This window comes from Eriocheir sinensis, chromosome 18 (genome assembly GCF_024679095.1).
Source record: "Eriocheir sinensis breed Jianghai 21 chromosome 18, ASM2467909v1, whole genome shotgun sequence".
NCBI classification, from domain to species: Eukaryota; Metazoa; Arthropoda; class Malacostraca; order Decapoda; family Varunidae; genus Eriocheir; species Eriocheir sinensis.
The window spans coordinates 21,393,466-21,535,986 of NC_066526.1; the positions used below are offsets into that span (position 1 = coordinate 21,393,466).

General features: G+C 41.0%; 8 protein-coding genes and 1 long non-coding RNA gene across 18 annotated transcripts in view; 4 read left to right on the top strand and 5 right to left on the bottom strand.

Moving 5' to 3' along the window:
• The window catches only part of LOC127000436 (uncharacterized Golgi apparatus membrane protein-like protein CG5021), a 6,839-nt gene extending 6,583 nt beyond the window's left edge, over positions 1-256 (bottom strand). The window contains exon 1 of the mRNA XM_050864158.1: positions 212-256. Coding sequence (XP_050720115.1) covers positions 212-241 — 30 coding nt within the window. The 5' untranslated portion in view covers positions 242-256. The remainder of the gene's footprint in view (positions 1-211) is intronic.
• Positions 257-5,451: 5,195 nt separating this feature from the next.
• Positions 5,452-21,069, top strand: LOC127000437 (mitochondrial coenzyme A transporter SLC25A42-like). Of its 2 annotated transcripts, none has more exons than XM_050864160.1 (9): positions 5,452-5,523; positions 11,896-12,012; positions 14,942-15,095; positions 15,887-15,997; positions 16,438-16,628; positions 17,170-17,302; positions 17,608-17,740; positions 18,083-18,266; positions 18,742-21,069. In XM_050864160.1, coding segments are annotated over exons 1-9 (1,161 nt in total). In that variant the 5' UTR covers positions 5,452-5,521; the 3' UTR covers positions 18,878-21,069. The 2 variants fall into 2 exon arrangements, with proteins under 2 accessions (XP_050720117.1, XP_050720118.1); XM_050864161.1 differs by having other exon boundaries at positions 5,462-5,722.
• A 400-nt stretch (positions 21,070-21,469) lies between these two features.
• On the bottom strand, positions 21,470-27,830 carry LOC127000467 (TWiK family of potassium channels protein 7-like). The gene is made up of 7 exons (XM_050864188.1): positions 27,084-27,830; positions 24,798-24,961; positions 24,241-24,385; positions 23,573-23,711; positions 22,829-22,958; positions 22,346-22,580; positions 21,470-22,250 (listed from the first exon to the last, which is right to left on the bottom strand). Exons 1-7 carry the CDS (start codon positions 27,211-27,213, stop codon positions 21,856-21,858), a joined length of 1,338 nt encoding a protein of 445 aa, XP_050720145.1. The 5' UTR covers positions 27,214-27,830; the 3' UTR covers positions 21,470-21,855.
• A 2,824-nt stretch (positions 27,831-30,654) lies between these two features.
• LOC127000438 (spermine oxidase-like) lies at positions 30,655-38,499 on the top strand. The gene is made up of 5 exons (XM_050864162.1): positions 30,655-30,948; positions 31,775-31,944; positions 32,278-33,251; positions 33,437-33,557; positions 34,554-38,499. The coding sequence occupies exons 1-5, from the start codon at positions 30,738-30,740 to the stop codon at positions 34,737-34,739; spliced, it is 1,662 nt and encodes a 553-aa protein (XP_050720119.1). The 5' UTR covers positions 30,655-30,737; the 3' UTR covers positions 34,740-38,499.
• Positions 38,500-39,586: 1,087 nt separating this feature from the next.
• On the bottom strand, positions 39,587-43,418 carry LOC127000439 (cylicin-1-like). Of its 2 annotated transcripts, XM_050864164.1 has the most exons (7): positions 43,064-43,418; positions 42,636-42,738; positions 42,397-42,466; positions 41,849-41,906; positions 41,442-41,623; positions 40,940-41,255; positions 39,587-40,879 (listed from the first exon to the last, which is right to left on the bottom strand). In XM_050864164.1, the coding sequence occupies exons 1-7, from the start codon at positions 43,112-43,114 to the stop codon at positions 40,193-40,195; spliced, it is 1,467 nt and encodes a 488-aa protein (XP_050720121.1). In that variant the 5' UTR covers positions 43,115-43,418; the 3' UTR covers positions 39,587-40,192. The 2 variants fall into 2 exon arrangements, with proteins under 2 accessions (XP_050720121.1, XP_050720120.1); XM_050864163.1 differs by having other exon boundaries at positions 39,587-41,255; positions 43,064-43,416.
• A 1,818-nt stretch (positions 43,419-45,236) lies between these two features.
• Positions 45,237-89,315, bottom strand: LOC127000441 (uncharacterized). The gene is made up of 6 exons (XM_050864165.1): positions 88,863-89,315; positions 53,375-53,446; positions 51,864-52,004; positions 49,747-49,897; positions 48,259-48,372; positions 45,237-47,201 (listed from the first exon to the last, which is right to left on the bottom strand). Exons 1-6 carry the CDS (start codon positions 89,187-89,189, stop codon positions 47,092-47,094), a joined length of 915 nt encoding a protein of 304 aa, XP_050720122.1. The 5' UTR covers positions 89,190-89,315; the 3' UTR covers positions 45,237-47,091.
• LOC127000442 (uncharacterized) lies at positions 47,100-84,606 on the top strand. The gene is made up of 4 exons (XR_007754038.1): positions 47,100-47,219; positions 49,751-49,906; positions 51,859-52,036; positions 84,510-84,606. It is a non-coding gene; the product is annotated as an uncharacterized LOC127000442 (long non-coding RNA).
• A 5,526-nt stretch (positions 89,316-94,841) lies between the features above and the next one.
• LOC127000443 (TBC1 domain family member 20-like) lies at positions 94,842-105,825 on the bottom strand. 2 transcript variants are annotated; one of them, XM_050864167.1, is made up of 9 exons: positions 105,726-105,744; positions 104,641-104,708; positions 104,310-104,507; positions 103,414-103,762; positions 102,762-103,009; positions 102,166-102,359; positions 101,456-101,675; positions 100,872-100,981; positions 94,842-100,370 (listed from the first exon to the last, which is right to left on the bottom strand). In XM_050864167.1, the coding sequence occupies exons 3-9, from the start codon at positions 104,331-104,333 to the stop codon at positions 100,124-100,126; spliced, it is 1,392 nt and encodes a 463-aa protein (XP_050720124.1). In that variant the 5' UTR covers positions 104,334-104,507; positions 104,641-104,708; positions 105,726-105,744; the 3' UTR covers positions 94,842-100,123. The 2 variants fall into 2 exon arrangements, with proteins under 2 accessions (XP_050720124.1, XP_050720123.1); XM_050864166.1 differs by having other exon boundaries at positions 104,310-104,708; positions 105,726-105,825.
• An 801-nt stretch (positions 105,826-106,626) lies between these two features.
• LOC127000444 (BTB/POZ domain-containing protein 10-like) overlaps positions 106,627-142,521 on the top strand; it is an 80,932-nt gene continuing 45,037 nt past the window's right edge. For all 7 annotated transcript variants that reach the window (XM_050864168.1, XM_050864170.1, XM_050864169.1 and 4 more), the window contains exons 1-2: positions 106,627-106,771; positions 121,093-121,225. In XM_050864168.1, the coding sequence (XP_050720125.1) occupies positions 121,113-121,225 (113 nt within the window). In that variant the 5' untranslated portion in view covers positions 106,627-106,771; positions 121,093-121,112. The remainder of the gene's footprint in view (positions 106,772-121,092; positions 121,226-142,521) is intronic.

Genomic DNA, 142,521 nt, shown 5'->3' on the forward strand with positions numbered 1-142,521 from the left:
TGATTGATTGTTTATTTATTGAAAGTTTGCACGATTGTATTCCACAGCCTACGTGAAGGTATACATGGCGCACTCCCCAGGATGACACAAGAAGGGCCGTAGACTTATTTCCATTGTGGTCCTGCTAAAACAATCTATGGAGTGAACTTAATACCAAATGTGATATTAGTAATATCACTTCATATTACAATGTGCAAGAATAATTACTTACAAAACCAATAACCCAACTTAATCTAGCCATGAACTGAGGCTGTCGAAGAGGGACCGAGAGCAGTGTCAGGGGCGTTGTAAAAAGCAGTAACTGATAAGATAGTGTGGATCGAGATGTTTATTAATCTCTCTCTCTCTCTCTCAGTGTGTGTGTGTGTGTGTGTGTGTGTGTGTGTGTGTGTGTGTGTTATTCACCACGACCTGATCATGTGTTGCACTCGTAATCGCCAGCAAGATACCCTCCCGACATGAGCAAGTGCTTTTTATTGTCAATCTGTGGGTGCTGCCAGGACCTCACACACCACACACCCCATCCCCCTTGGTCAAGGGGGGACTCTAACCAGTTGCGCCACGGGAGTCTGCAATCCTTGAGGGTAGGCTAGATGACGAGGTGCAAGGAGGCGGTTTCTGATATAAGTGATGTAATACATGATATCTTGCGCTAAACTTATATGAATTGCCTTGCTTGCATGCCAACTCAGGGAGTGGACCAAGGCTTAGGAGAGAGAGAGAGAGAGAGAGAGAGAGAGAGAGAGAGAGAGAGAGAGAGAGAGAGAGATGCCTGTTCACAGCATGAATCTTTAAATGGAAACAATATTTCCCAATTGTTTGGAAATTTGGGAACTCCTGCCTGGACCGCACCCATTAATATGTGCGGGCACATGCACCTTGCTTATAATTATTCTCTTCCGGTCACACCTAACTACGCTCACCTCACTTCACCTCACTGTAACATTCTCTTTATGATAGGAAATATTTTTTGCACATAGATAAGGACAAGACATACAGGAACTGTTGATTGTTAGAAAAAGATATTACACATATATGACTGTTTATATATGTATGTATGATTGACTGATTGATAGTTTATTGTTGCAAGTAAACAACAAAGGAGAAGGGAGGAGCATGCCATCCCAACCCCCAGGCAGTACAGAGTGTGATTATACAACTAAGGATATATACATGTATTTACACAAGTATGTACGTATGTATGTATGTATGTATTTACATATGTATGTATGTATTTATGTATTTACATATGTATACATGTATGTATGTTTATCTATTCATCTATCTATCTATGTTTTCTATATATATATATATATATATATATATATATATATATATATATATATATATATATATATATATATATATATATATATATATATATATATATATATATATATATATATATATATATATATATATATATATATATATATATATTAAACACAATTAGACTGTGTGTGTGTGTGTGTGTGTGTGTGTGTGTGTGTGTTCTCGGGGACTAGTTTTGGATAGCGGCCAATGTGTGTGTGTGTGTGTGTGTGTGTGTGTGTATAACATCGATTATGCTGAGCATTCATTTGCTCTTTGGGATAATTAGTCACTCTCTCTCTCTCTCTCTCTCTCTCTCTCTCTCTCTCTCTCTCTCTGAGCACGATTTATTTACTCATGGAATGTTTTCTTCAAGTTCTTACAACAGAAAATGTCTGTAAAACGTAGGAGAGAGAGAGAGAGAGAGAGAGAGAGAGAGAGAGAGAGAGAGAGAGAGAGAGAGAGATATTCTAAGTAGTTTTGATGACAGGCACGTACAATATAACCCACCGGTAAAACACACACACACACACACACACACACACACACACACACACACAGAACCAAGCATACCATGTGGATCGAGCATGCAGGTGCTTGTAGAAAGGGCAGGAAGTGGAAGAGGGTGGAGGTACAAGGGGGTTAGGGGGGAGGGGAGAGGGGTCAGGACATAGCACCACAGTAGGAGGCCGTGTTATATTAATACTGAGCCACATGGTACGTGGGTCGGGGGGGGGGGGGGGAAAGGGGTTGGGGGAGGGGGAGGGGGGGGTCACCTGGCTACTGCCTCGTCCACGTGTTGGGTCATGAGAGTGCCAAGCCAAACCCTCTCCCTCCAACCTCATTTTCCCACCCCACCCATCTTCTCCCTTCTCCCCACTCCCCACATTCATTTTCCCTCCCCACCTATATCTTCCTTTTTTTCCCAGCCTCATTTTTTTCCGTTCTGCCTTCCTTCTTCCCATTCTCAGTTTCCCTTTCCATTCATCTTCTTAATTCTTTCTCCCCATTCCCCACCTTCATTTTCCCTCCCCACCCTTCTCCCTGTTTTCCCTAGCCGCATTTCCCTGTACTTACCTTTCTTCCCTTCCTCCCCAGCCTTATATTCCCCTTCTCCCCTTCCCTCATTTACCCTCAATCCCCACTAATCTTCCCGTCATCCCCACTCCCCGCTTTCATTTTCCCTCCCCACCTTAATACTTTACTAGCTTCCTCCTTACATTCATTTATCCATCCTACATTTTTCCTCTCCGCTTCTTCCTTTCCCCCTCCATCTGTCTTCTTCCTTCATTCAACCTTTCCCCCTGCCTCACTTTCCTCTCCCAAGTGTGTCCTCTTCAATCCTCTTTCGTCTCCTATCTCCCCCCCCCCCCACCTCTCTCTCTCTCTCTCTCTCTCTTAAGAATGAGGTTACTATTTTTAGGGTTGGTAAATGGCTTTGTGGTCCACATTTAGAGTAGTGGCCAGCGTGCCTTGCTGCGAATCCACTGGCCAGGGTTCGAATCCCGGGCCAGACAACCGGCAAATGCAGGTCACTCAGTTGTTCATCCTCCCTTTGGACTGGTCGATAAATGGGTGCCTGGGGAAACCTGGGGACGGTAGACTGTGGTAACCCGGATGTCACACGTACTGCCCTGTGTCCTGAGATAACCTACCCCAAATTTACCTTACTTATAATTATTTACGAAGTTTTTATACATAGGTAGTTCACGATACATATTTAACCTGTTTCTTTGCAATATATATTTGACTATCGATTTCCTTTGTATGTAAATCCACTCCATTTCACGATAAAGTGCATCATTTTATATTTATACCATACGTATGTTTATTTTGATGGATGTGATAGATGTATATTGAGGTGAATTTTAGAGATCTGGGTTTATTGATAGTGTTGCGAAGAGAGAGAGAGAGAGAGAGAGAGAGAGAGAGAGAGAGAGAGAGAGAGAGAGAGAGAGAGAGAGAGAGAGAGAGATTAATAAGATAGATAAATAATTCTGCGTCGTGATGGATAAATAGTCAAATAGGTGGATATGTAAAGCGATAACAGACAAACGAAGATTAGAAGACAGACCGCGATAATTTGATGTTCATACGGAGAGAGAGAGAGAGAGAGAGAGAGAGAGAGAGAGAGAGAGAGAGAGAGAGAGAGAGAGAGCATTACCGAACCACCTCCACTATTACCTCCCCCAACACTCCTTCAACCCAAATTACGCCATCATTAGTTAGTCTACATTAAGTTTATGAGTCTGCAATTGATTTCAATTTGAGGCAAGATCGACAGAAGGAATTTGCACACACCCGGCCCAACCCTGTTAAAAGGAACAATCTTGCCCGTCAGCAGAATTTACTTTAAGACTTTTGATACGATATTGATTATCTCTTTTTGCTCGCCTCGTCTTCTCGTCTCCTCAGTGCCCTTTTCATCTCCTTGTTTACTCCTCCTCCTCCTCCTACTCGTACTCATTCTCCTCCTTCGGATCTCCTCCTAGCTTAATTCGAGCTGCTCCTCCTCCTCCTCCTCCTCCTCTTCTTATTCCTCTTCGTGGGCGGGGAAAAGAGATCGTGGAAAGGAGGAGAGGTGAAGTAGGATGAACTATTTCCAAACCTCTTCAGTCTAGAAAGAAGCAAACAAATTCCAGTCTTATTTTTGGAAATGTGGGGGCGGTCTCTCTCTCTCTCTCTCTCTCTCTCTCTCTCTCTCTCTCTCTCTCTCTCTCTCTCTCTCTCATTTATCTAATGCAAGAAATGTTTATATTCTGTTACTGAGCCTAGAGGAATGGGTCATATGATTCTCTCTCTCTCTCTCTCTCTCTCTCTCTCTCTCTCTCTCTCTCTCTCTCTCTCTCTCTCTCTCTCTCTCTCTCTCTCTTACATCTGCTGATGCAAGCATTTAAAAAGAATGTTGCTATATTATGTTACTAACCTGAATGGCCATATGACTCTCTCTCTCTCTCTCTCTCTCTCTCTCTCTCTCTCTGATAAATGCCTACGTCTAAAATCTGCAGTTCTTATTTTTTTCACCATTCTGTTTGCTTGTTTTATTAACTTACTGGCGTGTTGCTTATTATATATTATTATTATCATTATTACTTCATTGTCTGTTATTGATGGTGTTATCTCTCTGCCTATATACCCATGTTGTTACCAGCAGGGGAGCACCACAACCTTGACAGTGTTGAACCTCCCATTCGTGATGAATAGGTTGAAGAGAAGAAAACCAGAAATTAAGTAACCTACAACCCCTTTTCATAACATCTCAGGCTATAAGGTTATGTGGTCTCGATAACCTTCTCCTTTATCTTAAGCCATAGCGATCTCTGTTCTCAATAACCTCTTCTTCTGGGTACAAACATCACGTATCAAGACTGCTATGGAAGTTACGAGAATATATATATATATATATATATATATATATATATATATATATATATATATATATATATATATATATATAAGGCCGTAGACAGTCAACATCTACCAAAGATCTTTAAGACGTTGCCAGCTCATATTTTTTATTTAGGTATCTCCCCTTTCTTCATCTTCCGTGTGTAGCATCCTCCATAAACCATATTAACGTGTTAAGATGGAATACCTCGTTGGTTTATGTGGTTCTTGAATATTTTTCCATGGCGTAGTTTTACAGGAAAAATAGGAGACATTAAGAGAATGGCGGTGTGTGGAAAGCTCCGGCAGCCAGTAAGCCAGCCACCGTTACCACTTTTGGTACTAATGAACCGAATATTGGGTACGATATGCCGCCACAGAAAACATGTGATGATAGATAATATTTAAGGCTTCCTAAAGTGCAAGAATCAACGTAGGATTTCAAAGGAAAGACTCTTATATCCGAATAACTTGACGGATACTGATGTTAACCAGAAAAACAGCTTAAACTCCAAGTAAACAAGATGGATATTCATACTTCGGTAATGTCTTCTAATATGGTACATTTTCTGCTTCATTTTGTTTCTGGTACACTGTGGTCTCGTCTAGTACATTTTTGAGCCATTCTGTTGCTATATGCTCTCATTTGATACATTTCCAGCTTCGTTTTGAGACAATCCATAAATCTTTCTTCTCGTCTGGTACGCTTTCTGGCACGTTCTGGTACTACTCTCAAGCTCGGTGTGACACTGGCAACCCTAAATGCAGCCAGTTTATCGCGAGCCCACGAGCTTGGTTATACGCAGTTCCTAGCTCTCCTCTTATGTATACAGTGGTGCTTTCCTTTTCCAGTCACATTTACCTGTTTTAATTACACGTGAGGGATGGTTAATTGTGCACCTTCGATAATCCCATAGAGAGAAAGGAGAATTTAGAAAGCAATATCACACACGGTTCCTTTCTGATCCAAGACTCGATTTTGGGGTAGAATTTTAACTATTGGTGATTTTTCCTTCCCCAACAAGTGAGTGAAGTGTTAAGTGAAGTGCTGAGTGAAGTGTCAAGTGAAGTGTGTTGATGGGGAGAGGTTGTACGTGTCTTTACCTGTCCTCTTACTTGTGATGTGATACGTATTTACGGTTTACCTGTTAAGAGTGATTTGCTAAGTAATATTTTTTTTTAAGGTGTGCCCGTTTGTGATTAGTTATTATTTAGTGTTGATGCTCGTGTCTGTACAGGTAGCCTAATTATTTTATGTGGAGTCTACCTGTTTTATTTTTCATATTTATATATTTCATTTTTCATATCTTTTTTTTATTTATCTCTGGCTCTAATCCCCCCCCTCCCCCCCTGGTGCCCCTTCGTGAATCTCTATTATTATAATAATAATAATAATAATAATCATAATAATAATAGTAATAATAGTAGTAGTAGTAGTAGTAGTAGCCTACCTGTTCTATCTTGTATATATATTTATTTATTTTTCATATCTGCTTGAGTCTATCATTTTTGTTCTCTGTGATGCCCTTTCATGAATCTATAATAATAACGATGACAATAATAATAATAATAATAATAATAATAATAATAATAATATAAAAATAATAATGATAATGATAATAGTAATAATGACAGTTGATTACTATTCCCTTTGCTATACGGTTAAGTTCAATAAGTGTCACCTGCTCAGAGTAAATGATTGCTCTAATGATAACTTTGTTTGCATGTGAGATTAATTAATTGCTTTTAGTTTCTTAATATGGCGGTGCATCTTCATCCTGGGCCATATATAATGTTCATCTTCATATTCCTCCTGCATGTCGTGTGGAACGCTTTTCGTGATTAAAAAGCTTTCTGACTAATAACAGGGAATTAATGTCATGTTAACAGCAATGCATCATACCTGCATTTTTTCTTCTTCACAGCTGAGTCGTGTTTAGATAGATATACAAATACAGACTATATATATGTATATATATATATATATATATATATATATATATATATATATATATATATATATATATATATATATATATATATATATATATATATATATATATATATATATATATAGATGTAGCTAGTTAGATAGATAGAGCTTGTTAGATAAATATAGCTTGATAGATATAGCCAGTTAGATAGATACAGCTAGTTAGATAGATATAGCTAGACAGATATAGCTAGTTAGATAAATATAGACAGATAGATATAGTTAGATAGATATAGACAGATGGGTTCACTGGACATGCTCTTAAACTTGGATTCTTATCAGTGTTTTGCCCTAGATGCTGATAATTATTGTAAAACGTTAGTGATAATAGCTTGTTTGTTACCCACACTCTACAAATAATATCATAAGAAGGCTTTAAAGTTTGGGGCATCTTTCACTACACTACATTGTAAATAATAAAGAAAAAGGTAAGTGCTGGAAATTAATTGTCATATATATGTTTTTTTTCTGTGCTGTGTTACTTTATATTTAGTGCTAGAAAGCTGTTTATGGTCACTGTTAATCGAGCTACAAATCTACAATCAATAGAAGTGGATAGAAATAGAGAAAAATAAGTGAGAATAAGAGGAAAAAAGTGGGTGGGGAAAGACAAATTGATAAGTGAATAGCTAAGGATTCATTCCATAATAAGAGTGTGTGTGTGTATGTGTGTGTGTGTGAGAGAGAGAGAGAGAGAGAGAGAGAGAGAGAGAGAGAGAGAGAGAGAGAGAGAGAGAGAGAGAGAGAGACTAAAAATGAAAAAAAATAAACACATGACATTAGGAAGGAAAGGACGACAAAGAAAGCCTTATCACCATTGCGTTACATCCTGTGCTTGAATCAGACGCAAAATACGGAGAAATGAACAGAAAAAAATAATAAATGCTGTTCTATATAAGAGGCTCACGTACCAAACCTCAACTAAACGATAAGAAAAGATAAAAAAATAACAGGGGAGTCGATATATTTACGTCACTATCTTGTGCATATTCAGACGCAAAAAAATGGAATGGGTAATAGATGGAGCTGAATACTCTTGGCCACGTATTATACTTGAGCTAGATAATAAAGAAAAACAAAATAAAAGAGAGCACGAAAGCCTTGACATCTAAATACGCCACTACCCTTCATTTACATCGTACGGAAATAGAAGAGTCATGGGATAGGCTAATAGTGCTGTCCATGTATTAAACCTCAGCTAAATAATAATAAAAAAGAGCAGGAAATCCTTGACAGCTTAATACGCCACTACCATGCATTTATATCATACGGAATCACAGGACAGTCATGGAATAAGCGAATACTGTTGGCAGTGCACTAAACCTCGGCTAAATAATAAAGAAAAACGAAGGAACAGAGAGCAGGAAAGCCATGACATATATTGAAAGCAGGAAAGCCTTGACATAAACACACCATTATCCTCCATTTATATCTACGAGAACATAGGATAGTCATGGAATAGGCTTGTGTTGGCCACGTATTAAATTTGAGCTAAATAATAAAGAAAAATAAAATGAAAGAGAGGAAAGCCTTGACACCTAGATATACCCCACTGTCCTCCATTTATATCATATGGAAACACTAAATGATTTATATAGATAATAAAGAAAAACGATACGTAAGAGAGCAGGAAAGCCTTGACATCTAAATACGCCATTATTCTGCATTTCTATCATACGTAAACATAAGTCATGGAATAGGCTACGATTTTATTGTATTTCCATGTTATTTAGGTTATTGCCAAGGAAATTGTTGTAAACAATATGCAAACACAAGTCATGGGATAGGATACGCACATGTGTTGTATTTCCATATTATTTAGTTACTGCTGAGGGAGACATAACACTGGCAACCTTGGGAGTGCAAAATGTTCGCTTCAGACCAAAAGACCTTGAGGGGATGAGTGAGCCAAGTGTGGAGAGAGAGAGAGAGAGAGAGAGAGAGAGAGAGAGAGAGAGTCATCCTGACTCTAGCCTTCCTCTCACTGAACAGTATAGCCCATCCACATTCTTCATATTGATTAACCTATCCCAGCATCTTTTCCATTAATTCTCCCCGTAGGTCTTGGTAGTTGTGCCATGCTTATTAATATAGAGGTGACAAACAGGCGGCCTTGATGCTTTCACTTACACTCGGTCACACACACACACACACACACAGGACGTAGAAGGTTAATTATTCTCTGTAGCCTCTCTCTTCACAACCCAAGAAATCGATTGATGCCATAATGTTACGTCTTGATAAAATGTCTCGGACTCGATATAGACGTTGATGAAATGATCTGTGTGTGTGTGTGTGTTGATGAAATAGTATGTGTGTGTGTACGTGTGTGTGTGTGTTGATGAAATGATCTGTGTGTGTGTGTGTGTGTGTGTGTGTGTTGATGAAATGATCTGTGTGTGTGTGTGTGTGTCTGTGTGTGTGTGTGTGTGTGTGTGTGTGTGACATCTTGCATCACCTGAGATTTTGGCAGAAGGCGCTGTCTCTGTGTGTGTGTGTGTGTGTGTGTGTGTGTGTCAAGACTGACTGTCCTAGTTTCTGATCTTTGGTCCGTGTTATTATTACCTTAGAGCCTCGTGAGAAATAAACATAGCAGTAATAATAGTAATATATACCATTAGTAGTGCATATATACGTAGGTTAAATATATACGTCTATGTATCAGTTATGTAACCAGACTCAACTCATGTCATCACCATAGCAGCAGTGATAGCAATATGTTAAAGTAAAAGTTGAGTACGGTACACATTCTCTATAGGTGCGCGCGGCTACTTTGCTCATCTCCGTCACATTACCCTTTGACTCTATATTGGGTATTTATTTATTTATTACAGCATTGGAAGCAGCTCAGGAAAAAAAAAAACAATGATAACTGAGAGGAAAAAGTCCGCTAATCACTACCCTTATGAAAGAGTCTACAGATGAGTGTCAGAGTGTGATGTATAGTGTAATTTTTAAAGCTAATTACTGACCCTTGCAATAAGTTATTAGTATTTTTCCTCCATCATTTTCCCTATTTTCCTTCGTTATCTATAATTTCCTCATATTTTCCTTAATTTGTTTTCTTCATTTTGCTCCTTCACGATTTTCTTTCAATTTTGACCCTGATGGCCATATAGATACCTTACATAACCATTTAGCCCATGTCATTGCCCCTTCGCCGTTGCCACGTATAACCAGCCATAGCAACGTGTCCTTATTGCTGGCTTACACAACTCAATATATCTAAATAGTCTATGTTATTGCTATGGTTTTGGTGGGATATCGTGTGTGCATGTGTTGAAGTCTTGAAACATATATTAGTATGTGTGTGTGTGTGTGTGTGTGTGTGAGAGAGAGAGAGAGAGAGAGAGAGAGAGAGAGAGAGAGAGAGAGAGAGAGAGAGAGAGAGAGAGATTTACATGGATTTACATAGATAATCAGACCACACAGACCCCCATGGTCCAGACTAGGTGGTCTGTCCTTAAACCTAAGTGATTCTACATTAATAAGATGGCTCCAAAACATTGCATTTCTACTCTAGTTAATATTAAGATCAAGGAAGTGACCGTCGAGCTTGTTTTTAAAGGAGAGAGAGAGAGAGAGAGAGAGAGAGAGAGAGAGAGAGAGAGAGAGAGAGAGAGAGAGAGAGAGAGAGAGAGAGAGAGAGGCCTTTCACCTCTGTATACAAGCAAACAAACATCAAAGACCAAACAGAATCGTGAATTACTATCCCTTGTAGACGAGAGAGAGAGAGAGAGAGAGAGAGAGAGAGAGAGAGAGACAGTGACCAGTATCTCGTCTTTTTTTTCTTTTTTTTTCTGAATGTGAATGACTTGACGTTCCGTGAGAGTGGTTTAATGATGGTGATTACAATGAAGGATGTGACTGCATGATGCTTGGCAAGATTATACGAACACCTGAATATTTAATCTATTTCTTTAAGTTTAAATGTAAAAGTATGTATATGTGACACTTCTATATGTATTTCCTGTTCCTTCTGTATTTGTTTTCCGTTTATCAGTTAGTTCAAGGTATTATTTTTATTATTATTTGTAGTAGTAGTAGCGGTAGTAGTAGTAATGGATGTCATGATAGTAGCTAGGTTGCATGTTTCTCATATTTCTAGTCTCCTTCTATATCTGGAATGCATGGGAAAGTATTGTTATTATCGGTCTGTCTGTATAGCTATATGTATGTAGTATTATAGTATTTATGTATGTATCTGTATATATGTATGTATGTAGGCTATGTCGTGCGAGGATGTGGTTATGTGTGTGTGTGTGCGTGTGTGTGTGTGAGGAAAGTGCCTGTCGAAATATATCTTGTTATCTCTGTGTCCTTGTTAATTCCTCTACTCTCTTATCTCGCGTCAGTCTCCGGAGCAACAAATAAGGGGAGAAGTGGATGATAAGGGTATTGACCTACACACACACACACACGCACACACACACACACACACACAGAATGAAAGAAAAAAGGAAAGGAAGGAAGGAAGGGAGGAAGGAAAGAGAGATGGGAGGAGGGAAGAAAGATAAATGAAGGAAGGAAGAAAGAAAGAATTAAAGGAAAGAAGGAGGGAAGAAAGGAAGGAAGGAAGAAAGAAAACGAATGAACGAAAGAATGAAGAAAAGAAAGAAAGAAATAAGTAAAGAAAGAACGGAAGAAAAGAAAAGAAAATGTAGCCTTGGGTAATTTATAGTCTGGCTGGCAGGAGAAAATGTCATTGATCTCCCAACTCTCATGCAAAACCTCATACTGCTATTTTGTGTTTGTAAGAGATTGGGGCCACGTTCTTATCTGTATTAGCCGTGGGATTTGGGACTTGCTGGAAAAGATGCAATATAACCTTCCTGTGGTGCTTGATTTATTGATTTATGTATTCGTGGAGGATTTTTTCTGTTTGACTTGTTTCAATCAATGGGTGCAATATATAACCTTCCTGTGGTGTTTTAAAAATAGGATGGGTTAGGTTAGGTTAGGGTAGGGTAGGGTAGGTTGGGGAGAAGGGGAGGAAGGGGCACAGAAATATATGATGCTGTGTGTACAAGAATAGGCTGGGTTAGGCTAGGATAGAGTAGGATAGATTAGGTTAGGTTAAGGTTGGATTGGTTAGGGGGAGGAGGGGAGGTGTGTGTAGGAATCAGGGATGCTGTGTCTTTTCTTATAATTATTTATTCATTTAGGTAGATCTTTTACTTTATTCTATTTATTTCTTGCTCCAGGGTTGAAGATGCACGCAGGATGAGCCACAGCCTGGAGGGTCGTGCTGTGGCGGTGGTCATCAGTGACATCACCACGCCGGCCATCTCAGCAGCCAGGCACAAGACACAGCAAGCACAGTAAGTCCTTATTATAATAGTACAGAGAATCTTCAAAATAAGTTTCGCTCTCCATTACTGGGTCACGATAAACTCCTCACCATGTATAGGTCTCCTCTTCTTATCACCATCATCACCATCTTCTACCTATTATCTAGTGAGAAAAGATTACTAAAGTGCTGTATGACAAGCTACTTGCTATTGTACTTTGGTGTAGTGAGAAAAAATAAATAACGTAATGCAGGGTAGGCAGTGGCTGAGTGGTTAGCGTGCGGGCACCGCATTCATCACGCCATGGACAGCGTCGATTCGAATCCCCATGCTACCACCTGGGATTTTTCAATCACTGCCGAGTGGCCAAAGACTACCCACATACTGTCCTGAAGACCGTCCATCAACCCAGACTTAGAAGAAACCGTCCAAGTGAATCAAAAATGAGTTCCGGGGGGCAGCATGAGCCCAGCATAACTGGCGCCACTATAAAAATTGCCTGCGCCATGACAGGCTTGGGCCAACCACCAGGCCCCTGAAGAAAGTCTACTGGCGCTATAGGTGGAGATGTAAAAAAAAATAATAATAATAATAATAAAAATACTCACTGCTTCACGTCGTCATCATCAGCTGCAGCCTATACTTATTACCTAGTGCATTATACTGAGGAAACATAAATAAAGTAATGCTGTTGAAAAGCAAAGGGTGTGATGAAGCAGAAGAGAAGATCAAAAGGAGGTGGAAGGACATATATTTCATCAGGGTGACATGTATTTCATCATATTGGGGTGAATCTATCTCTCTGTCTCTCCCCCTCAATATTATGGCACCACACCCATAACTCTAGGGAACTTTGATCATCATATTCACCACCCACATCCCTTCCCTTCCCTTTCCTACAGACTCGAGTCCTGTTCATATAGTCTTTACTGCCACTGTATTCAGCTATCTCCCCCCAATACTATGCCACCACAATCACAATAACTTGGAATCCATATGGGGCTTGAAGTCATTATGGAGATGTGTCATTTATATGGAGGCTTGGAATGGAGCCCTGCCCAGTGAATCTCAAAGCAGACTAGAAAGCCACTCCACGAGAGATGAGACTCAGTTTAGTTTGTCTTGGATTCAAACTTCTTCCCTGAGATTTGAAGTGTATAGTGACAGGGGCTTACTTAGCATTACATTATGATGCTTGCAGGACACTCAAGCCAGTATTAGGACACCAGTCTTGAATGAGTGTAACCCTGCACGATCCCCTTTAAATGTAGTGATTCTATATGCAGATTAAGTAGTAATATCTAGTGTGAATTTGGGTATATCCATAATATGAAGGTGTATGTGGTATTTTGAGGTGGTGGGGCCAAACTTCCTATACTTTTACCTTAGTTAGAAGCAAATTTATACCTTTATTTATTTTGGTGTATCCCCTTTGAACCATGTTATGAAGGTGAATATGGTGTTTTGAGGTGGTGGAGCTAAACTATCTCCACTTTTTTCTTAGTTAGAACCATACTCATATTTATACCATTCTTTTTATTTTATCCCAAGCTTTAAGTACATACCATTTTTATACACAGTCATAGCAGGAAGTGGCCACAGTTGTTGCAGTACCCAGTGTTGATTCCCAAGTGGATCACTGTTAGACTCCTCAGCATCAGTGCTCATGCTATTAAGCTTATCACCCATGAGTATGAATCATTATCACATCAACCTTCAGTCATCTTCTTTGTCTAATCAGCCATCACTTTTAACTAGGCCAGCTGTGATCTCATTCCATTGATAGGGGCCAGATGGTGTGATCCAGAAGTGCCTCCACCAAGAAAAGGCCTTGAAAGCTAAACACAATCAGGTTACACAATGACCATCATCCTTAAGGCCAACTTTGAACTACTAGCCTACCCCAGTAACATGAGAACAGATCAGATGATGCAACAGGGTATGACCTTTGCAGTGGCACCCCTTATCTTCCAAGGTCCTTCTTCCAGTAATCACTCTTCCATTGCCCTTGTGTGGGTGCCTGGGTCCTTTTATCTTCCCTTTTTCTCCTTCTTTTCTTCCTCTTTCCCTTTTGTTTATACGTATATGATTTTTTTTCCTCCTCCTTCTCCTCCTCTTCTTCCTCCTCCTCCTCCTCCTCCTCCTCCTCCTCCTCTTTCTATCATAAATGCCTGGGTTCATGTCTTGAAATTATGTGTTTTATTTGTTTGTTTGTTTTCGCTTGGCTCTTTTCATGCAACTGTTAGTCCTATCAAGTGTCAGTTAATGTCAGACACAATAATTTTCTGCTTTCAAGTCATCATAATGACCACACAGGACTGCTGTTGCATTAATGAGTAACAAATATTTGATCTTTTAATTATTTCAGCATCCTTTCACAGCTCACTTTCTTAACTATTATTATATGGACTCCAAGTCTCACATCGTGAATAGTATCTGAGTGGTCAGTGTATGTATTACCAACTTAGGGAAGAAATTAAAGTTGTAAAGAGTAGCCACACAACTATATAGACTATGAGCTCTTTGGGAGGATATGGAAAGGAAAATAATCATAGCAAAACGGACAAAGCAAGTCACTTAATACCCTTGATTAAGATAAACTCAGATAGTCTTTCTACTCATAAAATCACACATGGAAAAGTCTGTAATCAGTGTCCCCGCAGATCGGGGCAATACACTCAATTTATATGACACCAACACAGAAAAACAATCATAGCAAAACAGCTAAAGCAAGTCACTAACCCTTGAATATGATAAACTCAGATTATCTTTTAACTCATAAAATCACACCTGGAAAAGTATAATCAGTGTTCCCTGCAGATCATGACACCAACACAGAAAAGCAATCTTAGTAAAACAGGTAAATAAAGTCACTTACACTTCAATATGATAAACTCAGATTATCTTTCGACTCATAAAACCACTTGCAAAAAAGTCTGTAATCAGTGCTTCCTCACAGATCCGGAGAGAGCTGGGAAGCCAGTGACAGCCCCCAAGAAGCTTCAGTCCTCCAGCCCAGCCCACAAAGGGAGACACAACCCAGCAATGAGCACACACAGGAGCCAGCCAGTACCGCCACCTACCTCAGGGAAGGCGTACAGGAGGAGGAGGAGGTGAGGCAGGTTTATTAGGTTAGGGTAGGTTAGTTAATTCTCTTGATATTGAGATCAAGATTAACATACGTCTCAACATTAACATATGTCCTCTCATACCCTTTCATCTCTCTCCAAATATCCCTGAATAATGTTGTTCCACCATGCTAGTTGTCTCCCTACCCACCCCTGCCTCCCTAACATTCATCACCTTTATGTATTTGTGTTTTCCCTTTTATATGTCTGGCCACTGCTCATGGTGTTTCAGTGCTGTGGGTTGTTAAAGTATGACAGCACCCAGGTCATCTGTACGTACCCATTAGTGTCTCCTGTTTGCATGTCAGCTTCTTTTATATATTTGTTTCTCTGCTTCAGTGTATCAGCCTCACTTTGCATTTGAGTGGAGTTTTAAGGACATAAGGAGACTATAAAACTTGGCCTCTTGTTCTATTTTTCTTTTCTTGGATCAGCGCTTGGCGGGTCTTTTTGTTACTACTTTGTTTTAGTGCCCTTGAGCTGTCTCCCTTGCTGTGAAAATGTTTCAGTTGCATTGGCCTCAACTACATACCTACTCAGTTTGTTCCACTCATCTACCGTTCTAATTGTGAACCAGTTTTTGCCTATTTCTTTCCTGAACTAAAATTTGTCCAACTTATACCCATTACTGCGTGTTCTCACATAAGCTTTTAATATAAGCACTTCATTTAGATTGCCATTGTTAAGTGTGGGTGAGCCAGTATTCAAGTTCTGGTGAGTCGTGAGGGCAGGTAGTGACTCCACCTGAGGGTTACTGAATGGTTGGTGGTTTGCAGGAGGACTTCCACACGGAGCGGGTCCTCATCTCCCTCCTGGCGGGGGCCATGGCGGGAGCCGTGGCCAAGACCACCATCGCTCCGCTCGACAGGACCAAGATAAACTTCCAGGTCAGTGCGGCAGAACAGGAAGGAAATTAAAGGGTCGAAAACTCTTGCTAGTGTAATGGCTATTGAAATACAGAGATAGAATGTTTGAATGTGGTATATAATATAGATTAATATAGGGTCATTCAATTAAAGGGTTGAGAAAATCTTGCTTGTCTGATGGCAACTGAAATACAGAAATATTTAGAGTGTTTGTATGTGGTATTGGTTAATATAAAATCATTCCAGTATCAGTAGTACAAGTATAAAGTGTTGTAAGGGTAATTTTCCCCAGTTGCTATCATATTCTTGTGTCTAGTGTCTTGTATTTTTATAGTATCCATCCCCAATCCTGTTCATCTTGAATCTATTTGCCTGCCTACTTAATCAAGGTATATTTTGGTTCAGTTACCCTTGTATAATTAAGGCTGTTCAACCATCCTGACTGACTCCTTCCCCTGCAGGCCACCAAACAGAAGTTCTCAGCCCGCCACGCCTTCCTCTTTGCGCGGGAGTGTTACCAGAGGGAGGGGCTTCTCAGCTTGTGGCGAGGGAACTCAGCCACCATGGCGCGCATCGTCCCTTATGCAGCCATACAGTTTGCATCACACGAACAGTTCAAGAGAATACTCAGGGTTGATGCACAAGAGAATGAGTAAGTCAGTGGGTGTTTATGTGATTACCTTGTTGTGTTTACCACCCAGCTGTGTGTGTGAGAGAGGTAGTTCAAAGTAAAAAAAAAAGTATGAAAAATGCCTATGATATGAAGGTGTTTAATTGACCAGAAGAAGCAATGCATAAAAAGTGCTGTGTCTTGCTAAAGCTGTCACGTTTTTGCCATTTGAATTCTTTTGTTGGTAAAATGATCAAAACATTCCACTTGCAACAGAAAAATGAAGAAATCGCACCAGTATACAACACCTTGAGCCTCCAACTGAAACATATGCACAGATTTTTTTATTTTTTTTTTATTTTTTTTTTTTTTTATGGAAGAGAAAAGAAGTCAAGGTCAATAAATAAAGAAAACATAAAAGCCTGCTAATTACTGCTCCTGCCTGTGTAGTAACCCTTGTTTTTATCCATCTTCAGTGCCACAAAAGGAAATGGTTTGAGGACAATAAACAAAGAAAAAACAAAAAAGCCTGCTAATCGCTGCTGCTCCCTGTGTACTAACCCTTGTTTTTATTCATCTTCAGGGGCCACACTTACCTAAGGTTCGTGGCGGGCTCCATGGCCGGTGTTACCTCACAGTTCCTCACCTACCCGCTGGATGTGGCCCGCGCACGCATGGCCGTTACACACAGGGACACCTACCGCTCACTCAAGCAGGTCAGGGGATGAATCTTGCCTTGGGATTCTTTTGGCTTGCGCTCAGAAACAAATAAGTAACTGGCAATTTTACACCAATGGGGAACTTATGCCAGGAGCAATCAGAATAATTATTTCATATCTATTTGTCATCAAGTAGTGCAAAAGTTACCATGACGTGTACTCAATCAACAGTGAATAATTTTATGGACTTTGGTTGTGAATATTTTTTAACTGTAATGTGTTAATGTGTGGTCAGTAAACTATCTCTCTTATCCATCAATTTATCACCACAAAGATGTCATTGTGTATCTGTCTTTCCGCAGGTTTTCATCAAAATCCTGAAGAACGAAGGCCCCCTCACCCTGTACAGAGGCCTGGCGCCCACGCTGCTTGGCGTCATCCCCTACGCAGGAACCAGCTTTGGGATTTATGAGACCCTCAAGCGACGCCATGCTGGTAGGTGACATGAGGGGAGGGAAGGAGCGAAAGCAAATGTGTTCAAAGCTTATTAACTCATGCCATGCACACACATAAAAGTTTACGTTCACCTATTTATTCCCTGTGCTGCACAGTTATTCTTTCTTTCCAATTTACTCTGCATATTCTTATTCAGGAATTGGAGTACCTTTCTTTCTTTCCTCTTTTCTCCATATCTTATTATTATTATTCAGGAAGTGGAGTACTATTTATTTATTTATTTCTAATTTTTTCCATATATTGTTGTTGTTATTATTCAGGAAGTGGGGTGTTGGTCAGGATAATTATTTCCACACTTCTGAGCCTTCAACTCCCATGCAGAATATTCTCACCGGGACAAGCCCAACCCCCTGGAGAGGATGATGTTCGGAGCGGTGGCGGGCTTGGTGGGCCAGTCCTCCTCCTACCCGCTGGACATCGTGAGGCGGCGCATGCAGACCGCCACCGTTACCGGCAACGGCAACCACTATAAGACCATCCTCGGCACCCTCCTCAGAGTGTACAGGTAACATGACTGATCTTGTTTCACTAACCTTCGAAGTTGATGTACATTGTAGTGGTTTGTTGTTTTCATAGTTGCATGCTGTGATTTATAGGTATGAAAAGTAGCTTTGCTAACTATTATTTTGACAGGAAAGTTTTTCATACAATTACATTTTCTCAAAGCATTTAATCTTTCATATCCCATAGATTTTATCAACTTATGAAGTGTAAAAATAAAACTTAAACCCTATTAATTTCAAATAGTTCTCCATAATGTGTCAAGCATTTGGACAAACCAGTTCACACGTGGAAGAGTTGGATCCTACCATAAGCCACTTTGCCTATGGATCAGGAATTATGTTTTTTGGTTCCTTGTTCCTTATTTATTTAAATACACCTGAGTTATGTGCAGACCATTCTAAGTAGTACTCAACTCAGGAAAATATCATGACATGAGTCATGATGGGAAGCTCCTAACCATTATGTTTGTGGCACAGGGAGGAAGGGGTGTGCCATGGCCTGTACAAGGGCCTCTCCATGAACTGGATCAAGGGGCCCATTGCTGTGGGCATCAGCTTCTCCACGTTTGACACGCTCAAGATCTTCCTGGAACAGATCATGCTGTCCAGATAGCAGACCTCCCTGCCCCGTGTCTGTGTGTGGCCAGAGAACCACGTGTATTAGTCCTGGAAGTGCATTTGTTTCACTGTTAACTTGAAATACTATATATATATCAGAAGTTTATATGAAGAACAGATAGCGCTATAGAGTGTACATAGGATAAAGTATAGCATATATTTATGAGAGAAGGAGTCGGTTAAAAGCATGAAGCTGAGTATTCATTCACCACATAGTAAGCTGTGTAAGTAAGTGAAAACTGTGCACATGTCACAGAAAGAATAAGCCACTAAACTGTAGCTTAGTATGGATTAAGGAGTATTACATGTGGTGGCCAGTCACCACCAGCGTATTCCCAGTGAAGCTTTTAAACACAGGTCACACTGCCTTTATGGGTGGCTGTGAAGGGGTCAGAGTAGCATCTCATAGCTACCCCTGTCTACTAGTCGGATCACCAGGAACACGGAATACCACTGCCTCCCTCCTCTTGCCTTCCTCAGAGTAGGTTACGTGGGTCAATAGTACAAGAGAACACAGGATTTCACTTAGTTTTCAGGCCCTGCCATCACTACAGAGGACCCAGACGTTGTATTCCATCCCTTGTTCACCCTTCTGTGTCCCCTTCCCTTTCCCAGGTCAGTCACTACCTCCCTCACAATAGTTTTCCTGATACAAGGTTTATTTTATTTGCTTGGGAAGAAAGGTGATACGTTTTAACCTTTTAATCTTGAAGTTAAACACTGCTTCTCTGCCTCACACTTGTCATTGCTGATCCTTACTGTATCCTCTTGCTCTCCCTAGTCAGTCCCCACCCCCTTCCTTCCTTGGGTTTTGCTGCTCCATCCATTATTTTGCTAGCTGGGAAAGGAAAGTTGGACATTTTCACCACAATGAGGTTTGGGTTATACAATTTTCCTGCCTCATGCACTATCCTCAACCCTTCATTTACCCCAGAGCAGTCAATACCTCCTTCCAACACACTAGTGGCTTTTCCATATCCCTCCATTATTTTTTTTATGTACAGGAAGGTTGTACATTTTATCATTATGATGTTTAGGTGTCATTTTTCTGCCTCGGTCATGCCATCCTCAACCCCATGCCTACCCCATAGCAGTCACTACCTCCTTCCAACACACAAGTGACTTTTCCATATCCCTCCATTATTTTGTTTCGTAAAGGAAGGTTGTAAGTTATTATCATAATGATGTTTGGGTTCTGCCATTCTTCTGCTTCATTCATGTCATCCTCAACCCCTTGCCTACCCAAGAGCAGTCACTACCTCCTTCCCTCCCACTACTGGCTTTTCTGTATCCAACCTTTATTTTGTTTTGTAAAGGAAGGTCATACATTCGCACTACAAGGAGGTCAGGACTGCACCACTTTCCTGCCTCACAAATCCTCACATCAGTTGTCCCCTTCCTACCCCGCTGTACCCCAGAGTCCCCTTCCTTGCGCACAATGGGTAACCTGATGCATCCAGTTCCCCCTGCAGGTGATAGGAGTGTATAAAGTCAATGCAACAAGCTAATGCAATGCTTCTATAGTGTCATTTAGAGAGGAGTAACTGTAGTCGGGTCAGTTGTTGGTGGCCCTTGCCACCCCAGCCGGTGCTCTCCGCCACACAAGGAGTCTCTCAGTTACTTAGTCATGTACGCTTTGTTTGGTGGCGGAGAGTTGGTGTACTTGTGTGAATAGCGGCGGCTGCCATTCCTGCAGTAGTGCAATAGTGTGTGGAGTAAGGTCAGGTGTTATTAAAGTCAGAGCAGCTGTTTTAATCTCCAAAGGCTGGGACTGATTGTTACTTCTCTCTTACATTATGGAAAGGACTCGGGACAGGCCAGCCAAGCCCTGAGTGAGGGTGCGGCTGTGCTGTCTGAGTGTGTCCAGCACCGAGGGCCTGCCCCTGGTGCTGAAGCCACTGCCTTGTGCACCGCTTCCTTGGCCAGACCTGTGGCTCAGAGGCTTCAGGAGAGTGGCACTGTGATGCTTGCTGCGCCTCTGTGTCACGAGGCTGAGCCCGCCTTCTCTTGGTTTAGGGTGTATATTTTTATTTGAATTCCTATATATATAAAAGGAGAGATATACATACATTGCTTTGTCTTGATGTACAGAAGTAGAGGAATGAGTTTCAGATACTTCATTTTTTAATTAGTTGGATTCATTTTAAATATGAGGTTTTGTAAATGCTTCTATCAACTTGAAAATAATATATATATATATATATATATATATATATATATATATATATATATATATATATATATATATATATATATATATATATATATATATATATATATATATATATATATATATATATATATATATATATATATATATATATATATATATATATATATATATATATATATATATATATATATATATATATATATATATATATATATATATATATATATATATATATATATATATATATATATATATATATATATATATGAACAAACATTTTTATATTTGTTTTAATCAAGACTGTGATGGTTTTTATGTACAGTGATTTGGAAATTTGTGAATAAATTAACATAAATTTTACTGGTATTTCAAGTCCACCTGCTGCTAAAAATGTAAGAATAAAAAGTACAAATGTCTAACAAGCTAATTTTTTATGTGCTTTGTACTACATTTCAAGTATGAGGAAAACTAGTGAATTCCCATATATGTACTGCTAGTCATCCATGTTTTCATTAACATTTTATCGTTCATCTTGATGTACCATCAATCTCAAACTTTGCATATCTAAATATGATTACTTTGCAAAACTACTCAATTATCAGAAACAACAAAGTTTTCATTGTTTTTAAAAAAAGTAACAATATAGAAAGACTCATTCTTCAGAGACTTTAGGGCTGCGAGGTTTCTGAATTCTGTGGTCGTTGTCAAGAGACTGAAGGTCCCTGAAAGAAGCTCTGCATGTTTCTGAATGACGGCCAAACTTTGTTTCTGGTCAAGTTGAGGATCACTGAGCCTCGGCCTTAGTCAGCATCATCAAGGCTGCCGGGTATAGGAGTGGAGCAGTTAGAGGGAACAAAGGGAGAGGGGGCGCGTGATTCAGGAAGGTTGGGGTTCTGGGGCGGTGCCAGAGTGTTGGATTTGACTGGTGAGTTGCTTCTGGACCTCAACTTCCCAGCAGAAGGGGACTTGTCACGGGGAGCAGGAGGAGTTGGAGGGCCCTGCTCTACGTCCTCTGGAATTGGACTTGGTGGTGGTTGCTTTTTCCCTTTTGGAGGTTTGTTATTTTTCTTTCCTTTTCTGGTATTTTTTCTTTTGTCCTCAGAATTGCTAATCCCAACCTCCCTTGCCAACCAGTGACACTTGTCAAGTAGCTGCTCCTGCATGAGGTTGATGCAGGTGGACAGCAGTGCCATGCCTGGACAAGGAAAAGAATTGGACCAATTAATAAGTCCATCCTGGCATTACTGTGTCAAGCTAGAAAAAACATACGATAAAAGTAAAACCACTCACCAAGGACTATGTAGAAGATGCAGATGAACATGGTGATGGTGCCACTCCCATCATCATCACTGACGAGGATGGCGTTGCCGGGCACCATGTCACCGTAGCCAACAGTGGAGAGGGTGATGAAGGTGAAGTAACTGGAGGAGGTGAGGTCCCATCCCTCCCAGTAGCTGAAGAGCACGGCACCCAGCATGATATACATTTCCAGCAGCGTCAAGTTGATGATGATTGGCACGTACAGCTGAGGGGGAACAGCAAACTCAAGCAAATGTTTCCTCCAGCCATTTGTAGGAAGCATCAAAACATCACAGTTGCTATGTTGTTTAGAGACTGTTTACTGCAGTTTGATCATCTTTGTGTGAAGCGTGTTTGCACGTATTAGTGTGTGTGTACTTGTGGAGCATAACTCTTTTATGTCTGTGTGTGTGTGTGTGTGTGTGTGTGTGCATGTGTGTGTGTGAACCATATTCCTAGTCATCCACAACTCACAGACTCCGTTGGCATGTATTCCTCTTTCCCAACTTCATCATCCACAAGAAGTTTCCGCTGCTTCTTGCTGGCGTCCGGCGGCAGCTCCTCCTCATTCCTCCGTGAGCGGCACCAGCGGCAGCAGATGCGACTGAGGAGCAACAGAAACATCGCTAACACTTGAGGCTTGAGAACGTTGGACCTTGCATACAAAACTTGTCAGCATGTATGTCATTGTCAAAAGAAAAAGAGGAGGAAAGGAAATATAATCTGAAGTCACTGCAGGGCAAAATAAAAGAAAGCAGTATTGTGTCAAGTATTTAAGTCTGACAGATGAGAATATGAAAGATTGTATCCATCCATTGTCACAAGAAGAGGGCAATGAAATCTGAAGAAAAAGGTGTTTGTGGCAGATATTTAACTCAAGACAAAAAAATATTCACCAATTGTCACAAGAATTAAGAAGACAACATAACCTGAAACTAGCGAAAGATGGAAAAATAGGAAAGGTTTCATGCTTAATATTCTCTTCAATGAACAAGACACTAGATATTATAGAGGTAGAGGGAGAAGGGAGAAGGCCAGCTTGGAGACCGAAGAAGACCTGGAGACAGCGTGTGGAAGAAGACATGAGAAGAATGAACACCAGAAAGGAGTGAGTACTATACGATTATCAAGAGTAGGAGAGACCCATAACCCATACAACCCCATTAGGGAAAATAAGGGCATTAAGCAAGAGGAAGGAGAGAAGAGACCCCCACTCACCTGTATATGAAGATGAAGGTGTCAGCGATGGAGTTTCCGAGCCCTCCGAGAAAGATGAGGAGGAGCGGACAGCCGACCAAGGAGTAGAGGATGCAGAATACCTTGCCCTCGTCCGTCACCGGGTAAATGTGGCCGTACCCTGACAGAAGAAAGACAAGTTAACTGGTTTATATTATCCAAGTTATTTCTTTCTAGCAAGTTTTATTTATGTACTATCTATGTTTTACTATTTTACTTTCAGCATGTTCTATTTGTTTGATTTTATGTTCAATCTGTTTTATTATTTATTTTTAGCATGTTTAAAGGCTGTATGGTTATCCTATACTTTTTATGATAAGGGAAGCTGACCAAGAGAAAAATAGTATACAACAATGTCCAGTTTACAGTCTCTTATGTAAAAAAATAAGACTTCCGTAGCAAATCAATGAAGACACACTTCTTGAACTATATTAAGCTAGGAGGATGACCTATGATGACCTATGACTTACAGTTGAATAGTAACACCAACTGTAATAAGTAGAAAATTTAGTAGTAGTAGTAGTAGTAGTAGTAGTTGTAGTAGTAGTAGTAAAGGTATAATAGTAGTAGTAGTAGTAGTGGTGGTGGTGGTGGTGGTGGTATGCCTATAGTTGTAGTGGTGGTCCCTCATCTAACTAGTCAGTCCATACCAATAGTAGACATAATGGTCATGGTGAGGAGGAGGGACTTGGGGAACGTCCAGGCGTCCACCCAGCCGTTCACCGTCCCGTCATAATGGTAGTCGGCCACGCTGGAGATGACGAAGCGCTCCAGCCGGTTCAAGTCAAGGGTCACCTGAGGGAGTTACACAGATATACATAGATGTTCAGACCACATTAACTTTATATGGTCTAGATTAGGTGGTCTGTCCCTAAACCTAATTGAGTGCCGTTGCGAATACTAACATAGGTGGAGGAAGTGTAGGACTTTTTAAATGAGTCACAAGTGTTGCAGAGAGAGAGAGAGAGAGCAATTGTGTGAAAAAAAAATAGCTGATCGACTTGGGTGAAGAAAATAGCCCAATTGTGTGGGGAAAAGGCCAATTGCGGGAGGAAAATAGCCCAGTGCGTAAAGAAAAGCCCGATAGCGTGAGAAAATAGCCCAAGTATAAGTAAAATAGCCCAATCGCGTGAGAAAAAGAGCCAAATCGCATGAGGAAAATAGCCCAATTGCGACCTTGGCCACCACCAGCACCTCGGTCACTCACTTGCTCGGCGTAGTCTTCGTTGGTCCACGTCTTGTCTTGTTGGTAGTACCAGAAGAGGTCCCCGACGTAGTTCATGGCCTGGTTCACCTCTATGGCCCTCTGCTGCTTCTTTGCTATCAGAGTCTCCTCGTTGGGCCTCTCGATGGCGATGAATGCGTACGCCCCTGCAAGGAAAGGGCAGTGTTACGAAGTATAAAATAGACTCAAGGGGTGATGTAACGGAGATGAACACTGACGCCATGCGTAGCTATAGGAAATAAGTTAAAGAAAAGTGGTATATATTTCACTTCAGGGGAGGCGGTGGCTGAACAGATAGCGTGACGGCCCCGCGTTCAGGAGGACGCGAGTTCAATCCCCGACCGGTGCCACCAAGCTGGGATTTTTCAGCCGCCGCCGAGTGGCTTAAAACTACCCACATGCTGTCCAGAAGACTACCTATCAACCCGGACTCTAGATTCTAGGATTAAAGATGAGCTCCGGGAGGGGAGCATGAGCCTATGCAAGATGGCGCCACTATAAACACTCGCCTGCGCCAGAACGGGCTGGGCCGACCATCAGGACCCACCGGGAAGAAGCCTTGGACCGACCATCAGGATCCACCGGGAAGAAGCCTACCGGCGCAATAGGCCAAGACGTAAAAAAAAAACAATAAAAAAAAAGTATATAACTAACTACCACTGTCGTATGGCAGTCCGGTACCATTCCTCCTAACTGGAAGAGGGGCCGGGTTGATCGTCCCTATCTGGAAAGGGAAAGGGGACCGCTAGCGTACTGGTGGAGCGCCGACGTGAGTTTCGACAGGGGATGCTTGCAGCCTGTCGATCTCAAGAAGGCGTTTGATTCAGTGCATCATGAGGCACTCTGGGATCTTCTGCGACTCCGTGGGATTCCTGCGAGGACTGTTGGTCTGCTGACTGGCCTGTATTATGGGACAGAGAGTGCTGTCAAGTGTGTGTGTGTGTGTGCTTGTCCAGCTTCTTTCCCGTGAATGGGGGAGTGAGGCAGGGCTGTGTCCTTGCCCCATCGCTTTTCAACACTTGTATGGACTGGGTACTGGGCAGAGTTGTGGACCAGAGTCATTGCGGAGCATCCATTGGCAATACCAGGGTCACCGACTTTGTTTTTGCTGATGATGCAGTACTCCTGGCGGAGTCGCTGGAGGTCTTGGTGATGGCTCTCGAGGCACTGCACGAGGAGGCGAAGCCCTTGGGACTCCAGGTCTCCTGGGCCAAGACCAAGGCACAGGTGTTTGGAGGCTTGCTGGATGACACAGTACAGTCTGTTCATGCGTGTGGCGAGGACGTTGAAATCTCAGAAAGTTTCACGTATCTTGGTAGCGTAGTTCATAACAACGGTGAGTTTGGCCAGGAAGTCTTACGGCGGATTGGTCTGGCCCACGGTGTTATGGACTCGCTCAACACGAGTATATGGCGTTGTCGATACCTGTGCAGAAGGACAAAGATTCGGATCTTCAAGTCCCTTGTGCTCCCTGTCTTACTCTTGGGTTGTGAGACATGGACACTAAATGGGGACTCGGAGAGGCGGGTTGATGCCTTTGGTAATAAGTGTCTACGCAGAATCATGGGATATCGCTGGAATGACTTTGTGTCAAACCGGCGACTACTCCGTGAGACTGATTTGACATATTACCAGCATAGTCCGTCAACCCCAACTCCGGCTATACGGGCACATGGCACGTTTTCCGGAAGCTGATCCTGCTCATCGGGTTGTCTCTGTAAGAGACAATCCTGAGTGGAGGAGGCCAAGGCCCACGGAGTTCGTGGATTGAGCAAGTCTATAGATCCTGCCGGGAGGTACTCGGGTTGGGGAGGGGGCCTGCATGGAGACTCGCCCGGAGGGATCTCCGGGCTTGGCGTCGTAGGGTGGGCGAGGTGACGCGCCTCCCGGCGTATTGATTGATTAAACTACCACTACTACTATTACCACTTGCTAGGCTACTACTACTTTACCTCCACTACTACTACTACTACTACTACTACTACTACGTCTTCATCTCTGATTCGTCTTCTTTAACCCATTTTTCAAGGCGTAGGTACAGGTCATTGATTTTATTGATTTTTTTTTTACATAATTCTTCACGACTGACTGTAATATGTCGACTATGTGCAAATCCAACCATTCTAGCTAATCCCGTCCCCAGAATATAATTAAAAAAGGCAAACTACTCTTCTACCTAACTCCATCCCAGTGATTTAAAAAGACAAATTAGCTCCGTAACTATTAATAATTAGTATTAATTACTAATAAGACTCGACACAGCCTCACCAGCTATAGCATACACGGCCACCAGGAAGAAGAGGCCCACGTGACTGCAAAGAAAGCTGCAGCACAGGGACCCAGCCGACCTTTCCTTTCTGGTGTAGAATCCGGACTCCGCATACTCGTTGATTTCCATGGCGAAACGAAACGAGGACAAGGGGAGGAGGAGGAGGAGGAGGAGAAAGGAAGAGAGAGACGAAGATGAGAAGAGAGACAAGAACGAGGACGAGGAAAAGGACGAGAAGGAGAGTAAAGTGACGAGGACAAGGAGAAGGAAGAGGAAGGATTATGAAGAGCTAAACGAGGACGAGAAGGAGAGGAGGGAGGACGAGGACGAGAAGGAGAGAGACGAGGACGAGGAGTACGAAACGAAAGGAGGAGGAAAGGAGAGAGAGAAAGTGACTATATAGTTCGAGGAGAGGTAAGTGGGAGGAGGAAGAGAAAGTGACAAGGACAAGGTATAGAAAGGAGAACGAGAAGAGAGACGAGGACGAGGAGAAGAAAGAGGAGAAAGAAGGAGACGAGGATGGGGAAAGGAAGAGAAAGGATGAGACGAGGAAGAGGACGAACGACAAGGACGAGAAAAAGGAAGAGAAACGAGAAGAGGACGAGGACAAGGTATTCCGCTGTTGAGGGTTACCCAAGCTCCATTACGATCGAGTTATTTCTGTGAACGGTAATGTTGGACTCCACCATATAGGAAACACCTTTTTTTTCTTTTCTTTTTTTTTTCCTTTTTTTCTTATTTTTTTTTAACTAATTTCAATATTTTTTCTCCCTTTGGTTTCTTTTCGTCTGTTTCTGTTTCTATTTGTGTTTCTGATGTTGATTCCACTGGTTATTTCTGGACGTGGATGATTGAAGGCACTACAAAACTATAGGCCTACTTATTTGTTTTCTTGGGTTTCCTTTGTGTTTTCAGTAATAAGGACGTATGTGTCTGTGTCTGATTGCACAATGAATCGTTTTATTTTCCTTCTCTTTCACTTTCTTTTCCTTTGCTTATTCGAGAGAGGAGCGACGTGTTTTCTTTCTGTATTGCGGTTGAATTTATCTAGTGCGGCTTTTAGATTCCACTGTGAAACGACTAATTTTCCGTCTCATTCCCCTTCTGTTCCCTTTTTGCGTCTTCGAGAGAGGATCGTCCACGTCTAACTGTCCTTGTGTGTGTTAGGGCCCCGTTGCCACCATCGGGACGGGTTTCCTAGCACCCGGCCCGTCTCCCACAACACAGCATATAATCACTAACGTTAATCCCTGCTAAGCTACGGGAATCAATGTATGCTTGGGGTCCCTTCTTCAATCTCTATCTCTCTATCTGTTAATCCGTGCTAAGCTACGGGAATTAATGGATAGAGTGTTTCTTCAATCTCTATATCTATCTCTATCTCCTGTATCAAGCAAGGGTCGTGAAGATATATATGTTCGCTAGTTCGTGCGAGATCAAGGATACAAATACTTACGATCGTTAGATAAATATATAAACTAATCAGTGGGCGGATCGATTCTTCAGTCTCTATCTCTCTCTAAGTTAAGGGCCGCCAGTTCGCACGGGATAGTTATTAGTACTTACAGCAAGAAAGAATTACGAGCTATTGGTAAGTATATATGAAAAATCAATGGAGGGATCGCTTCCTCAGTCTCTATATCTATCTGTCTCTCTAATCATGGGTTGTGAAGTTTATATGATCGCCAGCTCGCACGAAAGTATTGGTTACATATCAGAATAAGTCTAAGAACAATAACTGCATGCACGCGATCGGTAAGTAAATATAAAAAATCAAACAATGGAGGAATATCGCTTCTTCAATCTCTATTTTTTCTCAATGTCTCTATCAAGGGCCGTGGAGTTTATATGTTCGCCAGTTCGTAGGAAAGATTCTAATTGGTACTTATATCAGGAAAAGATTTATACTCGGTAAATTGAAGTATACATATAGAAATGAGTAAAAATGAAGGGAAATTTGTCATCGCACTATTTCGATTTATACATTTTTTGGGGTGTTAGTATGTATTTAAATGATGATACAAATTTGCAACATATATTACACATTTCCAACCAGCCCTCAGCATAGAACGTTAGAAAATAAAGTGGGAGTACACGTTATAGCTGCGCGTGGCCTCGGTGCTAATCTCTGTTGCCTTGACCCTTAAGTCCTTACATAACATGAAGATATTTTGAAGCATATACCTGCTCCATTCACACTATTGCGGCTCTCATCTTCTATAGCTTCCTTCATTATCTGTCATATCGTTCGTAAGACCACCGATAATACCAAGCCATAGAGAAAGAGAGAAAGAGCGAGAGAGACTGAAAATAAATGGTTTAAGAAGAGAAAATAAAAAAATAAAGTTGTTTCATAGTGTGGTCCTATATAAGAATTTCCAGAGGAGCGCCTTGGCAGTGTATATGTGTTATCCTGCGTCAGTGTGAATTAAATCTCTTGTTATCTCGTTATCTGTTCAACTGAAGAGCTTTAACAATATATAATGTATTGTCACGATGAAGTTTTATGTGCGGGAGTGTGGGAACGAGAGAGAGAGAGAGAGAGAGAGAGAGAGAGAGAGAGAGAGAGAGAGAGAGAGAGAGAGAGAGAGAGAGAGAGAGAGAGAGAGAGAGAGAGTTTTTTTATTGTGTCCCATCATGACTCATAGCACACAATAAAGAGATAAGAATTAATTATTAGGACTCGCATTCTCAAAGGGTTCGGGCTCTGTTATTAGCTACGTATATCTAAGGAACACGAAAAAGAATTAAAAGACATGATATATTTTATAAGTGTTTTCCCGTTCATGGCGCAGATCTACCCCCTGCATGGGTCATGAAACCGCACATGAAAATCCCTATACCTTCTACTAGAGTCTTTTTAACTAGATGTACTAATGTGTCGAAATGTGTGAGAATATGTGTCAAGGTCAAGTTGAAGGGATACGCTTTAGCTGCGCGTGAATCCGATGCTCTCCGTGGCATTGCCCCTTGAGCCTGTGATGGGAATAATTGATTACCGTACGCATTACCCGGCCCGGGACACACAGGGCCACTGCGACATCCGGCCGGGTTACCACAGTTTACCTTCCCCAGGTTCCCCATTTATCGACCATCCTGAAAGGGAGGATAAACAGCTGGGAGGGTGAGCTGCACGCCGACTGCCTACATGGGCCGGGATTCGAACCCATGTCCGCGGATTCGTAATATAGTTTAGAGCCACGCTAACTATATCTATATCACGAAAGGATGAGGAGATATATATTAGAGATAAATATATAGAAAGAAAGATAGATAAGCAGAAAGACAGACAGACGGGGAGGAGATGTGGCCTAATTTTTTTCTCATATGACTCATACCATGTACGAGAGAGAGAGAGAGAGAGAGAGAGAGAGAGAGACATAGATTCACATATCTTTACATATTCAGACCACATGTATACAGACCACAGAGTTTGATTGATTCATTTAAACTTTTCATGCACAGACAGCATCTACAATTATGGAAAAGACCTTGTGACCTGGCATGTAGCCCTCCCCCCCCCCCCAACTCACACACACACACACCAACACACACACACACACACACGCACATACAAGAAGCGGCATAACTGTACAACCGTGTGAAGACTCCCGGAGACGTGGCAACCGCGCCCTGATGTAAACATAGTGGCCATGTCCTCGGCGGCGGCAGACGACGCGGGTGACGGGGACGCCCTCAGCCACGCCCACCCCGAGCCCGCCCGCGCCGCCAAGGTCCTCATCGTGGGGGCGGGCATGGCGGGGCTGTCGGCCGCCAACCACCTCCTCAAGAACAACATCAGGGACTTCATCGTCTTGGAGGGCCGGAACAGAGTCGGCGGCAGGATCATCGCCATCAACGTCGGTGAGGACATGTTGGGGACGTGTTTACCATTAGTTTAGCCTAGTGTGTTCTGTGTGCATTTGTCGTGTGTACAGTCGGTGAGTGGAGTCCAGACAAACCGTGACCGGCACGTTCACAACCTTAAGAGAAGAGGCATCCCCTTATGTGCACTAGCTCCCTTGCATCGTAAATCACTAGGGAAGCATTGTCGTTCCTGTTCGTATTCCGTATTTCTAAGTAGGTTTTGTTAACTCCTCGATGAGTCATGTTTTTTCCATTCCTGTTATCAGTTCCCATCAGTGGGAAGGTCTCGAGGGTACCAGTATTGACCTCCCTTGAGCAGAAAAACGGTATTATTCTAGTGTTTGCCCATACTCACCCCTTGCAACCTAAATTGGCTTGGGGGTCATTGAGACTGCGGGGAATGTGGTGGTAAACATGAAATGCGTCGCAAATGCATAGTTTTGAGTTATGGGGGGGTTGAAAAATACCCTAGATGTAGGGAAATAGACCTACAATTGAAATTCAAAGACGTTATCTTGATATCACTTCCTCAACACATTAATATAGTGAAAATTCCAGAGCAGAAGAGAAAGATCTCAGTTGCAGACATGGGGTGCAATAGTCTAGTGTGCTAGTGTCAAGCCATGGAAGTGAAGAGCCAGGTTAAGGTGGTTCAAACCTGAGTGCTGCCATGTGACGACAGAATGTGCATCCGATCTTAAAGCCACAACCCCCAAAACGCTGGCTGTGAATTAACAAGACATTTAAAGAAGAATAGCAGGCATACTAACACATCCTATCATCATTTTACAGTACTAAATAAGAATGACTTTTGCCATGACAGGTGGACGAAGGATGGAACTTGGTGCCAACTGGATACACGGGATCCTTGGTAACCCCATCTATGAGCTGGCGTCTGCCAATGGCCTGGTGGACATCATACAGGAGAACAAACCTCACAGTGTGGTGGCCACCCTCCCTGATGGCCGGCGGGTGCCCTTCCACATCCTACAGGTGGGTTGGAGTGGAGACTATGTATGGGAGTGAGTGGAGAAGGGGTTGTGGGTGTGGATGGAAGGATTGTTGGAGTGGGTGTAGGAAACCCAGCTTTCAGTATGAATTATTAATCAAGCATTTTGATATGTACTGAACCTAACTTGTATTGTAATGTATTCTAACTTAATCTATTGGTACAAACTTGATTGTGGAATTGGATGCAATAAAGCCAGCTACATGTACTAATTATTACTCAAGCCTTTTAAAAATACTGAACCTAACTTGTATTGTAATGCCTCCCATAGCATCCCTGTTTTGGGACAGTGTACTAACCCCAGTGACTCTTGGCAGGAGATCTACGACGCCTACTTTTGGTTCTTTCGGCGGTGTGAGGAATATTTCTTGTGCAAGTACCTGCCTCCAGATGGGGTGGAGAGCGTTGGGGCTCACTTGAGACTGGAGATCTCCATCTACCTGGAGCAGTTTCCTGAGCCTGAGCGACACATCAGGAACCTTATCTTCAACTACCTCCTCAACCGCGAGACTTGCATCAGCGGCTGCAACACTATGGACGACATCGACCTGATGGAGATCGGCAGCTACACAGAGTTGCCAGGCGGCAATGTGGTGCTGCCGGGAGGCTACAGCAGCATCCTCGGGCCCCTCACCAAGAACATCCCTGAGACACAGCTGCTCAAGGGTCATGCTGTCTCCTGCATCAGGTGGAGGGCCGGCCTGGAGAGCTGCAGCACCACAGACTCAGGGCTTGGTGAGGACCTGGCTGCTCGACTCCCTGGAGGCAATGACAATCACCTGCCTGACTGTCGCAGTGGCAACGCCTCGCTCTCCACCTCCCCCTCCAGGAAGCAGCGGGCCAAGGTGGAGGTGGTGTGCCAGGATGGCAAGAAGTTCTTGGCCGACCACGTCATCTGCACAGTGCCGCTCGGCGTGCTCAAGGAGAGTGGCCGCACCATGTTTGACCCACCACTGCCAGACTACAAGATGGACTCCATCGACCGTCTCTGCTTTGGCACGGTCAACAAGATCTACCTGGAGTACGAGCGGCCATTCCTCAACCCCGGGCTGTCCGAGGTGCTGTGCCTGTGGGACCCCATAGACCCCAAGGAGCCGGTGAGCGAGCGGTGGTTCAAGAAGATCTACTCCTTTACCAAGGTGTCGGAGACGCTGCTGCTGGCCTGGCTCTCCGGGGACGAGGCCAAGTACATGGAGACACTGCCCTTTGACGTGGTGTCTGAGAAGTGCACCGAGATCCTGCGCATGTTCCTCAACGACCCCTTCATCCCCAAGCCCAAGCGCTGCATCAAGTGAGTGCACAGCAACACACACACACACACACACACACACACACACACACACACACACACACACACACACACACACACACACCTGTAACAGTTGATGATCCATGGACTGCCTGTAGGTTTTTTGTTGTAAAATGTGTTCATAACCGAGTGTCGCCTTCCCCTAAGAGACAACCATCTCCCCGCAGCACAACCTGGTGGTCTCAGCCGTTCACTCGTGGCTCCTACACGGCCGTTGGGATCGGGGCGTCACAAGTGGACATCACCAACATTTCGCACCCTCTCTACATGCAGCCCACCTGTAGCAAGGTGAGGCAGCACACCTGATCACTGGGCACTGTGTTGTTGATGTGATTATGGGGTGATGTTTTGTGTTAAGAGGAGATAAAATTAAGCCTGCATAGAGAAACTGAAGGAAAATATATATAATGTGCTGGTCTTAAACGAATAACAAGGATTATGTGTTGTTGAAGACTATAGTCCTCTAGAAACTAAAAGAATTTATTTTTGTTACCTGTAGCTTATGAGGCATTATTATTTAACCCCTTCAACACAAGGACGCGTATACTGCGTCCTTGCGTGCCCTGTACCATATCCGAGGACGCGCATACTGCGTCCTGGCTCGCTTTAGCCAATGTACGAGTTATTTTATCTCTATATTTATGCTTACATCTCAGAGTTATCAATTAATTTATGTTTTTTTATGTGCACCATTTAATTCTGCATGTTTTCATATATAATACATGATGATTATGTTGAGTTTATGGCTGAAAACTTGTTATATTCAATAGTGACATTTGAAATTTGGCACGCACGGCAATCCCAGATGTGGCATGGGGCGCTGTTATGGCCCGGCCATAGTGAAGGGGTTAACAACACTAATTCAAGAATGATGTAGTGTAGTTTTGTGGTGCGGCGATTTGCCTGATGGGCGAGCCTCCCATAACTCACTTTGTGAGGGGGGTACCTCTTTGGCTGACTGGTTAAAGAGTGGCTCTCCCGTCTTGCTGGTTGCGGGTTCGATCCCTGGCGCCGGCAAAACCTTTCCTTGTCTGGATTAATTTCTCGTGTGTTTCGTTACACGCAGTGGTCATGTGGGAGTGTTGTGAAGAGAAAATTCTGGCATTTCAGTCTTACCTTGAGTTTAGGCTTTTATTTATTTATTTGTTTGTTTTCATTTATTTATTTTTATTATTTATTTTTAATTACTATTATTATTATTATTTTTTAATTTTTTTTTATTTATTTATTTATTTATTTTTATTTTTGTGTGTGTGTGTGTGTTAATGTTGTTTGTGTCCCCAGCCGGCTGTCTTGTTTGCCGGCGAGCACTGCCACCCCAGCTTCTACTCCACCGTGCACGGGGCCTACCTGTCAGGGCGGGAGGCTGCCCAGGTGCTGTGTGTGCCAGACACCCCGCCTGAGGTGGTGCTGGATGTGGAGGGTACCGCTGACCTCTCATCCTGGCTGGAGGGCATCAAGCTGAACTGAGGGGCTGGCTGAGGCTTGAGTCTGTACAGCGCGGTGAGGCTCGGGAGGAAGGCCGTGAACGAAAGGTTGGTGACGAGCCTTCTTTGTACATAGGAGCTTAATATAAAGAAGTAGTGTGGTGTAGGAAAAAAAGGAACGTTGAACAAAGAAGAAGAAAGATAGTGTGGCTCCATTTCCATTATGAGGCTACAGACAGTGATACAAGGCTATAGAGATGGAGAAAGAAGCTAGTCAGCAAATACTTGTCCAATAAAAGGTTGATCATGGGGCTTCTTTGTACATAGGAGCTTAATATAAAGGATCATAGTGTGGCTTCATTTCTACTGAGAGGCTACATGCAGGGATACAAAACTATGAAGATGCTGAAAGAAGCTAGTCATCAGAAACATTACAAGGTTGGTCATGAGGCTTCTTTCCACAGAGGATCATAACAGAGGTTTATATAGATAACTTACATCCAGTACAAGATTACACAAAGTTATAAGGAAACTACAACAAGCCAGGCAGTCTTCACAAGAGAAGTTGGTACATGTCCAGTGCAAGGTTGTCAATGAGGAACTTAAGGGTTGGAAAAAAGGTTTCGTATCCATTAACAGGTTGGTAGTGTGGCGTCTCTGTACAGAGAATCATAATGTAAGACTTGGCAACCACTTGTCATATCCACACAAGGTTAATCGTGCCAGCTGTTAGTGGGTGGGCAGTGGTTGTATTCTGTAATAAGCAAACTAATGACAATTCTTTCCTACACTGAGGTTGGTAATGCTCTCTTTATTTACATGTTAAAGTCCTTTGGTTTGACATTTTCTACTTCACTGTGTAATATATTTTTGGCATTTTGATGTTTGTTAGGCATGTAACCAAAGTGAAATCATGACGTTTCTTTATGGAATTTACTCATCGCCTTTTGTATTATGTATCATTGTGATAATTGTAAAAGGAATTACCACAAGAGGCCTAATTTTAACTCATTAGGCAACTTATTATTAACTGTAACTACTATACATATAAACTTTTATAGTGATTTTACCATGAATGTTATTTATTTTTTTATATTGGCAAGAAGAAAAAAAATAGGCCAAAAGTTCTTCTGTTGGCCACAAAAAGAAAAGGTTTGCTGTGATGGCAGGGATGGAGCCGTGGAGCAGGCCTCATCGGTATTACTCAATGCTCAACGAATTTATGGAAGTAACTCAGTGACCATTTTAGTTCATCAGTGTTAAACTCGCAGTGTTTATTTCACAGGACAAGGTAGATACGGTGGTGTAATCATCAGGAAGATACATATTATATTCTTTTTAAGGATTATCATTTTCTTTTCACTAAAATCAAGAATACTTTTTTTATGCGGCTAGTCTTGGATTTCAGTTTTATTTGCATGGTTGACTTAACTGGATCAAGGATGATTTGGAGAAATTTTTACCATTAGTCTTAAGTATGGAGCTAAGTCCAGTGTGAGGAGTATGAGGGTGTTGAATGCTTTTTTTATTTCCTTATGAGTCACAGACAATTCACATGAGTCAAGGGGGTCGGGTGTCATTCTATCTGATCCCAAGTCTAATGTTGGGAGTGTCAGTGAGTGCAATATTTGAATGGACTTCCTTCTGTCATGACTTTCTCAGCATGTTGAAGGTGAGACATCGATTAGTCATGTGGACACTTCCCCCATATTGTCATGAAGTCTTTCCTAAATAGCGACATGAGAACAACTGAGGGCTTGGCAGGTCCAGGTGTGAGCAGCTTGTGAGATTACCTCTGGGAAATGAAAATACCTTCCATGTGATCATTGATATATCCCCAAGCTGTGTGATGGTTCCTCTGTGATGCACTACTTATCAGAAAACCTGTATCATCAGAGGAACTACTCTAAGAACTGAGGATACAACCTTATTTGTTAATTACTGGTTTGTTATGATTTAATTAAATGCTGTGATGAGGGTATGTTGAGAACTACAAACCCATGTGATGGCAGTGTACTTGTTGGCACTCCTCAAAGGAGATTCAAGTCATTTTGCAGCATTAGTTGGTTGTCACTGAGTTGCTTACAGTTAATGGCAGGTAGACAGAACTTCAGGTGTTGGCTCAGGGCTTCAGTGCTGAATAAGAAAATTCATTCATATGGCACAATATGCTGAGAACTTATAGGATGGTCGATACAGTGGTGTAGCCAAGTCGGGGATGGTGGGCATTTGAACATTCCCAGGGCCCCATATGGCTATTTGGGTTTGGAGTTTTTTTATTGAGTAGGAAATAAAAGAGTGCTGGGAGTCCCCTCAAAATATCCTGGTGGGTGAGGGGATCCTTGAGGCCCCTGAGCTGATGGCTGGAGTTCTGGTGTACTACATTGCTGCATTATGGTTGGTTGGGAGTCCTTCGGATTTATAAGATGTATTACTAGAAGACCCAGACTTTTCCTCTAGTCTCAAATACTGGTATCAGTGAGTGAGTCCTAGGTTGTCAGGTGTATCTGTGAGGCTACTGTTATGCTGCCTGTCCCGCCCCACACTGCAGGCCTCACTCCCTGCAGCAGCTATATAGTGTGGTTTGATGTGCTTGATTTCTATTTGAATACAATCACCATGAAGTGCTATAGTACACATAAATTATCCTTTTGCTTCATCATTCAGTATCTCTTGTGTATTTAGTGCCAGCACACAAAATATCAAGCTTTCCCCCGGCGAGGGACTGGCGCCAGGAGTAAAGGGGTGGGAGGGCCTGCACTGGTGTCTTAGCTGGTCTCTGTTTCCCTGACCTCCTCAGTGAACCCTTCAGCTATGTGATCGTCCTCTAGTCGGAGTCATCAAATTTTACAATACTTAAAATGTACTACTGAGGCTTTCTGACAATGTTATAAGGAAACCTGTCTGTAAATATGCTTCCAGTTGTTTTATTTACATTACTGGGGTGCCTGCCAGCTCTCTTGCCATATAGTATATCCCGAGAGGTATCCAAGAGTAATAATCTCCCCAGGACCTAGAGATAAGGTACAATACCCCAGACTACTTTTGTTTGAGTATAAGCACTGCATTCCTGTATATCTATAAGTCTCAAAGAGTCAGTGTCGTGCACAGGCTGTGGGATTCTTGACACACTCCTCACTGAATGAGTTAGTTACTGTTGTGCTTTTCAGCAAGTTCCAGCAAAGAAGATCAGCAGAAACACATAAAGAACTGGAATGTTTCTGATATACAAAACTGTTAGTCCAGTTTCCAGTCTGTATCATAAAAGCACAGTGAGCAATACCTTAGCTTGAGGGTGTTGTGTTCAGGTACGAGTGTCCTTGCTTGAAATCACTACAGATAAAGCATTATTGATTGAGTCATTACCTCGTATTATGGAGTAAAGAAAAAGGGATTAAAGAACCCAAAAACTAGGCAGTTAGGGCCATGTACCTCTGCCAGGATTAATTAGAGCTGCTGTGAGCTGGTAATCATATTTGCAACCTTTCCGTCACAAGCTGATCGCTGTACCCACAGCCACCCAACCTCTTTCATATATTGTAGAAATTGGGATACTGAGGATTTCATCAATAAACAAAACGATAAAGGTGATCTTAAGCAAGGACTCAGTCTGTGCATAAGCAGTGATTGGGTGCGTTTGTGCATGTGTGTGTGTATGTGTGTGCATGAGTGGGGTGATGTCCTGCTGAACACTCCACTGAGAGGCGGTTCAGTCGTGGGCGCGGTGCCACCCCGGAATACTCTGGAGTGTGTCGTAGCTTTAATTGCATCATCTGTCCTTTTCCTGGTTTGCAGAGCGAGTGTGTGGTGTTGGTGTAGGTGGTGTGAAAGTCAGGTGGCATGTTGTGGGGAGTCACTGGATGATACTTCACTGATGGATGAACTATGCATCAAAGTGTGTGCAGCCTCTTGCAAACGAGTGAGAGAGTGATTTACATCTTTTCATCATGCTGGAGTTACGTTGGAGAGTATTTTTCTATATCCATCTTAGTACCTTCTAGTGTAGTTAGACATAATGAGTAGTGCAGCAGGACTGGAGCAGAGGATGGTACATAAGACTGCTAATATGTACTAACAAGTGATCATTTCATATTGAATTGATTAGTTTATTAATTGAAAAATGACTGTGAGCATTAGAATATCCTAATCATATAATCTGCAAACATGCCAAGAATGTTGTTTTATGATAAACTATTGTAAACTTTCTTATAGGTCAGAGCAAGCATCATACGTTAAGGATTATACTCAGTTTGGTTCCATCTGTCCACTCACAGGGTAGCAATGTGCATGTGTCACAGCTACGCTCATTTGTAGATCAAATGAAACCGAGTATAGCAAGACAGAATACCTTGCAAATAATGTTGGACTCAAAGCTGTTTAACAAATGACTCATATAACAGCAACATACTTGAACACACACAATGAGACCCACTACAAAGATTTTTTCCCAATGATTCTTAAGTTAATTGTATCTATGCTTAAGAATTTTAAAGCCAATGTAGTGAATAATATCATCTTTTCTTGAGGTTGGTGGGAGTGGCATGCAACAATGGGAAAGCTTTCAGTATATACTCTTTATAGTTACTTTGAGTAGTATCTAAACTTAAAAGCTTGCATGCCCAAACTCCTGTTTTTACTTAAGTTAAATCTAGTCACAAGGATATCAATTTGTACTTCATTTTAAGGTCTTGATTTTGTCCCATGCTTCAAACACCAACTTTACACTTTCACACCTTTACTACCTGTTGTGGTGTAACAATATGTGCAGAGAATATTGCTCCTTGTCTATTTATAGTTTAACCAAAGATTTAGTTCCCAGTCAGCATTGGTAACAAGTCTTAGAAAAAGGCTTATTTAGGTGAACTTAAGGACAAAATTAAACCTCCAGAATGACATTTTATACTTTATTTATGCTCTTGTCTACATCATCTTTTCAACCAGTTCTGTATTTCCTGTTTATGGTAAGGTCTCAAAAATGTACATATGGTATATAATGGTAAATATATATAAAAGACAGCATATACTACTGTAAGATTTAGCAAATGGTATGCACAATTTTCCTACTGGGAATGTTTCTAATGGGTTTTGCAGTTAACAGAAATGTTTTTAACCACGCAAGGAATATCCATTGTGCATCTGCTCATTGTGTTAATTTTTTAATAAAGAAATTCCTCTGAAGCTAACTTATGTTGGTATTGTATCCATAGTTGTTTACACCCTATACCTCACACTTACTACTTTCTCAAAGTAAAACAACATAAAATGAAAATGGTAAAGGCAAAAGTAGAGAAATCCTTTTCATAATCTACTTAGACTAACACATCGCTGGAAATAAGTTTCATGCAGCCAGATATCCTGGAATAAAACTCTTCAAATGGTACATAATATTGAAAACTTTCCATTCATCTGTCAAAAACAGCACCAGCTATCTAAAAGTTGGCAAAATAAAACTGATTCTCACCACCTACTGGCCTGACCTCAACATCTTATACCTCTTTATGTCTTTGTGGGTGAATCAATTGTTTGGTGAGCTGGAGAAGGTGGCAAGAACGAAATCTTGGAGTCCTCATACTGGGTGCCAAACATCCTAGTCATTCCCAGAGGCGACACAAAGTCAAACACTTCATCGTCAAGAACAACTTGGGCTTCCGGATATTTCTGTTCTGGAGTGACTTCCGTGGCTGAGGCTGCGGAGTCATCTTTTTGTGGTGTCACCTTCATGTTTGGGGAGGCGCCTTTGTCATCACCCTGCTGAGTGCTTTCCTTTGGCTCAGAGGGAGTGGTGGTGTTGGCATCTCCTTTCTGTGGTGTGGCTTTGGTGTCCACTGAAGGTGTGTCCTCAGTGATGCTTCCCTCCGTGGCTGCTGATCTTGTCTCTGAAGATGTTTTGTCTTCTGAGTCTCCATTGTCCTGTGCAGCTGCTGTGTGTGAAGGGATACTGTCCTCAGAAGCAACTATTTTACCATCATCCTGTGCAGCTACTGTGTGTGAAGGGATACTGTCCGTAGAAGCATCTATTTTACCATCATCCTGTGCAGCTACTGTGTGTGAAGGGATACTGTCCTTAGAAGCATCTATTTTACCATCATCTTGTGCAGCTACTGTGTGTGAAGGGATACTGTCCTTAGAAGCATCTATTTTACCATCATCCTGTGCAACTGCTGTGTGTGAAGGGATGGTGTCCTCAGAAGCATCTATTTTACCATCATCCTGTGCAGCTGCTGTGTGTGAAGGGATGCTGACCTCAGAAGTATCCATTTCACCATCATCTTGTGCAGCTGCTGTGTGTGAAGGGATGTTGTCCTCAGAACCATCTATTTTAAGAGTGGTTTCGGTGCTGGAGGGAGCTCTGGCCTCTACATTGATTCTCTGAGCTGTTGTTCTCGAGGCAGCGGTGACCGTGGAGCTGACTTTGGGGGTGGCTGCCTTGCTGGGACTACTGGAGAGATCGAAACGAAGGTCCTTGAGTTCCTTCCTCGCGTGCAGCAGGGCCACTTTCTGCGCCTCCATGCTCAGAAACTGCCGGCATGACTCCAAGACATTTTGCCGGAAGTGTGCTCTGGAGGGGAAGAGAGGGAGCATGCACATCAGACCTTCTACCATCACAATAAACTGGACTTTTTTTTTTCTCATGGCAAACTGTGAAGACTAAAGGAGAATGCAGGTCTGGTCTTACAGTAATACAATGAACTGGACTTTGACTGATGTAATTTATGGTTAAAAACTGAAGACAGGTCACACTTACATGAACTCCGACATGAACTCCAGGTAGCAAAAGGAGTCCCCTGAGGGCTGTCCTGCCTCTGTCTCCTCGTGTTCCTGGCAGCCCATTTCAAACACCTTGTCCTCGGCTTGTTTCAGGTCGTCCAGAGTGTTGTTGAGGGACTTCATCAGCTCACTGGATATATCGTTTCCATCCTTCTCCTCCTGTAATAAGATGGTGTTAGTCTGTTCCACTCCGCAGGTTGTTCAGGTAGTCTTTCTTGATTGTTTTTAGGCTAGTCATCAACCGTTACTACTTTAAATCAGCTGGATACCTATTGTGTGTTAAAAATATTTAAAAATACGAATGCTAAGAGGAAGTAGATAAGTATATCAGCACTTTCCAATTGGTATGTCATATATTTACGCAGCATTTGGAAACATCATCACCTGTGTTTGTTCCAGTGGCTCCTCCTGTTCAGCTTCGGGTTTGTCTCCTTCCTCCACTCTGTAAGATCAAGACAGGTTCTATTAGAGAGTTTGTGGCTTGCATATGGGCTGACCAATGATAGAGAGAGGAGACTTATATTTCGAGTTAATCAGAGCAGGTTATTGCAGTGGGTTATCCAAGGCAGGTTTTGTATTAAGATCAAGACGTTTATATTCTGTTAAAAGGTTGTGTGGCTTGCATATGGGCTGACCAGTTATAGAGAGGAGACTTATTTTTCGAGTTAATCAGAGCAGGTTATTGCAGTGGTCCTTCCAAGGCAAGTTTTGTATAAAGATCAAGACGTTTATATTCTGTTAAGAAGTTGTGTGGCTTGCATATGGGCTGACCAGTGATAAAGAGAGGAGACATATTTCTCGAGTTAATCAAAGCAGGTTATTGCAGTGGGTTATCCAAGGCAAGTATTGTAGTAAAGGTGAAGGTGTCTAGATAATTTAAGGGTTATGGAATGTGTTAGTAAAGTAAGGTAAAGGTGGCAGGGATGACTTACTTAAGGCATGGCTGTGTGTCTCTTTCTTCCTCTGAGGCTGATGTCTGTTTGTCGTCCTCTGAATATCGGTCTGGATGTGTAAGGAAATGATAACTATTATCAATTTCACTATTATTATCATTGACATACAAGCATTATCATCATCATTATTACTACTTCTGACAAACGAGCATTATTATTATCATTAGTATCATTATCATCATTATCATCATTATCATCACCATCACCGTCATTCTTACCCTTGACAGCATCGATCGCCGTCAGGATGCACTTGACAGCCACGTGCAGCCCCGATACGAAGTAGTTCATGTCTTTTCGCAGCATCTTGTTAACTTGGCGCATCTAAAGGTTAGAAAAGACATAATATCTTATTATTACTGGAGTCAGTACAGCATTAATGATAGCCTCAGTTTATAATGGGAAATATTTACATCACTAAAAATTACCATACGGGAGAAATAATGATGTTAAAATATAAGATTTATAACTTTAACTATATATAGACTATATATTCAGTATTTCATTACGCAAATATGTAAAAAATGTCATATATAATTCAGTATTTGAAAACGCATATATATATATATATATATATATATATATATATATATATATATATATATATATATATATATATATATATATATATATATATATCCTGCCTCACCTCCTCTGCGTCCATCTCGCGCTGCAGCGTTGCCTGGCTGTCCTCCGTCATCTTCGTTTTATCTATTTCTCTCTTGTTAATCAAATCAGAGAGCGAGTTGAGATGTCAAGCTTCAGTGCAGAGTGACGTGACTTCCTTCCCTGGTGGTCGACGCGTGACTGAAGCAGGGCGTGAAGTTTTTGATTGGGTCTTCAGGGCTGCTCGACTCAATGGGTACTTTTTATCGCACTATTCTGACCGCTACTCTACGTTACGTCTTGTCCAGAGCAAAGTGTGGGAGGTTTTAATGAACGTGTATGTTAAAATCGCTAAAATCACACTATACTTATCTTTATATTGATTTTTGAGGGGTAGTGATGATGGATGTAGTTAGGATATATGGCTGTACTTATGTCGCCTACTAATAACTCCACGCATTGGTTATCTTGCCTACGCACTCAGTTAATATATAATTATAAGAATCACATTATGGAATCATCATCATCATCATCATCATCATCATCATCATCATCATATTATTATTATTATTATTATTATTATTATTATTATTATTATTATTATTGACGGGTATAGTTATGGTACGGTAGTTGTGATATCGAGGGGGTTCAGGTATAGTTATGTTGCCTACTGTAATAAACTAACCAAGCGTAGTTATCTTACCTATATATGTCTGTCTATCTACCTAGCTTATTTATCTGTCTATTTACATATCTACTTATCTATCTATCTTTATTCTTTAGTTATTCTTCGTTATTCATTTTTTTTATTCTTCGTCTTTTCCAGAAATTGTGGTAGGCTATTCTCTCTAAGACGTGTTCTTTATTTCTCTTTTATTTCTTCTCCTTTATTCTTTTCTCTATTCTTCTTTACTATTTTTTCTTTGTTCTTTTTTTTCTCTTCTTTATTCTTGTTTCTATTCTTTCTCTTCTATAGACCTTATGGTATTCTGCTTTGGCGCTATTCTTTTTTATTCATCTTTATCATTTTCTTTCTTTCTCTTCTTCAATTAGCTTCATTTTTTATTTATTCTTTCTTCATTCTTTTCCATATTCTTTCTTTTCCTTATTCTTTTCAATATTCTTTCTCTTCTTCATTCTTTTTCTCATTCTTTCTCTTCTTTCTTTTCCTCATTCTTTCTCTTCTCTTTTCTTTTCCATATTCTTTCTATCCTATATTCTTTTCCATATTCTTTCTCTTCTTCATTTCCTCATTCTTTCTCTTCTCTTTTCTTTTCCATATTCTTTCTATCCTATATTCTTTTCCTCATTCTTTCTCTTCTATATTCTTTTCCTCATTCTTTCTCTTCTATATTCTTTTCCTCATTCTTTGTTTTTCTTATTCTTTTCCGTATTCTTTCTCTTCTTTATTCTTTTCCACATTCTTTTTCTTCTTTATTCTTTTCCACATTCTTCTCTTCTTTCTTCTTTTCCTAATTCTTTCTCTTCTTTCTTCTTTTCCTAATTCTTTCTCTTCCTTATTTTTTTCCACATTCTTTCTCTTCTTTATTCTTTTCCATATTTTCTCATCCTTATTTTCCTCAATTTCTTCTTTATTCTTTTTCATATTCTTTCTTTATTCTTTTCCACAATCTTTCTTTTCTTATAATTCTTTGGTCGTGATAGGCAAAAAAACCAAGAGGCAATCATTACATTTGTCAGTTTTATTTAAGGACAACTTTGTACATTTGGCAATAGATATAACAAGCACAGCAGAACTACAGCGGTGAACAATTAACGAGTAACAATAAAATTAATAGTGTGAACGATAATACGTAGCTATATACACTAAGGAAAAAAGATGACCAAGAACGTAGCCTATTGCCATTATTTTCTATGCCTCTTTTGTTCATGGTTTCCGTATAATTATCAAATGCTTATATGGTAGATGTAATGGATATGTGTTCAAGTAGCCGATTTTATTAACCTATAGTAAGGCCACATATATTGGCTATTTAAGTTAACTGATTGATTTTCACTGAATTTATGTGGGAAGGCAGATATAGAGGGTTTATATTGGAAGACTGGTATGGGATTTATATGGAGAGACAGGTATGGGATTTATATTGAAAGGCAGCTATTGGATTTATATGCGTTGGCAGGTATGGGATTTTATATGGGAAGGTAGGTATGGGATTTATATGGAAAGGCAGGTATGGGGATTTATATGAGTAGGCAGGTATGGGGATTTATATGAGTAGGGAGGTATGGGGATTTATATGAGTAGGCAGGTATGGGGATTTATATGAGTAGGGAGGTATGGGGATTTATATGAGTAGGCGGGAATGGGGATTTATATGGGAAGACAGGTATGGGAATTTATATGGGAAGGCAGGTATGGGATTGATATGGGCAAGCAGATATGGTGATTTCTATTTTTTTCTATTGTTTTCGTTATTACATGTATGGTTATGAAATCTGCCTCCATATAATTATTAGTTTTGAAGCATTTCTAAAAGCCTAACCAAGGAGTCTTCTTAATTAATTTCAACCTATACCTGGTACACGCATTGTTAACAGTTACTCAAGGGCCAGTGTGACGGATATGAGCACCGAGGCCACGCGCAGCTATAGCCAATGCCCCTACATTACCTTTACCTCACCTGGGCTGCGCGACATCACAGGTAAAAAGATATGAGGAACCTTTTTCACAGCATTATCAGCGTAACAATAATGAAGAGCAGAGGATGATGGAAGGCTTAAAAACTTTCTGAAATGCAATACTGCCATAAATCAGTCATAAACATTCGCTAAATAAGCTAATAAGAGCATACAAAACAATAGCGTAACAATAATGGATAACAAAGAATAAGGATTAAGAACATTCTGGAATACAATACTGCCGCAAATTAAGGATAAAATTATTTCTCCTTTAAATAAGCTAATAGGATACTTAATTACGGATACAAACAACACCATAACGTAACAATAGTGGAGAACAATTGATATTTAAGGGTAAGGAACGTTCTGGAGTGTCATAGCCTACTGTCACAAATAAAGGAATAACTACTAATCATATATCATCTTTTATATCTTAATTAGACCGAGCAGCCAGTCTCAATCTATAATTACTTAGCTAGGGAGATCAGATTTATAATGCAACTTATAAGAAGAAAACAATATAGGTCTACGTGTTATTAATTGTCAATTTTTTGCATGGCCAGCACGCTAAATATTATTATTATTTATTAAGAGAGAGAGAGAGAGAGAGAGAGAGAGAGAGAGAGAGAGAGAGAGAGAGAGAGAGAGAGAGAGAGAGAGATTAGACTATATAAACTTTAACCTGCATGTCAGTTAAAGAAGAAAGGAAAGAAAAACTGTCAACATATCTATAAACCTATGAAATAATAAGTGATTCATACTAAACGTATCTAAAAATGCCCCCAATATGAAAGAAACGAGGTCAGTCTTGTGCTTGGAAATTAAACAAAACTACAAAATCTTTGATTGTAACCCAAAATAAAGTAAAACAAAACAAAACAAAATAAACAATTAAATAAAGAAATTCAAATACGACAATGCCCTCTACGGGGGTACGAAGGGTAGGCGAGTGTGGTTCCCTGCTTCAAGTTTCAAATTAAGCCCCGAAACCGTCATAGCCACACCAATAACGATATCCAATTAAAGTTAGTGTTGAAACCGTAAAGTAACAATGTTTTTTATGTACTTATGGGTCAGAAACCTAATAAAAAAGTGCTACGATAATGTGATTCCCTGCTTCAAATTTCAGTCCCTAAACTATCGTAGCTACGCCAGTAACGATATCCAATTAATGTTAAAACCGTAATCAATGTTTTTCTTTTATACGTATGGGTCAGAAACCGAAAAAAATACGATGCCCTAAGTACAATAATGTGGTTCCCTGATTTAAGTTTGTCATAGCCATACCAATAACGATATCCAATTGAAGTTAATGTCAAAACCGTACAGTATCATTGTTTCTTTATATACTTGTGGGCCAGAAACCGAAAAATACAATGTTCTAAGTACGATAATGTGGACTAATAGTATGTGGTCCCTGCTTCAACAATTTCAGTAGGGCGGGAGGTACGGTAAGGAGGGTTTCTGCAGGTCGAGGTCCCGCACTAACGTCCCCTCCTTCAGCGCCTCCTTCAGCTGCTCCCAAGGAAACTCTGCAGGAACTGGGAAAGAAGAAGAAGGTGAGAATGTTTACGCATATTATACGTATGTATTTGTACGAATATAATGTATGTGTCCGTATATAATGTATGCGTACGTATATAATGTATGTGTACGCATGTGTGTGTGCGTATATGTGTATGTGAGCGTATATGTGTATGTGTGCGCATTTACGTATGTGTGTGTATGTGTACGTATATATATGTATGTCTTATGTCTACACGGCGATTTAGACATCTTCATAAAGCTTGTTTTGATTTTTTTTTTTTTTTTTTATTGCATCACACGAAAGGTTACTGATAGACTACACTATTTTTTTTATACATATACTAATAGATAAAACTTCATCCTTGTTATTTTCTTTCCTAATCTAACTATACTTCCCCTCTTATGTCCTGTCAACACCACCATAACACTTCCTTTGTTACTAGTTTCCCTCGGTTACTATTATTTTCCCTACTAACCCAACCAGCTATTATCTAACTTGCTATTATCTGTTTACTCCACATAATAAATAGCTCTTCTTTTGTTTTTCTTTTCCTTTACTAACCCAACTAGATTTCACCTGCTAATACCTACAATAAATAGTAGGCTATTATAGTTCTTTCGTAATTATTTTTTTTCGCTACTAACCCAACTAGTCCACCTATTCTTATCTTCTCAGTAAATATGTGTCACTTTTTTTGTTACTTTTCCTGCAAACTCAAACTGTTATTATCACTATTATTATCATTATCAATATTATCATCATTCATTATCTTTAACACATCATCATCATCATCATCATCATCATTACTATCTATATATCTTTCTTTCCTTTTTTCCTCATATTATTATTTTTTACCTCTCATCCTCTCGTATTGCTTGCTTATTTTCCTCTCTTCTTATCTTTCTTTCGTTCTCTTAAATTCCCTTTTCTTATAGTAGCCTACAAACTTATTCTGACTTTTATCTTCTCATTTTGTTGTTGTTTTTATTCGCTTCTATTCATCTATCTGTCTATCTACCTTCCATATCTTTCATCATCATCATCATTATCTGTAGGCCACCTGTGTTTACCTTGCGACACCTGGCGGGTAGCTCGTCTGTAGTTCCTGCCAATGCACATCATCCCGTAGACTCGAATGCTGGGTACCTGGGCATAGCTGGGCTGCTCGTGGTTCAAGGGGCCCTCTGGAAGATAGATAAATAGATAGATAGATGTATAGGTTGATACATTGATAGATGGATGGATAGGTAGATAGGTAGATAGATAGATAGATAGGTAGGTAGAGAGGGAAATGAAAAAAAAGCAACGAAAGGAAAGATGGAGGTAAGGAAAGTTTACATGAGAAGAAAGAAAAGGAAAGAGAAAGACAGATAAATAGATACAGAGAAACAGATAGATTGAGTGATAGATATAAGTGTTATATATGACCTAATAACTACTGCACTCTTTTCAATCTATGTGTGTGTGTGTGTGTGTGTGTGTGTGTGTGTGTGTGTGTGTGTGTGTGTGTGTGTGCATTAGAGGCGGAAAAAAATAAATGAAACAGCAAAGAAAACGGAGTAATGTGCCTTTCTTCATAGGTTAGCAAACAAGTAACCTGTTCTGAGAGAGAGAGAGAGAGAGAGAGAGAGAGAGAGAGAGAGAGAGAGAGAGAGAGAGAGAGAGAGGACCGCAAGCAAGTCACCCACCGGCCCACCCACCTACCTACCCACACACCCACACACACCTTTCCACCTTGTCACCTTTGTTTACCTAAGAGAAATCAGCTAACGTGGCCCACCTGAGGGAGGGAACACACCTGGAAGAAGCTTATTGAGGGCAAGAAGGTGTTTCCCGCACGTCATTTGGGGCACGAGAAGTTGAACGTTACTTTGCACTACTTTTCAGAGTACTGGGTTAGCGGGAAACTTTGGTATGAGCTTTGAAATGTGTGTAAAATAGCCTAGTAACAATATTTATTCACTTGTAAAAGACTAGATTACGTCATTTGGGGCACGAGAGAAGTTGCATGTTACTCTGCACTACTTTTTTAGATCACTGTGTTAACGTGATACTTGAGTATGAGTATCTAAATGTGTAGACTAGAGATTATATTTAATCATTTGTAGAGGAGTAGGTTGCGTGAGACCGAGATTAAAGACTACTTATAGGGAAATTAGGCTATAGATGATATTTGACTACTCATTTGCAGAGGGCTAGGTTGCGTGAGGCTTGCGTTAGTTTCCTATTTTAAGTACAGTAGGCTACAACGATTATATATTAATTTGAAGAAATCTAGGTTACTTAAAACTTGGATAACGGTCTTTTTTTATGTTTCTATATTTACTCATTCACCGTATCCCGTCTCCTCCCATCTTTCACCCAGCTTGTAGGATTGAGAAAATACTCCCATTTATACGAGGAATCTAGACTCATTGTATTCATATTAATTTTCACTCATTCACCCCTTCCCTTCTCTTTTCCTTCCGTTACCCAGCTTGGAGGATTAAAAACAACTATTACCCATTTATTTCGACACTCACTAATTCATCCTTTTCCCTTCTCTCCTCTTTCCTTACCCAGCTTGGAGGATTGAGGGCACTTGCAGATGACGAGGTAGTGAGCCTTGCCCGTGCGGGTGTTCTGCAGGGCGAGGATTGACCAGTCCCGAGGCGCCCTGCAGTCCCTTACACTCCATACAGGCTCGCAGGTCTTAATCACCGTTGTGGCCTGTAATAGGTGAGTTAGGGAAGAGATAGAACTGTTATGCGGTGTGATGGACAGTGTAGATAAGTGATGAAGTGGTTAGTGGTGATGGAAGATGATATTACATTGGTCTGTGGTTTAGAAAGTATGGTGTACGTATGTATAGGGTTGAAATAAGTGAGCTGTAAAAGGAAGAGCAATGTTACGTGATGTGATTGACAGCGTAGATAAGTGATGATGTGGTTATGGGTGATGGAAGTTGGTGTTGTGTTAGTGGTTTTGTAGGTGAATGGAAGTACAGAAAACGAGGTTGAGTAAAAGAAGCAGGAAGAGTTTAGTACGAGTTTAGTTTCAGTAGTTTAGTCAAAGATAGTTCGCTATGGTGATTATAGGTCGTGGAGTGAGTAAGGTTATGAATGACGTGGAAGTTGGTATTGATTTAGCCATTGGATTAGAAAGAACGGCTCGGGGTAAAGAAGATAAGGAAGTGATAGAGATGTTCTGTGGTGTAATGGACAATATAGATAAATGATGAAGTGGTTACGAGTGATGGAAGTTGGTTTTGTGTTAGTAAGTGGTTTAGGAGTGGTTTATGTGAGTGAATTGTGGCAAAGGAGGTAAAATGAGTTGCTTAAAATGTAGTTTAGTGCTGTGTGTAGTGTTGGAATGGCTTGGACAAATAGCAATGTATGTGAAAAAGTAACTAGACAATATTAAATTAGAAAAAAAATAAGTAAAATAAACACTACTTAAAAATATGAATGATATCTTATTGGTGTATGTGAAAAGAAATAAAAATACAAGACGATAAAAAGGCAAAATGAATACAAAGAAAGGAAAAAAAAGCAAACAAGAAACAATGAATACAACAACCAGGTGTGACATCTTATATGACATGCAGATTGGAATTAAGAGGAAACCAAAGGAGGTGATTAACACGGTCCTCCGCTTGTAAGATCAAATCGCAGACTTCCGGGAATAGACACCAAGGAGAGTGCAGCGTCACGTCACTCCCTGTCTTCCGCTCAGTTTTCCGCTATAGTTAAGAGTTAATGTGCAGAACTCGTCCACCGATCCGTCACCTTGCTTTTTGTATGTTATACATGCGTGGAAGAAGCTTAAGGTGTAACGTTGTCTCTTGGTCTGCCCGTTAACCGTGTTATGTATATAAATCTACAGTTTAGTAGTACCGTTTGTATATATGTATTTTCAAGGCCTCCTCTATTTACGACGACCCGTTTCGGATCACTGACGCAAACCCCGTGTTCTATTTACCATTGAGATCCTGGAATCTAGTTTTTTAGTTATCTGTTCAATATTAAGCAGGGACCAGAACTTACCGTTTGGGGCCCCTGACACCACCAGGGGACCTTGACTGTAAGTAAAATATGATGAATAGCAGAAACTAGTATCAAAATGACCTCCGCCAAAGGGACACGATCTGCCTCAAGGCGTTTTATTTCCGAAGAACGAATCCAGACCAGATGCAGATCCAGACCACTGACCTAGAGCTGATCAGGGTTCTAAAAATAGGTCTTAAGTTTTGTCTCCTTGTCTTGTTGTTACCCAGCCAGTACCCGCTTCACCTAGCATGTACCCACATAACCCACCCAGTATCGACTTTACCCAACCTTTACCCTCATTACCCAGCCAGTACCCACATCACTCAGCCAGTACCCTCTTTACCTGTACCCACATCACCCAGCCAGTACCCACTTTTCCCAGCCAGTACCCACTTTACCCAGCCAGTACCCACTTTACCCAGCCAGTACCCACTTTACCCAGCCAGTACCCACTTTTCCCAGCCAGTACCCTCTTTACCTGTACCCACATCACCCAGCCAGTATTGACCTTACCCAGCTTGTACCCCCCTTTAACCCCACATCCTGTACCCACTTTACCCAGCCAGTAATCGAACCAGTACCCACTTTACCCAGCCTGTACCCACTTAAACACCACAACCTGTACCCTCTTTATCCCCACAGCCTACCTTGGTATGCGGGCCGCCCATGGACAGTTCAATGGAGCGCTGGTCGTTGGACAGGAGGGAGGCGCTGCACGGGTCACTGCCTTTGGGACACTGGCATAGGGGCTGCGTAAAGTTGAGCCGCCGGTACACTGCGTTGCACACCTGAGGGAAGGATGAACAGGTGTGACGGACAGGTGAGAGTTGTTGTTATTTACTTATTTATTTGTTTTTTTTGGGGGGTTATGTTTGGGGTTATATTGGGGGTTTTGTTGGGTTGGGATGTATTGCGTTTTGTGTTAGGTAAGGTTCGGTTGGTGGCAGCCCAATTCCTTCATGAATGAATAAACACTCCATGTATTTATGAAGAACTGGTGATCCGTAGACTAGATCATCACCACACCTGTTCTAATGAACTCAAATCTAAGTTACCTGGTGGCTTAGGTGTTACTATATCACCTGTCACTTATAAATACATAATAGCCTACATGCATTTACGAAGAATTGACAGTCCATATACTAGGTTATCATACTTTTAACTCTAATGAACTCTAGTTAAGGTTACCCGGTGGCGTAGTTGTTACTATATTTCCAGGAGTTGAGGGAAAAATTGAGATTTTCAGTAAGCCTGCTGCTGGAGGCACAATGCACTATATTTTGAAATGTGACCCAACTGTTAGAGGGCTGATCCACAAGCATCATAGAAAGATAAAACTAGAATGGGGAGTGTATATTGTGAGAGATAGATACCATGAATCATATGTTACTATTGTCAAAGATACGGCCATCTTGAGGCCAACTGTGCTGCCAAGACCAATGGAGAAGCCCAAAAATGTTTCAAATGTGCCGGGGATCATAAGTCCAAGGAGTGCGCCATGGCTGAGAAGAAATGCGTAAATTGTGTGAGGTACAAGAAGCCTGAATTCAACCACTCAGCGAATGACCAATGTTGTTTAATTCTACAGACTGAAATTGAGAGAATTCGTATCATAACTGATCATGCCATGGCTATTAATTGGTGTTTGAGACTCTAAGATAAATTGAGTGTTAAATGTTCAGTGAGTTGGAAATAATCGTTGGACATTAGATTGTGATACTATAAAGAAAATATCAGATTAATGGAGAATGAAATAATGGATATTTGTGATACAGTAAAAAGGAAAGATGTTGTGATTAGCACGAACCAAAACATGGCCAAGTGACTATATTGATGCCAAGTTTATTAAAAGAACATCAGGAGGCTATTCATGAAAGCAATTAAGACTCACTCACTCACTACGACGTTGTGAATAAGTGCATATCGAGGATTATTATTGAGGCTAACATCATAATTGTTGACGGCAGTGGACAGTGGAGCGGGGCCTGAAACCTCATCAACGGTAAACGGTAAACGGTATATATAGTAAGTAAACTGCATGTATTTTCGAGTAACTGGTTATCCATATCATACCTTTATCATACCTATCATACCTTTAACTAATGAATCCTAATCAAAGCTACCTGGTGGCGTAGGTGTTATATCACCAGTCGCTTACCTGTTGGGTTGCACACTCGGGCAGGTTGAAGAGGTGCTGGTTGTGGGGGTAGAAGTGGTAGTGGAAGTCCACCTGTGGGGAGGGAAGGAAGGGCAGGTGAGGGGGCGTGACACCTGGTCTGTTAGGAAGCGGTGTGGTGACAGGTGTGTGTGTGTGTGTGTGTGTGTGTGTGTGTGTGTGCGCGCGTTATAAATGTCGGTCTGTTTGGTTGTTTTTTGTCATCATGGAGACAGAAAAAAGTACTGTTACTGTTACGTTTCTCTGTCTGTCTGTCTCTATGTGTCTGTCTACCCCTCGTTTTTTCTCTCACTCTCACTGGACGTTTTTAAGCCATAAATGAACAAAGTAGAATAAAGAAAGGAAAGGAAATAACACAGAGGGGAGGAGAGAACATAACGAGGAAACACAAATATATCAATACCAAAAGAAAAAAAAATGGAACATCGGAACGAAGAAGAATGAAGAAAGGACAGAAAACTTAACAAAACAGGGAAGGAGAGCAAACATAAGCAGAAAAGATAAATATGCAAATAAATGATAAAGAAAAGTATATTCCCGAAAAGATGAAGTATGAAGAAGTGGAAGTAACACAAACAGGGAAGAACACACAAGTAGATAATCGAGAGAGGACTAAGGAGAAAAATGAAGAAAGGAAGGAAAATTACAGCAACCAGAGAAAGAGAGGAAAGAGGAAGGAGGTGAATCAAGAAAGGAAGGAAAATAAGAGCAACCAGAGAAAGAGAGGAAAGAGGAAGGAGGTGAATAAAGAAAGGAAGGAAAATGACAGCAACCAGAGAAAGAGAGGAAAGAGGAAGGAGGTGAATAAAGAAAGGAAGGAAAATAACAGCAACCAGAGAAAGAGAGAAAAGAGGAAGGAGGTGAATAAAGAAAGGAAGGAAAATAACAGCAACCAGAGAAAGAGAGAAAAGAGGAAGGAGGTGAATAAAGAAAGGAAGGAAAATAACAGCAACCAGAGAAAGAGAGGAAAGAGGAAGGAGGTGAATAAAGAAAGGAAGATAAATAACACAGACACAAGGAGATCACACATAAGCAGAGAGCACGGCGTGGATATGCAAGTTAACATTAATAAAGAGAAGAGAGGGAGCGAGAAGAGCCAAGTTCACCCTCTTACACAACTTCAGCCTAGCGGAGAAGATAAATGCATTGCTATATTTGTTTAACGAGTGGTAGGTTGCGGGTGGGTGGGTGCTTCCTCCTCCTCCTCCTCCCCCCCTCCTGCACCTCCTCTTCCTTCCTACATGATGTATAACTGTTACCCTAACAGACAGATTTTTTATTTTTTTTTATATGTACAGGTGAATTTAAGCCTTCTAGAGCGAAAAAAGAGGGATGGAGAGAGAGAGAGAGAGAGAGAGAGAGAGAGAGAGAGAGAGAGAGAGAGAGAGAGACCGTTTTTTTTTTTACGTTTAGCCTATGGCGCCGGTAGCCTTTCTTTGTGGAGCTTGATGGTCGGTCCCAGCCCGTTATGACACAGGCAAGTGTTTTATAGTGGCGCTATCTTGCTTGGCTCATGCTCCCGCCCGGAACTCATTCTTGATCCTCTTTAGAGATTTAAACTATAGTCCGGGTTGATAGATGGTCTTCAGGACGTCATGTGGGTAGTTTTGGGCCACTCGGCAATGACTGAAAATTGTCAGATTTGAGCAGTGGGTGGGACACGAACCCGGGTCCTGTCTCCGAGCCCCGCGCGCTGACCACTTAGCCGGTTTCATACAGAACCAGAACATACAGGATAAAGAAAAACACACACATTCTTTTAAGTTGATATTTCATGGTCTAGTTTTCATGGATTATTGGAGCCCAGTGGAAGCCTTTGTTGATTATGTTTATACAGGTTAGTGAGAATGGCCGGACTCTTTCAATCTTACATCAACATAAACAGTTCAAGGGCACACACACACAGAAAAAAGAGAAACAAAAACACCAATGCCGTAAGAACCTCTGGAGTGGAAATATAACATGAAATATCGACTGGAGTTTGTTTGCATTTTCTTATGGTTGAGTTTGTGCCGTAACGTTATATATGAGAGAGAGAGAGAGAGAGAGAGAGAGAGAGAGAGAGAGAGAGAGAGAGAGAGAGAGAGAGAGAGAGAGAGAGAGAGAGAGAGAGAGAGAGAGAATAAAGGAGGAGGAGGAGGAGGAGAAGAAAGGGAATATTGGCAAAGGAGAAAGAGGAGAGAGGGAAGAAGTCAAGACAGGATGGGAAAAAAGAGATGGATGAGGGTGAGGAGGAAGAGGAAGAAGAGGAAGAGGAAGAGGAGAAGGAGGAAGGGATTGAAATATTTATCTTGTGGGGATCTTGTTTGTTTTCTTTATTTTACTGTATGGTTTTTTTTTTTTTTTGTTTCTTCCGCTTCCTGCTTTTGGTTCCTTCTGTCTGGACCTATTTTTTTCTTTACTCCTATTCGTCTAGTTTTTGTTATTGTTATTTTTTGTCATTTTCCTCATCCTCTTTTTCTTTTTCTTCTCCTCCTCCTTTTAGTCTTCTTATTCTTTTCTTCTTGTTTCCTTCTTTCTTGTTTTTCTTCATTTATTGCTTACATTTCCTCTTATTCGTCTAGTTTTTGTTATTGTTATTTTTGTCCTTTTCTTCATCCTCTTTTCTTTTCCTTCTCCTCCTCCTCTTCGTCTTCTTCTTTCCTTCTTTCTTGTTTTTCTTCATTTAATACTTACTTTTCCTCTTATTCGTCTAGTTTTTGTTACTGTTCTTTGTTTATAATTTTCTTCTTCCTTCTTCTTTTCCTCTTCGTCCTCCTTCCCCTTTTCATCGTTTTATTGTTTTTTCTTCTTTCCCTTTTCTTGCTTTTCTTCATCTACCGTACTACTTTCTGTTTGACACACACACACACACACACACACACACACACACACACACACACAGGGACACATTCATAACGGCTCTTATCAATTAAAAAAAACAATACTATATATTTGCCCATCACTAAAACAACAACAACAACAACAATTACGCAGTTACTTCGTTAACGTACTGCACTACATTTCGCTATAGCAGCAAGACAGTTACTCACTCCGTTCGTTCTTCCTGCCATCGTTATACACTTGCCTGTAGAACGAACGTACGAACACACGTGAGGTGACGCCGCTTAACCCACGTAACGGGGAAAGTGTTTACCTATGCATTGTAATGTGGTGGTGGTGGTGGTTTAATTAGTTTATACCGCTCAATAGAGTCTCATTAACTGTCTTCTCATTAGCTGTTTATAAGAGAGAGAGAGAGAGAGAGAGAGAGAGAGAGAGAGATATATAGATATATAATAGAAATCAGACCACGGACCCATCTTATGGTCCAGACTGGTGTGGTCTCCGGTCTCTCCTTATGGATTTTACATTAATCAGAAGACTCCCAAACTCAAAACGTTTGTACCTCTATAGGATGAAGTCAGAATGAAGCTTATTTTGAAGTATTTTTCGAGCTACCAATCAGCTTTGACGACCACTGACGGGAGCATCTCCATTTATCTCACTTACACTACAACGTTTGGTGAAAATTAGCAGTCTGAATTAATTTGTTCACTTGAGTTTTACGCCATTGTTCGCGCAAAGTCATAAAGTGTCAAAACAAACAATGTTGATCACATTCGTTCACAAAACCATAAGTATTTTGAAACATTCGACTGCTTTCCGAGTTTCCTGCTTCGCGAGAGGGAATGTTTTCAAGAGAGAAAGAGCAGGATAGGTTAATTGGCGAAAGGGATAATTTCGTTGCCTTGCTCTGAACCTTCTTCTAATTTTTGCTGCCTCTTTGTATGGTGGGGAGACCTCAAAACCATACCGCACATGGGTAGTGGTCTATCTGTACCCTTGGGCAGAGCGAGGGTCTGACTTATTCTAAATTAAAAGTTTATTATACCTTTATTCTGCTTGTTCGCTTTTCTTTGCTTATCGATGCATTAGCGAGAATTGCTGTTTTGCCGCTTTGATTTTGACGTTGGAGAATTTTTTGAGTGAGTTTATTCTTGAATTTCTTGAGTTCGTTTTTTTATGAACGTTTTTTAAACTTTGACCATCTTCTTAATCTAAACTAACTTTCGTTTCATCTAATTAAAAGTTGATCCCTCCGTAAACTTTCTGTTCATTTGCTTCGGTCCCTGATTCATCCACCAAGTTGCCAATCTGAACAAACTTGATGTCTCTCTTGCTGTCGTTCGCAGATATACAGTCAGCGTGATGTAAGAATGAAGTCCGTAAAAAAAGAAGAATAATGAAGAGGACTCCACCCCAACACTGCGCCCACTTCCGGGGCCCTAGCTCTGCAATCACGCCTGAATTGAGCTCTCCAATTCAAGGATGTCAACCAATCTGACTCCATTGGTTTACCTGACCGTCAATACTTGTCTGTTGATGTGCTCAAATATCAAACGCTTTGAAACTTCATAGTCTACGTTCATCGGATTTGCTATTTAATTTGTAGCACCTGTTCAAAGTATAAACGGTAGAGGTCGTTATAAAAATTTAAGAGATTTGGTGGTCTGAAGTGTTGTGAGGTCGACAATTAATGAAAAGGTTAATAAGGGTGGGGTTAATTTTAATGAGTTTCGCCACCCTCTTTTTGCTTACCTCCACAACCGGAAGTTACCAATTAGGGCCTGTAATTCAAGGTGTACTTTTTTTTTCTCTCCTTCTAAACCAAGTAATGTAATTTTTTCTGATCTATTTAAATCGGTACCTTTTGTTACTCTTTATTCTCTTGTAAAACGTAAGGGGAGAGAGCTAGGCCTTTTTTCCAATACAGTTGTGAGGAGTTTTTATTTTTTCATACTTTTGTATTTGTGTGAGGGGAGTGAGGCTTTTATGCTCCACAGGGTTTTTATCAAAGAGCTGGATTATATTTATGTGGTCCAGGACTTTTATTGTTTTTGGGTGGTGGAGGGATGGGTTCGGGTTTTATAATTATTTTGGTTAGACAACACTGGCTTTAGATTAATTGTGGGGTGATGTCAGGTGGTGGATTAGAGAGAGAGAGAGAGAGAGAGAGAGAGAGAGAGAGAGAGAGAGAGAGAGAGAGAGAGAGAGAGAGAGAGAGAGAGAGAGAGAGAGAGAGAGAGAGAGAGAGAGAGAGAGAGAGAGAGAGAGAGAGAGAGAGAGAGAGAGATGGTGCCAAGAAGATGATTGTGGAGGAGAAAAAGGAAAAGGAATGGTAAGGGAGGGAAGGAATAGTTTGTGAAGGGGAAAATAAAGAAAGAGGAGAACATAAGAACATAAGAACATAAGAACGTAAGGAGTCTGCAAGAGGCCGGTCGGAGGAAACATGGAAACATGGACTAGCAGGCAGCAGAAAGCCTGTTGGCTCATTACTAGGCTGCTTGCTTACAGTGATTTAATCAATCCTTTTGCCATAGGAGTGGCTGGAGAAGGAGGAGGAGGAGGACGAGGAGGAAATACTGGGGAGGGAGAAGAGGAGCAAGAGAAGAATCAAAGAGAGAGAGAGAGAGAGAGAGAGAGAGAGAGAGAGAGAGAGAGAGAGAGAGAGAGAGAGAGAGAGAGAGAGAGAGAGAGAGAGAGAGAGAGAGAGAGAGAGAGTAGAATTATCATTTATCAGCATCACATCTTGGAATCCTGCCTTGATTCCAACAATTCTTCTGTCATTTCCTTTATCAGCATCCCTCACGCCTCCTAACTATCTTTTTGTCATTACGGAGAGGAGGAGGAGGAGGAGGAGGAGAGGAGGAGGAAGGGGAGTTAAGAAGAAGTAGAGGAGATAAAATATTAGGAAAATGATATTGGAAAGAAAAGGAAAGATTATCAAATGAGGAGAGAAGAGAGAGAAGGAAAGAGGAAGAAATGAATAAGAAGGAAAAAGGAGAAGGAAAGAGAAAAGTAGAGGAGGCTGAAGAGTAGGAAAACGAAGGGAGGAAGAAAGGAAAGACTTATAAGGGAGAAGAAAGAAGAAAAGAGAAAGAAAGAGAAAGAAAAACAGGAGGAAAAGGAGGAGGAGGAGGAGGAATAAAATAAAGATTGGAAAGGGAGATGAAGAAATGGGAGATGGAGAGATGAAAAGACAGGAAGAAGATGAAGGAGGAGGAGGAGGAGGAGGAGGAGGTATTAGCGAGGCGTGACTGACTCTTGTGTATGTTACGGTCAGTCTTCCCCCTCCGCCTCCTCCCCCTCCTCCTCCTCCTCCTCCTCCTCCTCTTCCTCCAGTCAGTTCGCCACGGCCAGTCAGTCAGATGGAAGCAGTAAGCTCCTACTCCTTCTCCTCTTCCTCCGGAAGCAGAAAGTAGTTTTAAACGGTGTTTCATCTAACTGCCTCGATGTCAGAAGCGGCGTACCTCAAGGATCAGTGCTTGGTCGCATGCTCTTCTTAATTTATGTTAATGATATAGATGATGGGCTCAATTTCAAAATATCAAAATTTGCTGATGACACAAAAATCGCTTGTAAGGTAATTACGACACTCGACGAAGAAGCATTACAATCAAATCTAGATCGACTTGCACGTTAGGCCAATCAATGGCAAATAAGAACATAAGAACATTAGAACGTAGGAGTCTGCAAGAGGCCGGTAGGCCTGTACGAGGCAGCTCCTTTGAACCTAAGCTCCCGTGAATCTAACCCCACCTAATATCGCTGTCCATGAGTTTATCTAATCTATTTTTGAATGTGACAATTGTATTAGCACTCACCACATGACTGCTCAGCCTGTTCCACTCATCTACCACTCGGAAACAATAACAATCGCGTTCAGTACATAATGAATGGCCAACAACTTTCTGCAGTAAGTAAAGAAAAGGATCTTGGAATCACTATATCAAGCGATTTAAAGCCCGGTCAGCATTGTTCAGAGGTAGTTAAAACCGCAAATATATTGGTTAGCTTCATCGGACGAGTCTTTAATAATAAATCGGAAAAAAGTAATATTAAAACTGTATAATTCGCTGGTTCGACCTCATCTAGAGTACTGTGTACATTTTTGGTCTCCCTATTACGAAAAAGACGTAGAAAAGTTAGAACGGGTTCAACGGAGAGTAACAAAAATGATTCCTTGGTTGAGAAATTTATCTTATGAACAAAGGCTTACAGAAGTAAATTTATTCAGCCTATCAAAACGAAGAATGCGAGGCAATCTAATAGAAGTGTTTAAAATGTTTAAAGGATTCAGTGATATTAATGCGGAAGATTACTTTACAATTGATCGATCAAATAGAACAAGAAGAAATACAATTTCAAGATAAGTGGTAAAAGATTTTCGTCGCACGAAGCCAAACACTTCTTCTTCAGTCGAGCTGTTAATATTTGGAATTCTCTACTCTGTGATGTCGTTGATAGTACAACAGTTACGGCCTTCAAGAATAGATTAGACAAGTATTTTGAATCCAACCAGCAACTAAGATATTACTCATTGTCATAATAACGTTAAGTTCTTTCGAATACTGGTGTCCTTGTCCGTTTTTATCGCCCGGTTAGTGGTAGCAGTAATGGTAGTTCTTTCCTCTTTCCTACATAATTTCCATGCAATTTTTCCATGCTGCATAGTTCTTTGTCCTTTCCTGCCAGCTTTGGCTGGAGGGATTGGGGGGTGGGGAGGATCCTTCGCCTTTGCTGTCCTTCATCTTCCACCTTTGATTAGATAGTTAGTGTAGCTTGTCACAAACAGCCTCGTAAGGACCATCAGGTCTGCTGTTATTTGTTCTTCCTTTGTGTTTCTTTGTGTTCCTCCTCCTCTAAACCTTGTCTGAGCCGATGTATATAAACTTTTTTCTTTTATTTTTTTCTTATTTCTCTTTTTTTTTTTTTTACCTTTTCTGGCCTAACGTTCAACCATACAAAAATAAAAGTAAAAAAGTGTGTGTGTGTGTGTGTGTGTGTGTGTGTGTGTGTGTGTGTGTGTGTGTGTGTGTGTGTGTGTGTGTAAAAGGTGGGGGAAGAAGACAAAAAAAAAAAAGTGTACCTCCCCCTCGTTTGTTTGCCTTCCGCCCAACGTTCGTGAGATTCGGTGGAAACGTTTATTTAAGGTTCGTGTTTATTTCACCCTTTTTATTCCTTCATTTATTTCTTATTCATTTTTCTATCTATCTGTTTAGCTATTTATTTATTTCATTCACCATATTCATTTTCTCAGTAGGTAAACTTTAAAGGTACGAAAAACACTATATGCCTCTAAGTAATAAGATGCCTCGCTATTCTTCTAATGCTAGTAAGATCGCGTTCCTTAAATTTGTAAGATCAAATTCCTTTAGAAGAGCTGAAATGACATACTCTTGGGCACCGATTCATTGCAGTGTTGCCATATTGAAGGGGATCGAAACCCTATAATAATTGAAGTGCTTTGCTTATCTGTTTCAAGACATATTGGCTGGTATTATAAGACACTTTCGCTTCTCACATCAGCTTTTTCTAAAGGTAAAAGAAGGGGTCAGTCGGGTTCTAATGAGTGTTTCTTCAGGTTCACGGTAAAGAAGAAGGGTCAAACTACCTCCAGGGTCATAAAACTACTCCTTGAAATGCTCACAACTCCTACGAAAGCCTTGTCAAATTCATGTGTTCTTGGGGGGTGAAATGTCTTATAATGGGACCTATACTCTCTTCTCTTCTCTTCTCTTCTCTTTATTATTGGGATGTTGTGCCCATAGCCCCATAATAAGTAAACCATATCTAAAGTACTGAGATCCTTTATTCCTTTTGTATTGAGATAACGTGGCCCAAGACTTAGATAGATGCTGCTTCTATAAATGTTGATATGCTACGTTCTCAGATGTTAACATATTACAGTAAACCTTATATAGAGGCACTAAAACGTTCTCCGGGACTAAAATGCTGTTTTGTTTTATGTCTTTGAGATGCGTTACTTTCCGCCACAATCTCAAAGGCCAATGTGAAGGAGATGAGCACCGAGGCCAAAGTGAGATGCTACGTCCTCTGGAGTTGACATATTACAGTAAACCTTATACAGAGGCACTAAAACGTTCTCCGGGAATTAAATGCTGTTTTCTTTTATGTTTTTGAGACGCGTTACTTTCCACCACAATCTCAAAGGCCAATGTGAAGGAGATGAACACCGAGGCCAAACGCGGCTATTACGTATCCTCCCATTTTATATATATTCCTGACGTCACCTGCTGTACCTCTTGCTTAAACCTAGCCCCACGAACACCTGGATGTAATCGGCTCTCTTTGGATCATTACACGTGGCTCACCGGACACCAAGGCTCGGTACTTCCTGTTCCTCCCTCGCCCCATCCCTTCCCCCTTCCTCAGGGTGGGGGAGGGAGGGAGGGAAAGCATATGTATTGTTTGACCGTAAGAGCAGAGGAGTATGAAGACGTAAGAAAGGCTTTGTTGACTTTATTGCGGGCTACGGATTAAGGGTTTGTTGTGTGATGCTAAATGTTTACTAAAATAAAGGTAGAATTCCTATTATTATTATTATTATTATTATTATTATTATTATTATTATTATTATTATTATCAAGGATCTTAAATCAACGATGTTTTCAGTCCTTATCTGCAAGTCATCCTTCTTATATATTTACCCCTAGGAGAGAGAGAGAGAGAGAGAGAGAGAGAGAGAGAGAGAGAGAGAGAGAGAGAGAGAGAGATTAAGGTCAAGACAAAAAAAAGAAAAAGATTGATATGAACTCATGGAAAGCGAAGGTGCGTAGGAGGAGGAGGAGGAGGAGGAGGAGGAGGAAAGGGGGGAAAGGGGAAGGAACGGAAAGGGGGGGGGGAAGGAAATGGAGAGGGTGAAAAGGAGGTTAAGGGGAGGAAGGGAGAGGAAATGAGGGAGGGAGAGATGGAGAGATGTTTGTATGGGTCAAGGTTTCCCTCCATATGCTTCCCTCGTAGCGGTAATTCTCTCTCTCTCTCTCTCTCTCTCTCTCTCTCTCTCTCTCTCTCTCTCTCTCTCTCTCTCTCTGTTTTCCCCTAATTTTTCTTTCTTTTGTCTTTTTTATTATATTGCCTTTTCTTTGTCATTTTCTTGTTCTTGTTTTTTGTTTTCATGCTTTTTTTTCTTCTTTTTCGTGTTTTTCTTCTCTTTGTTCTTCATTCCTCCTCCTCCTCCTCCTCCTTCTCCTCCTCCACTCTCTAACTAGACAAATGCATCAAAATAAATAAAATAAATTGTTTGCTCTCGTAACTTCAAGACAAACAAACAAATAAACAAACAACAATAAAAACATAAACAATAATAGTAACAAGTCATAAGAGACAGTCCACTATAATTCACACACACACACACACACACACACACACACACACACACACACACACACACACATATATCATATTCTCCCTCACCTTCATTCTTCTTTCACCCTTTCTTCTTCACCCTTTTCTTCCCCTCTCTTTCCGTCTCGTTCCTTCATCTCCCTCTTCTTCCCCTCACTCAATTGACCTTTCATCATCTTCCCCTTCACCTCTTTTACTCCCTTCATCTTATTCTTAATCTCCCTTACTTTTCCTATCTCATTTCTTCCCTTGCCTCCCCCTCTTCATCAAATTCTCCCTTCACTCTTCCTCCCTTTACCCTTCCCTTCCTTTCATCCTTCCCCTTCATCACTTCTTATCAACCTTCCTTTCCATTCTCACTTTCCTTCCCTCACCCTTCGCTTTCCTTCCCTTCCATTCTCCCTTTCCTTCTCTCAGGTCTTCTTCACCCTTCCTCTTCATCCCTATCATCTCCCTTCCTTTTCTTCACCCTATGCTTACCTTCCTTTATTATTTCCCGTCCCCTTCCCTTCTTTTATTGTTTCCCTGAGCTTCCCATATCGATTCTCTTCCCTCACCCTTCACTTTCCTTCCCTCATCACTTTTCCTTCCCTTCTCCCTTTCCTCTCTCACCCTTAGCTCTTCTGCACCCTTCCCCTGCCTTTCCCCCTTAGCCTCCCTCACACATGTCTCATTACCTTAATCACCTTACCTGTCTCCCTCACCGCAGGTACTAAAGAGCTCTCAACTTTTCAACCACACCAGTTTAATTAAGATTCATAAACACACACACCTTAAGTATAAAGAGCTTAAGTATATATACCTTACATACATACACGTTAAATACATACATGTCAAATACATACACGTTAAACACACACACACACACACACACACACACACACACACACACACACACACACACACACACACACCAAAAATGCTAAAAAGGTATAAATTTATAAGATCCAAATTGAGAAGAAAGAAAAAAAAATGATTTGATGTTATTCTAGTCATTCTCTCTCTCTCTCTCTCTCTCTCTCTCTCTCTCTCTCTCTCTCTCTCTCTCATTATATACTCTAGTTAATTCGGAACTCACGGTAATCTTCCCTTCACATCAATAATTACCTCATTTTGGAGTGCTATTAGAGCTGAACTTTGCGCCTAATGAGGTTCTAATGAGATCTTAGGTGAGGCTCAAGTTCATTATGACAATCTTCTTCCGTGGCATTTTCGTGGTGTGAATTGTACGCTATTTGGTTGTCGTTCTTTTATTGTTATGTTCACTCTATTTCCGACTTCTTCTTCAACGCCTTCTGCATATTAAGACAGCGTTTATTCTCTTTGTTTCCCATTCTTTCCTCAGTCCTTTCTAAATACTAACACGGCATTTATTTTCCAGTATTTCATGTCGCTTTCTTTATTTCCATTGTTATGTTCGTTCTTTTCCACATACTCTCTTCAACGCCTTCTGAATACTAAGCCAGCGTTTGTTCTCTTCGCTTTCCATTCCTAAATCAGTTCTTTGTAAATAGCAATCCAACACTTGATTTGTTTTACCTCACATCGCTTTCTTTTTTTATTGTCAAGTTCGCTCATTTTCCGACTACCTCTTCAACGCCTTCAGAATACTAAAGGCGCGATTCCACCGAGGCAACACGGGCAACATGTAGCATGCGACGGGACTGGCTTTCAACAAGAATGTTGAATGCGGCTTTCAACAAGGAGACATGTTGCCTGCGACAACGCAACATCGTTGTTGCTTGTTGCATGCTACATGCTGTGTTGAATGTTGAATGCAACAAAACCTTTTTCACCAATTCAACAAAAAACTAAGCCAGTTGTCAACACGATGCTCAGCCTGATGTTCAACTAAAGATGAATAGCTAGGCCTTGGGTTGTTCACGTCCACGTCCAGGAGGTCAGAGGCAAACCATTTACTCTTCTTATTGGGCGAGGACCCAAACTTCTTTTGGGTTAGGCTTTTGTGTTCACGGCGAAAAGCATACCGCAATTTTTTATCTTCTTTTTCTATCATTTTCTATCACAGTTGAGTTTTTTTGCAAATTCCAGCAGTATATCTACTTTTGCATGGTTATTCTTGTAGTCTTTTGAACGTAGTATATTCCATAGGAATAGTATGTTTCCTGTAGTTTTCTATAAATTCCAAGCTCTTTTTCAAGGGGCCAATTCATTTTGTTGCTTTCAACAAGGTATGTTTCCCGTGACTGGTGGGAAGGCGTTCAACACTAGGCAACAAGCTAAATCTTGTCGCATGCGGCAGGCAACACGGCAACATGTTGCCACCTGTCGCATGCCACACTGTTGCATGCTACATGTTGCCTTCTGTTGAACTGGTGGAAACGCACTTGGTTTATTCGACAATGTAGCATGCCACATGTTGCCAAAATGTTGCCTCGGTGGAATCGCGCCTTTACAGCGTTTATACTTTTTGCTTCCTATCCTTTCTTCAGTCCTCTCTGAGTACTAATACAACACTTATTTTTTTGTACTTCATATTGCTTTCTATTTTCTATTATGTCCATTTTTTGTTACCTTTCGCCTATGAACTTCTGGTGGAGGTGATATTTTTCTTTTTATTATGTAATGTTGAAATCCATTCATAGTATACTAATGAAGGTCAGAGTAGGTTTATTTTTCTTTCGTCAAAGTTGAAACACGTAAAAAGAATATATATAAAACGATTTAAACACAAGACATATATTTAAAATTCTTCCAATTAACTACAAAACAATAATGATCAGAGAGAGTATAGTTAGTTGTCCTTTTCTACGTGACGATCTTTTTCCAATGTACAATTATAACATTAAGAAAAAAAAACAGACAAATATATATATATATATATATATATATATATATATATATATATATATATATATATATATATATATATATATATATATATATATATATATATATATAGTAAAAACAGACAAAACTTCAAATTCACGATAACCCAGAGTAGTTCAGAGTATGGCTAGTGTTTTCTTTTCTGCGTGATTATCTTTTCCTAGGTACAGTTATAACACACAAACTCAAGTAAAGACGAGAGAAAGGCAAGGAAGCGAGAGATTTATAGCCACTCTGCATTTCACTGCACGGAATATACTGAGTTTGTTTAACTTTTCCTAGGAACAATTATAACATTAAGAAAAATATATACAAAAAACAGACAAAACTTCAAATTCACGATAACCCAAAGTAGTTCAGAGTATGGCTAGTGTTTTCTTTTCTGCGTGATTATCTTTTCCTAGGTACAGTTATAACACACAAACTCAAGTAAAGAAAAAAATAATGTCAATGCTCAAGTACCGTCACACAACCCGCGGCGTCTTTCCCTCCGCTACCACGACCCATAAACTTGCTTAACCCAGTCACTGTGTCCGGCAGGTTCATGGGGGTGGGGGGGAGAGGGAAGGAGGGGGGGAGGACACTGGTAACCACCCCCCTCCCTCCACATACTTCCTTCTTTCTCTGTCTCTTTTTCTTTCTATTTCGCGGCCTCTTTTTCTTTTCCTTTCTCTTTCTCTTTGTCTCTTGTTTTTCTTTTTCTTTCTCTTTCCTCTTTCTCTTTCTATTTTCTCGTTTTCTTTCTTTTTATCTTCCTCCTCCTTTTTCTCTTCCTCTTTTCTTTCCCTATTTCTCTCTCTCTCTCTCTCTCTCTCTCTCTCTCTCTCTCTCTCTCTCTCTCTCTCTCTCTCTCTCTCTCTCTCTCCCCCCCCCTCTTCACCCCCCCCCCCCTCGTATTGACACAGTCCCGGGCGGTGACTCGGCTGTTTCCTGAATGCCTGCCTTCCTTCACCCCGGAATTCCAGAAAGACGAGAGAAAGGCAAGGAAGCGAGAGATTTACAGCCACTGCATTTCACTTTACGGAATATACAGAGTTTTTAGAAATGGAAAAAATGACGAAAAGAAGTTTTTTATCGCATTCCACGTCACAAAGTGTTTTATTAGAGAGAAGGAATAAAAAAAAAGGAAGGAATTGCGGCCTTTTCTGTATTTCACTTTACAGAATATTCTTATTTTTTAGGAGAGAGTGAAAAAGAAGAAAAGATGATTTTTTTTGCATTCCACAATACAGAATATGAACTTTTTTTTTGAGAAGAAAGATAAAAAAGGAGAGATTTGACTGCCACTCTGCATTTCACTTCACGGAATAGTAATTTACGTATAGAAAAATAAGACCGAAGTACAGTATATTTTGCATTCCATGTCACAGAATTTTTACTTTTTAGAGAAGGGAAAAAGGCGAACGACATAGTCTGTTTTGAGCATTCCACGTCACAGAAGTCTTATTTTTTGGGCGGGGGGAAGAAAACGAGAGCATTTCACGTTCCAGGGTATCTAAAATATATTGAAAAATAAGTAAAAAGAACGAATTAGTCTTTTTCTTGCATTTAACGTCACACCGTCCTTAAAATATTTACAGAGAGAAGGAAATCAAAAGAAAACAATATACTTTTTACTGTTTCTTCTCTGAGAAAGGGAAGGAAACCGAAAGAAATACGTTTTTTTTTCATTTCGTCAAAAAATTCTTTAAAAAATTGAAGAAAGAAAAAAAAACGAAATACTCTTTTTTGCATTCCAAGTCACAGAATACTTCACGTTTTTAGAAAGCTAAGGAAAAATAACAAAAAACCTACATTCTTCTCTGCATAATTTTTTCACCCGGGGAATATATTTAACTCCATTCATTTCTAGAGAAAGCCGGGGAAGCGAGGCAGTCTCCGGCTTTCTAATGACAAAACGAGACAATAATACCTTTCTAACTAACACCATTATCTTTACATACTTACTTCTTGCTTACTTTACTTCTTTACTTGCCTCCATTACTTAATTCCCAAGTCCTCTCTGAATACTAATACAAAATATCTTCTCTTCTACATCATTTCTCTTTACATTACTTTCCTTAATACCTACTTATATTTACTTTCTTTAATTCCTTCCCAAGTCCTCTCTGAATACTAATACAACTTTTATTCTCTTCTTCATTTTTCTTCATATCGTTTACCTTTTCGTATTGTAATGTTTGCTGTTCTTGTCATTTTCTCTACTTTATTTTTTTCACTTTCTTTACTTCCTTCCCAGTCCTCTCTGAATACTAATACATCATCTCTCTTCTACTTCATTTTTCTTCATATTGTTTTCCTTTTTGTATTGTTATGTTTGCTGCACCTGCCATCCCTTCGCCTATAATACTTTAAGTCGATTCAGAAGCAGAGAAAGAGAAGGAATGACTATTTTGTACACATTTTCCACCGCCTCTAGTATTTCATGGCGGCATACACGCATAACCTTCTTTTCGTTTCCTTTTCTTCATCTTTCTCTCCTCTCCTAACCTTTTCTTCATTTCTTTCTCTCCCTACCTTCAACTCTTTCCCTCTCCCTTTTAGTTCCCTTATATCATTACGTATCCTTCTATTTACCTCAATAAACCCCTATCGAAACCCACTGCTATTTAGTATTAAGATATGAGAGATTACTTGAAGAACTCCTTAAACCTTACAACTATTACCTTCATGAGAGAGAGAGAGAGAGAGAGAGAGAGAGAGAGAGAGAGAGAGAGAGAGAGAGAGAGAGAGAGAGAGAGAGAGAGAGAGAGAGAGAGAGAGAGAGAGAAACGGCATCTTACCTTATACTACCATTGTTTCCCTTACTAACATCACCTACACAAAAGAGACAGAAAGAGAGAGAGAATGATAAAATAACAACACTACTTCCTATACTACACCTTTCATAGCCTCCTCACTACCAAGGGGGGGAAAGAAGAATGAATATCCGCACCCTTCCTTTCCGCCCTAGATCCAAGCGCACCCTTGCATATTAGTGAACGACCCCCATAGGCAGTCACCCACAAGTTAGGACAGAGTAATGTGGGAGCCCAATTTATAGGAGCGAGAAGATAGATAGATAGATAGATAGATAGATAGAGAGAGAGAGAGAGAGAGAGAGAGAGAGAGAGAGAGAGAGAGAGAGAGAGAGAGAGAGAACTGTGTCATGGTTACTCAAGTCTTACCTCCAACGCCCCTCCACCTCTCTCCTTAATTGTAGTAGTAGAGCGAGGAAGAGAGAGAGAGAGAGAGAGAGAGAGAGAGAGAGAGAGAGAGAGAGAGAGAGAGAGAGAGAGAGAGAGATGAGAAAAAAAAAGTGTTAGACGGAAGAAGAAAAAGAAAATAAGAGGCAAAAGAAAGAGGAGAAAGGTGAAGGAAAAGAGAAAGAAAGAAAAAAAAGGAAGAAAGATAGAAAGGAATGTACATGTCAAAGGGGGGGGGGGGTAGGTGGAAGAGAGGAAATGGATGCATGTGTGTGCGTGGGACCGTGTGTGTAAGAGGTGGTGGGAGGGGCAGGTGAAACGAAGGGCAGGTGAGTGAGTGGGTGGGAAGGTGGGAAGATGGAAGGGAAAGTAGGTGGGCGAGATAAGTGGAAAGGAGGGAGGGAGGGAGGGAGAGAGATTAAGTGGGTAGGTGGGTAAGTAGGGTAAGTGGGTGAAAGGGGAGATGGGAATGAGAGAATAAGTAAGTAATAAGCGGGTGTAGGTGGGTAAGGAGTTAAGTGGAAAGGAGAGAAAGAGAGAGGGTGTAAATGGGTAAGTGGGTGCCGTAGTAGTAGTAGTAGTAGTAGTAGTATAGTCCGTTTCATTCCGTGTGTCCACTCGCGAACGTAGATGTGGCACCTGCGGATTTTGAGTTCGTGATTGCGTGAAGATCAACTTTATATTTTCAGTGATATATTTAAATGTTTGTGTATACAAAAAAAAACCTCAAGCCATCGTATATGAGCCGCACACAGGATTTTCATCGATAATTACCGTAAAAGCACACGAAGGAACAACTTGTTTATCAAACAGTATAGTCTGATCATTCTCGAATGATCTATTGCCTTTCAGATACTCATATTTCATCTCATTCAGGTATAGGCTACATAAATTAAGTGACATACGACTCTGCAAGTGTCTATACATAAGGAATTTTGACGTGTTGCATGTAAATAACATTGGTAGCCTAATATTGGAAATAGCCTAGCATCGCATTCAAAAGTTATACTCTTTCATGTTATTTATGTTAGTAATCGTTATTTACATGCAGTAAATTATTAAGATACCTTTTATTTGCACTTGCAAAGCCAGATCAAATTTAATATACCTGAAATGAGCTATCAATCGAAGAATTAAAAAAAACACATATCGTTCGAGCATGATGTGACTACTCACATAAATATTCAAATATATTATTGAAAAATAAACTTGAATGTCTATCACAACAGTTGATTTTCACGCATACACGAACTAGAAATGCGCAGGTGCCACATCCATCAAAATTCCCGCATTATTGGTGGCCAGATGGAATGAAACAGACAATAGAAGCAGTAGTGGTAGTAGTATTAGTAGTCAGTAGTTTTTGTGGTGATAGAGATTACAAAAGTGATGCTGACAGTAGTAGTAGTAGTAGTAGTAGTAGTAGTAGTAGTAGTTGTTGTAGTAGTAGTAGTAGTAGTAGTAGCAGCAGCAGTAGTAGTAGTAGAGTAGCACTGATTTGATCCCATATTGCAGAACAAAAAAATACCATGATATTTAGTATAGTCTATAGAGACAGCTGGAAGGGCGGTTACTGTACATCTAACCATATACACTACAATGAAGATTAGAATAACCGATGATGTAGTACTAGTAGTAGTAGTAGTAGTAGTAGTAGTAGTAGTAGTAGTAGTAGTAGTAGTAGTAGTAGTAGTAGTAGTAGTAGTAGTAGTAGTAGTAGTAGTAGTAGTAGTAGTAGTAGTAGTAGTAGTAGTAGTAGTAGTAGTAGTAGTAGTAGTATAAGTAGTAGTAGTATAAGTAGTAGAAGTAGTAGTAGTAGTAGTAGTAGTAGTAGTAGTAGTAGTAGAAGTAGCAGTAGTCATAGTAGTAGCAGCAGGGGTCGTGGGGGTGGTAGCAGCGGTCATGGTCTCCTTTCAACGCTTTCTGATCCTTTGACTGAGTTGTGTCGAATTGAATCCATTGGTTCACTTTAAATTTCGTTCAGCTCGCTGCGTAAGAACCATGAGAGGAGGAATTCACCACGGTCTGATCACGCTCTGAACTCGCGATCGCCAGCCACAACCCCCCCGAATGAACCTTTGATATTGTGTGTGTGTGTGTGTGTGTGTGTGTGTGTGTGTAAGGGGGTGAATAATGAAGGAAATGAGTAGAGGTGAAACATAACTGCTTTTTTGGTAAAGATAAAGAAAAAGTGAGAAGTGGAAATATAATACGAAAAGGTAGATTGATGATAAAAATAATAAGGGGAACGGCATATAAAGTAGAAATGGTGAGAGAAAATGCGAGTGTGTAAAAAATAGAAGATAATGATATGAAGGACCCCCAAAAAACAGGCGAGGTAGAAAAAAATAAATAAACAGCTAAGCAAATAAAACAGAAATAAAGATGGAGACAGAAAATATATTAAAAGGACCACTACTATTTTTATTACTGCTACTGCCATAAAACAAAAAAGGAAGACAATAACAGTTAGCTCACGTAACCTCATTCTCAACAAGACTAAGGAGAGAGAGAGAGAGAGAGAGAGAGAGAGAGAGAGAGAGAGAGAGAGAGAATAAAGAAAGAAGAAATCAGAGACACAAAACAAAGATAAAGAAAGAAAAGAGAGACTAAAGAAAAAGAAAGAAGAAATCAGAGACACAAAACAAAGATAAAGAAAGAAAAGAGAGACTAAAGAAAAAGAAAGGAGGAGAGAAATAAAAATTTAAAAAAAGAAAGAAAGAAAAAGAAAAAGTGAGTGAGAGAAGAAAGAGAGAGAGAGAGAGAGAGAGAGATCGAGAGAGAGAGAGAGAGAGAGAGAGAGAGAGAGAGAGAGAGAGAGAGAGAGAGAGAGAGAATGGGGGAATCACCTGTTAGGTATAGTGGACGTGGGATTCCTTTAATGGAGTGAAGATGAACGATGGGAAAAATGAGGATGAGGAGGAGATAAGATACGTGGAAGAAGAGGAGAATGAAGCAGAAAATAACAAGATGAAGAAAAACAAAAAAAACAAGAGGAAGAGGAGGAGGAGGAGAATGAAGCAGAAAATTACAAGGCAAGGAGGATGATAATGAAGAACAACAAAAAGAGAAGAGGAGGAGGAGGAGGAAGTAGAAGAAGAGAAGGAAGAGGAAGAGGAGGCAAAATTAAGATTGAAGAGGAGGAAAATGAAAAGGAAGACAAGACGGAAATAAAGAGGCGTGTACACGGTAGGAGATGCGCTACGGAAGGAGGAGGAGGAGGAGGAGGGGGGGAAGGAGGAGGAGGAGGAGGAGGGTAGGATTTCCTTGACCTTCCCACACGTCCGTTAGATTACCACATCGGTCCGTCAGTCAAGCGAAGCCCTCCTCCTCCTCCTCCTCCTCCTCCTCCTCCTCCTCCTGGACACGTGGTGGGGGGGGGGGGGGGCGTGTACAAGATCCGTGTAATTACCTTTTCATTAATTCTTAACCTATATTCCACGCCACATAATATCGTACATCGGTCTCCGGGTCCTCGGTAAGTGATGATAAGATAAGGTGATGGTGGTGGTAATGGAGGTGAGAAAAGGTCGGTGATGAGGTGAATTTTGGTGTTTCGTGGTGTGTTAAGTGATGGAGTTTTGTGTTTAAAATCAATTGGGGTTATTAAAGCTTTTGTTGAGCATCATTTACATCCCGAAATTGACCTCTCTTTTTGGCCACTCCTCTGCACACTATTCAGAAGCAGTAAGTAGCGGGCTTTTTTTTCATTATTATTTTTTTTACGCCTTTAAACTATCTCCTTTGCTGTAAAAAAGAAAAAAAAAGGAAGATGAGTGGAGTGACCATATAACTATTGGTCTTTAAAGAAGCTATTACTATTGTTGTCTTAAGTTTCACACGATTATAGAGATATTTTATTTATATAAGCGACTCTTTCCTCACCATCCTCATCAGCCACATCATTAGTCCATGTTTTTGGTTTTTATTCGTCATTAATGTAGCTTCAACTTTTGTCTTATTTTTAATCCTTGATGCTTGCTTTCTAACTATCGATATTATAGCATGGATTTAACCCTTCATTACTTTATACGAATAGCAAAAAAATCAAACATTACTGATTATTGAAAACTCATTTTATGTAAATATTTTCTGATCGTACTTGAAGAATACAAAGATGAAAAAAATAAATAGGTAAAAAGATAAATAATAACTGAAATGCTTTAATGAAGATAAAAGAAATAAAATATCAGAGTCAGTTACCGAAGTCAATAACACCAAGACAAAAAAAATGAAGGGGAAAAAGTCTTAATTATTCAACAGGTATTTTTGGAAAGGTTAACTGAGTCATTCATTCCATGCGGCGAGATTGAACACCTTCATGGCGCGCACACTTCCCGTTTTCAATTGTTCTCTCATTTTCCTTCAGTCTTTTCCTTCATTTTTTTTTATCTCATTATCTTTCTTTCTCTCTTTTTTTACCACTGACTTGATTGCGCTTGAATTTCGATTACTGTATCTTTCTTTTTTTACTTTATCTTTTATACGGTGGAAATTAGGTTAACGTGTGTGTGTCTGTGTGTGTGTGTGTGTGTGTGTGTGTGTGTGTGTGTGTGAAAGAGAGAGAGAGAGAGAGAGAGAGAGAGAGAGAGAGAGAGAGAGAGAGAGAGCATCACTTAGACGGATGCTGTGCACGAGAAAGATTTTTTTTTGCATGAGAAAAAGAAAGCAACTCATTGTCAAGGGGTCATTTCTCTCTCTCTCTCTCTCTCTCTCTCTCTCTCTCTCTCTCTCTCTCTAATATGTATTTCACTGCTTGAAGAGTCACTAATTATAAATGACACCTGACCTCATTACTACTTTCACCTCTCTCTCTCTCTCTCTCTCTCTCTCTCTCTCTCTCTCTCTCTCTCTCTCTCTCTCTCTCTCTCTCTCTCTCTCTCTCTCTCGTTAGAGAGAGAGAGAGAGAGAGAGAGAGAGAGAGAGAGAGAGAGAGAGAGAGAGAGAGAGAGAGAGAGAGAGAGAGAGAGAGAGAGAGAGAGAGAGAGAGAGAGAGAGAGATTTACAAAAAAATTACATAGAAAATCAGACCACACAGACCCCATGGTCCAGACAAGGTGGTCTGTCCTTTAACCTAAGTGATTCTACATTAATCAGATGGCTCCAAAACTTTGCATTTTTACTCTAGTTAATACTATGTTGAAGGAAACGTCTTTCGAGCTTGTTTTTAAAGGAGTCAATCGTGTTACACTGGACCACTGCAGGTGGGAGCTTATTCCATCCTCGCACTACAACGTTGGTGAAGAAAAATTTGATGGAGTCTGAATTTGCTTGTCTACATTTAAGTTTTGTCCCATTATTCCTCGTTCGCAAAGTGTCATCAATTACAAACAGTTTTGATTTATCCACACTCGTAAATCCATTAAGTATTTTAAAACATTCGATCAGTTTTCCTCGGAGGTGACGTTTCTCAAGAGAGAATATGTTAAGGGTGGAAAGCTTCTCGTCGTAGGGTTTGTTGTGCAAGGAAGGGACCATTTTTGTTGCCCGACGTTGAACACCTTCAATAAATAAAAACCCACACTGGCAGACGATAGAGTTAGATTTTTAACCAGTTCAATGCGTCAAGGACCTGGGTGTCAAAATCGCGTCAAACCTCAAATTCTCACAGGAATGCATTAATGCAGCAAATAGAGCGAACGACAGAGTTATATTTGTGGTTAAAAATATAACTCTATCGTCTGCCAGTGTGGGTTTTTATTTATACATCAAGAAATCACATCAGTGTGATTAGCCGCTCGAACACCTTCTAATTTAGCAATGTCCTTTGCATGGTGGGGAGACCAAAACTGTACCGCATATTCCAATAGGGGTCTGACTAAACTACTGTAGAGCGGAAGTATAACATCTTTATTTTTTAATAAAAAGTTTCTTTTAATGAAGCCCAACATTCTGTTCGCTCTATTTGCTGCATTAATGCATTGCTGTGATAATTTGAGGTTTGACACAAATTTGACGCCCAGGTCCTTGACGCACTGAACCCTTTTGAGTTTGACGCCGCGCATTTCGTAATCGAACTTTTTATTTCTTGTTCCAACTTGAAAGACCTGGCACTTGTCTACATTGAAAGGCATCTCCCATCTATCAGACCAAGCTGAAATTTTATGCGAACCCTCTTGGAGGCCTTGTCTGTCTTCGTCAGTGAGAACCGAGTTACCATCCTTTGTGTCGTCTGCAAATTTACTAATGAGATTATTGATTCCAACATCCACATCATTGATGTAAATAATGAAGAGCATTGGGTCAAGAACCCAGCCCTGAGGGACCCCACTAGTGACAGACACCATCTCTGAGTTAAATCCGTCGATCACCACTATTTGTCTGTTGCTCAACCAATTCGCGATCCATAACTTGACCGTCAATACCTAGTTGCCTTTTAATTTATAAAGAAATTTATGATGTGGAACTTTATCAAACGCTTTCTGGAAATCAAGATAGTCTACGTCCAGTGATTTGGTTACGTCATAAACTGAGAAGAGGTCGTTATAAAAGGTCAATAAGTTTGATAGGTAGGATCATTTGTTACGAAAGCCGTGTTGTGAATCCCCAATTAATGAGTGGCTTTCAAGGTAACTCACAATTTTGTCTCTAATTATGCTCTCGAGTAGCTTGCCTACAACTAAAATCAGACTAATGGACCTGTAATTACCTGGTATTTTTTTGTCTCCTTTCTTAAAAATCGGTGTTACGTTAGCCTTTTTCCAATCCGAAGGGACGAGAGAGAGAGAGAGAGAGAGAGAGAGAGAGAGAGAGAGAGAGAGAGAGACGTCCTTTTAAACCGTTAATCTGTTCTCTCATCCCATAGACGGTTAGTTTGTTGTCAGGATGATGTACACACACACACACACACACACACACACACACACACACACACACGGAGGTAAGTCTTATTTATTACATTACAGTTGCTCTCTATCTATCTATCCATCTATCTATTTATCTATCTATCTATCTAGTACACCATCATCATTCATTTTTCAACAGCAATTCACTTTTTCTTCCTTCTTCTGTTTTCCTTCATTTTCTTTCTTTAACTCATCTATTTTTTTTCTACAACCATTTAACAGCAACTCAAATTTCTTATAAATATTCGATTCCATTCGCTAATTTTCTCGACCTCGTTTCTTTTATTCTTTTTATTTCGTCTATACTTTCCAAGCGTTTTAAATTCTCACATACTCTATATTTTTCTTGGTGTGTGTGTGTGTGTGTGTGTGTGTGTGTGTGTGTGTGTGTGTGTGTGTGTGTGTGTGTGATGCTCTGTTTATCACTGGCCATGACCTGTTAATGATCTGTTTGTATCTGTTTGTGTGTTTGTTTCCTTCTTGTCAATAGGGCTGCAGAGTGTATGAGTGTACGTGTGTTTGTATGTGCGTATGAGTGTATGTAAATATGTTTGTTTGCTTGTATGTTCTTTTCCTGCCCTTATATACTGACGCTGACCTTAATTATCTGTTTGTATTTACTTGTTTACTCTTACCAATGGGGCTGTGAAGTGTATGTATGTATGTATGCGTGTATAAGAACATAAGAACGTAAGGAGTCTGCAAGAGGCCGGTTGGCCTATATAAGGCAGCTCCTGTACACTCAACCCCACCTTACCTCACCATCCATAGCTTTATCTAACCTCTTCTTGAATGTATCTACGGTATTGGCACCCACAACATGGCTCCCAAGCCTGTTCCATTCGTCCACCACTCTACTGGTGAACCAATTCTTGCCTATGTCTTTGTTGAATCTGAATTTGTCTAACTTAAAACTATTGCCACGCGTCCTACCTGGCTCTTTTACTCTCAAAATCTTATTGACATCCCCTTTATTAAAGCCCTTCATCCATTTATAGACTTCGATCAAGTCTCCTCGGAACCTTCGCCTTTCTAGAGAGTGTAGATTTAAATGCTTCAGCCTGTCTTCATAAGGCAAGTTTCTCACCCCCTGAATCATCTTTGTCATCCTCCTCTGTACAGATTCTAACATCTTGATATCCATTCTATAGTAGGGGGACCAGAACTTAACTGCATAATCGAGATGAGGTCTAACTAGTGCTAAGTAAAGTTTGAGGATGACGTCAGCGCTCCTATTGTTTACGCTCCTTGAGATGTAACCCAGTACTCTGTTGGCCCGATTTTTAGTCTGAATGCATTGAGCCCAAGGGCGGAGGTCAGCGCTCACTAGGACTCCTAAGTCTCTCTCACGCCCAGACCTGCTTAGAGGAATGTCATTTAAGGAGTACTTGTGTGAGGGGTTATTCCTACCTACACTCAAAATGCTACACTTCCCGACATTGAATTCCATCTGCCACTTCCCCGCCCAATCATATAGTCTGTCAAGCTCATCCTGGAGAACGGTAGCGTCCCTGTCTGATTGGATTACTCTACCGATCTTGGTATCATCTGCGAACTTACTGACATCACTACTAATTCCTGTGTCCAAGTCATTGATGTAAATAATAAAAAGCAGAGGACCCAGCACCGACCCTTGAGGGACTCCACTCGTAACACTGCCCCATTAAGATTTTTTACCATTGATTTGCACTCTCTGCTTCCTATCACTAAGCCACGCCTGATCCAGTTCAAAACTTTCCCATCTTCGCCGTGAGCCTGTAATTTTAGTAATAGCCGGTGATGAGGGAGAGAAAGATATGTATGTATGTATGTATGTATGTATGTATAAGACGTTTGTGTGTGGTTGTTGCACCTTTATTTTTTTACCTTGTGTTTTCATTCCACAAAGCGATGGGTAAACGTATGTATGTATGTTTGTATGTATGTATGTATGTATATATGTATGTATGTATGTATGTGTATGTATGTATGTGTGTATTTTTTACAATATAGGAAGCAACTCAAGATCAAAAGTATATAAATAAAAAAAATATTATGAACAAAAAAATACGCTAATCACTGCTAAACAGAAAGTATACACGAGTGGCCAAAATAGAGGTAATGTATGTATGCACGTATGTGTGTATGTATGTGAGTGTGTGTATACGTGTGTGTTACTTCATTTTTCTCCTCTTTTCTGTTTATCTCGTGTTCTATTTCCACATATCAACGGATGAACGCTTTTAGGCGGTATGTATATGTGTGTGTGTGTGTGTGTGTGTGTGTGTGTGTGTGTGTGTGTGTGTGTATGAGTGAGTGTGCGTGTACGTGTGTTACTTTTTTTTTCTTTTTTTCTGTTTATCTCGTGTTCTCGTTCCACATATCGACGGGTGAACGCTTCTGGGCCGCGGGCAAACACACACACACACACACACACACACACACACACACACACACACACACACACACACACACACACACAAACATACAGGCCTTCGCGATCAGCTGGTGGAGCGCGGAGAGACGTCATGATCAGCTGTTGTGGTGTAAACAAATGACGTAAAATTAAACAGGGGTGGGATTCCTTTCCATGAGGGGGGGGAGGGAGGAAAATAAGGGGGATCATGTCTTGTTTTGTTTTATTCTTTGTTTCTTTCTTCTTGTTTGGATTGTTTCCTTTTTTCTTTCATTATTTCGTCTCTTCTTGTGCTTGATCTTTTATTTTTTCTACCTCTGCTTCTTCTGTTAAGTTTATTTTCTTGTTTTTTTTCTGTTCTCTTCGTTTCGTTTATTTCCGCTTCTTCTTCGTTGTTATTTTCTTGTTTTTTCTCTTCAGTTTCTGAGGTTCTTCTCTTTAATCCTTCCCTGCAAGCCACTCCTGTGGTAAACGGATTGATTAAATCACTGAACGCAGGCAGCCTAGTAATGAGCCAACAGGCTTTCTGCTGCCTGCTAGTCCATGTTTCCATGTTTCCTCCTCCTCCCTCTCTTCCTCCTCTATGCATGCTGTCAAAAGGTAAATGAGATTTCATGGATCAGATCTCGTGTATGTATGGCGAAGGCTGTTCAAATAAGGTGTGTGTGTGTGTGTGTGTGTGTGTGTGTGTGTGTGTGTGTGTGTGTGTGTGTTTATTGATTGGTGTTTGCAGTTTTGTTGTCTTATGTACACTTATCACAGTCTGTTAATTATGTGAGGTAACAAACTATCATTACCTTTACAATGCACCTGAATTTTTTTTTAATTCTCTCTACCTATCTATCTCTATCTTTCTTTACCGTATCTTTTGTTCCCCTATACGGTTTTCGGCATGTATTTATTTTTATCTATTCTATTATTTTTTTTTTTGTAGCTTTCATTTATTTCTGTGAAGTTCTCAAGCACAGTTTTCTTCCTTTTTTCCTCCCTGGTTTATATTATACTTTATTTCATCGTTTTCCTTCACAATTTTCAATTTTGTAAGTTTCTCGCCTCTGCAGTGTCTTTTTTGTATATTATTTCCTCTTTTATTTTATTTTGGTTTATTTTTCCCATGATATTTTCCTCGCGTCCCTACAGTATATCTTTTTTTTTATTGTTTTATTCAGAATTTTGTTTTAGCAAGTCCCGTCCACCCTGCAGTTATTTTTTTCTTTTATTTCTTTTTGTTTTCCTTCATTGTACATCTTCCCTCACCAGTCATCTTTCTTTTCCTCTGTTTTTTTTTCATTGTGTAACATCATTGTATTTCATCCCAGTCTATCATTCTTTCATCTTTCAGTCTCTTCCTTCATTGCACCTTCATCTCAACTTATCATTCTTTCCTTATTTCAATCTCTTCTTTCACTGCACAGCAGTGCAGTGCATCTTCCCTTTTATCTTTCTTTCCTTATTTCATTCCCTTCCTCCACTGCACTTCATCTTCGGCTCCTTCGGCTCAAGATTTTTTTACCCCTTTTGTCTGTATTATTTTGTTCCCGGCCGCGGCTGACCCAACGTTGATTACCGCCGTTAAGTCTTGACGGCACGCGGCCCCGACCATTAAAAGCTGGGAAATACTAACTGTCCACTGCACACACAACACACCCACTCACACACATGGGGGAGGGGGGTTGGGAGGAACATTGGGGTAGAGAGGGAGAGAAGAAAGGAAAGGAAGGGTTATATAGATGGATGTGGTTGTCTTTCTCTGTCTTTTTATCTCTTTCTGTTTCTTTCTGTGTGTGTTTGTGTGTCTCAGTGTTTGTGTGTTCCTTTGTTTGTTTGTGTTTTTGTCTGGGTGTGTCTATGTTTGTGTGTTTAAGGGAGATGGAAAGGAAAACAAGGGAAGAAAAGGGAGAGAAAAGAGGGATTAGGGGATAGTGTTTCTCTTTTCTCTCTCATTCCTTCTTTCGTTCTTTATCTATCTTTCCTTCTCCCCCTCTCTCTCCCTCCTTCACTCCCTCCCTTCCTCTCCCCCCTCTTTCCCTCTCCCCCTCTCTCCCCGTCCCTCTTCCCCTCTCTCCCCCTCCCTCCCTCCCGCCCCCGCCTCGTCAATGGGTGTGAAAGAGGCTGTCACGGCCGTTACTTCACATAGGTAACAGACAGGTGTGTTGCCGCCCCTCAGGTGTGCCGACGCTCCTTAATTATCATGGCGTAGCAATATCAGGTGCATTCCCAACCCTTACCTGTCTTTAGTAGCACAGGTTCTTCCATCCACCCCCCCGTTTCCCATCCCCCCCATCCTTGTATTCTTGTATGTTACCTGTCCACATTCCTTGCTAGTTGGTTTATACAGTGCTGCAGGTAATGGTGTATGGTTGTCTGTCATTTTCATTATCATTATTATTATTATTATTATTATTATTATTATTATTATTATTATTATCGTTATTCTTATCATTTTTATTATTATCTCTCGTTTATTGTTCGTTATAGTGACAAAGGTACTGAGGTTACGTTTGTTTGTTTTTTCATCATCATCATCATCACCTTTATTATCACCATCGTTTTATTATCATTATTATTATGCCTCGTTCATTGGTTTATACTCTACTCTATAATATATACGGTAGCAGTGCAATGATGTATCTTTGTTTGCTTCTCATCATCTTCATCATTGTTATCATCATCGTCTTCATAATCATTAGCCATTATTTATTTTTCTTCCTAGATGTTCAATACTTTTTTTGTTTACCGCGTCTAATATTGTTTACGCGGTTTACCTGTGCACTTCTCACTAATTATCCCGCGCAGGTAACAACGCATAAAATCACACCTGTATTTCCCTTGCTAATTAACAAAAGCAGGTAGCAATTTAATTTATGTCGCCTAACGCGTGTAATACTGTCCGTTTTCCTATCCTTTTCTCACTAATTATTCAGCGCAGGTAACAACACATGAAATCACACCTGTATTCCCCTTGCTAATTAACATAAACAGGTAGCAGTGTAATTTATCACTTTTCGCGGTCACTCTGTTCACTAATTACCAGGTAGTACAGGTAAGAACACAGGTGCTGGCGCCTCACCTGTCTACCTCGTCAATTATATAAGACACGTAGCAGCTCAGGTAACAGCGGCCCACATGAGTCCTACCGGTCTCTTGATTAATGTCCAGCACACCTTTGTACGTTGAGTCATGGTGTAACACAGGTAGCTGATCTAATAACAGCACAATACCTGTCTCTGAATGGTCTGCTGACGTATGTAGCTATTTTAAGCAGGTGACAGCTTAGGTGAAAGCGAAACACCTGTCGCCTGCGTCATAACGGGCTGGGGCAGACCACCAGGCACTCCAAGAAAGCCTACCGGCACAATAGGCAGAACGTAATGCATGGCTGTGGAGAAGCATCAGAACATTCTCGTTTTTCAATTTGCTTTTTATTTCATTTTCTCTTTGGAATCAAATATTTCAATTTATGAGAGGAGTCAGATGTCTCAATATATGAAAGAAATTAGACATCTTAAATAAGAACCCGTTGAGTATTACGAGTATAAATATATGTAATCGAAAGTAAAATAATGTAATATGAAATGAAATTGAAAAATCCATAGATGTATAATGTAATAGAAAATGTATAATGTAAGAGTAAAAATAGATGAATTAACGTAAAGTGGTTTAAGAAAGAAGTTAATTACCACTAATATTTCCGCTTCGATAAGAGTACTACAAGAAGAAGAAAAAAAAATGAAAATGAAAATGGAAAAGAAAAAAGAAAAGAAAAAGAAAAAAAAATGAAGAAAAAGAAGAAAACAACAACAACAACAACAACAACAACAACACATATGACCCTATAGTATACCAAGATCCCTCAGTTAGTTCAGTATGTCGAAGGTTTAGTGTGTCGGTCAGAGCCTCGACTTCATTACTACTGACGTCCCCTTCGCCGCCACCAGACAACAGAAGATCCCCTCGGCAGCCTCTCGGGGACACGCTTGGCTTCATCTCCCCAACGAGGCTGCTCCATCATCACCGCCATTGTCATTATTTGTGTCCCCCGATGCGGGTGGATGGCTGGGCGGACACTAGTTTATGGAGGGGGGAGGGAGGAAGGGGGGAGAGTTGGTTGCCAGGTGTTTGTGTGTGTGGAGTGTTGGGGGGGTGAGGTGAGATGGGGATAGAGAGGGAGAGGGCAGGATGTAATGGGAAAGAATGGAAGGGAGAGGAAGGAGAGGAGCGCGGGAAGAGCATGAGTGAGTAAGAAAGAAGAGCGAGGGATAGGAAGAGAAGGATGAGGTAAGTAGGAGAGAAGGAATAGGAAGAGTGGGGAAGAGAGAAGGGAGGGAGAAGGGGAGGAGGGGAAGGGATAGGGAGGGAAGGTGGGGAATAGAGAAAGGGAAATAAATGGGGGAATTCTTTATCTTAAATTTCTAGGTATACTTTGTCTAACACACACACACACACACACACACACACACACACACACACACACACACACACACACACACACACACACACACACACACACACACACACACATGTATGTCAGAAGTACATTCTTGCGGTTGTGTAGTCATTGGATAACACTATTTTGAACGTGTGTGTGTGTGTGTGTGTGTGTGTGTGTGTGTGTGAAAGAACTAGAGGTAAGCTCACGTGCCTTGCATTTAACACACACACACACACACACACACACACACACACACACACCTACGCATGGCCTATCATACGGTAATTCCCCAAGCAATCATATGATCTAACTGACTCACTAAATCAACTCCACTCTTACTTAACCACCTGAACCGACCAAAATATTCACTAATTAATCGGCTTACCTTTTACCTGTCTATTCATCCACCTCATTCACCCACCTGTTCGCTTTTCTTACCTGTAATCATCCTCTTGTACCTTCTCTCCTTATATACCCCCATTTAGTTGCCTTTCCATCTCTTTTCCACCTGCAATCTACCTGTTATATACCATTCCACATTGCCTATACATTTACTTGCCTACCTATCCACATTCCCTCCACTCCTACCTATTATTCCACCTTTCTTTCATCTATAATTTTCACCTTTCATTCTTCGCAGCTTCCATTTGTCTACCTTTTTATATATTATTCTTCCTTGTCTGTACCTTTAACTGTCTACCTTTCCAATTTCCTTCCCCTCCAGTTATCTATGTACTATTCCACCTTTCCTTATACCCGTAACTATCTACCTGTCAGTCTGTGCAGCCTCCACTTCTCCACTTTATATACCATCAATTTCTAACTGTCAATCCTTCCACTCTCCTTCCACTCCAGTCCACCCGTCTTACACCTTTAATCATCTACCCTTCAATGTGTCTACTGTTTACATATCATCCACTTACAACTGTCTACCTCTCCACTCTTCACCCCCTCTACTCACCAACCATTCCACATTTCTCACCTATATTTATCTACCTTTCAATTTGTCTACTGTTTAATACCAGTCCACTTCTAACTATCTACCTCTCCACTCTCCATCCCCTCTACTCAGCTACCATTCCACCTCACTGATACCTGCAATCATCTACCTTTTAATCCGTCTACCAGTCCACTTCTAACTGTCTACCTCTCCACTCTTCATCCCCTCCAGTCACCTACCATTTCACCTCTCTCATACCTGTAATTGTCTACCTTTCAGAGCGCCACCTCCGCCCTCTGCATGCGCATACTGTGCAGTCAACCCTTTGTCTAGTCACGCAGCCTCACGCAAGCACAGGTGGGGCGGCAAAGGCAGGTAAGACAAGCTGCGTTCATTGATTGGCAGGAATTGACTCAAGTAGCGGCGGAGGAACACGGGTGGGAGGGATGAAGGGAGGGAGAGAAAGAGGAAGGAGAGAGAGAGAGAGGAGGGGGGATGATGATGTCTGAGGTAACTGCAATCTTTAGAAGGGCCTGTTATGTTGTTTTAGTTGTTTTTGTCATTGTTGTTGTTGTTGTTGTTCTCTTTCTCTCTCTTATTTATTGCTGGGTTGGGTTCGGTGTGTGTGTGTGTGTGTGTGTGTGTGTGTGTGTGTGTGTGTGTAGTAGTAGTAGTAGTAGTAGTAGTAGTAGTATAGTAATAGTAATAATAATAATAATAATAATAATAATAATAATAGTAATAGTAATAGTAATAGTAATAGTAATAGTAGTAGTAGTTGTAGTAGTAGTAGTAGTAGTAGTAGTAGTAGTAACATGTGCTTTACCAACCCATTAAGTACCCTCACCATCACGCCCATATATGCATAGTGACGAAGGTGATGGTGATAATGACGGAAGTAATGCGAGCAGTGGTGGTGGTGGTGGGAGGTGTTGAGTCTAGCGGTACTTGGATCAGTATGTCAGTGGTGGCGGTGATGGTGGTGGTGGTGGTGGGGGTGGGGGGGGTGATACGTGAGGTAAAGATTGTGTGTGTGTGTGTGTGTGTGTGTGTGTGTGTGTGTGTGTGTGTGTGTGTGTGTGTGTGTGTGTGTGTGTGTGTGTGTGTGTGTGTTATAGCTCTCCTCCTTTACTATCTTCGTACCCTTTCTCCTACTCTCTTTTCTTTCCCTTTCTTCCTCCTCTGCTTGTTATTTTCCTTCGTAATGCTTTTCTTCTTTTACACACTACGTTCCTTTCATCTGTTTTCTTCTCCCATTGCTTAATTAACTTTATTTATTCCTATCTTCTTTTCCTGCGTTCCTCTTTTGTTTTATTATTTTATGCTTGTTTTCTTCCCTTTTTTCCTCTCCTCCCTCCATTCTTCGTTATTTTTGTCCTATATTATTTGTTTTCCGTTTTCTTCCTTTACTCTTTCCTCGTTTTTTTCCAGCTTTCTTCTCTTATTTCTCCCTTCCTTCTGTTCTTCCACATTATTTATACTTCGCTTTCCTCCTTTCCACCCTCCAACCTTCTTTCTTTGCTTAATAAACTTGATCGTGATAAATTTAACAGAAAATAATTTCGTGATAATGTTTTCGGAAATCTTTTGCTCTTCTCATTTTCCTAGTTTTTTTGTTTGTTTTGTTTTTTTGTTGGTTTTAATGTTGGTAATGGTATTGGTGTTGGTTTTGGTGTCGGTGTTGGTATTGGTATTGACATTGATGTGTGTGTGTGTGTGTGTGTGTGTGTGTGTGTGTGTGTGTGTGTGTGTGTGTGTGTGTGTGTGTATGTGTGTGTACTCGTTTTTTTTCCATTCTTTTCCTTCTGTTTTTTTTTTACATTCTCTCTCTCTCTCTCTCTCTCTCTCTCTCTCTCTCTCTCTCTCTCTCTCTCTCTCTCTCTCTCTCTCTCTCTCTCTCTCTCTCTCTCTCTCACACACACACACAAACAGCCTCTTCTGCCTCTGTACGTATGTCTGTGTGTGTACGTTCGTGTGTGCGTAATGATCTATTTAGGCAACATCCATGACTCACACACCTGCCATACAAACAAACAAACAAACAAACAAACACTTGAATTGAGGTTATGTCATTCACACACACACACACACACACACACACACACACACACACACACACACAGAGGGAAGGCGTATTTATAGACACAGACAGACAGGAAGAAAGAAAGGAGTAGAATGAATTACCACATCCTCAATTTTCCATGTGTGTGTGTGTGTGTGTGTGTGTGTGTGTGTGTGTGTGTGTGTGTGTGTGTATCTTTTTTACAGTTTTTTATTTTCTCATATTTGTGTCGCGCCCCCTCCCTCCCTCTCTCTCTCTCTCTCTCTCTCTCTCTCTCTCTCTCTCTCTCTCTCTCTCTCTCTCTCTCTCTCTCTCTCTCTCTCTCTCTCTCTCTCTCTCTCTCTCTCTCTCTCTCTCTCTCTCTCTCTCTCTCTCTCTCTCTCTTTTTATCTAAACTGACAATCTGTAGTACACAACATATTTATTTTTGTCGACGACACTTTATGCGATCGTTCGTAACGAGAAGCATGTGTTTCACTGTGCACTTTTCAGGGCTTAAACTGTCACTTTTTCTTGTGCATTATTTCAAAAGCCAATTACACTTGTTTACTGTGTATTTAGCATCACTAGTGGTGTGGGGCATGTTCTTCGCCACCTGCGAGCAGCCACTTTTACCTGCTGGGTGGACATTTCCCTCACTATTGGCCCTGCTGCCGTGAACGTGTTCCACAGGCGGGACACCCTGGAGGTGAAGGTCCTCTGGTGCTGGCTGGCGCGTGACCTTGGCACCCCGACCTGCTCGTCTCTCTCTCTCTCTCTCTCTCTCTCTCTCTCTCTCTCTCTCTCTCTCTCTCTCTCTCTCTCTCTCTCTCTCTCTCTCTCTCTCTCTCTCTCTCTCTCTCTCTCTCTCTCTCTCTCTCTCTCTCTCTCTCTCTCTCTCTCTCTCTCTCTCTCTCTCTCTCTCTCTCTCTATCTATCTATCTATCTATATTTATCTCCCATTTTGATTCTGGTAGTAGTAGTAGTAGTAGTAGTAGTAGGAGTAGTAAGAGTAGTAGTAATAGTAGTAGTAATAGTAGAAGTAGTTATTATTATTATTATTATTATTATTATTATTATTATTATTATTATTATTATTATTATTATTATTATTATTATTATTATTATTATTATTATTATTATTATTATTATTATTATTAGCAGTAGTAGTAGTAGGAGTAGTAGTAGCAGCAGTAGTAGTAGTAGTAGCAGCAGCAGTAGCAACAGGTGGGGTCTTCAGTGTAATTAAGTAACGGGTATTTTGGGCCATTTGTATCTTACCTGCCTGATGCTGTAGCCTCCCATCTGTCCCGAACATCATGTGTGTGTGTGCGTGTGCGTGTGTCTGTCTGTCTGTCTGTATGTCTGTCTGTATGTATGTATGTATGTATGTATATTTGTATGAACTCTAGCATCTCTCATCTTCCGGTAATCTTGGTGATGCTGTGACCCGCTGTTTCAGCATCGAGAGAGACCAAACAGAACGATTTACGAAGCCAGAACAGAATCTAGCGTGAAGAACACCGGCGCTCAAATATATATCAATCATTCATTACCCGTAGATTTAGCAATATCGAGGGGGAGGGGGCTCTGAGTCTGTGCCTGTTACTTATCTGCTATTCAACTTCCTTTAGTTATTTTGAGTCTTGTGTATAGGGGCGGTGATGAGTAATGTTTATATTTCAGCGCTTTTTTGAGTGTGCTTCTCCCAGTTTTAAAGCAAAAATTAATTATCTTTAAAAATACAAATAAACCGCTAGAGAGAAGAGAGGAAAGGAAAAAATCAAGACACCTCTCCACCCTAAATTGGTAACGAATAGAGGTGGAAGGGGGCGAGGTAGAAAGGGGCAGGGCGGGGCGTGGAGAAGCGGTCTTTTTTTTATACTTGTTGTCATGTGTGTGCGATAATGATTTCAATGTACGATAGTTTGTCCTTCTGTACGATGTGCGATGTTATACTTGCGTTGATGCGATATTTTTTTCTTCACCTACCCCCCCCCTCCCCCCCTATTCTTTCTCCTCCCTTATCTCCTCTTTCTTCTATAATTCTACTTCACATTTTTTCTTTCTTCATGTTTTTTTGTTGTTTATTTATTTTTCATTTCATATTCCCTTCTTTCTCTTCTTGCTTATCTTCTTTTTCCCGTCTTCCCCTTCCTCTTCACATCTTTCCCTCTTTTCCTTCACTCATTTTCCCTCTTTCTTCCTCTTTCCTTCTTTCTTATCTTATTTTCTCCCTTCCTGCCTCATCCCTTTCTTGTTTTCTTTCCCCCCTTTCTTCCTTACTCTTTCCTTTTTTTTCTAATCTTATTCCCCTTTTTTCCCCCCCTTCTTTTTTTATTTTTTTTTTCATTCTTTCGCAACACAAACACGCTTACCATCAATAAAAGTTTTCGTGACACAATAAAACAATGAAAATGAGGAGGAAACACCTATACAAAAGTGATTCATGGGTAGTCTAAATCCGTTTCTACTACACACACACACACACACACACACACACACACACACACACACACACACATATGCAAACAATCAAAGGAACTAACCAACACAAACACCGAAACACACAAACACACAAACACACGTACCTTCTTCCCTTCAGAGTCCAGCTTTCGTGACTGCTCCGTCGACGGGTCAGCCCGTAGCTCCTCTTGGAAGGCCAGACCCAGCTGTTCCATTAGTCCGCTGAAGGTTAGGTCACGCCCCTCCACCCCGTCGACCTTCCTGGCGTGGGGCATGACGAAGGGGCCGCTGGGGGACGAGGAGGCCGAGGCAAGCAGCGAGGAAGAGTACGGGAGGTGGCTGAGGTCCTTCGCTTCATATCTCTCTCCCTTATAGAAGTTTTCAATCACCTCGAAGCCTTGGGAGACGCACGCCAGCATTCCCAGGACGATTATAACACACGGGGGAAGCATTTCTAACGTGGGGGTGTGGAGGCACGTAAGGGAGTATGCGTGAACGCGCGTGGGTGGGTGTCTCAAGTGTATGTGTGTGTGAGGGAGATTGGAGGAGCTAGCGGCGTATATCCTTCCTCCCTGGCGGCTCGCTGCCTACTGGTGCCTCAAGCTGCTTCTTCAGGTCGTAGAGTCACTCAGTCAGCGCCTTACTTTGCCGCCTCCATGACTGGCACGTGTGTGTGTGTGTGTGTGTGTGTGTGTGTGTGTGTGTGTGTGTGTGTGTGTGTGCGGCCTTGCGAACTAGGGCACTCGTGTGAATCCGCTAAATGTATGAGTTTGAAACAGATGAAAAAACATCTCTAGTATGCTCGCTTCAGACAGTGATTGATATATATCCATCAAGAGGCGCCCGGCCGCGGTGCTCAACCCAGTTACCTTGATCGTTCAGGCAGTTTATTAGGGTCACATTCTTAAACATTTCCGGCGCCCAAGCACACACATTTGGCTTGGCTTTCATAGGAGTCTCGGGCATTTCCGGGGTAGTTTTATGACCCTTCTGGTAGTCTGACCCTTCTGCTGTACCATGAACCTAAACAAAGCACTCATTAGAACCCGACTGATCTCCTTTTTGGCCTTTGGAAATAGTTGATGTGAGGGGCGGAAGCGTCTGATGATACCGACCTTAGTCACAACGGGTAATCTCCTACAGGTGTCATAGGATGCTCAGTTACCGTGACAATGCAATAGCAATAATAATCACCTGTCCGCCTGTGATTGCTACCTGTCACCTGTGTATCTTGTCCAGGAGTCATACCTTGAAACCACTTTTTAGGCGGTTTGATTGACATTTGCAAATTATAGTGATCTGGAGAGCAATGTTAATGTTGTTTTTACGGTAAGGAAGACTAGACAAAAGGAAAGGAAAACAAAAATAAACATGATTCGCTACTCCACTCCCTCCTCCCCTAAAAAAATCCAAAAGCATGATATTTTTTTATTTCTTTTCTTTAACTTTGAGTAATGAAAGAAAACACACACGAAGGAAAATTTCTCTAGTTAATGCAAAGCTTATACCAGTGAAAGAGGTGAAGTAAGTAAAGTTGGAAGCATCGTAATCGGGGACGAAAGAGATGAAGGAGTGACAAATAACTCGCCTTCATGAAATAGTTTAACTTTGAGTAATGAAAGAAAACACACACGAAGGAAAGTTTATCTAGTTGATCCAAAGTTTATACCAGTGAAGGAGGTGAAGTAAGCAAAGTTGGGAGCATCGTAATCAGGAACGAAAGAGATGAAGGAGTGACAAATAACTCTTGCATTAGGAAGTTGGACACCATGAAAATAATTAATCTGAGTGGAAAGTCTTATGGAGCGAGGCCGATGGAAGGATGAAGACAGGTATATAGTTATCAAGTTCAAAGGAGCGTGAAAACACCGAGGGAAGATAAGAAGGGAATCAACACTGGGAAGGATTTAAAAGCGTTTGGTTGTACGATTTTGTTACGGTGATGATAGGGTTGGCGAAGGGGCGAAGAAAGATGATAGTGGTGGTGGTGGTGGTGGTGGTGGTGGTGGTGGTGGTGGTGGTGGGAATTCGAGAAGTTAGATAGTGGTGATGATGGTGGTGATAAAGGAAAGTGGAGTGATAGGAGATATGATGGGGAGTATTTTGGTGGTGATATTGGTGATGGTGGTGGTGATGGCGATGATGATGGTGGTGGTGATAGTGGTGGTGATGGTGATGATGATAGTGGTGGTGATGGTGATGGTGATGGTGATGATGGTGGTGATGATGTGCTTGTGAACCGTCCCACATAGTAAAACACACACACACACACACACACACACACACACACACACACACACACACACACACACACACACACACACACACACACACACACACACACACACACACACACACACGAGAGAAAGGTTGACGTGGGTGACTCACGGATGCTGGGAGACTTTCTTTTTTCAGAGAGAGAGAGAGAGAGAGAGAGAGAGAGAGAGAGAGAGAGAGAGAGAGAGAGAGAGAGAGAGAGAGAGAGAGAGAGAGAGAGAGAGAGAGAGAGAGAGAGAGAGAGAGAGAGAGAGAGAGAGAATTTCAAGGAATGATTTCAATACGACGTAATAAAGTAATCCGTGATATGATTTCAATGCGACATAAAAAAGTAATCCACAAAATGACTTCAAGACGACATAGAAAGTAATCCCGACAATGACTAAAATACATTATAAAATGATCCAAGTATTGGTTTCAATGCGACATAAGAAAGCAATTCACAAAATGAGTTCAATGCGACCCTAGAAAGTAATCCACGGAATGATTTCAATAGGGCTTAAGGAATTGATCCACCCCTGCCTGCCTGCCTCACGTGACGTCGGTGACCTGTAACGTTATGATGTGCTGGCCTTCTCTCAGGGGGCCTTGGCAGAGGCGATAATTAATTTATAGTGAAGGGAAGCAAATATTTCAGTGCATCTGTTAATAATTTTGGCGGCAATGGAAAATTAGAGTGAGCCAAAGATTTCATTGCGTCCCTATCTACCTACGACTGTTATTCCTCTGTGGCAGTGCTCACCCTCGCCACTGTGACGGGCAACGAGCAAAGAGAGCAGGGAGAAAAAAAATAGGATGGATGGCAGGACTCAGAGCAGGGCGAAGGGCGAGCGACATCCTGGTTACTCTGATGCGATAGAATCTTTGCTCCTCTCATTTTTTCCTCTCGCCACCAAAATCCGTGAAGCTATTTTAAAAGAAAGTTGTGGCTTGCTAGTTGAGTTTTTTTCTTTTCGTTTTTATGTCTCTATCTATTAGAGTTCCTTCCCACGTGGATGTGTGAGAAGAAAATAATAAAACACACAGGAAATTGAAGAGAAATCGATATCTGTGAACGCAACTTTCTCCTCTTCGATTAGAAATAAAAAAATATCACCAATAAGAAAAATAAGTATTAATAAAAATGCGAGTAAAGAAACCAAAGAAAAATTATTAAGGAAAAAATAAAGGCTTGAACGTGCTACTCTTGGTTGCTTGAGAGAGAGAGAGAGAGAGAGAGAGAGAGAGAGAGAGAGAGAGAGAGAGAGAGAGAGAGAGAGAGAGAGAGAGAGAGAGAGAGAGAGAGAGAGAGCGTCAGAAAATGAGAATTCAATGAGCCGGTGAAGAGAAACTCGAAAGCTCGAAAGTGTCTGAATCTAACCAATAATTTCAAACCCATTTGACACTGATAGACACGTAACATACACGGGTTTCGAACTCTGTGGGCTCAAGGGGTGCCACTAAGGTTCATATTCTTAGACACTTCGGTACTCAATATACTTATTTGACAAGGCTTTCGCGGAAGTAAGCATCTCACGTGTGGGGGGGCTCCACCACACAGCTCTCCTGGACAGAGTGGAGTCTAGCTCTTCGTCTCATCAGTTCTCCTCCTCTTACTGATAGTCTTCTTCCTCTTAAATTCCGCCGCCATGTTGGGTCTCTTTCTATCTTCTATCGACATTTTCACGCTGACTGCTCTTCTGAACTTGCTAACTGCATGCCTACCCTCCTTCCCGTGGCCCCGCTGCACTCGACTGTCCACTCTAGCCCATCCCTATACTGTCCAAACCCCTTATGCAAGAGTTAACCAGCATCTTCACTCTTTCATCCAAACTCTGGAACAGCCTTCCTTCGACTGTATTTCCTCCTGCCTGTGACTTAAAAGAAGAGTGTATCAAGACACCTCTCCACCCGAAATTGACCTCTTTTGGCCACTCTATACTATTTTCTGTTGTGGGACCGGCAAGTAGCGGGCTTTTTTTATATTCACTCTTTTTGTTGTCCTTGAGCCGGCTCTTTTGCTGTAAAAAAAAGTTTGGAACAATTCAATGGATAGTTTTATCACCCTGGTGGTAGTTTGACAAAGGTCCTAAAACGTATCGGGCTCCCATTACAACTATTTCCCAATGCCACAGCGAAGAGTAACTGGGTTTTCATGGGTGATTTTCCCGTTCAAGGCGCAGAGGTCGTGTAAAACTATCTCTCAAAACTCTATCGCCTTAACACTGCTCTACCTCCCCTCCTCATTGTCTCATACTCCTCATATTACTCTACTCTGGCTCTAATACTCCTCCTCTCCCTCCTCATCCTTATACTAATATCATACTCCTCATACTACTCTCTATCGCCCAAATACTCATCATCCACCTCCTCACGCGATTTCCATACTCTTCATACTACTCTTATACCCTTCCTCTAATTATCTCCTCTTTCTTATACAACTATCATACTCCTCATACTACTATATCGCCCTTATACCCTTCCTCTAATTATCTCCTCTTTCTTATACAATTACCATTCTCCTCATACTACTTTCTGTGACCCTAATACTCGTTCTCTATCTCTCTCCTTTTATATTTACGATCATACTTTTCATACTACTGTACTACTACCACTATTACTACCCCCACTACTAAACTACTACCACTACTACTGCTATTACTACTACTACTATTACTACTACTACTACTACTACTACTGCTATACTCTCCTGCTATTCTCTTCTCCGTGGTAATGGTGCTAGTTTTGTCTCTACGGCCCACGGTGGTGACCAAGGAATCTATCTTAAGTCTCTCTTCGTTGGCGATTCTCACGTAGTTTCGAGTCTTTTATTGAGTGTGTGCTTGTGCGGTCTGGATATGTTGACTTTTTTTTATTATTATTATTTTTTTCTTTTACTTTTTATTTTTTTTATTTTACTTACGTTGACCTTATTTTATCCTTTTGTATTTTATTCTATTTTATTGAGGAGCCCATCTTTAGATTTAGTTTTTCTGTTGTTGTTGTTGTTGTTGTTGTTGTTGCTTTTACGTTTTGGGGGGGTCTTATTATTTTTGTTCTTGTTCTTATTTTGTTATTACTTTCTTTTCTTTGTTATTATTTTCGTTCTTGTTATTTTGAGTGTTTGTTTGTGGTGGTGGTGTAGATGTGTTCTTGGTATTTAAATGTTCTTATTCGTGTTTTTAGGAGCAGTAGTAGAGTAGTAGTAGTAGTAGTAGTAGTAAAGTAGTAGTAGTAGTAGTAATAGTAGTAGCAATAGTAGTGAAAGCAGTAGTAGCAGCAGTAGTAGTAATAGTACCAGTAGTAGTAGTAGCAGTAGTAGTAGTAGTAGTAGTAATAGAGAAAGTTTTTTTATACACATTGCACAGGTTAAAGAGGTTATATTGGAGATTGAAACCTTAGCCATGGAAATCTGTGTCTGTTCGCACCACTAACCATGTGTGTGTGTGTGTGTGTGTGTGTGTGTTATTCACCACCTGATCACGTGTTGGACTAGTAATCGCCAGCAGGTACCCTCCCGACGCGAGCAAGTGCTCTTTATCGTCAATCTATGGGTACTGCCGGGACCTCACACACCACACACCCCATCCCCCTTGCTCAAGGGGGGACAGTAACCATTCCTAGTCAACGGAAAGAATCTGGCCTGAGCGGGGCTCGAACCGCCGCCATCAGACCGTGAAGCCTGACAGCGCACTAACCAGTTATGCCACAGTAGTGTGTGTGTGTGTGTGTGTGTGTGTGTGTGTGTGTGTGTGTGCGTGCGTGTGTGTGTGTGTGTGTGTAAGACCGGACCCTTTCCCTGTACAGCTTTCCATCAGTAACCCCCAAAAGGCCACACAAACACCAGATTAGAGAACAACTTTTATTACTCTCAATATAAAAACTTGAGAAGCCAAAAAAGTTCTGTACCTAACCACGAGTTGAATCCCGGCACGATCAACCAATCACCTCCCAGACAGTCTCGGGCAAGCAAACAACCAACCAATCACGAGGGTCTGTACAGGTTACTAAAAAGAGGCGTATGTATATAATCATGTATATAATAATAATAATAATAACATCTCTATGGTATGTACATCTATCGTATATATGTACATTATAAAACACTAAGGTCCGTATTCTTAAATGTATGAGGCTCCCACTACAGCTATTTGCTAAGGCCACTGAGAAGACTAACCGGGTTTTCATGGGCGTTTTTCCCGTTCGAGATGCAAATGTCGGATTAAACTGTCACTGGAATCACAAAACAGTCCATGGAAATCCCAGCAACCTCTATGAGACACTTATCAAACAGGCGAACTGAGATGCCGAGACATTTAAAAATCCAGACTTAATTAAATCCTCTGATAATAGTCCCCTACGGAGGCAACACACGCTATGGGGCGACATCTACAGCTTGGCGTAGATGGTGGAAGGTGAAAGACTTTGGCGGTAAGCTGATCGGTGCACTGAGGAGAGGCGTCAGAGAGCCCTCCATCCTGTGTCTTGGGTCTCTATATTGGTAACTGAAACACCCTTGAACTCCCCTGAACTTTTACATAGACACCAGATTGTGTTCTTTATATTCAGAGTAAGGGAGATAGACCAAGGGTTTAATACAATATATCTATTTATATTGAAAAAAAAAAAAGCTAGCAAAATCTTACTCTCCTGAGCACCCTTATACACAGACTTCTTGTTGTATGGATTCTAGACTGTACTCTTTTTTTTCACAGTAAAGGAGATAGACATGGGGCTGAACAAAATATCTATTTATATATAGAAAATAATCTTGCCACATTCAGTAGAATGCCAGAGAAAAGTTGCCAAGTAAAATAAATCATCAAATTAGGTTTGAGATTTCAATCTCAATATGGTGTGGGTGTATACTTGTGTTCGCACACTCAAAAAGGATTTTTATGCAAATTATTTAACCAGTTTTACCTTTTTCTATATTTTTGTGCATTTTCTGTGCCTTAGCTGTTTTGGCATTGCCCTTCAGGATTTAAATGGAAGCTGTATTCAGCATAAAATTATCAGCGCATCAGAGGCCCACCAGAGTCTTGGATACAAGTGAATTAATGGATAAATAACATCATGCTGGAACATTTATAAAAGTCAAACTTCTCTATATTCAAAATACTTTCTAGTCATGCAGGCTACAATGACTTGTATAGAAAGCTTGGTACTAGAGTGAGCTGGGCTTTCTGTGCTAAGGCCACCAACAATGATCTGTATTGTTCCTGACGACCTCCCCAGTGGTCAGTGGTCCTCCCTTCTCCCTTAACAGTAAGTCCCATCATCTGATGCAGCAGATGATGGACTTTGATAGAATACACAGTAGCAGAATTAAAAAATGAAGACTTTCTGGTGAACTTTGGCTTATGCAGTCTCTGGACTATCACTTATTACATTATCACTTATCACAGCAGCTTGAGAACCTGCATGTGTCCTACGAGACAGTGAAAATTTCCTATAGTAATGGTGTAACAAAACATCTTACAACAGTGTGCAAAAGTAGGGGAATTTCTTTCTCTTTGTCACTGATGCCAAACTGTCCTCCACTCAGTGAACACCAATGAAATGCTGCTGATGTTCTTAACAACATAACACAATACCTTTACAACACAAGGCTACCCAAGAAACCTTTTTGTCCTTCCGTTATTGATGCCAAACCGTCCACCAATCAGCGAACACCAGAATAAGCGACAAATAAAATGAAAAAAAAAAAAGAGAAAAAAGTGCCATATACATATATACCTATGTAAATGTTAAAGTTTAAATGGACACTATTTTCTACAAGGTAATTCAATTCCTCATTTGAACATATCACCTGGTGGTAGTTTCACATTCACTAGACGGACTTCTACATGAGTATACACTGCAGGTAAAAATTCAACGCCATATAAATCAATGGTAATCGAAGCCAGTTGTCTGTGATAGCCATCCCAATGCACGGCCCAGACCATGACATGAGTATCAAGACACCTCTCCACCAGCACTGCCAAATTATTGTACTCAGCCCAGTGTATTTTTGTAGTTTCTGACTGATAATTATAGCAAAAATAAATAAATAACTAAATAAATAAAATAAAATAAAATAAAAATAAATAAATAAATAAAAACATAATAATAATAATAATAATAATAATAATAAAAAAAAAAAAAAACCCATCTATATTTAAGAGTTTTTACGATGACTTTAATTTCCTAGATCATTATTTGCGTGGTTGTGACAGTCTTGGAGCCTAAAAATGATAAATGCATTGTTCAGAGTACAATAATATGGCAACACTGATCTCCACTCGAAATTAACCTCTCTTTTGGCCATTTTTCCCTATGTCTTATTACAGGATCAGTGACTTAGTGGGCTTTTTCTTATTTTCATTTGTTTTTCCCTTGAACTGCTTCATCATCATCATCATCATCGTTTAACGTCCATTTATTCCCTATGGTGGGGTTGGATGGGATATGAGCCTCCTCCACTGTTGCCGGTCCACAGCCATTTCTTCTGCTTCCTTTACTGTAAAAATAAGCGTTCACTAACAACGTAATAGCAGACAAAACAATGAATACATGTGTTGATGCAGCCAAGTCACTTCCCTTCGCCAACATGGAAAATGTAAATACGTAACAGTCAAGGCTTGGCTGTGAACAGACATAAATAACATAAACGATAAGAAAGTATAGGAGAGAATTATGTACATCGTGGGCTATAGACTTCTGGGTGAAAGCCGAGGTCTCCGTTTGTTCTTATGCATTCACGTCATCCTTGCATTCTTCACTCCTCTCATTATTCTGTCCCTTCTTTCTGTTCCTTTCTCCTCTTGATGTTCTTTCTACTCCTTCCTCTTCTTTTTTCCTCTTTCTACTCCTTTCTCCTTTTTCTCTTTCCATTTCTTTCTCCTTTGCCTCCTTCCATTCCTTTCTCATTTTTCTCCTTCCACTCCATTCTCCTTTTTCTCTTCTCTTATCTCCTTTTTTTTATTTCCTCTTTTTTCCCTTCTAATCCTTTCATCTCTCTTTTCTCTTCCTACATCTTTCTCTTCGCTTTGTTTCTCTTTCCACTCCTTTCCTCCCTCTTCTCTAAGCCTTCCATCAGTCAGTAAAATGTGAGAGGGGATAGAAGAATAACAAGGAATGGAGTATGCAAGAATGGACTCTATGGATAAAAGGAAATAGAGGCTCTTTTACAGTGGCCACCCAACCTGCGAGGGAGTCCCAAGGAACAGGTGTCAGAGATGGACAGGGACAGATAAGCAAATAATCAGCATCTTTCTCACACTTTATATCTCTCTTTCTCTCTCTGTTAATCTCTGCTTGCATATGGTTAAACATCACTTCCAAAACAATATCCCTTCCAGACACATCACAGCACATGTATAGCACAAACCTCAATTTTCTTCCTTAATAAAAGTAATTTGTTGTTAATTTCAGATTGTATTTGAATGGCTGGGAGGTAATCTTTGGGGGCATTCCTCCCTCTGTTGCCTTTCTTTCATTTGCTAGGAAATATATAACACACATACACATACACGCCCTGTCTGCCTACCGCCATGTATGATATTTTCCTGTCCAAGGTAGGAAGGTGTTTTATAGTGCCTTGTGTCTTTAGTATATTATTTAGCTGTTGTATTTATGTTTTGATTTGATCGCAAGTCCTATCTCGCCCCACTGAAAAGGTAAATATTTGTAATCATGGTCCAAACACAACATGTACTGTACACACTGAGTCCTGTGCTGTACATGATACAAACCTTATAAGTAATCTGCACTAAAGCTTGAAATCATCACAAAGCACCAAACACAACTAGCTCTGATGGCTGAAAAATGTAATGCAGAGAACAGATTCCACAACAAAATACAATGTGCCAATACCACGTGCATATCAGAAAAACATCAAATAATAGCAAGTTAACTAAATGCATATCCTTATCTTCTGTGTGTGTTAACAGTAAGTGCAGTACATCATGTCTTGAGCTTATACACAATATAAACTTGGACAATTAAAATAAGTGCAACATCAACTTACGACATTGTAGCACAGTCTTTTGGTGGAAAGTTTCTGTTCATTGACAATCAGCTTGAGGCAATCATCCTTTAAATGAGATGTGCAACAGAGAAACTCAGACTGCAGAGAGCTGTGATGCGAGTGCCGGCAGTACAAAATTATTTAATACAAAAGTGTGGTGACGCGAAGCCACAGTTTCTTTATTGACAGAAGAATGTGATTAGCAATTAGTGTTTCAGTGGGTGGTTATGTTTCTTCCAGTGAAAATGTGCACAAAGCAATCAGCCTTAAATAAAAGTAAGAAGAAAATGAATAATGATTTTCCTGCAGATTTTATCATAATATTCAAATGTTTGCTTGGTTAATGTGTGAGAATTACCTTCCATTCAAAAGATGTATCTTTATGACTTCAACAGTTTAAAAAAGTTTTCACATCTGTCTGTACACACACACTATCAAAGTAGCAAAAAAATATCGTTACAACTTCAAGCTCTTCTAGGGAAGCTCATCCTTACTCAGAATGTGCCTTGGTACCCCTGCCCTACAACAACCTAGCATTGGCAAGAAAGGAACCAGCAGGAGTCATCACAGCTTTGGTCAAGACTCATTAAACTATCACATGTCTTTTCCTTGAGCACTGAAAAGACCAGATGACTGACTCCCCAACACACACCATGTTGTCCTCCTCCCTGCTGCACACAGCCTGCACAGCAAGGCCTGCCAGCCACCACCAAGGACCCGTGGTCTGTGTACCAAGCTGTGTTTTGTCTCCTCAATGACCTGATTTTCTTTGAAAGTCATTAACTAAATAAAAATTATTTTAATTAGCTTTTGTTCTATCTTTTAGTCAATTTTTCAAATAAAAAGAGCTTTTATGATCTCTAATTACTGTTCAATATCAATAGTGATGGCCACAGGCATGGAAGACACTCAGCCAGACAGATACAAGGAGCTGGAGGTCAAAACAGAAAGCAGGAACGAGGAGAAAAAAGGATAAGAGCACAAGAAAAAGGTGATGGAGCAAAAAAAGGAATTCCAACGAGACAAAGAAATACTGCAAAAAATCAATTAAAAATAACCAACACTGAATAAATAAAATAAAACAGAACCAAGAGCCGGAAGCAGCCAGGCCGGGCGCCATCATTCCAGGACGGCGGAGTATTCGATGGCGGAGGTGTAGTAGTTCTTGTAGAGGCTGCGGGCGATAAGGATGGAGGCGGTGAAGAGGGCCAGCTTGAAGAGTTTCCGCCGCTGCGCAGGGAGGACCAGGTGCACGGGGACATAGGCAAAGATCCGGTCCACCAGCCTTTGGGGTCGCTTGTTCCGCTTGTCCGCCCGACGCCGCATCTCAGCTATGCGCTCGCTCTCCTTCCTCTCCCTCTCCTTCCTGTGGGGGTCAAGTCTGGGGTTATATTTGTTTGCTTATAGTGTTGATTTACCTGATTATGTTCTACTCCCTTCAAACCTCCCTCTGATGGTATTGGTTTTATCTTTATCTATGTCTATTTTAATCTATTTGTCTGTCTCTTAAATGTTCTGAAAATAAATCAAATAATTAGATAAATCTACAGGGAAATCTCAACCGTAGTCTATTAATGAAAGTAGATATCAATACAGGCAGACAGACAGATGGAAAAGTCTATACCATCATCATCAACATTGTCATGCCATTTCTATATCAAGAAGGAAGAAGTAGATGTATTTTCATGTTTACATTTATCTCTAAATTTGAGGTACTTTACACAGCTTAAGAGATTATTTTTTTCTTTTTTACACAGTCTCCTTGGGTTAGTTTTCTTTTTCTTTCTTTATTTTCTTAACCACAGTCGCAGAGGTTATTTTTTATTCTTCACACAGCCTCAGTGGTTTCGTTTTTTGTCCCCCTCACCTCTTGACGATGAAGTTGTCCACGTCATCCTTGAGGGGGCCTGGGGGGTACTTCTCATAGAGCTCCCGCGCCTTCACCAGGATGTCCTCAAAGGGAAGGTTGTCAGGATCCTTGGGGAGAGGGAGAAAGGGTCACGATGGGTCAAGATACTAATGTCGGTATTCTCAGAAGCTTCCACCTCTCACATCAGCTATTTCTCAAGGCCACAAAGGAGATTAGTCTGGTTCTCATGAGTGTTTTCAAGTTTATGGTGCAGAGGCCTTGTCAAACTACCACCAGGGTCATAAAACTACCCATGGAAATATCAACAACTCCTATGAAAGCCTTATCTAATGTGTGATTGGGTACTGAAATGTTTAAGAAAATGAGGATGGAAGGAAGGGACTTTGGGGTTAACTTACACATGACAATGAAATAATAAAAGAAGAAAATTATAGTATGACAGAAAAACTACAACAAAAACACCATTACAAGCAATCAAACTTACTGTGAATCCTTATGGGAATGCCAACACTTAATACAAAGGGAAATATTGATGAAAGAAATATCATAAACACACAAGACATTATAAGATACCTTCCTACCTTGGACAGAATGGAGAATATGGCACACACTTCCTGTTCCTCCTCAGCCAGCAGCTCCTTCTCCTTCTGCAGGACGATGGCGGTGGCGATGTACATGGGCATGAGCTCGTGCGAGGCGAGGAAGAAGTCATAGAGCCTCACCACGTGCCGGTAGTCCGAGAGGGTGTGGGCGAACCAGGTGATGAGCCACGGAAGACAGAACATCGTGTCCACCCCAGACCTGAGAGCGGCATTGAGGTAAGGATCTATACTCTCTGTTCCTCTTGCTCTTATCCCATTCCAAATAGCCCATAGATTTCCCCCCATCCCACACAGCCTATCCATTCCCTTCCAAACCTTCCCCATTTCACATAGCTCGTCCATTCCCTTCCAGACTTTCCCCATTTCACATAGGTACCTCATCCAATTCCTTCCACAGCCCATTCATTTCCTTCCAGGCCTTTCCCATTCCATACAGTCCATCCATTTCCTTCCAGATCTTCCCCCATCCCACATAGCTCATTCATTCCCCTTCAGACCTCCCCCAATCCCATACAACCCATCCATTCCCTTCCAGACCTTTTCACTTATCCTTTTCTACCCTATACATACTTCATATAGCTCATCCTTCCCTCTCAGGCCTCCCCCCATGCTCCTTTCAAGCCTTTCCATATTTAAATAACTTCACAATCCAACTAACCACTCCCTCCCTTCCTCTTCCCACTACATACTTCACGAGGCAGTCATAGAGTGTCCGGTTGGCCCTCTCCAGGATGGGGTAGAGGTAGGTGAGGTAGTAGTTGGTCTTCTCCATGGTGGGGCCCATAAACTCCTTGAGGTGGGTGATGGACAGCCTCTCCACCAGCTGGAAGCCCATGTCCTCCCCCGTCACCAGGAGGAAGGTGATCGCGACATCATGGTAACCCTGAGGAAGACAGGGAGTGAAAGGAAACTCGCCTCTGGCCCTAAAATAAGAAACAAAAATATCTCCTGACTTAAGTGTGTTTAAACCCTTTGCTGCAGATTTCCTACAAGAAGACATCACCAAGTTACAGGAATGGAACAAAAAGTGGCTGCTACAATTCAATGAAGAAAATTGTAAAGTCATGCACCTTGGGAGGGGATATCCAGCATACCAATACCACATGGGAAACACTCCGCTATCCACCACAGAGGCAGAGAAAGACCTGGGAGTATGTGTTACCAGGCTACCAGTGAAAGCCAAACCCATGCCAATCGCAGCGGACGGGTTAAGAGAGCCTACCGGTGCTATAGACAACATATAAGACAGTAGGAAAGTACAGCTACTACCCAAAACGGTCCATACCTGGTAGTAGTACAGGTGGGGGTGTCTCATGAGCACCCTGATGATGAGCACAATCAGCTGGTCCATCAGTATGACGCGCCGCGAGTCCTCGATGCCCGGCGGGAAGCGCTTGAGTGTCCGCTTGACATCCAGCACCACCTGTTGGAAGTCCTTGTGCCCCTCCACCACCTCCATCTCTGGCTTCTTTGCCTCCGGCTCCCCTCGGCCAAGACCCATCAGTAGCGGCCACGCCTCCCGCCGAAGTGTGTCTGTAGGGGAGGATTATTAGGATGATAATGTGTGTGGAGGGTCAATTCTATGCCACACTAATGCCAAGTAAGTGACCCCACCAAGTAAAGTAAATTGACCTAACCAAATAACATAATGTGACCCCACCAAAAGAAGTAAAGTCACCCAACCATACAACATAACCCAACCACAACAAATAAACTAAAAGGCTTCACCAAATAAATTAAAGTTACCACACCAAAGAACATAGAGTGACCACAGCAAATGAAGTATAGTGACCCCACCAAGTAACATAACCCAAGTCCACCCAATTACCTAACTCCTCCAAATAACTAACGGACTTGCATATTTCCATTAAAGAACTTACCAAATGACCTAAAACCACAATAGCTATCCACCAAGCCTCAGCAAAGGATACACTCACCATCCATGAGTCCTCCACAGCTAATAGCCAGATCCTTCAGTGCCTCAAGGTCAAGTGGGTCAGAGGACAACACTTTCTGAATCCTCTTTTTCTTCTCCCTGCACTTCACTTCCTCGGCAGAGTCATCCTCGGGGTCCAGGATGGTGTATGGTTCATGGTCTGCGTTGTCTGGTGATTCAAAAGTGCTGTTGTTTGGTTTCGAGGTGCTGGATTTTGGTTCTGCAGTGCTGTTTTGGAGTTCTGAGCTGCTGTTTTGGGGTTCTGAAGTTCTGATTTTTGGTTCCAAATTGCTGTTTCGGATTTCTGAGGTGCTGTTCTCATCCTTCCCCTTCCGCCTCCTGACTATGCTCTGTGAATCATTCCAATGGTTAGTTATGTGAAATTATAGTCATAGTGGACTTACAAGTGCCTCCATTTTGAATTTTTCCTATAATTATGTACATTAATCAACACAAAAACACTAAACAAAAATTTTCTAAGTACCTAACCATTAAGTCTCAGTCACCAGTAACTATTTGAAGCAAAACATAATTACTGAATGACTGATTATTTGGCCTCTTTTAAAATGCTTAATTATATAACCCAGTCATTATAAAAGACAACACTCTTTATTACATTATTCAGTCACTGGTCTTTATGAAATACACAAATTAATATTTTCTACTATAAATTAAAAGTCAGCCTTACATTGCTTTATCACTAGTAGTCTCATCAATCAATTCAAAACAAGGTAATAAATTCAGCATCTCATTATCAACCTCTAGTAAAATGCAATAATCAATCTACTCAATACAAAAGGTATTACATTTAAAAAGATATCATTATTTCATCACTGACCTCTTGGAAAAGACAATAATGAATCAGATGACTACATAACAAATTTAAAATTGCTTTACTTCTTCAGTGGCCGAGTCCTTCATGCTGGGTGGCAGGACAGTAGACTCCTCCACTGCTTGGCTGCTCCTCCAGTCACTGCTGGCATCACTCTCGTCCCTCGGAGACTCAGCCCTTGTAGAGTCTGGTGAGCTTGTGCTGTTCGGTAGGGTGTCCTGAGCTGTCTCTTCCTTGCTCTCCTCCTCTCCATCACTCGGAGTCTTTAAAGTGTCACACAGTGTTTCATTTTCCATCGTGTGCTGTGTGTCTTTTAGCCAGAAATCTGAGGATGTATGTGTGTGTTTGTTTTTTAGTTGGTACAGATTTCTTTTATTTCTGTTATTACATATTTACTTGGGTTCTCCTTGGTGAGTGAATGCTGTGAATGCTCTTGCCTGCTTCACCTGGGCTGCATTACACAACTGGAAGGAAAAATTTGATTAGTAATTAACCCAATAGCTGCGGGGATCATGTTTCTTAAAGGCCCCTCTAAGCGACTTAATGAAAAAAAATCATCATTCACGCAAACCATTTCATAATATATATCATCGCATTTGTGATCAGTTTATGCATCATCTATTATGAAGGGTTTATATCATGGCAAAAATTTGACCTGTCGCTGATACACAGTAAAGCCACAAGTTTGGCCTGTCGCTGCTACCGGGTTAAGTCAAGGTGGCACTAATGTCAAACACATATAAGATGGTAATTGTGAGAATTTACTCCATAATTTCTAAAGCTAAGTAACCTACCTAATTATAGGCTTTGCCCCCCATGACCCCCCTCATGGAGAGGCTTCGCCCCCCTCAACCCCCTTCTATTTTCAGGAAGTCATTTGTTACTGCACTGCATTCAGGGACCAAAAAATAATCCATACTGTAGGTATTAACTTTGCAAGAGGTGGCTACCTAGTACCCACTCATCAGTATCATCCTAAAATAACATGTGAGACTTAGCGCCTATAAATACACATTATTGAGAGAAAATAAAAGCAGAGCAATTTGACACACACTCACCTCTGTACCTCACTGATACCTCATCCTTGCACCTCTAATAACTAATCCACACCCTCACACCCAAACCTCTTCCACCTTGCACTGTGACCTCACTTGACCTGACCTTTTCAACACAAAATCTTCGTTTTTGAGGAAATATTGGGAGAATGTAAAGGTTGGGAGGGCACGAAAAGCAGCAGCACGATGGTCCCCAGTCTGAAACATTTATCATACAAGAAAAAAAATAATAAACAGGAGAAATGATTGAATACGTAAGATACAGTGACAGACTGATACATGGATATACAGCTCATTTCCCGTATATCTCAGCTGGGTTAATACATGTACAGCCTCGCCACACCAATTTACAGGCACGGGAACTTAAAAAGACCTCAAAACACCTTAAAAATAGCGATAAAAGGTAAAAAACATGAAAATATTTACCTCGGAAGCAGCCGTGTTTACTGTGGCGATTTGGTCTTGGTCTTGGGTCTACGGGTTACGGAAGTTCGTTTTATGATTTTTCCTTCATTTTTCCTTCATTCTCATACTATTTATATATCTAATCGAGGTCTATGTATTTCAGATTAGTATAGTTTCTTGTGTTTACTGTGGCAATTTGGTCGTTTTTTTATTTTCCCTTCATTAATCACACATTATACATGTAATTAAAGTTTAAGTATTTCAAAATTGCATTTTTTTTTTTTAGTATTCTTGTGTTCACTATGGTAATTTGGTCTTGGTCTTGGGTCTACGAGTTTTGGAAATTCGTTTTATTTTGATTTTTCCCCCAATAATCATACTCTACATACCTAATTAAGGTTTATGTATTTCAGAATGGTATAATTTCTTAAGTTTTCATGTGTTTACGGTGGCAATTTGGTCTTGGTCTTCTAGCTATAGCTAAGAAAGTTCATTTTATTTTGACTTTTCCCTCATTAATCACTCTCTCTACATATCTTATTAACGTTTATAAATTTTAGAATGGCATATTATGTTAAATGTCTCTTACAAGTTGGGCCGAGCATGTTTTCTTGGGGGGGGGGGGGGGGGGGAAATTCAGATAAGCATGTATTACCTATTTTCCCATTTTGATTTCTTCCTCATTAAACACTCTCTTTACATATCTAATTAAGGTTTATATATTTTAGAACAGTAGATGTCATTGAATTTGTCTTATAAGTTTTGAACCGAGCGTGTTTGGGTGGAGTTTATTCACTGTGTACTATTTTTTGTATTATTTTTCCCCTCACTAAACACACTTTTTATATATCTAATTAAGTGTATGATGCTAACTAAATTAATGAGATAGTAGGGAGTCAAGTGAAAGATAGAGCCGTTCGAAAGCCTCACACTCAAGTCCAGTAACATCAAGATCAAGTTTAAGACCGTGTGGTGGTGGTGGTGTGTCTTTCTCTCTGTGACCTTTGTGCTCGGATTTATTTATTTATTTATTTATTTATCCTGCTGCTGGTTCCTCCCACACCAAGGTAAGCAGGAGAGAAAGGAGAAAAGAAAGAAGGGGAGGAGGTAGAAGGAGGAAAGAAAGGAGATGGAATAAAAGAGGAAAAAATAGAAGGAAGGAATGAGAGGGAGGTAGAAGGAAGGAGGAAAGAAAGGAGATGGAATAGAGGGGGAAGGGAGGGAGGAAAGGAGGAAGGAAGGAAGGAAAGGAGATGGCTTGAAGGAGGACGGAAGGGAAAAGGAGAGGGAGGAAGGAAGGAAGGAAAGGAGAGGGAGGAAGGAAGGAAGGAAAGGAGAGATGGAAGGAAAGGAAAGGGATAAAGAAAAGGTGAGGAAGAGGAAAGGAAGAAGAAAAAGAAGAAGGAGGAAACAGAAGGAAGGAAAGAAGAAGGTGTAGGAAGAGAAGAAGAAAAAGGAGAAAGAAAGGATAGGTTGAGTGAAGGCGGGAGGGCAAGGAAAAAAAAAGAAACACCATATTTCCAAAGACATTTTTTATCCCCTCTGAAAATCTTCCATAATTACCTATTTACATATAGTTTTACATTATTTCCAGTGCAGGGTCTCATTAACGCTGCATATTTATCTGTACGCCCACTTTTAGTTTATTTTACATTCAGTCTACAGCGCCAGAGGGCTTTATTGGTGGGGCCTATTGGTCAGCTCTAGCTTGTAATGGTGCAGACAAGTTTGTTTTATAGTGGCGCCTCCTTGCTTAGCTTATGCTGCCCCCCGGAGTTCATTTTTGGTCCCCTTTAGAGAGATAATCTAGTCTGGGTTGATGGTGGTCTTCAGGACAATGAAATAGCTCATATCAGAGCCTACAGCAGCTTAATGGTCTGTATTTTTATTGGTCTTGGGGAAAGATGGAAGGGTATATTTCCAGCGATGGTCATCAAATGTTAATCTTATAATAAAAAATGAGAAAATTGACGAAAAAGTAAACGATGACGATGATGATGACCTTGAACCTGTATGGTGGACTTAAGCATCAACCAAAAGAGAAAAAGTCAGAAAAGAAGAAAAAAAGAAGTGGTGGCTAAGTAAAGGAGGTCTAGGGTCTTTGGAGGTCTTAAAAGTGCTGATTTCAGTGTTAATTAAGCTCCTAAATTGTCTAAGAAACCCAGCCCTCCTTATTGACACTCTCCTGGCACTGTTTGTGTGGAGGGTGGCACTTTGTAGGTGTCTGGGTAAGATGTGGCTCAGTAAGGGTGGTCTACAAGGGTCTGATTTCAGTGCATGTTAAACGTGTGAATTATGTAAGTACCCTGGCCCCCTTACCTAGACATCTTACCTAGACGGGTTCCACGAGAAGGGAACCCCACAAGTGCCAACACACCAGCAGAATGCATATTTGCGTAATTACTCTTAACACTAAAACTATTAAGCCGCTGCTGGAATGTGTGTTGATTGCACTAAATAAAGACTAGTTATAAAATATGACAAATGTATATAAGTGAAATAAGTATTTATATTTATATTGTTGTAAGTAAAATAAGGTAATTTAGAGTTGATATGTTCTTTAACCAAAGTGCATGTCAACTCTTTCCTGGCACTGTTTATGTGGAGGGTGGCACTTTGGGTAAATATCCAGAATTACACCCGTTTCAATAAGGCAGAGCATGTGTATTGCCTGGAAAGCATGGCAGTTATATTACGTAATAGCCCACCAATGTAATACTGACCACCAAAGCTGCACACTCTCCCGCCACATTCTTTTACCCCATCCGCTGCGATTGGCATGGATTTGACTTTGACTGTTAGCCTGGTAACATATACTCCCAGGTCTTTCTCTGCCTCTGGTGGATAGTGGAGTGTTTCCCATGTGGTTTGGTATGCTGGATATCCCCTCCCAAGGTGCATGACTACATTTTTCTTCACTGAATGGTACCAGCCACTTTTTGTTCCATTCCTGTAGCTTGGTGATGTCTTCTTGTACGAAATCTGCAGTCAGGGGGTTAACCCCTTCACTCCGGCGCCGCCGACGTCGGCGTCCGACAGGTGTCCGACAGCGTCACCGTTAGTCCTCTTCTAAACCTCTTAATCCTCTTCTATTTCCTCTTAATCCTCTTTTAAATCTCTTAAGAGGAATTTAGAGGAGGATTGAGAGGTTTAGAAGAGGATTAATCCTCTTCCATTTCCTCTTGACCCTTTCCATACTGTGACGCCGACGTCTGCATCACGGATGGAAAGGGTTAAAGTTAAACTAACAGAAGCCCACTTTAACTTAACCTATTGGATGGTTGCCTCTTGCCACTTATACAGTATATAACTTATCGCCATAGAATTACTTTTTGAAACCTCGGAAACACGTAATTTGCTCTAGAAACATTATCAGAGTGAAGATTAGAATATTAAAATCTGTAAAAAGAAATTAATCAACCACTGATGTGAAGTGATTTAATTCTGGAGTAATGCTGGCCTTTGTAGATGTCTGGGTAAGGAATGGCTCGGTAAGATCAGTGTATTGGGGTCTTAAAGATGTGAGTTTGGTGCACGTTCATTGGGTAACCATCTTGGCACTCATTGGCACTCTGCAGATGGCTTAGTAGTTAGTGGCCTTGGCAATGATTCATAATGGCCAGCCTACATACCACTGTGACCTGAGCTTTATTATATCCTTTGAGAGGTGCACAGAAAGGCTCGGGTTATTTAGTGTGAAGCAAGTGAACAGTGTAAGCATCCTGGCCCTCTGTTGGTGGTGTTTGTATGGGAATTGGTACTAGTAATAGCTAATGATGACTAAATACCCAAATTGCTAAGCGAGTGAAGCGAACAGACGATATTTTTGTCATTCCATTATTTTGTGTGCGACTTTTCCTTAACTAGTGCTCATATGGCCTTCAAAACATATTATTTGAAAATGCTTCAGTCATTGCCCCCTCAAAAAATGGTGTCAAAGTAATAATAGAAATTTTGATCACAATAATAAAAAACTATGTTCCTGTCAGCAGATGGTTCGAAACAAATCAAACTGTCCAGAAAGAAGGTCCTATTGATGCTTGTGTCTTTTCGAGTGGGCTTTTTGTTCTGTGCCTTTGAGCTGCTTCCTTTGCTGTAAAAAACTGTAGTGTATGGGAAGGCTTGCATTATTTAGTATTTCCTATCTGTGAGGGGTTAGTTGTATACTGCGCCATAATTTACCAGGTGCATTATGCTGCGTGTGTTTGGTGATCATTCCTTAAGGTGCACTGTGCAGTCTGCCGTCTAGCAACTTAAATGTTTTCAAGAAGGGAGAATCAATACACCTGAGATAAATTTGAGCAGTATCTTTCAGCTTCTTCCACTTTATCTTTATTTTGGAGCTGCATGCTACAGACTATTTGGATATTCTGATTTGCCCATGGTTCATCTGGGCAGAAGAAAATTATAAATGTAATGACTATCAGGAAGATTATTGTTACAATGAACGTTAAGTAGGAGATTATTCATTTATTTACTTTACTATTGTTTTATTACTCTGCCCACACTCATTGCAGTTATAAGGAATAGTATTAACAAATGGATACCTAGTCATACTAAATTAGAGAGATAAAGGTAAAGAAAGAGTGAATGGGCAATAGACAGACGGACAACCCCCTCGTCACTCCCTTCTCATATCCCACATGTTTCGGACTGCCACACATGCTGCCCATCAACCCTGCCCTCAGTGATTTGATTAATGTGATCACTGAGGGGCAGCAAGACAAAGTACATACTGTCACTTGAGAGAAAAAGAAACAACTGCCTGTGCCACTAATGAATTGAGGCTCACTACCTTACCTTACCTGCTCCCCAAAGAACCTACCTGTACTTTGAGCTTTTATGTAGGAAAAAACAAGACAAATTAGTCACTTCAATAAGAAATAAATATAACTGCTTGTGCCACTGATGAAATGAGGCTGATTACCTACATCTTACCTGCCCCCCCAAAGAACTTACCTGTATGTACTTTGAGCTTATATGTAGGAAAAAAACAAGATAAACTAGTCACTTGAATAAGAAATAGATATAACTTTCTGCCATTAATGATTTGAGGCTGATTACCTACATCTTACCTGCCCTCCCCCCCAGGAACTTACCTGTATGTACTTTGAGCTTATACTTGTAGGCCTACGTAGGAAAAAACAAGATAAATTAGTCACTTAAATAAAAAAAAATAGGTATAACTGCTTGTGCCATGCCAATGAATTGAGGCTGATTATACCTTTACCTTACCTGCCCCCCAGACAACTTATTATTTATTTATTTGAGTGCTTCATGTACAGCATCTCTAATTTTAGTTGTGAATAAAAGAGGGTAATAATTTAGAATTTTAAGTCGAGGTCTATTGTGCTGGTAGGCTTCTTCCCGGTGGGGCCTGATGGTTGGCCCAGCCCGTTCTGACGCAGGCGAGTGTTTATAGTGGCGCCATCTTGCAGTGGCTCATGCTGCCCTCCCAGAGCTCATCTTTAATCCTAGAATCTAGAGTCCAGGTTGATAGGCGGTCTTCTGGACAGCATGTGGGTAATTTTAAGCCACTCGGCGGCGGCTGAAAAATCCCAGCTTGGTGGCACCGGGCGGGGATTGAACGCGGGGCCGTCACTCTGTCGACTCGGCCACTGGTTAGGATAGGTTAGGTTGGAATAGGTTAACGTTAGGTTAAGTTAGGTTAGGTTTAGTTTAGGTTAAGTTAGTTTAGGCTAGGTTAAGTTAGTTTAGGATAGGTTAAGTTAGTTTAGGCTAGGTTAGGTTAGGTAAAGTTAGGATAAGATAGGTATAGTTGGAGTCACTTAGGGTAATTTTTAGTGGGAAACACAATGAGAGTATTTTTGAGAATGCCCCGTGATTAGTTTTGAAGCTACTGCTGAGCGTCTTCACTCAGGAACCACTTACCCTTAAAGATATTAGGAATTTGCGAACCGGCCAACCCCATAAGGGAAAATTAGGATGTTAAACGAAGAAGAGGAAAAAAGTTAAATGTGGTGAGAGACTGTCTTAGAGAATGAGAAATAGAAATGGATGGTGGGAGACAGATGATGGATGACAGACTGAGTGGAGTTTAAAAAAAAATATACCAATGTATATTTATAAGATTGTCAGAGAGAGAGAGAGAGAGAGAGAGAGAGAGAGGAGTGATAAATGGCAGTCAGAGAGAGAGAGAGAGGTGATAAATGGAAGTCAGGGTGAAATAGAGAAAATATGCAGTGAAGATGTGGAAGGTTATTGGATATGGAGAGAGAGAGAGAGAGAGAGAGAGAGAGAGAGAGAGAGAGAGAGAGAGAGAGAGAGAGAGAGAGAGAGAGAGAGAGAGAGAGAATGACATATTGCAGAGCGGATAGACTGGAAAGGAAGAAAATGGGTCTGTATTGCATAGGTTCAAGCGGGTACTCATGTATTCACTATATTCTCATACTATTCCAAACACCTCTGAAATCACCATGCATAACCTCCTCCACCTTTTCTCTCTTCCTCTTCCTCCTCCTCCTCCTACTACTACTACTACTACTACTGCTACTACTACTCCCCCTCGTCTCTTCCTGAACTCTCCTCCTCTCTCCAGTTTCTCTCTTCCCTCTTCTTCCTTCCATCCTCCCCCCTCCTCCCCTATCCTCTCTTCTTCTTCTCTCCTCCCCTCTCCCCTCCACTCCTCTTTTCTCCCTTCTCTCCTCTCCTCAGTTCTTCGCTCGCCATCTCCTCCCTCCTCCCATCTCTCTCTTTCTCTCCCATATTCTATCCTCCGTTCTCTCCTTCTCTCCTCTTCCTTGCGCTCCTCTCCTCTCCATTTCCTTCCTCTTTCCTCCCTCCTTTCCTCTCCTCCGTTCTCTACTTCTCTCCGCTATATCTCTCCTCTCCTCTTTCCTCCTTTCCTTTTGTCCCTCCCTTTCATCTTCCTCTCCACATCTTCCTCTCCCCTCCCCTTTCTCTCTTCTCTCTCCTCTCCCCACTTTCTCTCCATCTCTCCCTTTCCGCCCCCCTACACACACACACACACACCAACCAACCTACCAAAGCTATCGAATATAGTAAATGCATACACAAGGGAACGCGGGCAATTACCTCTCTGTGTGATGAAGCATGTAATGGGCTTGTCATCCTCTCCACGGGCTAACGCATGGGAGGGAATTAGACCACGGAGGAGAGAGGGAAGAAGGGGGAAGGTAGGGGGTATATGGTGAGGTAAGGAGGGGGAATTAGGGGGTTGTGTATAGGATTGGATTAAGGGTAAGAGGGTAAGGGGTAGGGTTAGGATCAAAGTACCTCCATTACCATATAAAAAAGAGCCGTAATGAGAGAGAGAGAGAGAGAGAGAGAGAGAGAGAGAGAGAGAGAGAGAGAGAGAGAGAGAGAGAGAGAGAGAGAGAGAGAGAGAGAGAGAGAGAGAGGTTATGAGCAGGAAGTAAAATAAAAAAAAAGATTGATGGAGGAAAAGAATGCGGAGAAAAAAATATCTATAATGTCCTTGAGGTACCGCAGTGAGAGAGAGAGAGAGAGAGAGAGAGAGAGAGAGAGAGAGAGAGAGAGAGAGAGAGAGAGAGAGAGAGAGAGAGAGAGAGAAATTATTTTTTGCGTGTTAGTTTAATAAAGGAAAAAAATATATATATAGCGTGGAACGAAATCTTAAATTAGAACTGGAAAAAAAGGAGAGAGAGAGAGAGAGAGAGAGAGAGAGAGAGAGAGAGAGAGAGAGAGAGAGAGAGAGAGAGAGAGAGAGGGGCGGGCAAAAGGGTTAACAGCGGCGTGAGACAGGTAATGTGAGACAAATTCATTTAAATGTGTAAATGAAATATGAGTCTGCAATTTAATTAGTGCACGCTGCCTAGAGGACGCCGAGAGAGAGAGAGAGAGAGAGAGAGAGAGAGAGAGAGAGAGAGAGAGAGAGAGAGAGAGAGAGAGAGAGAGAGAGAGAGAAGGATAATAAATGTGGTAATGGGAAAAATCGTAAAGGAATAGGAAAGGGAATATATAGAAAAGGGGAAGAGAGGAAGAGTGATATGAGAGAGAGAGAGAGAGAGAGAGAGAGAGAGAGAGAGAGAGAGAGAGAGAGAGAGAGAGAGAGAGAGAGAAAAGGGGGGAGAAGGATAATAAATGTGGTAATGGGAAAAATCGTAAAGGAATAGGAAAGGGAATATATAGAAAAGGGGAAGAGAGAGAGAGAGAGAGAGAGAGAGAGAGAGAGAGAGAGAGAGAGAGAGAGAGAGAGAGAGAGAGAGAGAGAGAGAGAGAGAAACAAACTTGTGTAACCATTCATTCTTCCTGCACACAAATCAAGGTAAACTACGTCATATATTTACACCTGGGAAGCATCAGTGAGCGAGAACTATAAATGGATGAACTTAAAAATAGCTATCATTGTGGACAAGGTTGCATTCATGAAGAGGCCGCGAGAAGTGAATGTCTCGTGATGTAAATAGTATTTCCTTATAGATACATAATAATAAGTCAGAAAAAAATGGATCAAATTGCGATGATATAAGTTAAACGTGTGAAATAGGAAATGAATAAGTAACAAAGAAAACGCTTAATTTGAACTCGGTTAAACACATTTTTTTACATATATAATTAAAAAAAAAACGTGATTTCAACTCGTGTAAGTATATTTTCTTTAGATGAAACAAGGTGCTTAATTTGAATTCGTGTATACAATTTTCTTAACATAATTTTAATAAAGCGCGTGATTTGAACTCGCATAAATACTCTTTCTTCATATATAGCTAATCAGAAAATCGGATAATTGGAATTCGTATAAACACACTACAGTGAAACCACCCCCAAAAAGTACGTTATGTGAACTTTCGGAAACATTTTCATTATATAATTACAAAAAAAAAAAGTGTAATTTGAATTCACATAAACATTTCCTACATTGAATTTCCCCCCCCCCCCCCCAAAAAAAAAAAAAAAGACCGTGGCTGAATTCGAGGAGAGACATTTTCTTAATACAACTGCAAAAACTACTTATATAATTTGAATTCGCATAAACACATTTTCTACACTGAATTCCCTAAAAAAAAAAAGGCAATGATATGAACTCGAGGAAAGGACACATTTTCTATATATAATTAAAAAAAGCGAGTAATTTGAATTAGCATCCACACTTTCTACATTCATTTGCCCAAAAACCGGTGATTGAACTCGAGAAGACACATTTTCTTTATATATAATTTTAAAAAGCACGTAATTATTTGAACTCGCATTAAATCATATGTGGATAGTTCATTCCTCTTCCTCACCGGACATTCCACTCAGTCACTGGAACGGAAACTTCACACAAGGACGCCGGAATGAAGGGAAATGGATGCGGGGAAGAAACGGAAGAGGAGGAGGAGGAAGAGGAGGAGGAAGGGGGGTTGGAACGGGAAGTAGAAGGAGAGGGCGATAATGCTTTAGTATAGAAGTTCTGTTTTGTGGGGTTAAAGAGAGAGAGAGAGAGAGAGAGAGAGAGAGAGAGAGAGTTATTATCATCCGCGTCGTTTTCGTCTTTTCAGTATCTTCCTCTTCCTTTTCTTCTTCCTCCTCCTCCTCTTCTTTATCATCATCATCATTTTCTCTGTCTTGTTTTCCACTTCTTTCATCCTTCTTTCTTCTTAATTTCAGTCATATTCTCTCTCTCTCTCTCTCTCTCTCTCTCTCACACACACACACACACACACACACATCCTTTTCAGGTCTCGTTGGTAGAGAGAGAGAGAGAGAGAGAGAGAGAGAGAGAGATGCCCTCACAGTTACGTTAAAGCGGATCACTCCATGCGTCTCTCTCTCTTTCCCCTAATTTACGAGGCGTCATATCCACACGCAATCCTCCATGTGTGTGTGTGTGTGTGTGTGTGTGTGTGTGTGTGTGTGTGTGTGTCGGACTGCGTGCCTGTGTTTCCGTAACTGTGCGTTTGTTTGTCTATTTGGGTTCGTATGTCGTCTCTCTCTCGCAGTGTATATAACGTATAATTTTATAGGTGAACTTTGCTTCATTTTAGGCAGAGAGAGAGAGAGAGAGAGAGAGAGAGAGAGAGAGAGAGAGAGAGAGCACCCAGCATTATCAATTAACTCACTACTATTAATGGCACCTTTTGCTAGACAGTTTAATCGTTTCCCGTTTTTTTTATTGTTGCGATCCACGTTTTCTTTTTCTATTTTTTATGGGAATCTAAAGTATATTATCACTTGTCCCTAACGACCCGAATTATGTAACCGTGTTTCTGGGCTCGCTGTGAATAATAATGAAGTTTAATTATAGTAACTTGTCAAATCGTCGCTGCTAACTTTTTCATCGTCATCATCATCATCATCATCATTGTAGGGACACAAGTTATGTAACCATTTTTTTCTGGGCTTAGTATGAATAACAAATGAAGTTTAATTATTCTAAATTGTCAAATCGTCGCTGCTAACTTTTTTTTCATCATCATCATCATCATTATTGCAGTCAGTCATTACTAGTCCACTGCATAACAAAGGCCTTTCCTAACGTATTCCACCTTTGTTTAATATTTGTGTACTCCATGTGAACGCTTTTCCACTCTTTCTTTTTTCTTTTGTTTTTGATTATTTTTCTCGCTACATTTATTTGCCTTTTCTTTTTTTCATTTTTCCTTTCTTTTTTCTTTTCTTTTTATTTTTTCTCTTTTTTCTCGTTACATGCATTTTCCTCCTTTTTTTTTCCTCTTTTTTTTCTTCATCTTTTTCACGTTTTATTCGTTCTCTCATTTTCCCTCTTTACTATGAACACACACACACACACACACACACACACACACCTGGATATGATCAGGCTAATGAGGGTGCCCACTGATCGTATGACTGGCACTCAACTTTTTATCACTTCATGTATATCCTCATTTTTCCCTTTCATTAATTTCTCTCCTTTCTCTCAACCTTTTTTTTCTTCTACTTTTTTTCACTTCTTTGAACACGCAATACATAAAGAACGAAAAGGAAGGAGGAGGATGTTGAATTTCTCTGTTTGTATATCCTCGTGTTTTCCTTCAATTTTCCTTTTCTTTTATTTGTAACGATTTTTTTTCCACTCCTTTGAACATCGAACATATAAAGAACGAAAGGGAATAAGGAGAATTTTCACTTTTCCTGTTTGTATATTTCCCGTTTTCCTTCGATTTTCCTTTTCTTTTATTTTTAACGATTTTTTCTTCTTTTTTTTCCACTCCTTTGAACATCGAACATATAAAGAACGAAAGGGAATAACGAGAATTTTCTGTTTTCCTGTTTGTATATCCTCGTGTTTCCCTTTCAATAATTTTACCTTTCTCTTAACCATTTTTCTTTCTTTTCTTTTCCTCTCTTTCCCTCTCTCTAATCGCTTTCCCCAGAACTTTCCCGCTCTTTCTCTCCCTCCCCTATCCTTTACCTCCCTTCTCTTTCCCCTTCCTTCCCTTCTCCCCCTCCTTTCGCATTTCTATCTCTCCCCCCCTCTCCCCCCCACACACACCTCTCTCTCTCTCTCTCTCTCTCTCTCTCTCTCCGTTTATCCCAGAACTTTCTTTTTTCTCACTCCTTTGAACACTGGATCCATAATTAACGAAAGAGAATTAGGAGGATTTTCACATCCCCTGTTTTTTCTATTTTCCTCATTTTTTTCATTTTTTTTAATATCTAAGACAAAAGAGAACCAGGAACTTATGAGTGTCGAGTTAACCTGTGTCCCATATTCTTTTTTCAACCCTTTTCTTCTTTTCATCTCTAATTAAAAAAACGAAGAGAGTAATGAGGGTGGTCAGTTTCCCTTCGCCCCATTCTCTTCTTTCCTCAACCTTTTTCCTCTTCCTTCCCTCTCTTTAATATTTAAGAGACGAAAGGAATAATGAATGTTGTATCACTTTGTCCCATTTTCTTCTTTTTTCAGCCTTTCTCCTCTTCTTTTCCTCTTTGAATATCTTCATAACATCTCTAAATAGACGAAAGGAATAGTGGGGGTGTTCACCTTCATCACATTTTCTTTCTCTTCCAATTTTGTTGAGTTTCCCTTTATCCCATTTTCTTCTTTTTTCAGCCTTTTTCCTCTTCTTTTCCTCTTTGAATATCTTAATGACATCTCTAAATAGACGAAAGGAATAGTGGGGGTGCTCAGCTTCCCTACATCACATTTTCTTTCTCTTTCAATTTTGTTGAGTTTCCCTTTATCCCATTTTCTTCTTTTTTCAGCCTTTTTCCTCTTCTTTTCCTCTTTGAATATCTTAATGACATCTCTAAATAGACGAAAGGAATAGTGGGGGTGCTCAGCTGCCCTACATCACATTTTCTTTCTCTTCCAATTTTTGTTGAGTTTCCCTGTATCCCATTTTCTTTCTTTTTCCTCAGCCTCTTTCCTCTTCTTTTCCTCTTTGAATATCTTAATAATATCTCTAAATAGACGCATGAAATAGTGAGGGTGTTTAGTTTCCTAATATTACATTTTTTTCCCCTTTTTTAATTTTCTCTAATACGTAACATTTCAAAAGAGAAGGATAATCTAATGAGGGTGTTCACTGATGCTATGATATGACTGGCCACCAAACTTATTAACTCATTATCTTCATAGCCAGTAACGTTATGACCGTCCCTTGCACTCGTGACCGTGACTACTACTACTACTACTACTACTACTACTACTACCACTACTACTGCTATTACTATTACTGTTACTATTCCCCGTGTTACAAGCTCTTTTTCTAATAAGTTTCTGAGTTGGTTATAATAAACATCTTAGTATTACGATATTCCCAGACGCTTCCACCTTTCACATCAACTATTTCCAGAGGCCAAAAAAAGGAGATTAATCGGGTTCCCATGAGTGTTTTTTTGCGCTTATGGTACCTATATACAGAAGCTTTATCTTACTGCCACCAGGGTCATAAAACTACCCATGGAAATGCCCACAACGTCCACGAAAGCCTTGCCAAATGTGTGTGCTTGGGAGCCGGAATGTTTAAGAATATGACCCTTAGGTGACACCGGAGAGCTTGGGGGGAGGAGAGGAGATAGGAGGAGGTGAGGGAAGAGGGGGAAAAAGAGTGGAAGGGATGGAGGAAGAAAGGAGAAGGGGAAAGAGGAGAAAGAAAGGGTGGATAAGGGGGAAGAATGTGCTGTCACCTGGTATAATGCAGTAAGGTGAAGCAAGAGGGGGAAGGTGTGTGTGTGACAAATTCAGGTATTATGGCATAGATAGGGCAGGTAACAGGTAACACAGCTCCCCCTACATCCCTAAACCTCCTCCTTTCACTTTCCTCCCCCATTCTTCTCTCTCTCTCTCTCTCTCTCTCTCTCTCTCTCTCTCTCTAACCATCTTCCTCCTCCCACTTCCCTCCTCCTCCTCCTCCTCCTCCTCCTCCTCTTGTATCTGACGCAACACAGGGAGGTGACAGTCAGACGAGAGAGAGAGTTGTTTTGAGAATGTCCTCACCTGTGCTTACCTGCCTGCCTTGGGTACTCCAGGTGAAGAGTACCGGGGGGAGGGGAGTGGGGAGGCTAGGGGGGGCGAAGGGGTCAGGGGGTAAGATATGTATTACTAGATTGTTTAAAAGAGTTTACGGTGTGTAGGGAAGTTAGGTAAAGAGGGAGGACTGTTGATGTTCTAGTGAAGATTGGAATGAAGTTCTAATAATTGAGAATAAGAAGTTATGAGAAGTAAGAATAAGAAGTTCTGACAAGTAAGACAAGAAAGATGGGGTTCCTTTTATAAAAACACTTGTCTGCGCCATAACGGGCTGGGGCCGACCACCAGACTTATGTTTTTGGATTTTTTTAATGTTTTTTCGATGTGTATTTGTGTTTTTCGATGTATTTTTGTGTTTTTCGATGTATTTTTATGTTTTTCGATGTTTTTGTGTTTTTCGATGTATTTTTGTGTTTTTCGATGTATTTTTGTGTTTTTCGATGTATTTTTGTGTTTTTCGATGTTTTTGTGTTTTTCGATGTGTGGGTTTTTTTTTTGGTGTTTTTGATTTTTTTGTTTGTTTTTCGATGTTTTTTTTTATATCATCGAGAAAGCTACCGGCGCTATAGGCGAAACGTAAAAAGAAAAAAAAAAGTAAAAATATGCTGTTTAACGAAAAAAAATAGTGCGAATACGAAGTTCAAGCGATTAGGAATAAGTTCTGTCAATTAAGAGAGGGAAGTGTTATTCTTATCTCTGTTATACACTATTTTGATATCATAACGTTTTTGAGGATTTACGTTTATTTACTGATTTATATACCCGAGTACATCCATGCCAGAGCCGTGATTGAGGCTGACCTTTTTATTTATTTACTTTTTTTTTTACAACAAAGGAAGCAGCTCAAGGGCAACAAAAAGAAAGTGTAGAAAAATATCCCATTAACCAGGTAGCTGAGGTATTTATAGATCTGTTTATCTGAGTACTGGGATCAAAGCCTCCCTAAAAATACCTTACCAATAAAAACAAGGATCCAGGTGTTTTCCCTTGGCTCGTCCTTGGCAGGTGAGCGTACAGGTGCAAAATACCTCAACAACCAACAGGTGTTTTATTTATTTATTTATTTAATTTTTTTTTTAGCATCGCGCGGGATAAACACTTGATCGGCGTACTTTTAGCAATTAGAGAGAGAGAGAGAGAGAGAGAGAGAGAGAGAGAGAGAGAGAGAGAGAGAGAGAGAGAGAGAGAGAGAGAGAGAGGATGATGAAAGCGTGTTATTGATGCTCTTTTTTTTTGTTGTTGTTGTATAGTAAGGAGGTACTGAGGAATAAGCGTTTGGTGATGAGATGGTGAAAAAAAATCGTGTGTGTTTTATGGTGTGTGTGTGAGTGTGTGTGTGTGTGTGTGTGTGAGTGTGTGTGTGAGTGTGCGTGTGTGTGTGTGTGTGTGTGTGTGTGTGGATATATATTCAAGGCGTCAAGGTTGTTGCTATTTTTGTATCACTCGCACCTTTTGCACACCTGAGCAGCCTAACCTTACCTTACCTGCCTTACCTGCCTCTGTCTTGCGTGCCAGGTGAGACAGTAGCCTAGCCAAGCCTCAGTGTAGAGTAGCTTAGCCTAGCCTCAGTGCACAGTAGCCTAGCGTAGCCGTAATGTAACTAGCCTAACCTACCCTCACCTCACCTACCCTTTACCTAAGTGTGTCTTTGTTCGGTGGTAATAGTCAAACCTTTCCTGCCCTTTACTTAACTGCGTCTGTCTTTGGTGGTAATAGCTGAGCCTTGCCTTAGTGTGTAGTAGCCTAATCTAAGCTTACCTTTCCTTTCCTTACCTTATCTTACCTTTGCTTACCTGTGTTTCTGTCTATGCGTGTCGGCAGGTGTAGTAGTAGCCTAACTTAACCTAACCTAATCTTACCTTTACTTTCCTTACTTTACCTTAGCTTACCTTACCGTACCTTACCTTAGCTTAACTTACCTTACCTTACCGTACCTTACCTTACCTGTTTCCCTCTTGCCCTCAGGTGTGGTGGCGGGCGATGGCATGATGGCGTCGGGCAAGGAGCGGCGAGGCGCTTACGAACACGACTCTTCCAGCGACACCGACAACCCGGACTCGGACGGCAGGAGACCCAGGCCCTACAGGAACCGATTTGGGTGAGTACTGAGGGAAGAGGAACTGCTGGTGTGAAGTGCAGTGAGAGAGGAAGTGTGGTGTTAAGTGTAGTTTTAGAGTAGAGGAAGTGTGGTGTGAAGTGTAGTTTTAGAGTAGAGGAAGTGTGGTGTGAAGTGTAGTTTTAGAGTAGAGGAAGTGTGGTGTGAAGTGCAGTTAGAAGTGTGGTGTAAAGGAAGTGTGGTGTGAAGTGTAGTTTTAGAGTAGAGGAAGTGTGGTGTGAAGTGCAGTTAGAGAGGAAGTGTGGTGTGAAGCGTAATTTGAGTAGATGAAGTTCCCTGTGAAGTGCAGTTAGATAAAGTGCCTTATAAAGCATGGCCGCGGTGATCATTTCCATTGCACTGACCCATAAGCCCACCGGAATTTGAACCCGGGCCCGCGGATTCGTAGCTAGGCACGCTAACCACAGCCCCACGTAGGCGAATGTGAGGGAGGAAAATTAGGGGAAGAGCAGGAGCCAAGATGGGAAGAAAGATTAAATGGAGGGAGGAAGAAAAGGGGAGAGAGGAGGAGGGAAGTTCTTAGTTATTCAGTCTATCGTATTAAAGAGTGAGAGAGACAAGAAGGAGGAAGTGACAAGCTGAGGAAGGAAAGTAAGGAAAAGGGGAAGAATAGTGAGAGTAAAGGAAAAAGGGAAATAAATAGATAAATGGAATAAGGAAGGAAAAGTGAGCGTAAAGAGAGGCGTTAAAGGAGATAGACAAATAGAGGAAGAAAGGGAAGGAAAATGTAGAGTAAAGGAGAAAGGGAATCGCGTTAGGCACCCCATGTTAGATTTTTTTCAGCATACGAGTGAGAAAAGGAAGGAAAGATAAAATTATAAACTGAGGGAAGGACAGCAAGGAAAAAAAGGAGGAAAAAGGAGAGTATAGGAGGAGAATCGACATGTTAGGAAGGAAAGAAAATGGTAAACTGACAGAAGGAAAGGGAAGGAAAGAGAAAGGAAGGGGAGGAAAAGAGAAGGAAAATGGAGAGTAAAGGAGGAAGGGAATCGCTTTAGGCACCCCATGTATATCTTGCTTAGTTATTCAGGTCAGCATCGAACACAAGTTAAAGAGAAGGGGAAGGGGAGAGAAATGGAGGAAGGGAGGAGGGAGGGAGAGAGTGGGAAATAGAGATAATAAAACGAAGAGGGATGAAAGTAGAATGGAAGAAAAGAAGAGAAGGAGAAATTGGGAGGAGAAGAAGGGATGCACTCTGAATAGGGAAAGGGAGAGAAATGAAGGAAGGAAGATAAGAAGATAAAGAGAAAAAGAGAGAAAAGGAAGAAGGAAACCACTGAAAATGACTTGAAGAAAACTGGGAAGAGAAAATGAGAGAGAGAGAGAGAGAGAGAGAGAGAGAGAGAGAGAGAGAGAGAGAGAGAGAGAGAGAGAGAGAGAGAGAGAGAGAGAGAGAGAGAGAGAGAGAGAGAGAGAGAGAGAGAGAGAGAGAGAGAGAGAGAGAGAGAGAGAGAGAGCTAGGGGGCCGCTCTGAATGACCCTGTGTTAGATCTTGAGTGAAGTTATTCAGGACAGGATCGAAGTCAGGTGAGGCAGGTAGAGAAGGAGAGAGAAAGGGAGGGAGGGAAGAAAGGAGAGAGAAAGGGAGGGAGGGAAGAAAGGAGAGAGAAAGGGAGGGAGGGAAGAAAGGAGAGAGAAAGGGAGGGAGGACAGAAAGGAGAGAGATAATATGGAGGGAGAGCGAGAAGAGAGAGACTTAGAGGAAGGAAGAAAGAAAGGAGAAGAGGAGAAATTTGTTTTTGACTGAAGGAGCGTAAAAATGATAGGAAGATAAGAGAGAGAGAGAGAGAGAGAGAGAGAGAGAGAGAGAGAGAGAGAGAGAGAGAGAGAGAATTAAGTTAGCCAAGTCCCCAATTCAACATTAATAAATTAGATATACATAAAGTGAGAGAGAGAGAAAAAAAGTTAGCACAAAAAATATCTGATGTGAATTTGAAGTATATATATATTTTTTTTACTGTGAATCAGTTAACTTTCATCAATAAGGTCTAATGGCTAAATGTGACGTTTTTATTAATAACATGTAATAAATAAATTGATTAAAACAGCAAAAACAATTGAAAGGAAGGAAGGAATAGAAGGGGGTGAAAATACAAGATAGGATTGAGGAAGAAAAGAAAGGGAAAAAGGAAAAGAAGAAGAGAATGGGGAGAAAATAAGAAACAGAGTAGATGAGGAAAGGAAAGGAAAGGAGGGAAGAAGAGAAGGGGGTTAAAATAAGAGACAGAGTAGATGGGGAAAGGAAAGGGAAAGAGGAAAGGAAAGGAGGGAAGAAGAGAAGGGGGTGAAAATAAGAGACAGAGTAGATGGGGAAAGGAAAGGGAAAGAGGAAAGGAAAGGAGGAAAGAAGAGAAGGGGGTGAAAATAAGAGACAGTGTAGATGGGGAAAGGAAAGGAGGAAAGAAGAGAAGGGGGTGAAAATAGAATATGGAGTGGCACAGAGCTAAAAAAGAAGAGAAAAGGAGAAGAGAATGTGATGAAAAAAAGAAAGTGGAAGAGTAAAAAAGATGAAAGGAAAATGGAGAGGAAAGAAGAGAAAGGGGTGAAAAAAAATAAAGTAGAATAAAATAAAAAAAAGTAAAGAGAAAGAGGAAAGGAAGGAAAGAAGAAAAAAACGGTGTGGAAATAGAAAAAAAAGAGTAGGATAAAATGAAATAGATGTAGGGAAAGAGTAAAGGAAGGGGCAAGAGGAAATTATCGCAAAGGATGTAGAATCTAATATCGTTGTCTGTCTTTCTTTTCAGGTAAGCGTCAAGTCTGTCTGTGGATCTGCAGTTAAAAAAAGTCACCTGTTGTCCTCATCCTATTGTTTACACGCCGTCAGCTGATCCAGGTCTGTTTACATTCACTTTCACACTCTGTCAGCTGTTTACATTGTCAGCTGGGAGGGCTTTGTTTGTTTTGTGTGTTTGTTTACACGTGGACAGCATCGAGAACGTAGTATCGTGTTTTGTTTACCTTGTGAGATATTTGTTTATTTACAGTGGGTCAGCTGTTGGTAGGTTGTTTACAGATTAGCTGATATTGATTTGTTTGTTTACTCGTGCCATCTGAGAGGGGTTTGTTTACCCTTGCATCAGCTGATGGTGTGTTTACATGAGATCAGCTGATAGTGTTTGTTTACAAGAGGTCGGCTGATATTACGTTGTTTACTCGTCAGTTGATATTGGTTTGTTTACAAGTAGGAAAGAAATAACGGAGGCAGGAGGCAAGGCAAACAATGATAGTGGAAGGAAGGAGGGAGGAGGATGGGAAAGGGGAAGGGGAAGAAGGGAGAAGGGGAATGGAAAATTGGAAAGGGAGGAAGGGCAAACATTAAAGGGAAGGGAGGAGGAGAATGGGAAAGTGGAAGGGGAGGAAGGAAAAAAGGGAGAGAGAGAGAGAGAGAGAGAGAGAGAGAGAGAGAGAGAGAGAGAGAGAGAGAGAGAGAGAGAGAGAGAAGCACCACTACCAAAACCGATACGCAGATAAAAATAAACGTAATAAATCATACTAGCAATAACAATAACAACAAAAGAAAACTAACTGATGTAGGGTAAACTTAACATGATACACCAAACCACTAAGATAACAACAATAACAACAACAGCAATAGTAATAATGTAATAAAAGAAAACTCGAATTCATGTTGGACTCAAGTATATATTTTGACACGGAGAATATACGTCGCTTGTGGAGGGAGGAGGAACAGCTTAGGTGAAGTGGTTAATCGGTGGAGGATTAGTGGGTGAATGGAGGAGGAGGAGGAAGAGGAAGAGAGTGTATTGGAGAGAGGTAGCGGAGGCGAGGGTGAGAGTCGAGAGAGAGAGAGAGAGAGAGAGAGAGAGAGAGAGAATGACGCCTGCGTAGAAATCTCCCTCCTCATCTCCCTTCTCTCCCCTCCCTCCCTCCCTCTCCTGACACCATCACCTGCTCTCTCTCCCTCTCTCTTCTCTCCTCTCTCACCCTCACCACTTCAGTAGCACGCGTCGCGGCGGGCGGACGAGCGGACTGGGAGCGTGTTCGAATCCCGTGGTGCGGCGGAGATCCTTTACTTGTTACCTCTCGATCCTGTGATAAAGAGTTGGATCCCTTGCTGAAGAGGATTGGATTGCTTTGATCGCTGACTGCCTGGTTGCGGTTTATGAAATTTTTTTCTTTTTTTTTTCTCGAAGTGAATTGAATCGAGTGCTCTTTTTTTTGTCGTGTTTTTGGGAAGGGTGGGAAGTGTGTCGTTCCAGTTGGTATACTTCCTATTCTTCATCTTCTTCTTCATCATCATCATCATCATCTTCATCCTCTTCTTTTTTTTCTTCTTCTTCTTCTTCTTCTTGCTGTTGTTGTTTTTACATATCGCGAGTCGTGCAAAACAAACGTGAAGTGAATAAGAAAAGAGAAAGAAACAAAAGAAGGAAGAGTTGCAAAACCGTTCTTTATTTTCTTCTTTTGTTAGTATTATCTTTTTTTCTTCTTTGTCTTCGCGAGAGAGAAAAAAAAGCGTTCCGGGTGTTTTAAAAATGGAGGTTTAAGATTTCCATTTTGATGTGTTTGCAGTTTTTTTATCAGATTTTGGGAGAGGGACGCCGCTGATTAGTTGAGTGGTGATGGTGGTTGGGGTAGTGGTGGTAGTAGTAGTAGTAGTAGTAGTAGTAGTAGTAGTAGTAGTAGTAGTAGTAGTAGTAGTAGTAATAGTAGTAACAGTGTAACCTTTCTCTTGTTCTTCTTCCTTTTCTTCTCCGTTCTACTACTACTACTACTACTACTACTACTACTACTACTACTACTACTTATCATCCTCTTCCTACTGCTACTTTTACTACCTCCACCACCACCACATCACTACCACGACCACCACCACTACTACTACTTCTACTATTACTACCACCACCACCACTACTACAACAACGACCACTACTACAACCACCACTCCTATTACCTAACTAAATCAAGGGTACATAATATCCCGTGAACCATTTAATAATAACCAGTGACGCGGGAAACTCCTATAAAAGCGAGGTACCAGAGGAAAGATTTATTGAGAGAGAGAGAGAGAGAGAGAGAGAGAGAGAGAGAGAGAGAGAGAGAGAGAGAGAGAGAGAGAGAGAGAGAGAGAGAGAGAGAGAGAGAGAGAGAGAGAGAGAGAGAGAGAGGGGAGGGAAAAAAAGTTGTAAATATATCTGGTTTCACATGAACAAACTGACCACCACGTGATTCAATTAGATTCCGTGCCAGAAAAAGGGAGAGAGAGGAGGAGGAGGAGGAGGAGGAGGAGGAGGAGGAGGAGAGAAAGGAGGAGGGAGAATGATGTGTGTGTGTGTGTGTATGTGTGTGTGTGTTGGGGTTGGGAGTGAGAGAAGGAGGAAACGAAGGAAGAAGGAGGAGAGGGAGAGAAGAGAAGGGAGAATGATGTGTGTGTGTGTGTGTGTATGTGTGTGTTGGGGGTGGGAGTGAGAGAAGGAGGAAACGAAGAAAGAAGGAAGAGGGAGAGAAGAGAAGGGAGAATGATGTGTGTGTGTGTTGGGGGTGGGAGTGAGAGAAGGAGGAAACGAAGAAAGAAGGCAGAGGGAGGAGGGGAGGGAAGGGAAGGAGTCGAGGAATAAATGTGTCTGAGAGAGAGAGAGAGAGAGAGAGAGAGAGAGAGAGAGAGAGAGAGAGAGAGAGAGAGAGAGAGAGAGAGAGAGAGAGAGAGAGAGAGAGAGAGTCAAGGTGTTGGACTTAAATGACACTGGGAAAAGAAATAACAAAATAAGGGAAGGTTTATCTATTCAGGAAACGTGCGAGATGGAGGAGGAAATGGAAAAAGGAGTTAGGAAAAGGGAGGGAAAAAAGGGGGAAGGAGGTAAAGAAGGAGGGAAAGGAGGGAGAATAATGTACGTGTGAAGGGAGGGGGAGACCTGGTGATAGAAAGAGAAAAGAAAGTGAGAGAGAAAGAAAGAAAAAAAGGAAAGGTGTTGGACTTGGAAGACATCAGGAAAAGAAGGAAGAAAATTAAGGGAAGGTAATCTATTTAGGAAGCGTGGGAATGGTCTGGAAATGGGAAAAAAAAGAGGGGACGAAGGACAAAGAAAAGGGAAGAGAGGAAGAAGAAAGGTGAAAGGGGGGTGGGGAAGGAGGGTACGAAGAAGGAAGAGAAATTCCCTTTTAAAGAAAAAATAAATAGAAAGAGAGAGAGGAAGAAGAAGAAGAAGAAGAAGAAGAAGAAGAAGAAGAAGAAGAAAAATAATTTGATAGCAGATACATTGGAAAATAATAAAAGGAGGGAAAAAAGATAAAGTACTCTTAAATAAAAAAAAAGGGAGAAGGAAGAGGTGAGAAAGGAAGAAGATGGGAAGAAAAAGAAGGGAGTGACATGGAAAAAGAAAGAGTAAAAGAAGGAGTAGAGAAGAAAAGGTACCCTATTTATGAAAGGGATGGGAGGGGGGAGATGAAGAAGGAAGGAAGGAAGAAGGGAATGAAGGGAGACAAGGAGGGATATGAGAGCAAACAAATATTGAAATAGGAAGAATAAAAGAAGGAGGAGGAGGAGGAGGAGAAGAGAGAAGTACCCTATATATAAAAGGGAGAGGAAGGAATAGGTGAGGATGGAGGAAGGAGAAAATGAAGAGAGAAAAAGAAGTATGAGAGACCAAAGAAATGTTGAAAAGGTTAAATAAAAAGAGGAGAAGGAAAAGTACCCTAATGAATAAAAGGGGGCAGGTAGAGGTGAAGGAGGAAGAAGAAGAAGGGAAAGAGGAGAGAAAAAGAAGGCTATGAAATAAACAATGAAGAAAGGAAAGAACAGGAAAGAAGCACACTATTTTTCTTTTCTTTTTTTCTTTTCCTTTTTTTTTTCATCTTAATTTCTCGTTTCCGTCACCTTTGATCTTTAGCAATACACGTTTAAGTGCACAAGAGGAAAGAATATATACAATAATAAATAATAAAGAAAAAGAATAAAAGTAAAGAGAAAAAAAGAAAGAAAGGAAAGATATATGAGTGAGGTAGAATAAGAGAGAGAGAGAGAGAGAGAGAGAGAGAGAGAGAGAGAGAGAGAGAGAGAGAGAGAGAGAGAGAGAGAGAGAGGAAGAAGGGAATGAAGGAAAGGGAGGAAAAGAAAAAAATATGAAGTGGAAAAAGTGACATGGAAGAAAGAGAGAAAAAATAAGGGGAAAAAAAGATATGTTGAGTAAAAAGGAACATGAGAGGAGGGAAAAAAAACAAAAAAAAGGAAAAATGTATGACCTAGAAGAAAGAAAGAAAGGAATAAAGGAAAAAAAGATGAATGGGAGAAAGAAACAAGGAAGGAAGACAAAGAAAGAAAGGGAAAGAAAAGGAAATATACATGCGTTGGGGGTAGAAAGAGACAAGGAAGAAAGGGAAAGAAAATAGGAAATAAATAAATGACTAGGAATTCGAGTAAAAAAAAAGAAAGGAAATAAGAAAAGTAAAAAAAAAAACATGTGCTTGAGGGGAAAAAACAAGGAAAAGAAACAACAAAAAATGGAGAAAAAATAAAAAAAATATGAATTCGAGTCAAAAAAAAAAAAGGAAGGGAAAAAAAGAAAAAATAGATATGAACTTGAGGCAAAAAAAAAAAAGGCAACATGTAAGAAAGAAAAGATAAAGGAGAAAAATGAGGAAAATAATGAAAACTCTTTATATTGAAAGGAATAACTTTCAGCTCATTGGGTCAGGTTATGGGCCGCCATGTGGGTCAGAAATAGGTGTTCCCTCTTTTTTCCCTCCCTTTCCTTCCCCTCCCTTTCTTCCTAATAGGGGAAATGGGGTAAAAATTGAAGAAGATCGGGAAGGGTAGATGATATGGAAAGGGTGGTAGAATTAGCTGGGGAGAGAGGAAGAAGGGAAAGGGGGTAATGGAAATTGATAGAGAGATTGGAAAGGGGAGAGGATATGGAAGGGAGAGAGGGAGGGGAAGGAAGGAAGGAAAGGGGAGAGGATATGGAAGGGAGAGAGGGAGGGGAAGGAAGGAAGGAAAGGGGAGAGGATATGGAAGGGAGAGAGGGAGGGGAAGGAAGGAAGGAAAGGGGAGAGGATATGGAAGGGAGAGAGGGAGGGGAAGGAAGGAAGGAAAGGGGAGAGGATATGGAAGGGAGAGAGGGAGGGGAAGGAAGGAAAGGGGAGAGGATATGGAAGGGAGAGCGGAAGAGGGAAGGAAGGAAAGGGATAGTAAAAAAAGATAGGAAGAAGAGAGAAAAAAGGGAAGGAAGGAAAGGGAGATTGTTGAGAACGTTGGAAAAGGGAGAGGGTATGGAAAGGATGTAACTAGGAAAATAAGCTAAGGAAAACGAAAGAGTGGAAAGAGAAAGAAGGAAGGAAATAAGAGAAAAGTTTAAGATTCGAGAAGTGAAAGAGGGAGGGAGGAAAAGGGGGAGGAAGGAGGGAAGGAAATGAATCAGGGAGTGAATGAGGAGGTAGAGAAGGAAGGAAGGAAGGAAGAAGAGGAAGTGAGGAAAAGCAGAAAATTTAGTAGGATAAAGGAAGGGACTGTATGGGAAAGAAAAGAAAGAAGGAAGGTTTGAGAAATTAGAAAAGAGAGAGAGAGAGAGAGAGAGAGAGAGAGAGAGAGAGAGAGAGAGAGAGAGAGAGAGAGAGAGAGAGAGAGAGAGAGAGAGAGAGAGAGAGAGAGAGAGAGAGAGAGAGAGAGAGAGAGAGAGAGAGAGAGAGAGAGAGAGAGAGGGGGGAGAGAGAGAGAGAGAGAGAGAGAGAGAGAGAGAGAGAGAGAGAGAGAGAGAGAGAGAGAGAGAGAGAGAGAGAGAGAGAGAGAGAATAATAAATGTGGAAATGGGAAAAATCGTAAAGGAATAGGAAAGGGAATATATGGAAAAGGGGAAGAGAGAAAGAGAGAGGAAGAGTAGAAAGAGTGAGAGAGAGAGAGAGAGAGAGAGAGAGAGAGAGAGAGAGAGAGAGAGAGAGAGAGAGAGAGAGAGAGAGAGAGAGAGAGAGGCTGAAATGGGGAGTTTAATGGGGAGGAAAAGGAAGATACGGGAGGAAAGCCTTGAGGGGGAGAGAGAGAGAGAGAGAGAGAGAGAGAGAGAGAGAGAGAGAGAGAGAGAGAGAGAGAGAGAGAGAGAGAGAGAGAGAGAGAGAGAGATAATGAGGGAGGGAGGGAGGAAGAGTAATGGGGGACAGTTAGGAGAGAGAAAGAGAGAAGATGGAAGAGGAAGCGAGTACAAGAAGGAAAATTAGCCACAGTAAGATGAAGAGAGAGAGAGAGAGAGAGAGAGAGAGAGAGAGAGAGAGAGAGAGAGAGAGAGAGAGAGAGAGAGAGAGAGAGAGGAGGGGTATTGTGTCGTTTCCTCCACTTCACCTCAAGATGAACCTTCCCGAGTAGGAGGAGGAGGAGGAAGCAGAAGACAAGGAAGAAGAAAGGGAGAAGAACCTCGTCCGTCGAAATGTGTGTGTGTGTGTGTGTGTGTGTGTGTGTGTGTGTGTGTGTGTGTGTGTGTGTGTGATGGTATGTATATAAATTAGTTTGTCCGTCGTGTTTTCTTTCTTTTACTTCTTTCCTAATCCATCTCTTTCCAATCCCTCACTTTCCTCCTCTTTCCTTTGCTTCCCTTTCCCATACCTCCCCTCCCTTTCCTTACCTTCACTTTCTTCTCCTTTCCTTTCCCTTCCCTCCGTTTCCTTACCTTTCGTTCCCCCCCCCCCCTTTCCTTCCTTCCCTTCCCTTCCCTTCCCTCACCTCACTTTCCTCACTCCTTACCTTCCCTTTCCTAACCTTTTCCCTCTCCTTCCCATTCAATCCCTATCCCAATCCTCTCTCCTCCCCTCATCTCCTTATCCCCCTCCATCCTATACCTCCAGCCACCCAGCCACAGCATCAAGGTTCGAACCCCGGTGTCGGCCTCTGCTGTGGCCCTCTGGCGGTGGGTGAGAGGCCCTTGTCTTTAATTGGCACTGTGTCCTCAATGACTCTTGACCTCCTCTGATGGGGGCTGCGTGACCTCACAAAAGAGAGAGAGAGAGAGAGAGAGAGAGAGAGAGAGAGAGAGAGAGAGAGAGAGAGAGAGAGAGAGAGAGAGAGAGAGAGAGAGAGAGAGAGAGAGAGAGAGAATATTAATAAGGTTGTAATCAAGGCCTATGCGTGGTTTGAGAGAGAGAGAGAGAGAGAGAGAGAGAGAGAGAGAGAGAGAGAGAGAGAGAGAGAGAGAGAGAGAGAGAGAGAGAGAGCATGTTAATAAGGTTGTAATCAAGGCCTATGCGTGGTTTAAGAGAGAGAGAGAGAGAGAGAGAGAGAGAGAGAGAGAGAGAGAGAGAGAGAGAGAGAGAGAGAGAGAGAGAGAGAGAGTTAACAAGGTTTTCATTAAGGCCTATCCATAATAAGAAAGTCAGTCGGGGAGGGGGAGAGGTGCGGGAGAGAGAGAGAGAGAGAGAGAGAGAGAGAGAGAGAGAGAGAGAGAGAGAGAGAGAGAGAGAGAGAGAGAGAGAGAGAGATTAATTCGTCCATTTATCACATTCACGCCAGTCATGTCCACACACACACACACACACACACACACACACACACACACACACACACACACACACACACACACACACACACACACCGCTCCGGTAGCTCAGTCGGTTAGAGCGCCACGCTGCAAGGCTTCACGGTCAAACAGGCGGCGGTTCGAGCCCTGCTCAGGCCGGATTCTTTCCGTTGACTAGGAGTGGTTACTGTCCCCCCTTGAGCAAGGGTGATGGGGTGTGTGGTGTGTGTGGTCCTGGCAGTACCCAGAGATTGACGATAATGAGCACTTGCTCACGGCGGGAGGGTACCTGCTGGCGAAAGCGAGTCCAACTCGTGATCAGGCAGTGGTGATTTACACACACACACACACACACACACTTGGGGTCCCTTTCCTTTACCTGTGGTCACTAAGAGAGGCGAAGAACACCTGACCATTCTCTCACCAGGTAAATGTGGAGCATCTTAAGGGTTTCGTTTTGTGGTGGTGGTGGTGGTGGTAGTAGTAGTAGTAGTAGTAATAGTAGTCGTAGTAGTAGTAGTAGTAGTAGTAGTAGTAGAAGTAGTGATGGTGTAGTGGTAGTGGTTATAGTAGGAGGAGGAAAAGAACGAGGTGAATAGTAGTAGCTTTAGTAGTAGTAGTGGTAGTAGTAGTCGTAGTAGAAGTAGTGATGGTGTGGTGGTAGTGGTCATAGTAGGAGGAGGAAAAGAACGAGGAGAATAGTAGTAGTAGTAGTAGGAGGAGGAGGAGGAGTGGTAGTGGAAATAGTAGTCAGTGTGGTTTCTTTTCCTTCATTTTTCTTTCTTTCCTTCCTTCCTTTTCTTTCTTTCTTTCTTTCAAACTTTCTTCTTAATAGTTTTTGTGGTGGTAGCAATAATAGAAGCGACGTTGACAGTAGTAGTAGTAGTAGTAATATAGTAGTAGTAGTAGTAGTAGTAGTAGTAGTAGTAGTAGTAGTGGTGGTGAAAAATATTATGACGTGGATAAAAATATGAGTAATTACTACGTTTATTAGATTATGGTCGGTTAAATTAGATTATTGTGCGTTGCTGTGTGTAATATTGGGATCTTTCAGTGTTATCATCATTATTATTATCATTGTTATTACTATTATTATTATCATTATTATTATTATTTTTATTATTATTATTATTATTATTGGTGGAGGTGGTGGTCGTATTATTATTATTACTACTGTTACTACCTCTCTCTCTCTCTCTCACCTGGACTGTCTTTAATGTGAAACCTGGAAAAGGCGGGTGAGAGAGAGAGAGAGAGAGAGAGAGAGAGAGAGAGAGAGAGAGAGAGAGAGAGAGAGAGAGAGAGAGAGAGAGAGAGGGGGGGAGTATTGCTTTATTGATGAGTGTTTTGTGTGTGAAAGTAAAGTATGTCAACACCATCAACAGCAACAACAACAACAACACTGTCTACTCCTCTTCTCCTTTCTATCCCTCTTTCTTTTTATTCTTCCTCTTCATCATCCTTTTCTTCCTTTCTTCAGCCTCATTTTTCCTTTTTATTCTTTTTATTCGCCCTCTTCCTCTTCTTCCTCTTCTTCCTTATCCTCATTCTTATCATCTTCATCCCTTTTTTTTTCCTTTTCTTTATTCCTTTTCTTCGTCATTTCCTTCTCCTCTTCCTCCTTCTCCTATTCGTCCTCTTCCCCCTCATCGTCGTCCTTTTCCTCCCTTTCTTGGGAGGGAATGGTCGGAAAAGTGGCAAATGTTCTTTAATGTTGACAAATGCAAAGTCATGCACATTGGGTCCCAAAATATAACCACACATACATCATGAATGGGAAACCTCTTCAGGCGATGCAGGAGGAAAAGGATCTTGGAGTCACTATCAGCAGTGACCTGAAACACGCGAATCACTGTAAAAAAAAGCATATAACAAAGCCAACACTATGCTCGGGTTCATAGCGAGGAACTTCGAGTGTAAAACGCCAGACGTGATGCTATCTTTGTATAATAATATTCCAATTAGATAGACCGCACCTCGAGTATGCAGTACAGTTCTGGTCTCCTAATTACAGAAAGGATATTGATTTACTGGAAAGGATTCAACGACGCGCCACGAAGATGATTCCAACCTTAAGGGCTCAACCGTACGAGGAACGACTCAAGCGACTCAATCTCTTTACATTGGAGAAAAGACGCCTACGAGGGGATATGATTCAAGTCTTCAAGTACCTGAAAAAGTTCAATAACGTCGATTACTCCAAATTCTTTGAACTGCAAACCAACTCAAGAACTAGAAATAACGGTTTACCCATTCAGTCGAGTCGATGTAACACAGACATTGGAAGGAGTTTCTTTTCAAACCGAGTCATCCGCCACTGGAACAATCTTCCCTCTGAAGTAGTAAATGCGAATACCATCAGCTCCTTCAAATATAGAATCGACCGTCATTTCGCTGCGTCGGGAGTAAACTGAATGACGAGGTGCTTTCATCTGCTCCTCAAGCCCCAAGTGGCGGTCGAGCAGATTAAATCACCAGAGCGGGCCTCGCAATGAGCCAATAGGCTTTCTGTTGCCTGCATTTCCATGTTTCCTCCTCCTCGTCCTTATTTTTCCTATTCTTTATTTGTCTTCGTCATTTCCTTCTCCTTCTCCTCCTCCTCTCCTACCTATTCCTCCAACTCTTCTTCCTCCTCCTCCTCCTCCTCCTCCTCCTCCTCCTCCTCCTCCTTCTCTTCTCCACCACCTCCAACACCTCGTTTTCGCCGTCGCCTCTAAAGCTTTTGTCAGGTGTTCCTTTCTTCCATTAATCAAGGTGAATTGTTATTGATTGGCCGCCTTTATGTGGCTATTAGATCAGTCCCCGTGTGTGTGTGTGTGTGTGTGTGTTTTAAAGGTAAGCTATTTCGGGGTCTTTCGTCAGAGATATTTGTGAATTTTATATATATATATATATATATATATATATATATATATATATATATATATATATATATATATATATATATATTTATATATATATATATATATATATATATATATATATCTATTTTTTTTTTTTTTTACTGGTTTTTATTTACTTATGTGCTTTTTTTTTCCTGAAGGATTTCGTAATTAAGGTGTTTTGTTTTCTTAGCCATTTATTTTCTTATTTTCTTGAGTGTGAATCAGGTAAAGAAAACAAACGAAATTCTGGCTTTTTTTTTATAATATCGGGGAACGGATTAAACTTTTTTCTATGTATAAGTTTTCATTGTTACTACGTGTGTGTGTGTGTGTGTGTGTGTGTGTGTGTGTGTGTGTGTGTGTGAGATGAGGGATATTGCGTCACGTCCCCCCTATATTTCGAGGCTAACTAATATATTGCTCGCGGCGCCTCCCTGGACTAGAACATATAAGGCTCGTTTCTGGGGCATTTATCTTGGTCCGGAGCCACCTCGGGGGAGAGTCGCGGCAGGAAATAAGTCTTTAGCATAAAACAAATATGGACGAGAAGATATTTTTAAGCTGGGAGGAAAGTAAACAAGAAGCGTCAGGAAATAAGTCTTTAGCATAAAACAAATAGAGGCAGGGAGATATTTTTTAAGGTGGGAGGAAAGTAAACAAGTAGCGTCAGGAAATAAGTCTTTAGCATAAAACAAATAGAGGCAGGGAGATATTTTTAAGCTGGGAGGAAAGTTAAAGAATTAGTGTCACAAAATAAGTCTTTAGCATCAAACAAATAGCGGCAAGGAGATATTTTTAAGCTGGGAGGAAAGTTAAAGAATTAGTGTCACAAAATAAGTCTTTAGCATCAAACAAATAGAGGCAAGGAGATATTTTTAAGCTGGGAGGAAAGTTTAAGAATTAGTGTCACAAAATAAGTCTTTAGCATCAAACAAATAGAGGCAAGGAGATATTTTTAAGCTGGGAGGAAAGTTAAATAAGTAATGTCAGGAAATAAGTCTTAGCATAAAACAAACAGGGACGGCGAGATATTTTTAAGCTACGAGGAAGATAAAGAAGTCGCGGTTTTGTTACAGGGAAGATGTGGAAAATGCGCTTAGTTATATAAAGCTGAGTGGGGAAAGAACGAAGGGAACTGACCGTCCTGATTATAACTTAAATAATAGAGAATGAAAGAATGAGAGAAAAGAAAAACTAACAAATGAGATAGGTAGATCGATAGGAAGAAAGGAGAAAAGAAGGGAAAGAAGGAAGGAAGCAGCAAAAGTAAAGAAAAAGGTTAAATGAAAACAAATAAGCAACACATTACCACATATTTAGAAAAAGAAAAAAACAAAATCAAGGAATAAAAAACGAAAAGTCAATAAAAAAAGAATAAAGATAAGAGGGCGTTTTTGTGTGTAATTCACCCACGGCTTGATCATGTGTTGGACTCGTCATCGCCAGCAAGCACCCGCCCGACAAGAGGAAGTTCAGTATAGTCGATCTCTGGGAACCTTCACACACCACACCTGGCAGCGCAGAGCTTTATCCATTGAGCTATCGTGTGTGTGTGTGTGTGTGTGTGTGTGTGTGTGTGTGTGTGTGTGTGTGTGGTGTGAGCGGGTAACTGGCTCAAGGCAGCGTGGGCATTAAGTCGCGGATTAAAGCCTTGATGTGAGGGCCAACACGCTCCCTCCGTCCTCGCCTCGCCCCGCTAATGCCCGGAAAACGTGTCCACAGGGGATGCATTACACACACGAGCTCGTAAACACTGCCGCTACTGTTCATGGCCTTGTGGAACTCCGGACTGGTTGAAGATATGTAAAGATGCGTAGAAAAATATTAAACTTGTCTTCCTTATTAGCTAATGTGATATAAGGAACGTACTATATGAATAAGCTCTTTGTAAACACTGCCGCTACTGTTCATGGCCTTGTGGAACTCCGGACTGGTTGAAGATATGTAAAGATGCGTAGAAAAATATTAAACTTGTCTTCCTTATTAGCTAATGTGATATAAGCAACGTACTATATGAATAAGCTCTTTGTAAACACTGCCGCTACTGTTCATGGCCTTGTGGACTCCGGACAGGTTGAAGGTATGAAGATACGTAGAGAAATATTAAACTTGTCTTCCTTATAAGCTAATGTGATATAAGGAACGTACTATATAAATAAGCTCTTTGTAAACACTGCCGCTACTGTTCATGGCCGTGTGGAACTCCGGACAGGTTAAAGATATGTAAAGATACGTAGAAAAATATTAAACTTGTCTTCCTTTGGAGCTCATGTCATATAAGGAACGTACTATATGAATAAGCTCTTTGTAAACACTGCCGCTACTGTTCATGGCCTTGTGAACTCCTGAAGAAATGTAAAAGAGTGAAGAAACATATTAAACTTGTGTCGCTTTTAACTTAACGTAATATAGAAAACTTATTACAATTATGGGGTCTTTATAAGCACTGGCGGTACTATTGACGGGCCTTGTGGAACTCTGACGGCCTGATGCCTGATGCGTAGAAAAGGCCAAACCTGTATCGCTACTACACACGAGATCGTAAACACTGGCAGCAATAAGTTTCGATTTCATGGAACTCCTGACAGGCTAAGAATAGAGAAAGTGATAGAGATGTGATATTACGAGGAAAAGATCAAACTTGTGTCGCTTATAAACTACCGTGTCATAGAGAATTGATACACACGAAATCATAAACACTGGCAGTACAAATTTACGATCTTATGGAATTCCTGACAGGCCAAGAATAGAGAGAGTGATAGAAATATGATGTTACGAGGAAAAGATTAAACTTGTGCCGCTTATGAACTAACGCGGTATAGAGAATTACTACACACGAAATCATAAACAATGGCATTACTAATTCGCGGTCTTATGGAACTCCTGACAGGCTAAGAATAGAGAGTGATAGAGGTGTGATGTTACGAGGAAAAGATTAAACTTGTGTCGCATATAAACTACCGTGCTATAGAGAATTACTACACACGAAATCGTAAACACTGTAAGTATTAATTTACGGTCTTATGGAATTCCTGACAGGCCAAGAATAGAGAGTGATGGAAATGTAATGTTACGAGGAAAAGATTAAACTTGTGTCGCTTATGAACTACCTTGTCATAGAGAATTAATACGAGACTAGGATCATTATAAACATTAATTCATACGCCTTCGAACCGTATGGAGGGTAAGAATGTCATAAGAAGTGAAGAAATGGTAAAAAAAAAAGTAAGGAACGCAAAAGGAATCTTAAAAAGGTTATACAATTTGGAAGAGAGAGAGAGAGAGAGAGAGAGAGAGAGAGAGAGAGAGAGAGAGAGAGAGAGAGAGAGAGAGAGAGAGAGAGATGGTATTATGGCTCATGAAGGAAAATATAAAGCGTTTCTCCCTTCCTTTCTCTCTCCATAGAAAGCTTCCTCCATTACCACTTCCTCCTCCTCCTCCTCCTCCTCCTCCTCCTCCTCCTCTGCTTCTTGTTCCTCCTCCTCCATACGCATTTCCTTCTTCGCCCACTACTAGCCTCCTCCTCCTCCTCCTCCTCCTCCTCCTCTCTCTCTCTCTCTCTCTCTCTCTCTATCTCTCTCTCTCTCTCTCTCTCTCTCTCTCTCTCTCTCTCTCTCTCTCTCTCTCTCTCTCTCTCTCTCTCTCTCTCTCTCTCTCTCTCTCTCTCTCTCTCTCTCTCTCTCTCTCTCTCTCTCTCAAGAGAGAGAGAGAGAGAGAGAGAGAGAGAGAGAGAGAGAGAGAGAGAGAGAGAGAGAGAGAGGGTGAGAGTAAAAGAGATAAATATAGATATAGAGATAATATAAAAGAAAGAGAGAGAGAGAGAGAGAGAGAGAGATCAACCTCTACCAGCTTTCCTTCTTCCACCTCTTATACCTCCATCACCTCCTCCTCCTCCTCCTCCTCCTCCTCCTTGCTTGCTCCATCATCAAACCTTCATCCGCCATTCCTCTTTCCCCTCTCCCTTTACCCACTCCTCCTCCTCCTCCTCCTCCTCAAGCACCCTCACACCCTCTCCTCCCCTCATCTCCCTTTTCTCCCCTATCAGCACCTCCCATCGATACAGCTGACCTCGCCGATGGAGATGGGAAGATAAATGTAAAGAAATGGTTAATATATCACTTCGACCTTTCCCGACCTGGCCTGCCGAAGACTAACCTAACCTGACCTGACCTAACCTAACCTTACTCTACCTTCTTTTGCCTTTTCTTACCTTCCTTTCCTTACCTTATTATACCTTGTCTTACCTTATTATTCTTTACCTAACCTGAACTTACCTAACTTAACCTTACCTATCTTTACTTTACCTTGCCTTATCTTTCCTTACTTTACCTAACTTTACCTCGCTTTACCTAAGCTTACCTTACCTAACTTTACTTTACCTTGCCTTATCTTTCCTTACTTTACCTAACTTTACCTCGCTTTACCTTACCTTACCTTACCTATCTTTACTTTACCTTGAATTATCTTTCCTTACTTTACCTAACTTTACCTCGCTTTACCTTACCTTACCTTACTTTACCTAACCTACTAAAGTAAACCCAAGCTAACCTAACCTTACCTTCCCTGCCCTTACCTTTCCTTTCATTACCTTACCTTACTTTACCTTCCCTAACCTTACCTAACCTAACCTAACCCACGTAACCTCAACTGAGCATCCCTTTTTTTCCCTTCTCCTCCTTTCCTTTTCCTTCCTTTTTCTTCCCTTCCTTTCCCTTCCCCTCCCTTCCCTAACCTTCCCTCCCTTTCCCTTCCCTTACCTTAAACTTCCCTTCCAAACCCAACCCATCCCTTCCCTTCCTGTCCTTTCCCTTTCCTTCTCCTCCTTTCCCTTCCCTTCCCTAACCTTCCCTTCCCTAACCTTCCCTCCCCTTCATCTCCTTTCTCTTCCCATCCCTTCCCTTCCCTTTCCTCCCCTTCCCTAACCTTCCCATCCCTTCCCTCCCCTTCCCCTCCCTTCTCTTCCTATCCCATCCCCTCCCTTCTCTTCTTATCCCTTCCCCTCCCTTTCCTTCACTTCCCTTCCCTAACCTAATTCGGAGAAGAAAAAAAAAAAAGAGAAAGCACAATCATATATCGACGGTTTCTTATTGTTTTCGTCCGAGGGAACAGACAGACTAACCGAGCAAGGGCGCCATGTTTGAGTGAAGGGCCGTTCCTGTAGTGTTTTTTTTTCTTTTTCTTGAGGGGGAAGTTGAGAGGAAAAAAATGTATGTATAGTCGATCGAGGAGAAGGAGGAGGAGGAGGAGGTGAAGGAGCAGGTACTGGGAAAAAAAAAATGAAGGAGGAGGAGGAGGTGAAGGAGGAGGAGGTTAGAACAGTGGGAGGTAACGGAATAGCAATGGGAGGGAAACATGGAAACATGGACTAGCAGGAGGAGGAGGAGGGAGAGGAGGAGGAGAAGGAGCATTAAGAGGTAAAGGATGAAGAATAGGAGGAAGCAGTCTTGTAGGATGGAAAAGCGATGACGCAGGAAGAGGAGGAGGAGGAGGAGGAGGAGACGATAGAGCAGAAGGTTAAAGAACAGGAGGAAGAGGGAGAGGAGGAAAATATTATCATCAGCAGGAAGAGAAGGAGGAGGAGGAGGAGGTGGCGGTGAAATGGGAGAAATTGTAGATAAGGATTTTTTCATCCTTAGGAAATGTATGAGAGAGAGAGAGAGAGAGAGAGAGAGAGAGAGAGAGAGAGAGAGAGAGAGAGAGAGAGAGAGAGATTATTGGAAACTACAGACGAGGTGATAACAGTAATGGTTGTAGTAGTAGTAGTAGTAGTACTAGTAGTAGTGGAAGTAGTAGTAGTAGTAGTAGTAGTAGTAGTAGTAGTAGTAGTAGTAGTAGTAGTACACACACACACACACACACACACACACACACACACACACACACACACACACACACACACACACACACACACACACACACACACACACACACACACACACACACACACACACACACACACACACACACACACACACACACACACACACACACACACACACACACACACACACACACACACACACACACACACACACACACGCGCGCGCGGGAAGTAAAGTGGGGTCGATCTCGTCTTCATGATAAAGGGAAGAAGAAGAAAAAAAGAGAAGAAAAAATGGGAAACATGTTACATAAAGACCCAACCTTGTGTCCCTCTTAATACGGGCGATTTTTTATGTCTCTCTCTCTCTCTCTCTCTCTCTCTCTCTCTCTCTCTCTCTCTCTCTCTCTCTCTCTCTCTCTCTCTCTCAATACAGATGATATATGAATGGAATGACCCTCTCCCTCCCTCTCTTTCCTTTTATCCCCTTTCTCTCTCTCTCTCTCTCTCTCTCTCTCTCTCTCTCTCTCTCTCTCTCTCTCTCTCTCTCTCTCTCTCTCTCTCTCTCTCTCTCTCTCTCTCTCTCTCTCTCTCTCTCTCTCTCTCTCTATATATATATATATATATATATATATATATATATATATATATATATATATATATATATATATATATATATATATATATACATCTATCATTCTATCTTTCTGTCACTTCTTTCTTTTTTCTTTTGTATCTTTCTATCTATCTTTATCTTACAGTCTATTTAACTTTTTTTTCCTTCTCTATTCGTCTATCTTTCCCTATTATATCTATCTCTGTCTGTTCTATCTATCTCTCTCTTTTCCACCATTCCTTCTGCTGTGTCCATTCCTATTCCTAATTCCCGTGATACATTGAGGCCGGTCTTCATTCCTACATAGAGAGGCTGATACATGCTAAGGGGAGCCATTTTTCAAGGGCCGACACACAAATATATTGCTCGCATTCTTTTTTCAAGGGGTGGCATTCACATTTTTCTTGGATTTTTTTTTTTTTTTCGTCTCTTTCTCTCTCGTTCTGGGTTTCCTTTAGGTGTTCATTATAAGCCTTGAATGGAAGGGTTATTAATGGTTATATATGACGATTATTCAAGGGGGAACTATGTTGAAGGCAACTTTATTATTATTTTTTTTTATCATTATTATTATTATTATTATTATTGTTATTATTATTGTTTATATGTATTTTTTTCTTACTCGTTTTTCTTTGTTCTCCCTTTCCAATCGCCGCCGAGAGAGAGAGAGAGAGAGCTGTATCTCGCCCTAAGGAATCCAGATAAATTGACCTCCTCCGGGAGAGTTGTTAGTTTAGTTGGTTGCGGAGGAGGAGGAGGAGGAGCGTGCGAGGGAGGATGAAGGAGGATCAGATACAATAAAAAAAGTATAAGTGGAAGAGGAGGGGGAAGAAGAAGAAAAAAAGAAGGAAGTAAAAAATGAAGAAGAAAAGGAAGGAGAAGATGTAGTGTAGGAGGATATGAAGATGAGAGAAAGTAAAAATGTGTATGAGGAAGAGGAAGAGGAAGAGGAAGAGGAAGAAGAAGGAAGCACAGTAAGAGGAAGAGAAGATGGAGAGTAGGAGGAGCTGAAAATAAGAAAAAGTAAAAATACGTAAGAGGAAGAGGAGGAGGAAGAAGAAGAAAGAAGGAAGAGAAGGAGGAGGAAGAGGAAGAAAGAAGGAAGAGAAGGAGGAGGAAGAGGAATTAGGAAAGAGAGAGATCAGTGAACGGAGAATAATTATTACGAGAGAGAAATAAATAAAAAAGAAAGAAGGAAGGATAAAAGAAGATTATGGGGAATAAAAGAAGACATTGGGAAGATGAAGAGAGATGTAGGAGGAGGAATAAAAGAGGACATGAGGAGGAGGAAGAGGAGGAGGAGGAGGAGGGGAAGATGAAAGGAAGAGAAGAAAAGAGGAACTAGAGTTCGTTCTGAGGGTACTAACAGACGATAGATTATAACAGGCCTCCTCCTCCTCCTCCTCCTCCTCCTCCTCCACATCATCCATCCTCCTCCTCCTGCTCATTAGAGAGAGAGAGAGAGAGAGAGAGAGAGAGAGAGGCGCTGGAGGGGAGGCAAT

Bases quoted from the DNA above. Each gene is read 5' to 3' on its own strand.
- LOC127000437 (XM_050864160.1), top strand. The intron at 15,096-15,886 runs GTGAGGCAGGTT...GGTGGTTTGCAG, and splicing joins GCGTACAGGAGGAGGAGGAG to GAGGACTTCCACACGGAGCG. The intron at 17,303-17,607 runs GTCAGGGGATGA...GTCTTTCCGCAG, and splicing joins CCTACCGCTCACTCAAGCAG to GTTTTCATCAAAATCCTGAA.
- LOC127000467 (XM_050864188.1), bottom strand. From the start codon at position 27,213: ATGGAAATCAACGAGTATGCGGAGTCCGGATTCTACACCAGAAAGGAA. The intron at 24,962-27,083 runs GTGAGGCTGTGT...CTTTCCTTGCAG, and splicing joins GGCCGTGTATGCTATAGCTG to GGGCGTACGCATTCATCGCC. The intron at 23,712-24,240 runs GTATGGACTGAC...TTCTTCTGTCAG, and splicing joins GACCATTATGTCTACTATTG to GGTACGGCCACATTTACCCG.
- LOC127000438 (XM_050864162.1), top strand. From the start codon at position 30,738: ATGTCCTCGGCGGCGGCAGACGACGCGGGTGACGGGGACGCCCTCAGC. The intron at 30,949-31,774 runs GTGAGGACATGT...TTGCCATGACAG, and splicing joins GATCATCGCCATCAACGTCG to GTGGACGAAGGATGGAACTT. The intron at 31,945-32,277 runs GTGGGTTGGAGT...GACTCTTGGCAG, and splicing joins TGCCCTTCCACATCCTACAG to GAGATCTACGACGCCTACTT.
- LOC127000439 (XM_050864163.1), bottom strand. From the start codon at position 43,114: ATGACGGAGGACAGCCAGGCAACGCTGCAGCGCGAGATGGACGCAGAG. The intron at 42,739-43,063 runs GTGAGGCAGGAT...TCTAACCTTTAG, and splicing joins GCGAGATGGACGCAGAGGAG to ATGCGCCAAGTTAACAAGAT. The intron at 41,907-42,396 runs GTAAGTCATCCC...TTGATCTTACAG, and splicing joins GACACACAGCCATGCCTTAA to AGTGGAGGAAGGAGACAAAC.
- LOC127000441 (XM_050864165.1), bottom strand. From the start codon at position 89,189: ATGCTTCCCCCGTGTGTTATAATCGTCCTGGGAATGCTGGCGTGCGTC. The intron at 52,005-53,374 runs GTAAGCGACTGG...TCCTTCCCTCAG, and splicing joins CCGAGTGTGCAACCCAACAG to GTGTGCAACGCAGTGTACCG. The intron at 49,898-51,863 runs GTAGGCTGTGGG...CACCTATTACAG, and splicing joins TGGGCGGCCCGCATACCAAG to GCCACAACGGTGATTAAGAC.
- LOC127000443 (XM_050864166.1), bottom strand. From the start codon at position 104,540: ATGGAAAATGAAACACTGTGTGACACTTTAAAGACTCCGAGTGATGGA. The intron at 103,763-104,309 runs GTAAAGCAATTT...AATGATTCACAG, and splicing joins AGGACTCGGCCACTGAAGAA to AGCATAGTCAGGAGGCGGAA. The intron at 101,676-102,165 runs GTATGTAGTGGG...TGCCGCTCTCAG, and splicing joins CTCTATGACTGCCTCGTGAA to GTCTGGGGTGGACACGATGT.